The sequence below is a fragment of the Pongo abelii genome, chromosome 7 (genome assembly GCF_028885655.2).
Source record: "Pongo abelii isolate AG06213 chromosome 7, NHGRI_mPonAbe1-v2.0_pri, whole genome shotgun sequence".
Classification (NCBI taxonomy): domain Eukaryota; kingdom Metazoa; phylum Chordata; class Mammalia; order Primates; family Hominidae; genus Pongo; species Pongo abelii.
This window is the reverse complement of record NC_071992.2, coordinates 60,829,104-60,973,282: the sequence shown is the minus strand read 5'-3', so window position 1 is coordinate 60,973,282 and position 144,179 is coordinate 60,829,104. Positions and strand designations below refer to the sequence as shown.

General features: G+C 40.8%; 1 protein-coding gene and 1 pseudogene across 5 annotated transcripts; one reads left to right on the top strand and one right to left on the bottom strand.

Moving 5' to 3' along the window:
• Positions 1–28,977: 28,977 nt before the first annotated feature.
• LOC129060988 (uncharacterized) lies at positions 28,978–101,507 on the bottom strand. Of its 5 annotated transcripts, XM_063726641.1 has the most exons (5): positions 101,259–101,507; positions 98,398–98,478; positions 37,669–37,865; positions 35,340–35,469; positions 28,978–30,399 (listed from the first exon to the last, which is right to left on the bottom strand). In XM_063726641.1, exons 1-5 carry the CDS (start codon positions 101,505–101,507, stop codon positions 30,373–30,375), a joined length of 684 nt encoding a protein of 227 aa, XP_063582711.1. In that variant the 3' UTR covers positions 28,978–30,372. The 5 variants fall into 5 exon arrangements, 2 of the variants coding, with proteins under 2 accessions (XP_063582711.1, XP_063582712.1); XR_008527889.2 differs by lacking the exons at positions 37,669–37,865; positions 98,398–98,478; positions 101,259–101,507 and adding exons at positions 41,556–41,669; positions 44,665–44,927; XR_008527888.2 differs by lacking the exons at positions 37,669–37,865; positions 98,398–98,478; positions 101,259–101,507 and adding exons at positions 41,556–41,669; positions 42,799–43,555.
• Positions 101,476–137,245, top strand: LOC100451357 (asparagine synthetase [glutamine-hydrolyzing]-like; annotated as a pseudogene).
• The last annotated feature ends 6,934 nt before the right edge of the window (positions 137,246–144,179 follow it).

The following is a 144,179-nucleotide window of genomic DNA, read 5'->3' as shown; positions in this document are numbered from 1 at the left end:
TGAAAAAAAAATCTCTCTCAAGGTACAGAACTGGGAGATGCAACAGCAGCAATGCTGGCAAGAAGCTCCACTGAGACATTTCTCCTCTACAGAATAAAAAAGCCTTCATCTGTGGGGGAAGAGCCAAGAAGCACTCTCTTAGGGTGCTGGTGAAAGTACATTACTGCTGGAAGTAGGGAACACACACAAAATGCTTGAAGCCCTAGAAGATGTGCAGAAATTCACAACGGATTCAGAACCATTTCAGAAGAAGAGAAAGAGAAGTTCATACTCCTGGGGCCCAGAGGCAGAGAGCTTGCCTAAGAGTGCCAATCAGATAAAAAAGTATTCTCACCTACCCCCCAGCACCAGGCTAACTGCTGTCAAGATACATATTATTTGCAAGAGATATTGCAAGAGACATGCTGTTTCTGAGGCATAGCACAAAAGGAAAACTTAAGGCTGAGGATGAAATCATCATCAGAGAAACATCCTCTGGCAAGCCAACCCCTACCCTCAACACAAGGCATCACCAGAGACATTCAAAGCCCATAGGAGAGGCCAGGCGTGGTGGCTTATGCCTGTTATCCCAGTAATTTGGGAGGACAAGGCAGGTGGATCACCTGAGGATGGAAGTTTGAGACCAGCCTTATCAACATAGAGAAACCCTATCTCTACAAAAAATACAAAATTAGCCAGGGGTGGTGGCACATGCCTGTAATCCCAGCAACTCAGGAGGCTGAGACAGGAGAATCACTTGAATTTGGGAAGCAGAGGTTGCAGTGAGCCAAGATTATGCCATTGCACTCCAGCCTGGGCAACGAGGGTGAAGCTTCACCTCAACAACAACAACAAAGAAAAAAAAAGGGGAAAAAAAACCAGCCCAAAGTGTAGTAAGAATCACACTATAGCAACATCAAATCTCAAACCCAGCTTTACTCAGAGAAACACAAACCTCTGTACTAAAGCCCTAGTCAAAGAAAATGCATCTCAGTTTTCAGACATAAAATCTACTTATCTCAGTTTCTTTGGTTCTACATAAGACGTCCAGTTTTCAGCCCCAAAATTACAAAGCTTAAAAAGAGGGGAATAAAGATATCTTGGGAGACAAAAGAAGATAAAAATGAAAGCAACTGTGAAAGCAGTTGTGAAACCAGGCTCACATGTGAAACAGATGTTGCAACAATCTAAGGAACTTAAAATATCTATGATTAATATGTTAAAATCCTAATAGAAAATATGTGCAATGTGCAAGACCAGATGACTAATTTCAGCAGAGACATGGAAACTATAAGAAAATCATGTGAAAATGCTAGAAACAAAATAAGTTGACAGATATAAATAATACCTTTTATGAGCTCATGAGTAGACTCAACTGCATTGAAAGTATCAGTGAACTTGAAGGTAAGTCTACAGAATTAGAAAAAAAAACACACACAGAATAGAAAGAGTGGAGAAAAAGACAGAAGAATTCTATTCTAAGATGGCTGATTGGAGGCAGTGTTAGCATGCCTCTTCCACTTGGAAGAACAGAATAGTGTGTAGAGATTCACATTGTGAATTTTCTTTCCAAGAACCAATGCAGGAACTTAATAGAAAAACTGAAAGAATCCACAGACCCTTTGAAAGAAGCAGCAGGTTGCAACCTACTCCCTGAGACAGGCAAAAACCCGTAAGTCCCTAGAGTGTGAGAAGAAGAGAGTCTGCCTCCAGAGTACACATCCCCACTGGGGAATCTGAAATTCCAGGCCATGGAAGAGGCCTTTACCCTACCCAGAACTCGAATGGCTTCAGGGAGCAGTGTGAAATATAAAAGTAGAAGTAGCAGTTCAGCCTGGGCAACATGGTGAAACCATGTCTCTACAAAAAATACAAAAGTTAGCCAGGCAAGGTGGTTCATGACTGTAGTCCCAGCTACTCAGGAGACTGAGGAAGGTGAATCACCTGAGTCCAGGAGGCAGAGGTTGCAGTGAGCTGAGATTGCACCATGGCACTCCAGCCTGGGTGACAAAGCAAGACCCTGTCTCAAAAAGAAAAGAAAAGAAAAGAAAAGAAAAGAAAAGAAAAGAAAAGAAAAAAGAAGTAGAAGTGGCAGTGGGAAGTGCCCTGCAGGCATTCCCAGTCTCCAGGATTAATGAAGGGAAGCCATTCCTGACTGTATCTAACAGGGGCCATCAGGGAAATCAGCTAAGAAGCTCAGGGAGGGGTGACAGGGTGAAAGAAGCTCCCAACAGAATTTTGTGGCATAATCTCCAATAGAGATAAACTCCCCTGATCAGAAAACAGCAAAAGGGGGTTAGGGGTGAGTATTGAGCTGCAGATACTAGTGCAGGAGGTAGGCACCTGGTTTTGTGGGCAGATGGGAAGGGGCATGGCCTAAAAGCCATGCTTGCTATCTCTGTGGGGAAGCTTATGGCCTGGAGCAGGTCTGAGCTCTGTGCACAGACTACCTGGATCCAAACCCTGCATTATCATCAGAGCACTGTGGGAGTGAGATCAGCCTTGCCAACTGCATGGGAGCTGTGTGAGGCTTACTGATACCCACTACTCCCCACTCCCTTTGCCAGCTCTTCAGTGCGGCAGAGACAGTATTACTCCCCTCTGGAACATTGCCCCAGCAGCCTGAGAACCACACTCCAACCATCACAGGGCTGGTGTCCTGCCCTGCCCAAGGAGAGTCAGAGCGTAGACCCACCTAACCCTGCCCTCCATCTGGTGGTACTCCTTCCCCCACCCTAGTAGCTTAACACAAAGGACATAAACTTTTGGAAGCTTAATAGCCATGCCCATCACCTAAGACATCAGAATACTTCCCCTGGACAACTTAGGACAAGCTCAAATCTCACTGCTACTACCACAGCTGGTGCTCTTTTGCAAGTGCCCCCTCCTGGCTAGAGGTCAACCAACACAATCCTTTACAGTCCCTCTAAGTAGAATAACACTGCACCAAGGAAGGAGACAATGGCTACGTGACCTCAGCTATCACCACTGGCTACAACACCCTGGCTAACCAGAGGTCCTGAGTCTATCCATGTGACAAGTTCATTACAACTATAACTAGAATTCATGAAAGCCAGCACACTAAGCCTATCTACAACCAAGGAATCTCAGAGTCTACATCACTTCCCTGACACCTCCATCAGAACTGGCACTGGTATCCACTGCTGGGAGACCTGAAGACAGGTCACATCGATGGATTCCTTGCAGACAGTCTCCAGCACAAGCCCAGAGTCTGGTAGCACAACTGGGTTGTTAGACCCAGAGGAGCAATAACAATCATTGTTGTCTGGCTCTCAGGAACTCCCATTCCTAGGAGAAGTGGGGAGAGCACCATATTAAGGGACCACCCCATGGGATGAAAAAATCTGAATGGCAGGCCTTGGGTCCCAGATATTTTCACTGGTAGGAAGACTTTTACGGCAGAAACACAATTGCATTGCTGAGTGCAGTATTGAAAGTCTGTATCTCTACTCCAACAGGCAGGCAGCCTCTGTCATCATAAAGAGTCTCGGAGAAGGGGTCCTTGTTTGCCCCTGGTACACCACTGAAGACAAAGCTGGGGCTGCTCCCATGGGAATACAGCACAGATACACCTATAGACAGCCTTCCTGAAACAATTTGGGGTGATTGCATCCCCACAGGAGGAGCACACCCCAGATTCAGGCTTGCACAAGAGGCAGAGCCACAATTCCTCCCTACTTGGAATATCAACATTCCTAGAGATGAAACATGGTGCCTGTCAGATCTAAATAGCTAGAACACTGGGAAAGGATAGCTTTCTGGAAGGGAATTGAGGTAGCTCCCATCCTTTACCCTGATAAAACCTCAGCACATATAATTGAGAGCTCCCCTAGCCACCTGCATCAAGGCTGGGACTTCTGCCCTCCATTGTGTATTACATCTACCCACCTATTTTAGCTACAACCACTCGCCTACTGGTCTGAAGCCTGAATCATCATCTCAGTAAATAAAATAATGGGGGAAAATTAAGTAAATTCAAAAAGTGTACACCATGGGAGAATAAGAGAAGTTTCAAGAGATCCTTGGCATTTCAACCCCATAGGAGGTAGTAAACTTGCCCACACACCAAGTACATAACCATCATCTAGGAAAGCCAGTGCACAAAGACTCTCTATAACTAAGGAACTCATATGGGGTCTTTACCCATAAAAGCACCAAGAACAATTTAGGCAATAAAAAACTACAAACATTAAAGTCAGATCCTTAAGATGGAAAAATAATTTTTTTAAAAAACACAGTCAAATAAAAAATGAATTCAAGAACAATTTGAAGAAATCGTCTACCCAAATTAGAAAGAGCCAGAAAAGTCAGTCTGGTAATATGACAAAACAGGGTTCTAAAACCCCCCCAGAAGACCACATGAGCTCACCAGAAATGGATTCAAACTAAGATTAAATCTTTGAAATACCAGACAAAGAATTCATAAGGTTGTTAAGCTACTTGAGGAGATACCAGGGAAAGGTGAAAACAACATAAAGAAATAAAAAAATCCAGAATACGAATGAAAAATTTTCCAGAGAGATAGGTATCATAAAGAAAAACAAATCAGACCTTATGGAAATGAAAGACACACTCAGAGAAATACCAAATGCAGTGAAAATTTCAACAATAGACTAGAACAAATAGAAAAAAGAATTTGAGAGCTCAAAGACAAGGCTTTCAAATTAGCCCAATCAGAAAAGATAAAGAAAAAGAATCAAAGGAAGACAGTCTCAAAGAATATAGGATTATGTAAAATGGCCAAACCTAAGAATAATTGGTATTACTGAGGGAGAAGAGAAGCCTAAAAGTTTGAAAAATTTATTTGAGGGAATAATTGAGAAAAACTTTTCTGGCCCTACTAGAGATTTAGATATCCAAATACAAGAAGCTCCAAGAACTCCTGGGAAATTCATTGCAAGAAGATTATCACCAAGACACATAGTCATCAGGCTATCTAAAGTCAGCATGAAGATAATAGTTTTAAGAACTGAGACAAAAGCATCGGGTAACTTATAAAGGAAAGCCTATTGGACTAACAGCAGATTTATTAGCAGAAACATTACAAGCCAGAAGAGATTAGGGTCCTATCTTTAGCCTCCTTAAACAAAATAATTGTCAGCCAAGAATTTTGCATCCAGCAAAATTAAGCTTCATAAATGAAGGAGAGATAAAGTCTTTTTCAGACAAACAAATGCTGAGGGAATTTGTGACTGCCAAACCAGCACTATAAGAGATGGAAAAGGCTTCTAAATCTTGAAACAAAAGTTTGATATGCATCAAAATAGAACCTTCCTAAAGCATAAATTTCACAGGGCCTATAAAATAATAACACAATGAAAAAAACAAAGAATCTAGGTAACAACTAATATGATGAATAAAACAGTACCCCACATTTCAATATTAACATTGAATGTAAGTGGCCTAAATGCTCTGCTTAGTAGATACAGAATGGTAGAATGGATTAAAAACTACCAACCAAATATCTGCTGTCTTCAAGAGACTCACCTAACACATAAGAACTCATAAACTTCAGATAAAGGGCTGGAAAAACACATTCCACACAAATGGAAACCCAAAGCAAGCAGGAGTAGCTATTCTTATATCACACAAAACAAACTTTAAAGCAGCAAAAGTAAAAAATGGCAAAGAAGGACAGTATATAATGATAAAAAGTTAGTCCAACAAGAAGATATTACAACCCTAGATTGATATGCACCCAGATTTATATGAACCTTTAACTTATATGCATTGGGCTCTCAGATTTATAAAACAATTACTACTAGACCTAAGAAGTGAGATAGACAAAAGCACGATAATAATAGTGGGGGACTTCAATACTCCACTGGAAGCACTAGAAAGATCATCAAGAGAGGAAATCAACAAAGAAACAATGAACTTAAACTATACCCTAGAACAAATGGACTTAACAGGTGTTTACAGAACATTGTTCCCAACAACAGCAGACTACATATTCTTCTCATCAGCACATGGAACATTCTCCAAGATAGAACATATGATAGGCCACGAAACAAGTCTCAATAAATTAAAAAAACTGATATTATATCAAGAATCTTCTCAGACCACAGTGGAATAAAACTGGAAATCAACTCCAAAAGGAACCCTCAAACCTATATGAATACATGAAAATTAAATAAACTACTCTAGAATGATTTTTGTTATTTGAGATGGAGTTTTGCTCTTGTTGCTCAGGCTGGAGTGCAATGGCATGATCTCAGCTCACTGCAACTTATGCCTCGGGTTCAAGTGATTCTCCTGCCTCTGCCTCCCGAGTAGCTGGGATTACAGGTGCCCATGACCACACCCAGTAAATTTTTTTGTATTTTTAGTAGAGATGGGGTTTCACCATGTTGGTCACACTGGTCTTGAACTCCTGACTTCAGGGATCCACCTACCTTGGCCTCCAAAATTGCTGGGATTACAAGCATGAGCCACTGCACCTGGCCTAGAATGATTTTTGAGTTAACAATGATATCAAGATGGGAGTTTAAAAATTCTTTGAAATGAGTGATAGTAGTGACACAACATATCAAAACCTCTGGGATACAGCAAAAGCAGTGCTACGAAGAAGGTTCATAGCATTAAATGCCTACATCAAACAGTCTGAAAGAGCACAAATTGACAAACTAATGTCACACCTCAAGGAACAAGAGAAACAAGAATAAACCCAGCAGAAGAAAAGAAGTAACAAAAATCAGAGCAGAACTAAATGATATTGAGACAAAAAAATACAAAAGATAAATGAAACAAAAAAGCTTGTTATTTGAGAAGATAAACAAAAATGATAGACCATTAGTGAGACTAACCAAGAAAAGAAGAGAGATCCAAATAAGCTCAATTAGAAATGAAACTGAAGATATTATAACCAATACCACAGAAATACGAAAGATCATTCAAGGCTTCTATGAACACCTATATACACACAAACTAGAAAATCTAGAGAAAATGGATAAATTCTTGGACATATGCAACCCTCCCAGATTAAATCAGGAAGAAATAGAAACCCTGAACAGACCAATAATAAGCAGCAAGGTTGAATCGTAATTTAAAAATTACCAACAAAAAAAAGTCGGGATCAGATGGACTCAGAGCTAAATTCTATAAGATATTAAAAAAGAATTTGTACCAATATTACTGAAACTATTCCAAAAGGTAGAGAAAGGGGAATTATCCCTAAATCACTCTAGCAGGCCAGGATAACTCTAATACCAAAACCAGGAAAGGACATAAGATAAAAAACCTACGAACCAGTAACCGTGCTGAATATAGATGCAAAAATCTTCAACAAAATGCTAGCTAATCAAATCAAACAGCACATCAAAAAGATAACACATCATGATCAGGTGGGTTTCATCTCAGGGATGCAGGGACAGTTCAACATACAAAAGTCAATAGACGGGATACATCACATAAACAATTAAAAACAAAAACCATATGATCATCCACAATAGATGCAGAAAAAGCATTTGCTAAAATCTAGCATCTCTTTATGATAAAAACCCTCAAGAAAATGGGCATAGAAGGGACTTACCTTAAAGTAATAAAAGCCATATAAGACAAACTCACAGCCAACATCATACCAAATGGGGAAAAATTGAAAGCATTCCCCCTGAGAAATGGAATAAGACAAGAATGCCCACTTTTACCACTTCTATTCAACATAGTGCTGGAAGTCCTAGCCAGAGCAATCAGACAGAAAAAATAAATAAATGGCATCAAAACTGGAAAAAGGGAAGTCAAACTGTTGCTGTTTGCCAACATGGTTAGGTACCTAGAACACCCTCAAGACTCATCTAAAAAGCCCCTAGATCTGATAAATGGATTCAGTAAAGTCTCAGGTTACAAAATCAATGTACACAAATCAGTAGCACTGTTATACACCAACAACAACCAAGCCAAGAATAAAATCAAGAACTCAATCCCCCTTACAATAGCTGCAAAAACAACAACAAAAATACCTAAATATACTTATCCAAGGAGATGAAAGATCTCTACAAAGAAAACTACAAAAAACACTGCTGAAAGAAATCATAGATGACATAAACAAATGAAAACACATTCCATTCATGGGTGGGAAGAATCAATATTGTGGAAATGACCATACTGCCCAAAGCAATCTACAGATTCAATGCAATTCCCATCAAAATACCATCATCATTCTTCACAGAACTAGAAAAAACAATCTTAAAATTCATATGGAACAAAAAAAGAGCCCACATAGCCAAAGCAATACTAGGCAAAAAGAACCAATCTGGAGGTATCACATTACCTGACTTCAAATTATACTACAAGTCTATAGTTATCAAAAGAGCAAGGTATTCGTATAAAAATAGGCATGTAGACCAATGGAACAAAATAGAGAATTCAGAAATAAAAGCAAATACTTAACAGCCAACTGATCTTTGACAAAGCATACAAAAACATAAATTGGGGAAAGGACATTCTGTTCAAATAAATAGTGCTGGGAAAACTGACACAAGTAGAAGAATGAAATAGGTTCCCCATCTCTCACCTTATACAAAAATCAACACAAGATGAATCAAAGACTTAAAACCATAAAAATTCCAGATGATAATGTCAGAAAAACTCTTCTGGACATTGGCTTAGGCAAAAAATTCATGACTAAGAGACCCCCAAAGCAAATGCAACAAAAACAAAAATGAATAATGGGACCTAATTAAACTAAAAACCTTCTGCACAGCAAAAGAAATAATCAGCAGAGTAAACAGACAATCCACACAGTGGGAGAAAATATCCACAAACTTTGTATCTGACAAAGGACTAGTATCCAATATCTACGAGGAATTTGAATCAGCAAGAACAAACAAACAAACAACCCCATCCAAAAGTGGTCAAAGGACATGAATATCATGAATAGACATTTCTCAAAAGAAGTTATACAAACAGCCAATAAACATGAAAAAAAGCTCAACATCACTAATCATCAGGGAAATGCAAATTAAAACTGCAAAGAGATACCACCTTACACCTGCAAGGGTGGCCATAATTTAAAAGTCAAAAAACAATAGATGTTGGCATGGATGTGGCAAAAAGGGTATCCTTTTACACTGTTGGTGGGAATGTAAATTAATACAACCACTATGGAGATTTCTTAAAGAATTAAAAGTAGAACTACCATTTGATCCAGCAATCCCACTGCGAGGTATCTACTCAAAGGAAAAGAAGTGATTCTATGAAAATGACACACGCACATACATGTTTACAGCAGCACAATTCACAATTACAAAGATACAGAACCAACCTAAGTGCTTATCAACCAATGAGTGGATAAAGAAAATATGGAATGTATACACCCTGGAGTACTACTCAGCCATCAAATGGAATGAAATAATGTCTTTTGCAGCTATTTAGATGGAGTTGAAGTAATTATTCTAAGTTAAGTAACTAAGGAATGGAAAACCAAATATCATATGTTCTCACTTATAAGTGGGAGCTAAGCTATGAGGATGCAAAAGAATAAAAGTGAAATAATGAACTTTTGGGAGAGGACATGTGGGGCAGTGAGGTCTAAAAGACTACATATTGTGTACATTGTACACTACTCAGGTGAGGGGTATGCTAAAATCTCAGGAATCACCACTAAAGAACTTATTCAAGTAACCAAAAAACACCTGTATCCCAAAAACTATTGAAATAAAAAAAAATTTAAAAAAAGAATAGAAAATGATGAGTTCATGTCCTTTGTAGGGACATGGATGAAGCTGGAAACCATCATTCTCAGCAAACTATCGCAAGGACAAAAAACCAAACACCGCATATTCTCACTCATAGGTGGGAATTGAACAATGAGAACACATGGACACAGGAAGGGGAACATCACACACTGGGGACTGTTGTGGGGTGGAGGGAGGGGGGAGGGATAGCATTAGGTGATATAACTAATGCTAAATGACGAGTTAATGGGTGCAGCACACCAACATGGCACATGTATATATGTAACAAACCTGCACATTGTGCACATGTACCCTGAAACTTAAAGTATAATAATAATAATAAAAAAAGAATAGAACACAATATCCAAGAGTTCTGTGATATAATCAAACATGCTAAGATAAGCATTGTTAGAATCTCAGAGGGAGAAAAGAGACAGAACAAGGCAGAAGAAATATTTGTAAATAATTATCAATAATTTAGGAAGGATTAATAACAGACACCAAACCACAAATACCAGTTCAGAGAAAATCAAATCAGGATGAATAAAAACAACAATAACAACAAAAGCACCAAGACACTATATTAAAACTGGTAAGACCAGAAGGCAAAGATAAAATGTTAAAGCTAAACAGAGAAAAAAAATACATTAAATATGGAGGAGCAAAAATCATCATTACACTGTTTCTATTCAGAAATCTCCAAGCTAGAAGAAACTTGAGCAATGTATTTTTATTGTTACATAATATTTATACATATTTATGGGGTACATGTGGTATTTTGTTACATGCATGGAAGGTGTAATGATCAAGTCAGGGTATTTGGGGTGTCCATCACCTCACGTGTTTCTCACTTCTAGTGTTGGGAACATTTCAAGTTCTCTCTTCTAGCTATTTTGAAATATACAATAAACTGTTATTAACTATGATCTCCATGCTCTGCTATCCAACATAGAACGCATTTCTTCCACCTAACTGTATGTTTGCACCCATTAACTAACCTCTCTTCATTTCCCCACCACCCTTCTCAGCCTCTGGTAGCTGTCATTCTACTTTCTACCTCCGCAAGATCAATTTTGATATCGTCCACATATGAGTAAGAACATGCGATATTTGCCTTTCTGCACCTGTTTTATTTCACTTAACATAATGACCTTCAGTTCCATTTATGTTGCTGCAAATGACATAATTCCATTCTTTTTGTAGCCAAGTAGTATTCCATTGTGTATACATACTTTTTAAAAAATCCATTTACCAATTGATGGATGCTTAGGTTGATTCCGTATCTTTACTATTGTGAATAGTGTCGCAATAAACATGAGGGTGCAGATATCTATTCTGTATACTGATTTTCTTTCCTTTGGATATAGACCCAGTAGTGGGATTTCTGTATCACATAATTGATAGTTCTATTTATAGTAGAAAAAAAAAGAATGAGAGGAAGAGAGGAAGGGAGAGAGAGAGGGAGAAAAGAAGTGAAGGAAGGGACTCAAAGAAGAGTAACTAGGGTCATAACAGAACTTAAGTTAAAACACTATGTGAAAAAATTAAAGATTTGGAGTTTCAGAAAAAAAGGCATTTTATACAAAAATCAGCTGGGCATGGTGGCATTCGCCTGTAATCCCAGCTACCTGGGAGGTTGAGGCACGAGAAATGCTTGAACCCAGGAGGTGAGGACTGCAGTGAGCTGAGATCATGCCATTGCACTCCAGCCTGAGCAACAGAGCAAGACTTTGTCTCAAAAAAAAAAAAAAAAAAAAAGAAAGAAAATATGGTGCATCTACATTAGGGAATACTATCTGGCCATAAAAAAGAATAAAATTATGTCATTTGCTGTTCAGAAACTTTTTAGTTTTACACAGTCCAATTTATTTATCTTTGCTTTTGTAGCTTGAGCTCTTGGAGTTATATTCAAAAAATTATTATTGTTGGGCATGGTGGCTCATGCCCGTAATCCCAACACTTTGGGAGGCCGAGGCAGGTGGATCACTTGAGGTCAGGAGTTCGAGACCAACCTGATCAACATGGCAAAATCCCGTCTCTACTAAAAATACAAAAATTAGCCAGGCATGTTGGTGCATGTAATCCCAGCTACTCGGGAGGCTGAGGCAGGAGAATCACTTGAACCCGGGAGGTGGAGGTTGTGGTGAGCCAAGATTGGGCCACTGCACTCCAGCCCGGGCAACAAGAGTGAAACTTCGTTTCCAAAAAAAAAAAATTGTCAAGACCAATGTCAAGGATATTTTCTTCTATATTCTCTTCTCGGAATTTTATGGTTTCAGGTCTTACTTTTAGGTCTTTTATCTATTTTGAGTTGGCTTTTTGGTATAGTGTAAGATAATGGTCCAATATCATTCTTTTGCATATAGAAATTCAGTTTTTCTGGAACTGTTTAGTGAAGAGATTACTTTTTTCTCATTATGTCTTGGTGTCCTTTTCAAAAATTAGCTAACCATGAATGTTTGGATTTATTTCTGGGAGTTCTATTGTGTTTCACCCGTCTATGTTTCTGTTTCTATGATGGTACCATAATATATTGATTACTATAGCTTTGTAATATAATTTTAAATCAGGAAGTGTGATGTTCTGTGTTCATTGCAACATTATTTACAATAGCCAAGATATGGAAACTTAAGTTATATTATGATTCTATTCATTCTTTTTTCAATCCCTCCCTTCACTCTTTTATCCCTCTCTCCCTTCCTCCCTCTAGTTCTCTCATCCTTTATTTCCACTATAAATGGAACTACCATACGATCCAGCAATGCCACTACTCGGCATATACCCAAAGGAAAAAAAAAATCAGTATATAGAAGAGATCTCTGCATCCTTGTGCTTATTGAAGCAGTGTTCACCACAGCAAAAACATGGAATCAACCTGTGTCCATCAACAGATATATGCATTAAAAAGTTGTATATATACATATTTAAATACTATTTGGGGCCAGGCACAGTAGCTCATGCCTGTAATCCCAGCACTTTGGGAGGCTGAGGTGGGTGGATCACCTGAGGTCAGTAGTTTGAAACCAGCCTGGCCAACATGGCAAGACCCCATCTCTACTAAAAGTATGAAATTATCCAGGCCTGTAATCCCAGCTACTCAGGAGGCTGAAGCAGGAGAATCACTTGAACCTGGGAGGCAGAGGTCACAGTGAGCTGAGATCGTGCCACTGTACTCCAGCCTGAGCAACAGAGCCAGACTCTGTCTCAAAAAAAAAAAAAAAAAAAAAAAAAGATGACAACAAGAGGGGAATCAAATGTGAATTTGAAACTGGCTGATTAAAAGTAAAGGTGGGTGGCTAGGCGCAGTGGCTTATGTCTGTAATCCCAGCACTTTGGGGGGCCAAAGCAGGTGGATGATCTGAGGTCAGGAGTTCAGGACCAGCCTGGCCAACATGGTGAAATCCTGTCTCTACTGAAAATACAAAATTAACTGGGCATGGTGACACATGACTATAATCCCAGCTACTCGGGAGGCTGAGGCAGGACCAGCCCTGACAACATGGTGAAACTCCGGGTTCAAGTGATTTTGCTTGAACCCGGGAGGCGGAGGTTGCAGTGAGCCAAGACTGTACCACTGCACTCCAGCCTGGGAAACGAGCGAAACTCCGTCTAAATAAATAAATAAATAAACAAATAAAATTTAAACAATTTAAAAAAAATAAAAGTAAAGGTGAGATAAACTATTCACTCCAGAGGAGTAACAATGAGAAGAGGAAGAAAAACATATATGGTAGTTTGCTGATTCAAACTAATAAACAAAAAAATAAAATGCATGTGTGGAAGAACAGAAAACTACAAGAAGAAAGCTGTTATTTACTGACATAAACAAACACTATTTAACATAGCTGCATGTCAAATGTATATACTGTAAAGAATTATGAAAGTTAAATTTCACCTATTCAAACATACTTACCTCTTGCTTAATATGTATTCATGTGAATTACCATATTTTTTCTCTAGTACAGAGGCTAATCTTAAAATAAAACTTGGTACAACCTAGGCTGGAGGCAGTAGCTCACACCTGTAATCCTAACACTTTGGGAGGCCGAGAAGGGTGGATCAGCTGAGATCAGGAGTCCGAGACCAGCCTGGTCAACATGGTGAAACCCCATCTCTTACTAAAAATACAAAAATTAGCCAGGCTTGATGGCACATGCCTGTAATCCCAGCTACTAGGGAGGCTGAGGCAGGAGAATCACTTAAGCCCAGGAGGTGGAGGTTGCAGTGAGCTGAGATTGCACCATTGAACTCCAGCCTGGGTAACAGAGCGAGATTCCATCTAAGAAAAAAAAAAAAAAAAGCAAAAAAACCTGGTCCAACTTTGCAGCCATCCAACCATTTGCTAAATAACTTCACTAAAAAATTATTTATTGTCAATGCATATGATCTGCAAATATATCCATCAAAACAGTACTGTTCTTCTCACTAATTGGGAGATTCAGAAGTTTTACTTTGAGTATTTTTGGTGTTAAATAGAAATAGTCTTTTGCACTACTAAGAAGGTTGTCAGACTCAAAAAACATGTAACCAATTATCTATATCACCATTGATATTTAACTCCAATTAGTATAAAATCTAATTCATGCCCAAACATAACAAACAAGACCTCATCATCTCTGCCTACATCAGTTTAACAAGTCAATATTTTGAAGCTATGTAATCTTGTTGAAGTACAAAATGCAGAGTTATATTTGAAAGATATACTTAACTGTATCTCCATCAGCAGGTATTTGTGTGGGCATACACATTGTTCTTTCTGCCATGCCACACTAAAAGAGCTGAAAATAAAAAAAAAAATTTAAAAAATTACTTACAAAGACTATATTCTTACTATAAAATTTAGATCAATTTGGGGGCATAATATAGGTATTTTTATAAGTTTTAGTTTTTAGTTCACACTATTGATCTGTTTTAAACTGTGGCTGTCTTGCTAGATGGGGTTCTATATGATGAATAATATGTAATATTCAACTTATAATGTAGAGTAATACATTTATCCATAAGCACACAAAAAGCATCTTAAAGTTAAACTCTCTTTGGAAATCAAGAGGATAAGAGCACTCTTCTTCTTTAAGTGACTCTTTGGTCATAAGAAAGGAAAGTAGAAAATTTTGCTTTAAAAATGGTTAAAAAAAAAAAAGTAAGACACTCATAAGCACTTAACTTTCCAGAGTAGCATTCCAGAGGAGGCTTGGGTATTCGAGTCTACCCATTGAAAGGAAAGTGTGAAAGCAGACCTTATAATATCTAAAAGGGTCCTATGGACACTGAACTAAAATAATGATAATTCTCACTTATGAAGCATCTATTATGCACCTAGCATTGTGCTAAGGGTTTATGTGCTTTATTTACCTCCACTAGTCCTCATAGTAGATCTGAGATATATGTATTTTCATTGCCATATGCCAGGTGAAAAAATTCAAACTCAGAAAGATTAAGTAACTTACTTTCCCAGGGATTCAGCTGTGCAGCAGACACAGGTCCGAACTGATTCCAAGCTGGTCTCCTTTCTACTGTCCCAAGTTGTGGACCAAATAAATATTCACTGTGTTTGTAACAGTTGGGAACAGGGAGGAGAGGTACAAGACAGCGTGCTGTGCTCATCTCCAAGCAGAAATGCCTGAGAAGGCCATGCTACCCTACTTTTGAACACAGCGCAAAGATACTAAAAATATGAGGGCTGTTTCAAAAGGAAATATTAGATATTCATAAAGCAAATATTTGAAATATTTAAGAAGCAAACAGAATCAAAGAATGGCTCTGTGCCATAATCTCTTCACTTGCTCTATCTTGAGGAGTATTGCACTTTAGTATTCAAATGTATATCATTTTCCCTAAAATTAAACAAGGTTTCCTGATATAGACAGAGTTCTGTTTTGTTGTATGGTTTACTCTATTCCAGTATATATAAAGGTTTTTTTATTTATTTATCAGAAACTTAATGGTGGACATTGCAGTAATTTCCACCCTTTAATAGAAATCAGCAATAAACATTGTTGATTTAAGTCAACAATGTTTGGCTGGGCACAGTGGCTCATGCCTATAATCCTAGCACTTTGTGATGCCAAGGCAGGAGGATCACTTGAGGCCAGAAGTTTGAGACCAGACTGGCCAACATGGCAAAATCCCATCTCTACTAATAATACAAAACTTAGCCGGGCATAGTGAAACAGGCCTGTAATCCCAGCTACTCAGGAGGCTGAGGCACGTGTATTGCTTGAACCCAGAAGGTGGAGGCTGCAGTGAGCCAAGATCCCACCATGCACTCCAGCCTGGGTGACAGAACAAGACTCTGACTCAAATAAGTAAATAAATAAATAACAATGTTTATTTAAATCAACAATAATATTGTTTTTGAAATATTGTAGTAATTTGAAGTAAATTACTACAAATTCATGAGTTGCTATCTCTGTATAATGGCTGAATTTTTGGCAAATCTGCCAAAATTCTTTTAAGAACTACAGACACAACTTGTTTTGTATTTAAAAGCCTAATTAAGTGTCTCAAACAAACAGGGATTTATTTCTTTCACATAAGTCTAGAGCAGAAGTTCTCAAAGTACGGTCACTGGGCCCTGAGGATTCCTGAGACTCTTTTGGGGGGCCCATGGGTTCAATTTTTTTTCTAATAACACTAGGGTTTTTTGTTTTTTTGCTTTCATTTTGAGATAGGGTCTCACTCTGTCACTAAGGCTGGAATGCAGAGGCGCAGTCACAACTGACTGCGGTCTTGATCTCCCAAGCTCAAGTGATCCTCCCCATCTCAGCCTCCCAAGTAGATGGGATTACAGGCATCTGCCATCACACCCTACTAATTTTTGTATTTTTTGTAGAGACAGGGTTTTGCCATGTTGCCCAGGCTGATCTTGAACTCCTAAACTCAAGCAATTCTCCTGCCTGGCCTCCCAAAGTGTTGGGATTACAGGTGTGAGTAGTATGCCCTCTGCACTTGGCCAATACTAGGGTTTAATTTGCCTTTCCACTCTGTTGATATTTACCCTGATGGTTCAAAAACAATGGTGGTTAAAACTACTGCTACCTTTGGCTGGGCACGTCGGCTCATGCCTGTAATCCCAGCACTTTGGAAAGCCGATGCAGGTGGATAGCCTAAGGTCAGGAGTTCGAGACCAGCCTGGCCAACATGGTGAAACCCCGTCTCTACTAAAAATAGAAAAAAATAGCTGGGCATGGTGGCAGGTACCTGTAATCCCAGCTACTCAGGAGGCTGAGGCAGGAGAATCGCTTGAGCCCGGGAGGCGGAGGTTGCAGTGAGCCGAGATGGCGCCACTGCACTGTAGCCTGGGCAACAAGAGGGAGACACTGTCTCAAAAACAAACAAACAAAAATCTACTGCTACCTTCATAAGAAAATGGCACCAAATTGTATTATTAGTTATTGCATTATTCACCTCACACATTCACAACAACAAAAAACAGTAAATACCCATTAAGTATTTATGCTGTATAGAAGTATGATGGTTGTCTTGAGGAAAACAAGCTCTGTGATTGATTGTGTTGTGAGAAATAAGAACTCCTTTTCTCATGGAACATTATTAATTTCAAGTACAATTGAAAAACACTGATGATTTAAGCTTGGGGATTTCTAAGACAGTTTCTTGAAAATGAATGAGGCGTGGTTTGTAACATTAAGAAAAATAACAAGGTGGGCTGGGCACGGTGGCTCACGCCTGTGAGCCCAGCACTTTGGGAGGCCGAGGCGGGCGGATCACGAGGTCAAGAAATCAAGACCATCCTGGCTAACACAGTGGAACCCCTCTCTACTGAAAATACAAAACATTAGCCGGGCGTGGTGGTGGGCGCCTGTAGTCCCAGCTACTCGGGAGGCTGAGGCAGGGGAATGGCGTGAACCCAGGAGGCGGAGTTTGCAGTGAGCCAAGATCGTACCACTGCACTCCAGCCCGGGCAACAGAGTGACACTCCGTCTCAAAAAAAAAAAGAAAAAGAAAAAGAACGAGGTGGATCCTGTAATCCCAGCATTTTGGGAGGCTGAAGCAGGAGAACTGCTTGAGCCCAGGAGTCTGAAACCAGGCTGGTCTGCAGAGTAAGACCCGGTCTCTACAAAAGAAAAATTTAAAAATTAGCCAGGCATGGTAGTGTGTGTCTGTAGTCGCAGTTACTCAGGAGGCTGAGGCAGAAAGATTGCTGGAGCTCCAGAGTTTGAGGCTGCAGTGAGCTATGATTGCGCCACTGCACTCCAGCCAGGGCAACAGAGTGAGACCCTGTCAAAAAAAAAGAATGAATGAAAAGAAAACTAACTGAAAATGTGCTTTTTAAATCATAAAATTTACATTTTTGTAGATTTTGTGATATGAGGTTTACTGCTAAAATAGAGTTTTTAGAGAACTTGTATCAATCATCATGATCTTGATAGCTTTCCAACATTTAAAAACTTTCCTAAAAACTTTTCTAAAAACATTGGTGGCGATATTAACAATGCAAATGTTTGATATTGTATAATGGAATGTGACAACATTAAATAGATTAAGGTTTCCCAACCTCCACACTGTTAATATATTGGTCTGTATAATTCTTTGTTCTGAAGACTGTTTAATGCACTAGAGTGCTTAGCTGCATCTCTGGTCTCTAGCCACTAGATGTCACTAGCAACCCCCAAGTGTGGCAACTGACATCGGACATTGGCCAAATTGGAGAGCAAAATAACTCTGAGCTAAGAACTACTAAATTAGATAACTCAGTAAACAGATGTTTTTCTTTCTTTCCTTCTTTCTTTTTTTTTTTTTTTATTGAGATGGAGTCTCACTCTGTCGCCCAGGCTGGAGTGCAGTGGCTCAATCTCAGCTCACTGAAACCTCCACCTCCCGGGTTCAAGCGATTCTCCTGCCTCAGCCTCCGGAGTAGCTGGGACTACAGTCATGCGCCACCACACCTGGCTAATTTTTGTGTGTTTAATAGAGATGGAGTTTCACCATTTTGGCCAGGCCGGTCTTGAACTCCTGACCTCAGCTGATCCGCCCACCTTGGCCTCCCAAAGTGCTAGGATTGATTACAAGCATGAGTCACTGCACCTGGCCAACAGATGTTTTTCAAATGACCAATGCTTGACATTACAAAGGTATACATGAGTTCAGGATCCATTTGAAGAGTCAGACAGACCAGATTTTTTTAAAATTGTATTATACGTTGACAAATTATCATTGTATATATTTATGGGTACAAAATGATATCATAAATTTTTAGTATAATATGAAATAACTAAATTAATCAAATGAACATACTCATAACCTCAAATATTTAATTTTTTTGCTAAGAACATTTGAAATGTACTGTCTTAGTAATTTTGAAATGGACAGTGCACAATTATTAAGTATATTCACCAACCTATGCAATAGATCTCAAAAAGTCCAAATATAATTTTCCTATTTAATTAAGGCCCTGTACCCTTCAATTATCATTTCCCCACTCCCACCAGGATACACTCTGCTTCTGAGTTTAATTGTTTTACTTTCCACCTTTACATGAGAACATGTGGTATTTGTCTTTCGGAATTTGCCTTATTTCACTTAGCAGAACATTCTCCGATGTCATCCATGTTGTTGCAAATGACAGAATCTCTTACTTTTTAAAGGCTGAATAGTATTCCATGGTGTATACATACATTTTCTCTCTCCATTTATACATTTATGGACACTTAGGATGATTCTATAACTTCATTTTTGTAAATAGTGCTGCAATAAACATGGGCGTGCAGATTTGTCTTTGCCCTATTAATTTAAATGTAACAAAAGTGTGTGAAAATAGTTTCAGATTTCACATTGCAACTAATCTTATCCAATTTTGTTGGAGTATGAAGGAATAATATTCACAATCATGTTGGAAGATTACTAAGTGATTCCTTTTACTAACTATGTATCCATATGAAGCCAGATTTTCTTCAGAAACATTAAGCAAAACAACATATTTCAAGAGACTAAATGTAGGAGCAGATGTAAGAATTCAGCTGTCTTTTTTTCTTTGTACATTTTTATTGTGGTAAAATAGACATAACATAAAATGTGCCATCTTAATGATTTTTAAGGGAAAGTTCAGTGGCATTCTGTATATATTCACATTCTTGTGCAACCACCACCACCCTCCAGGTCCAGAACTTTAAAAAATCTTCCCAAACTAAAACTTTATATCCATAAACAATAACTACCCTTCCTCCCCTATTTCTGGGACTCACAATTGTACTTTCTGTCTCTATGAACTTCACTACTTTAGGTACCTCATACAAATGGAGCTATGTAATATTTGTCCCTTTGTGACTGAATTATTTCACTTAGCATAATGTCTTCAAGGTTCCTCTCTGTTGTAACGTGTGTCAGAATTTCATTCCTTTTTAGGGCTAAATGATATTCCATTGTACATACATACCATATATTGTTATCCATTCATTCATCAGTGGACAGTGGACATTTGGGTACTTCCACCTGTTGGCAATTGTGAATAATGCTGCCGTAAATATAAGAGTGCAAATGTCTTTTCTAGAAGCTGCCTTCTATTCTTTTGGGCATATACCCTGAGGTGGAATTGGTTAATTATATAGCAATTCTATGTTTAATTTTGTTGCTGTTGTTGTAGTTTGAGACTGAATCTCATTCTGTCGCCCAGCCTGGAGTGCAATGGTGTGATCTTGGCTCACTGCAACCTCCACCTCCCGGGTTCAAGCAATTCTCCTGCCTCAGCCTCCCAAATAGCCGGGATTACAGGCGCCCACCTCCATGCCTGGCTAATTTTTGTATTTTTAGTAGAGGCAGGGTTTTGCCATCTTGGCCAGGCTGGTCTCAAACTTCTGGCCTCAAGTGATCCTCCTGCCTCAGCCTCCCAATGTGCTCGGATTACAGGCATGAGCCACCGCATTCAGCCTCTATGTTTAATTTTTGAAGAAAACCCAAACAGAGCAGCTGCACTATTTTACATTCCCACCAGTCATGCACAGGGTGCCATCTTCTCCATGCCTTCACCAGCACATGCTACTGTCCGGTTTTGGATAGCAGCCATCCTAATGTGTGTGTGAACCCAAAAGTATCTGAGACAGGTCTCAATCAATTTAGAAAGTTTATTTTACCAAGGTTAATGAAGTTCCTGTGACACAGCATCAGGAGGTCCCAATGATATGTGCCCAAAGTGGTCAGGGGTACAGTTTGCCTTTTTTTTTTTTTTTTTTGAGATGGAGTTTTGCCCAGCTGGAGTCCAATGGTGTCATCTCAGCTTGCTGCAACCTCCACTTCCTGGGTTCAAGCGATTTTCCTCCCTCAGCCTCCTGAGTACCTGGGATTATAGGCACCTGCCACCAGGCCCAGCTAATTTTTTGTATTTTTAGTAGAGATGGGTTTCACCATGTTGGCCAGGATAGTCTCAAACTGACCTCAGGTGTTCCACCTGCCTCAGCCTCCCAATGTGCTGGGATTACAGGTGTGAGCCACCACACCCTGCCTACAGTTTGTTTTTATACGTTAGAGAGACATAATATACATCAATCAATATGTGTAAGATTTACATTGGTTTGATCTGGAAGGGTGAGACAACTTGAAGTGGTGAGGGGAGGGGAGGTTCAAGGTCATAAGTAGATTTATTTTTTGAGACAGAGTTTTTCTCTTGTTGCCAAGACTGCAGTGCAATGGCACAATCTTGGCTCACTGCAACCTCTGCCTCCCAGGTTCAAGTGATTCTCCTGCCTCAGCCTCCCCAGTAGCTGGGATTACAAGTATGTGCCATCACGCCTGGCTAATTTTTTATTTTTAGTAGAGACAGGGTTTCTCCATGTTGCTCAGGCTGGTCTTGAACTCCCAACCTCAGGTAATCTGCCCACCGCAGCCTCCCAAAGTGCTGGGATTACAGGTGTGAGCTACCTCGCCTGGCATGGTCATAAGTAGATTTTTAAATATTCTGATTGGCATTCAGTTGAAAGAATTATTATCAATAGAAAGGAAAGTCTGGATTACAATAAGGGGTTCTGGAGACCAAGGTTTTGTCATGCAGATGAAGCCTCCAATAGCAGGCTTCAGAGAGAATAGATTGTAAATGTTTCTTATCAGATTTAAGGTCTGTGTTGATGTTAATGCTGATCAGTTTTTCCTAAATTCCAAAAAGGAGGAAGGTGTAACGAGGCATGTCTGACCTGAACTAGTTTTTCAGGTTAACCTTAAAATGCCCTTGGCTGAAAGGAGGGGTCCGTTCAGATGGTTGGGAAGGCTTAAAATTTTGTTTTTGGTTTACAGGTGTGAAGTCCTATATCATTTTGGTTTTTTGTTTGTTTGTTTGAGACAGGGTCTCACTCTGTCACACAGGCTGGAGTGCAGTGGCCTGATCTCTGCCCCCAGGTTCAAGCGATTCTCCCACCTTAGCCTCCCACATAGCTGGGATTACAGGCATGTGCCGCCATACCCAGCTAATTTTTGTATCTTTATTTTTATTTTTTTAGACTGAGTCTCACTCTGTCTGTGAGGCTGGAGTGCAATGGCGCAATCTTGGCTCACTGGAACTGCCGCCTCCCAGGTTCAAATGATTCTCCTGCCTCAGCCTACCAAGTAGCTGGGACTACAGACACGCACCACCACACCAGACTAATTTTTGCATTTTCTTAGTAGAGATGGTGTTTCACCATTTTGGCCAGGCTGGTCTCAAACTCCTGACCTCAGGTGATCCACCCACCTTGGCCTCCAAAGCGCTGGGATTACAGGCGTGAGCCACCATGCCCAGCCAATTTTTTTATTTTTAGTAGCGGTGGGGTTTCACCATGTTGGCCAGGCTGGTCTCAAACTCCTGATCTCAGGAGATCTGCCCTGAGTGCTAGGATTACAGGTGTAAGCCACTGCACCTGGCCCCTATAAAAGTTTTGAAAAAACTTAAGGAGAAAAATTTCAGTACCTGGCACTGGTGAAAAATTCTTAGACTTGACAATAAAGACAATATATACAAGAAAAAAACTGGTAAATTAAATATCACCAAGATTTAAAAATTAAAAATATTTGCACATGAAAATTCTGTGTAAAGGGTGAAAAGACAGGTTACAGACTGGGGGAAAATATTTTCAAATCACACATTTAACGCTGAACTTGAATCTAGATTACATAAATAACTTTTTGAAAACTAAAAAGCAGCCTGGGATTTGAGATTGCAGTGAGCTAGGATTGTGCTACTGCACTCCAGCCTTGGCAACAGAGTGAGACCCTGTCTGTAAAAAATTACAGAGCTGCTGGGAGGGCTTGCTAACCATATGCAGAAAATTGAAAATGGATGCCTTCCTTACACCATACACAAAAATCAATGCAAGATTGGTTACAGACTTAAATGTAAAACCCAAAGCTATAAAAACCCTAGAAGAAAACCTAGGCAATACCATTCAAGACACGGACATGGGCAAAGATTTCAGAACAAAGAGGCCAGAGCAATTGCAACAAAAGTACTAATTGACAAATGGGATCTAATTAAACTAAAATGCCTCTGCACAGTAAAAGAAATTATTAACAGAATAAATGGAAAACCTAGACAATGGAAGAAAATTTTTGAAATCTATGCATCTAACAAATGTCTGACATCCAGAATCTATAAGGACCTTAAACAACCGTACAAGAAAAAAAAAAACCACCATTAAAAAGTGGGCAAAGGACATGAGCAGACATTTCTCAAAAGAAGACATACAAGCACCCAGAAAATATATAGAAAAATGCCCAGCATCACTAATCATCAGAGAAATGCAAATCAAAACCACAATGAGATACCATCTCACACCAGTCGTAATAGTGATTATTAAAAAGTCAAAAAACAACAGATGCTGGTGATGTTGTGGAGAAAAAGGAACACTTTTACACTGTTGGTGGGAGTGTAAATTAGTTCAGCCATTGTGGAAGACAGTGTGATGATTCCTCAAAGATCTAGAGGCAGGAATACCATTTGACCCAGCAAACCCATTACTGGGTATATACTCGGAGGAATATAAATGATTCTATTGTAAAGATACATGCACTTGTATGATCACTGCAGCACTATTCACAATAACAGAATTAGCCTAAATGCCCATCAATAATAGATTGGATAAAGAAGATTTGGTATAGATATACCATGGAATACTATGCAGCCATAAAAAGGAACAAGATCATGTCCTTTGCAGGGACATGGATGAAGCTGGAAGCCATCATCCTCAGCAAACTAACACAGTAACAGTAAATCAAATACCATGTGTTCTCACTTACAAGTGTGAGCTGAATGATGAGAACATATGGACACATGGTGGGGAACAACACACACTGGGTCCTGTCAGAGGGTGGGAGGTGGGAGGAGGGAGAGCATCAGGAAGAACAGCTAATGGATGCTGGGCTGAATACCTACGTAATGAGATGATCTGTGCAGCAAAACGCTGTGGCACACATTTACCTATAAAACAAACCTGCACATCCTGCACATGTACTTAAAATAAAAGTTGAAAATATAAAAAAAATTACAGAGCTGGCCATGAATGCAAATAGCTTCGAGAGGGCTCAAATGTCCACTTAAAAACCTGCAGCAACACTGCAAAGCCAAAAATGAATAATAAAACCACACAGAAAGAATTGCTGGGAAGGTTGACATATCTGAGATGTCTGAGGGTGGCTAGGAACAAAGAAGGGCAGAAGCTATCAGTATCAGCCACAGATTGGGTGTCACCAGAACAGTGGCCTGTTCTGCAGAGGACACCAGCATTGCCATTGAAGTAACTAAAAGCCATTGCCACTGCACACCTCCTGGAGAGAAAGCTGCTACTGTTCCCACCAGAAATCCACTGTCATACCACCCTGGCTGGAGTCACCAACACCCACAACCCTAACCATCTCCACACTAGAGATAAAGGTGCCCCATGTGTGCCCACACTCCAGTCTCAAGCTCTGTGGCTACACCATGCATACCCACACCCAAGGCATCAAAACTACAACCACAGCTGGCTAGCCCTACCCCAGGTCATGAAAGCGTGTCCGTTCTGCATATCTGTGCTCCAGAGTTCAGTTCCACCACTGCTCCATGAGTGCCCACGTCTCAGACATCAGAACCACCTGTACAATGAGCTAGCCTGCACTGTGGACCCTGGACTCATTGTCACTCCATGCACGCCTATGTTTTATTTTTTGGATTCTTTCTTTTCTTTTTTATTTTTATTTTTTGGATGCAGAGTCTCACTCTGTCACCCAGGCTAGAGTGCAGTGGTGCAATCTTGGCTTTGTACAACCTCCACCTCCCGGTTTCAAGAGATTCTTGTGCCTCAGCCTCCCTAGTAGCTGAGATTATAGGCGTTTGCGACCATGCCCGGCTAATTTTTTTGTATTTTTAGTAGAGATCGGGTTTCACCATGTTGGCCAGGCTGGTCTCGAACTCCTGACCTCAGGCGATCCGCCTGCCTCAGCCTTCTTTGAAAATATTTCAAACCCCAGCTCTTCAGATACTCCATAAGTACATGTTGCATTGACACGAGTTATCTGCTACAGCAGGTGTGTGTCTGCACAACAGTCCCAAGAGAAGCAGTAACTCTGTGCATGCCTGTGCTCCAGATCCTGTTTCCATATCGCCTCTGTGAGCACCTACACTTCACACGCTTTTTTTTTTTGTTTTGACAGACTCTCACTCTGTAACCCAGACTGAAGTCCAGTGGTGTGTTCTTGGCTCACTGCAACCTCTGCTTCCCAGGTTCAAGCAATTCTCCTTCTTCAGTCTCTCGAGTTGTTGGGATTACAGGTGTGCACAACCATGCCCGGTTAATTTTTTTGTATTTTTAGTAGAGATGGGATTTCACCATGTTAGCCAGGCTGGTCTTGAACTCCTGACCTCATGTGATCTGCCTGCCTCAGCCTCCCAAAGTGCTGGGATTACAGGTGTGAGCTACCACACCCAGCCCACACATTATTACCAATATAGCAACAAGGCCATTTGCACCTTGGGCACTGATGCCACTGCCATTATTACATACAGGTGTAAGTTAACCACAGCCATTTTTAGTCTCTTGTAGTCTACCAGTAGCTTTTTGTCTTACTCTGAAAGCACTTGTCATCAGCTACAGGCTGTGGCACTTCATCTTAAACAAAGAAGCACTATTGGCCAGGTGTCATAGCTCATGCTTGTAATCACAGCACTTTGGGAAGCTGAGGCGGGATGGATCACCTGAGGTCAGGAGTTCGAGACCAGCCTGACCAACACGGCGAAACCCCGTCTCTACTAAAACTACAAAAATTAGCCATGTGTGGTGGCACACGCCTGTAATCCCAGCTACTTGGGAGGCTGAGGCAGGAGAATTGCTTGAGCCCAGGAGGCATAGGTTGCAGTGAGCCGAGATCATGCCACTGCACTCCCGCCTGCATGACAGAGCAAGACACCATCTCAAAAAAAAAAAAAAAAATGCATTGTCTCAGAGCTCAATGGAAAATGATTATACCAGGTACTTTGGGGTACCAGCTTCTGACAGCATCACTTAAACAAATTTGAGACCCTACCAGTAAACCGAGTCACAAATTCCAGAATTCTAGTTAAGAAGCACATCGGTTCTGGAGTCTACTAAATTCAAGATAGAGCTGAAGAAGAATTAATTACACAGTAATGAGTGAGCTGACAAGGAATGACTTTTAGACTATTGCTGATGTTCTAGTTTTTGCATATATGAGAAACCTCTTTTTTCTCTTAAGATATCTATGACATATAAAAATTTAATAGTCTGTGCTTTTGTAAACAGAAGTGAAAAGTTTATTTTTCTTATTTTCCCTGCCTGGCTTCTCCAAAATTTGAAAACCCTTATTTTCATGGCCTTATAATTATCTGCATAGGTTCAATAAGAATCTATACTCATTGTGGCCAAATGTGGTGGCTCACACCTGTTTCCCAGCACTTTGGGAGGCTGAGGTGGGTTGATCACGAGGTCAGGAGGTCGAGACCAGCCTGGCCAACATAGAGAAACCCCATCTCTACTAAAAATACAGAAAATTAGCCAGGTGTGGTGGCAGGTGCCTGTAGTCCTAGCTACTCAGGAGGCTGAGGCAGGAGAATCACTTAAAATAATAAAAAAAAGAATCTATACTCATTGTTATCACAGCATAATTGGAAACTTCGGTTATTCTTAAATTTGACGTTATGGAGCCAATGTTTACTAGCTCAGTTTCTGGGTTTTAGGATTCGGAGCTCGGCAGACAAAACAATGCCCATCACCCCCAAAGATGATCACATCTAAATCCCCAGAACCTATGAGTATTTTATCTTACCTGGCAAAAGACAGTTTGCAGATATGATTAAGGTTAAAGATCTTGAGCTGGGGAGATTATGATTAAGGTTAAAGATCTTGACTTGGGTAGCCTACATGGATACCATTGTTAGCAGATCCAGGCAAGCCAATTCTTGGCCCACAGGTGGCTTGCTTGAGAACAGACAGTGGCAGTGGTGGCCCAAGCAGATGGGCAGGCCCTCGGGTCCCTGGGCAGCATGCGTGACGTTGGCAGTAGAGGGTGTGAGCCAACCCTTGAGCTCCCTGGCAGCAATCACTGGTGTTAGCTGCAGTGACAATGAGCTGGACAGGCACTCCTTAGGCCCCCAGGTGGCATGTGAGGGTGAGTGCCCACAGTGGGAGTGGTGACAGGGTAGGCAGGCCTGTCTTCTGTCCCCTGATAGAAGTGAACAGGCACAGATGCCAGAGGGGGTAGGTGTGGGAAGGCAATCCCCAGTCCCTTGGAAAGTGCACTTGGGCACTGGGGTGATGGCATCAGCTGTTGTAGGCCATTCCTCAGGCCCACCATGTTGCCCATGGGTGCAGACTATGGTGTGTGGGGCAGTGTGATCCCCGGGCTCTGGGACTGCATGCTCCAGCACCATCAGCAGGCCAGCTGGGTCAATTGTCAGACCTACTGATGGTGTGCACATGTGCCCAGGGCAACAGATGGGTAAGCAACCCCTAGGTGGCCCCCAAGATGGTCTCCCGGTGGTGTGCTTGGGTGGCAACAGCTGCAACAGTGGTAGGCAAGTAGAGCCTGTCTTCTGAGCCTGGGATGGCATCTGTGCCTGCTGGTCCCCAGGCTGTATGCTGTATGCTTTATGCAGTATGCAGCAGTTCTGTTGCAGAGGGTTGGGGATCAGGGTTGCTGTCAGTGGCAGCACCCCCAGAAGCCAGCTTGGAGCACATGCTTCAGCCGCCTGTGTCCCAAAGGCAGCCTCCCCCATTCCCTGAAGTATAGTACACAGTATGAGCAACAGTATGGGCTACAGTACTGGGGACCTGGCTGCACAGTTGGGTCCAGCTGGTGTTGCATCACTGCAGCTGTCCAGGAGGATATGAAGGGGATGTCAGTGGGGCTCCAGGGATGTGGAGGCCCTGGAGCTTTTGGGCCCTGGGGAAGGATGCAGTCCGGCAAGTGCTTGCTCTCAAAATGGTGTACTTGGAGGCTGGGCATGGTGGCCCACACCTGTAATCCCAGCATTTTGGGAGGCCAAGGCAGGTGGATCACTTGAGGTCAGGAGTTCAAGACCAGCTTGGCCAACATGGTGAAGCCCCATCTCTACTAAAAAAAAAATACAAAATTAGCCAACCATGGTGGCAGGTGCCTGTAATCCCAGCTACTCAGGAGCCTGAGGCAGGAGAATTGCTTGGACCAAGGAGGCAGAGATTCCAGTGAGCCGAGATTGTGCCACTGCACTTCAGCCTGGGCAATAGAGCAAGACTCAAAAAAAGAAAAAAAATAAAAACAACTCTTCCGTAGTTTTGGGTTTTTTGGGGGAGTGTTGGGGGTTTTGAGAGACAGTCTTACTGGGATTACAGGCACAGGACACCACACCTGGCTAATTTTTGTATTTTTAGTAGAGACACGGTCTCATCATGTTGGCCACACTGATTTCAAACTCCTGGGCTAAGGCAATCCTCCTGCCTTGACCTCCCATCGTGCTGAAATTACAGGCATGAGCCACCACAACTGGCCTCTGTTTAGTATTTTTAATTAACATGCAGTTACTATATAACCCAGAAATTACATTCCTAACTATCTATTAAATGTAAATGAAAGCATATGTCCACAAAAAGACATATAAGAATGTTAATAGCACCTTAATCAAAACAGCCTAAAAATAGAAACAATATATCCAAGAAGAGGGCGATAAACAATCTGTGGTGTGTTTATTCAAAGAATGCTAGTCAGCAATGGAGAAGCAGTTACTTACATACGAAACAAAGTGGACAAATCTCAAAGTCAACATACTGAGTAGAAAAAGCCAGACACAAAATTGTCTGCACTTTTTTATTTCATTCATGTGAAACTTAAGAGTAGGCAAAGTTATTCCAGGGCAAGAGGAATTTGAACAGTGTTTGCCATTAAGATGAGAAAACTACTTGAAAGGGGCCTGAGGAAACTTTCTGGATTTAAATGTTGGTAAAACTCATTAAAATCTCTGCATTTTCCTGTGTACATAATGTGTTGATTTTAAAATGATGTTACACAAAGATAAAGAATAATTTGCCTAACATATTACTTCTCAGAAACTTAGCAGTGCTTTTCATAATCTGTTTCTTTCTTTCTTTTTTTCCCTTTTTCTTCTTTTTTTTTTTTACATGGAGTTTTACTCTTTTATCCCAGGCAGGAGTGCAACGGCACGATCTTGGCTCACTGCAACCTCTGCCTCCTAGGTTCAAGTGATTCTCCTGCCTTAACCTCCCAAGTAGCTGGGATTACAGGCTTGCGCCACTATGACCGGCTAATTCTGTATTTTTAGTAGAGATGGGGTTTCACCATGTTGGCAGGCTGGTCTTGAACTCCTGACCTCAGGTGATCTGCCCGCTTCGGCCTCCCAAAGTGCTGGGATTACAGGTGTGAGCCACCACACCCAGCCTAAGCCTGTTTCTTTTCTTTCTTTTTTTAAAAAGATTATTTATTATAGTTGAAGTTCTGGGATACATATACAGAACCTGCAGGTTTCTTAACATAGGTATGCAAGTGCCGTGGTGGTTTGCTGCACCCATCAACCCGTCATCTACATCAGGTATTTCTCCTAATGCTATCCCTCCTCTAGCCCTTAAACCCCCAAAAGGCCCCAGTGTGTGATGTTTCCCTCTCTGTCTCCATGTGTTCTCCTTGTTCAACTCCCACTTATGAGTGAGAACATGTGGTGTTTGGTTTTCAGTTCCTACCTGGTCCAACCCGCAGACACCGACCGAGTGACAGATGAAGAAATGCACTCAGACACAGATATCCAGTGAAACAGTGAGCTAATGGACCAGGCAGCTTACATACACCGAGCAGGGTGCTGTAAAGAGTCAGTAGCCACCGCCCTGACATGCTGGCACTGCAGGCATTTATTCAGTATAAATTCAATAACAAAGGCTTTGAGTTAACACACTTGTGGATAATTAACATAGTCGCCCTCCCTGGAGAGCAGTCCTGCAGATGATTAAAGACCAGGTTCCAAGGCCTAAGTAAACTAACTTATCTAGATCAGTTTCTTTATATCCCCTTGTTATTTAACTTAAGCTTTAAGGCACCAGATAAGAGAATCTGGCTGCCTTCAGCCAAATCCTATTCTGAAGCTTTTGTAAAACCTTCCAGCCTTCCAAGAAGGTTTGTATCTTTCTACAATTTTTCCCACCACCCTGACCAATCTCCTACATCTCCCCTTTTCTGTTTTTAGCATCAGGTTTTGTTGATTGGAGAGTACAGATGTGTGCAGCAGCAGGTCTGTCAGGCGTGGTGGTCACTGCTTGTATTCTGGCTTTTCATCCTAGAATTATTAAATAACATAAGACAAACATGAGTATAATTAGCAACATTATTTTCCAATCAAAGAGTGACCTGGTACCTTAGTCCAATGTATGCCATTGCTACGGAACCCCACTGAAGGTATAGTAATCCCTTTTAGCCAAGCAGTCACATTGTTAGAAGCTGGGAAGTGAGTGTTTGTCTAAGTAACAGGGCAGAAGAAAGATGGATTTAAGAGATGAGCCCAATAGAGTGTAGCAGGTATCAGTTGTAGGCAGAGTGGGAGAACAAAAATGGAACAAATTATTTGGAGTGACTGGCATTTTGGCTTGGAGCAGGATTTACTAAGCCTTCTGCTTCTTCAGCATAATGTCTGGGGCCTGTATTGTCCAAGGAAGCCACATCGTCCAGGGCTGTGGGTCCTGTAGGGTCATTTTCTTCATTTCTGGTACCAGGTTGGGTCCTAGCCATGTCATGGTATGGTTTGATGCATCATGCTGGAATTCAAAGAGAACCTGAAGGGGTGTGAACATAAGCATATCCTCTTCAATTCATTTGGCTCACACCATACATTACTGTTTACATCTTTCCAAAAAACTGTGAGTTTTATGTCTTGAGAGGTTTTAGCGAAGTGCTTTTCTAAAGCTGATTGAAATTTATCATCTAAATTTTAAAAAATTAAGGGTAAATAAGGCTTGTGCCAATAGTGTTGCAGGGTCCTTACTCATATTCCCCTGTTTTTGTTTTCTGAGAATATTTTTAAGAGTGGAATGGACTCGTTCTACTATGGCCTGCCCTTGTGGGCTATACGGGATGCCTGTGGAATGTTGGATATTCCATGTGTGACAAAATTATTGAAATTGTGGGCTGGCATCAGCCAGACCATTATTAGTTTTAATTTTTGTGGGCCACCCTATAAATGCAAAAGTTAAAAGAAGATGTTTAATGACATACAGAGTCAACTCTCCAGGAAGAGCTTGAGTGTTATATTAAATAAGAATTGATATCAACAGATACATGTGCATATTTAACCTTTCCAAATTCAGGGATGTGTGCAAAATCCATTTGCCGTAAATGATTAGGCTCTAGTCCTCTAGGGTTAACACCTGTTGAAGGAGGGGATGTGCCTGTGAGCTGGCAATCTGGGCATTGTAGGATAATTCATTTAGCTAGTCTTTGGGTAAGTTGAAATTGTTTAGATACTTTTCTCCAGTTTTGGTGGAAAAATTAATGTGATTGGGTAGCTTGGTCAAGCAGTGATGTCATAACCTGTCAGTCTGCTTGATCATTGCCATAAGCCAATGGGCCAGGCAGTGAGCTGTGGCCCTGAATGTGTGTAATAAAAATAGGATGTGTGCAATAAAAATAGGATGTGTGCAATAAAAATAGGATGTGTGCATTGATCTAGCAATTGCTGAAGTCGGAGAAAATTGCACACAGGGTGGGCTCCAGAGTGGACTTAATGAGGGCTGTCTCAAGGTTCTGCAATAAGTAGAGTAAGCAGAGTCACTAACAGTATTAACGGGCTGAGGGGAAAAAGTTTCCAAGGAAAAATATTAAAGCTCCAACCTCAGCTCTCTGAGTGCTAATAAATCCAGAACGAGTGAGGGAATTACGTGGTCTCTACCAAACTGCTGCTTTTCCATGTTTACCAGAGACATTACTAAACAGTATTAAAATGTTAGGTAGGCTGGGCATGGTGGCTCATGCCTGTAATCCCAGCACTTTGGGAGGCCGGGCAGGCAGATCACAAGGTCAGGAGATTGAGACCATCCTGGCTAACACGGTGAAACCCCATCTCTACTAAAAATACAAAAAGAAAAAAAATAGCCTGGTATGGTGGCAGGTGCCTGTGGTCCCAGCTACTCATGAGGCTGAGGTAGGAGAATGGCATAAACCCGGGAGGTGGAGCTTGCAGTGAGCAGAGATCACACCACTGCACTCCAGCCTGGGCGACAGAGCAAGACCTCGTCTCAAAAAAAAAAAAAAAAAACTTTAGTTATGGGGGATTGAACTATTTTTGTAGGCTAAACCACAGAAGTACAAGATAAGAACTTAAGGAGTTTGACAGCAGGGAGGGCATGCTCTGTATGGCCTGTGTAATCAGAGACTGTCCTTTGCAGGTCCATAGATAAGGGCATCACTACTTTGAATGGCTTTTTACTTAAAGGAATTATGATGATATCAGGGTCAGATTGCATCATCTACGGCCTGAATAGATGACTTTACTGATGAACTGGATATAGGGAGAGAGTATTTTAGTCCCAGTATGTGAGCAAAAAACCCATTCTAGAAAGCGTAGCTCTGGGACCATCTGTCCTGTTAACCATGTAGGAGAGTGTTTTGTGGGAAAAACAAACAATTGAACTGAATACCATGGATCTATGCGATCTAGTTGCCTATGAGAAATAGTTTGCTCTATCTCTTCAATTTCCCTTTGTGCTGCAGGAGTTAAATGCCTAGGAGAATCTAGGGTAGCATTGCCTTTTAAGACAGAAAACAGGTTCTGTAACTTATCAGTAGTTATGCCTAAGGTGGGGCAAAGCCAGCTGATATTGCCTAGTAATTTCTGATAATCATTTAAGATGTGTAAGTTGCTAGTATTTAACCTTTTGAGGTCTTACTTATCAGGAAGTTAGTATGTACCAAAGATATTTCCAAGGAGAAGACATCTGTACTTTTTCAGTTGCTATGATTAAACTTCTTAACTGTGTATTCTTTACTACAGAGGCATGTAACTTTAAAAGTACTGGCTCTGTTGGGGCTGCTAGCAAAATATCATCCATAAAATGAATAATCTTGCAATTAAGAAATTCTTTTCTACTGGGGAGCAAAGCCTGATTTACATGATACTGACACATGGTAGAACTGTTCAGCATTCTTTGAGGAAGCACTTTCTAATGAAATTGGTGATCTGGACTTTCATTGTTGATAGCTGGAATTGTAAATGCAAATTTTTCTCTGTCCTCTTCTGCTAGGGGAATATTACAAAAGCAGTCTTTTTACTCAATAACGATTATAGGCCAATCTCAAGGAATCACTGTGGGGGAGGGGAGTCCCTGCTGAAGGGGCCCGAAAGCTTGCAAATTAGCATTAATGGTATGTAAGTCATACAAAAGTCTCCATTTACCAGACTTTTTGGGAATGATGAAAATGGGTGAATTCCAAGGGCCGTTTGATGGTTCTATATAGCTGGCTTTTAATTGCTCATAAACTAACTCTTGGGCTTTTTGTAATTTCCCTCCCTTTAAAGGCTACTGTTCTACCCAAATAGGATTTTGAGAGAGCCACAAGAGGCATAGAGGAGGAAAAACAGTGGCCATTATTAGAAAGAGGCTTGCTGTTGATATAATTCATCAATTTCTGCCCTCCAGAAGAGGTATTGACTGGTGTTTAAAGTTGTTTTAGTGAGCACTGACCAGTCCATGGAGTCAAACGGGAGTTATTTGCTATAGCTTTAATTAATCCTTTTTGTAAATGGGCTAGCAGCTTTGTTATCTTTAGTGCTTTTTCTTGTCTCTTTATGTACCTGATTGCTCTGTTGATCTTGCATTACTGGGCAGGGTAAGAGCTCCCCTTCTAATGCCACTTGCCAAAGACAGGGTCCCATAGCTGCAATGTATCCCTTGTCTTTTATTCAGTCTATTGGAGGAGCGGGCTCAGGCACAACCTCCATTTCCTCTTTGTTATTTTGGCCCAGTGATGGCGGGGCTGAGGGATAAGGAGGCAGTAAGGTAGGTGATGGTTCTTCCTCCCTTCCCTTTTTAGACTCTTCTGTGTAAAGCATGACCAGAACTGCTCTAACTAAAGCCCACAATGTTAAAGATGTTACTGGGACCATTGCCCTTGCACATGATGTTGTTTAAGATTTCTCCGCACTTGTTCCCAGAGCTCTACATCTAGCATACCTTCTTCCAGGAACCATGGGTAATGGTATACAACAGTTTGCATTAGGTCCCTTAATTGAGCTTTTGAAACTGAGGCTCCACTAGCTTTAAGCAGCTGTTTCAATACTTTTATATACTGCTTCTATTGTGCTGATAACTGTTGTCCCATGATGAAACCCTAGCCTGAACAATGCCCTCGAACTTGGAAATCCTGAGCAGGCACCAAAGACTGACTTACTGACTGTGCAGTCTATTTACCTTCGTTTTTGAGAGTTCTGTGGTGATTTGTTGCAGTGTTCCTCACATGGGGCACAACCTGCCGGGTCTGACCCACAGACCCTGGCTGAACGACATATGAAGGAATGCACTCAGACATAGGTATCCAGTGAAAGAGCAGGCTAGGGGACCAGGCCACTTACAGACCCTGAGGAGGGTGCTGTGAAGAGTCAGCAGCCAGGGCCCTGACAAGCTGGCTTTGCGGGCATTTATACAGTATAGATTTAATGACAAAGGCCTTGAGTCAACACACTTGGAGATAATTAACATGGTTGCCCTCCCTGGAGAGAGCAGTTTTGCTGATGATTAAAGGCCAGGTTCTGAGGCCTAAGTAAACTAACTTATCTAGATCAGTTTCTTAACATCCCCTTGTTATCTAACTTAAGCTTTCAGGCACCAGATAAGAGAATCTGCCTGCCTCAAGCCAAATCCTATTCTGAAGGTTTTGTATAAAAACTTCTGGCCTTCAAAGAAGATTTGCATCTTTCTACAGTTTTTTCCACCACCCTGACCAATCTCCTACACCGAGGCAGGAAAGGAGAGTTACATTACCAAGAAGTTAGTGTTAGTGATATTTCAAAATGTCCTCTGGGGGCAGGGCACAGGCTGGAGAGACATATCACCTAGCTGTTAGGTCCAGAGATATGTGATACTATCACCTGTTGCAGGGCTCAGGCAGAAGAGTCGCATTTTTATAATTCTAATCCAGCAATATGACACGATCCCACAGTGGAAAAAACCCAGTCAAGTTATGAGAGCCGAAACACGTACATAACCAGCCCAAGATATTTCAAAATACCTTCGGTGGCTCCAGCACAGGCAGAAGAGTCACATCATAAGGGTTCTGGGCCCAGGAATATGAAATATGCCATAATTTTCTTTTTATGAAGAACCCAGGCAGAAGAGTAATATCATCTGGGTGCTGGGCCCTGCAATCGTCAAAAGAGCTTTTTTGTGGGAATGGTTTGGAAAAAAGAGTACAGTCACATATCCTGAGTGCTGGGCTCAGCAACGTGTCAAAATCCTCCTATGGTGAAGGCCTAGGCAGAAAAACAGTCACATCATTTAGGTCATGGGCTCAGAGATATGTTGCAATGACCCCAGTAGGCAGGGATCAGGCAGTTGAAGAGAGTCATATCACCTAGGTGCTTCCCTAGGAATATGTCACAATGTAACATGTGGGTAGAAATCAGGCAGAAGAGCAACAACACTTGGGTGCTGGGTCCTGAGATATGTCACAAGGCTCTCTTAGGACAACACCCAGCAAAAAGAGTTACACCTAGGTGCTGGGTCCTGAGACATGTCACAATGCCCTCCTTTGGGCATGGCTCTGGCAAAAGAGTGCCCTCGACTGTGTGTCTGTACTTGCAAGATGTCACTACCCTTCCTTTGTGCAGGGCCCATTACAGCGAGGAGAGTTACAACACCTATAATGTGAACACAGAAATATGTCACGATAATTTTGGTGGGCATGGTGCAGGCAAGAATGTAACATGACCTGGGTGCTAGATCCAGTATTATGTCACATACAATCCTTACTCAGAGAGGGGCCCAGGCAGGAGAGTCACATGGCCACGAATTTGTCCTAGGTGGATATCACAATCCCATATATGGGCTTGAACAAATCTGGAGAGTCAAATTACACAGATGCTTGGCAAAGATTTGTATCACCATCACACTGTCAGAAAATTCCATAGGTGAGATTTACAATACCACACATGTCCTGTTTTCAGGTGTGACAGTTGTCTTCATCCATGTGAAATGATGACAGTTCTTACTGTCAGCTAGGTGTTCATACAAGGCTCACAATTTCACCTGTGTGGTGAACCTTGCATTGACCCTGTATAATCCAAGACTTTGTAAAATATTTGTGAGTGTTATAATCTTTTGTGACCTTTGTACAAGAAGGTGATGCAGGACATCATGCATGTTTCTAAACCTAGTTATAAGAGTCATAATATCCTCTATTGGCTGAGTCCACATATGAGAGCCATTATCATTCCTGTGAGCTATGCCTAGGTATATGTTACAATTCCCTCTGTAGTTATGAAGCAGGCAGAACCGCCACATCACCTAAATGCTGGACCAGAAATATTCCAATATTCTCTTTGTAGGCATGGTCTTGTCGGAAACATCACATAACTTGCGTGCTAGGTCCAGCTCTGTGACACAATGTCCCGTGTGGGCAGTGTCCAGGCAGGAGAGGAGAGTCATATCACCTAAATGATGGGCCCAAAAATATGTCACAATGCTGCCTGTTGACAAGGCCCAGGCAAGAGAGTCATATCATTTGGTGCATTGTTTAGAAATGCTGCAATTTCCAAAGGAAGAAGGGTACAGGCCAAAGAGGAGAGTCATGTAACCTAGATAATGGGTCCAGCAATATGTTACAACCCCTCCTGAGGACATTGTTGAGATAGCACCATCAAATCACCAAGGTGCTTGTCCCAGATATTTGTCAAAATCTGATTTGTGGGTTATACTTAGGGAGAATTATTAAATCACTCAAGAGCTGGGCAAAGGTATATGTCAAAATTACACTTGTGGAAAGTTTTAAGAATAAGAATCACCATCTTGAACATGTCCTGGCTCTAGGCATAAGTTGTTATTAGGCTTTTGTTATGGTCTCAGGTATATGGCACAATATCGCCTGTGGCCAGAGAGAAGGCAATAAAGTCACATCACCCACATGGGTGCAGGTCCAGTGAGATGTCAAAACCCACCTTGTGGGCAGGACCCTGGCAGAAGAGTTACATTACCTGGATGCTGGTTTCAGTGACATGAAAAACTCCTATGTGGGCAGAACTTTGGAAAGAGAGGAGACTCACTTCACCTAGGCAATTGGCCTAGGTATATGTGACAATGTCTCTTCTGCCCAGTACCAAAGCTGGAGACTGACCTCACATTGGTGCTGGACCCAGCAATATGTCACAATCTCCCTGTGATCAGGGCACAGGCAAAAGCGAACAAACATCACCTAGATGTTGAGCCAAGTGATATGTTTCAGTGCTTTCTGTTGGCAGAACCCAAAAAGGAGAATCACATCACCTGGGTGCAGTGCCCAGTTTTGTGTCACAATGCACTGTAAGTGCAGGGCCAAGGCAGCAGAAGGGACTCACATCACTTACATGACAGACCTAGATAGAAGACATAATTTTCTTTGTTTCTTTCTTTGTTTCTTTGTTTCTTTCTTTCTTTCTCTTTCTTCTTTCTTTCTCTTTTCTTTCTTTCTTTCTTTTTCTTTCTTTCTTTCTTTTCTTTCATTCCTTCTTTCTCTTTCTTCTTTCTTTCTCTTTCTTTCTTTCTTTCTTTCTTTCTTTTCTTTCTGTCAGAAAATTCCATAGGTGAGATTTACAATACCACACATGTCCTGTTTTCAGGTGTGACAGTTGTCTTCATCCGCGTGAGATGTTGATAGTTCTTACTGTCAGCTAGGTGTTCATACAAGGCTCACAATTTCACCTGTGTGGTGAGCCCTGCTTTGGCCCTGTATAACCCAAAGACTTTATAAAATATTTGCGAGTGTTATAATCTTTTGTGACCTTTGTACAAAAGTAAGTTCTAGGGTACGTGTACACAACGTGCAGGTTTGTTACATATGTATACATGTGCCATGTTGGTGTGCTGTACCCGTTAATTTGTTATTTACATTAGGTATATCTCCTAATGCTATCCCTCCTCCTTTCCCCCACCCCATGACAGGCCCCAGTGTGTGATATTCCCCACCCTGTGCCCAAGTGTTCACATTGTTCAATTCCCACCTATGAGTGAGAACGTGCAGTGTTTGGTTTTCTGTCCTTGCGATAGTTTGCTCAGAATGATGGTTTCCATCTTTATCCATGTCCCTACAAAGGACATGAACTCATCCTTTTTTATGGCTACATAGTATTCCATGGTGTATATGTGCCCCATTTTCTTAATCCAGCCTATCATTGATGGACATTTGGGTTGGTTCCAAGTCTTTGCTATTGTAAATAGTGCCACAATAAACGTACGTGTGCATGTGTCTTTATGGCAGCCTGATTCATAATCCTTTGGGTATATACCCAGTAAGGGGATGGCTGTGTCAAATGGTATTTCTAGTTCTAGATCCTTGAGGAATCACCACACTGTCTTCCACAATGGTTGAATTAGTTTACAATCCCACCAACAGTGTAAAAGCATTCCTATTTCTCCACATCCTCTCCAGCACCTGTTATTTCCTGACTTTTTATTGATCACCATTCTAACTGGTGTGAGATGGTATCTCATTGTGGTTTTGATTTGCTTTTCTCTGATGGCCAGTGATGAGCATTTTTTCATGTGTCTGTTGGCTGCAGAAATGTAAAAGACATAATTTTCTTTTTAGGAAGTTTTTTCGCAGATAATTCCTATCACCTCGGTGATGGGTCCAGTGATATATGAAAGTGCTCTTTGTAGGCAAAGCCATGGAAGTGTTATATATTGCTTAGGTGCTTGTTCCAAACATGGCACAATTAAATATATGGTCTAGGTCTAGAAAAGAGAGTCAAATTATTCATGTGCTGGGCAAAGTTACCTGTCCCAATCACACTCTGAAAAGTTCAGAAATAAGTTTCACATCCGACATGAGTCCCGGTTTCGTGTATGTTAGTCAACATTTTCTATGAGTTGGGTCAAAGTAGAGGAGTCACAGTCTCCACAATGGGCAAGTTCCATGTATAAGATGCCCAAACGCACTTGAAGATTGTGTTCCATTAAGGGAGTCACAGCACCACAGGTGTGCTGAATCACGGTTCAAATGTTATCAAACCACTTGTGAATCATATCCATGTATGAGAGAAATTATTTCAACCTTTGACTGCCTCTTATGTGTGAGATTTAGTACCTCATTCCAAGGCCCTGTTCATGTATGAAAATGACAATCATGTAAGCTAGGTGTGCATATAAAAGTCAACCTCTCACCTCATTGCTTGTCTCTGTTATGACACTTTGTAACATTAAGGCTTTATATGATATACCTGAGTGTTATCATCCTTCATGAACTTTATACAAGTGAACAACCCAGGACTTTACCTATGGCCGTGAGACAGGCTATGAGCATCAAAATATCTCTACTGGCTGGGTCCAGGTATGAGAGTTATTGTTGCACATGTGTGATTAATCCAGGTATATGTCACAATTTCACCTGTGAGCAGGGACAAGGCAGGAGAGTCACATCACCTGAGGTTATACAGTATAATCTCATTTGTGGGCTGGGCCTAGTGAGAAGAGTCACATCACCTGGGTACAGCCTCAAATAGTATATCACCAAGCCCACTACAGACAAAGAAGAAGAAAAAGAGGAAAGTCACTCTACCTGGGTGCTGGGCTCTGCAATATGTAATAATCCCCTCTCTTGGCAGAGTCTAGAAACTGAAAGAGAGTCACATCACCTAGGTTTTGCAGTCAGTGATATGTCACAATTTCTTTGGTGAGCAGGACCCAGGCAGGAGAGAAGAGTCACATGACCTAGATGTTAAGTCAAATGATATTTCACAGTGTCACAATGTCCTCTAGGGACAGGGCAGAGGCAGAAGAGACAAATTACCTAGCTAATAGGCCCAGAGATATGTGATAAAATCTCCTGTTGGCAGTGTCCAGGAAGAAGAGTCACATTATTATGATTCTAACCCAGTGATATGCCACAATGCACCAATGGGAAAAAAAAATTGAACCAAAAAGTCTCAACACCTGGGTGCTAGGCCTAATAATAGGCCAAATCTCCTTGCCTTTGGGGTTGACACCATTAACTGTGAGCTGGGTGTGTATATGAGTCACAATCTCCCATGTTTCCTGGGCTGCTGTATGACACTCTACAACATTCAAAAGCTTTATACAGCATGCAGAAGAGTTGAAAACCACTCTGATGCCTTCATGCTCATATGGATTAAAGATCTTACATATTGCCTTAAACCCAGGTATAATAGTCAACGTGTCTTTTGTAGGCTGGGTTCAGGGATGAGACCCACATTATGCCTATGAGCTAGATCCAGAAATGAGTCACCATCCCACCTGTGGCCAGATCCACATATGAAGATCACAATTCCAACGTTTTACTGTATTCACTTGTTAGACTCAGGACCTTAAGAGTGGGCTTTTACACGTGGGATGGTGACAACATTTGCATTCATCAGGGAGTGTAATTGAGAGTCCCAGTCTGAACTTTTTGCTGGTCCCTGTCATGAAACTCTCTGTACCACCCAAGGAGTTTCTACATTATGAGTTAGTGTTGTAAAGTTCTGTAAGCTTGGTACAAATATGCAACCCAGGACCTTACCTATTGCCCTAAGCCTGGTGATGAAAGACAAAATATCTCCTGTTGGCTGAATCCCAGCATAAGTTTGACCATCATGCCTGTGGACTGTAGTAAGGTATATGTCATAGTCCCATTTGTGGGCAAAAATCTAGGCAGGAGGGTAACATCAGTTAAGTGCTGTGCCAAGCAACATGTCACAATGCCCTCTTTAGACAGGGTATAGGAATTAGTGTCACATTAACTAGGTGCTGCACTCAGCAATAGGACTCCATCCTACATATGGAAAAAACCTAGCCAAGGGATGAGAGTGAAAGCACCTACATAATGTGCCCAGGATATGTCAAAATACCTTTTGTGGTGTTGGGACAGGCATGAGATTCACATTATCAGGGTGCTGGGCCCAGCAATATGCTGTAATTCTTTCTATATGCAGGACCGACACAAAAGGGTAACATTATCTGGGTGCTGGGCCCTGCAATAGGTCAATATTTCTGTTTCTGGGCATGGTTTCAGAAAAAAAAGAGAGTCATATAACCTGAGTGTAGTGCTGGGCTTAGCAATATGGCACAATAATCCATTTTAAAGACCAAATGGAAGAAGAGAGTCACTTCACTTAGGTCATGGGCTCAGTGATACATTCCAGTGTCCCCAGTATGGAGGGCCAAGGCAGAAAAGGAGAGTCATATCACCTAGGTGCTTCCCTAGTTATATGTCACAATTTAACATGTGGGCAGAAACCAGACAGAAGGGCCATCTTACCTGGGTACAGCCTGAAGTAATATGTCACCATGACCACTGTAGACAGGTTTGAAGAAGAAAAAGGGAATCACACCAGCTGGGTACTGGGCTCAGCAATACGTAATAATTTCCTCTCTTCGCAGAGTTTAGGACAAAGAAGAGAGTCATGTCACCTAGGTTTTCCACTCAGTGGTATTTCACAATTTTTTTAGTGGGCATGATCCAGGCAGGAGAGGAGAGTCACATTATCTAGATGCTATATCTAGCGATATGTCACAGTGTCTCCTGTGAGCAGGACACAGGGAGGAGAGACATATCACCTAGCCAGTAGGCCCAGAGATACCTGAAAATATCCCCTGTTTGCAGGGCCCAGGCAGAAGAGTCTAATTATCATGATTCTGACCCAGTGATATGTAACAATGCCCTTATGGAAAGGAATTTAAACCAAAAAGTCTCAACACTGGGGTACTAGTCCAAGGGATATGACACAAACTTCTCATCCTTAAAGGTGACACCATTAACTGTTAGCTAGTTGTGCATATGAGAGTCACAATTTCACATGTGTGCTGGCCATCGTATGATGCTTTCTACAACATCTGAGAACTTTATAAAACATGCATGAGAGCTGCAAACCTCTCTGAGGCCTACAAGCTTATATGGACTCATGATCTTACCTATTGCCCTAAACCCAGGTATTACGGTCAACAATTCTCTATAGGCTGGATTCAGGGATGAGACCACTATTATGCCTATAAGCTGGGTCCAGAAATGAGTCACCATCGGACCTGTGGCCAGGCTCACTTATGAAAGTCACAATTCCAACTTTGTGCTGTATTCATTTGTTAGACTCAGGACTTCAACAATGGACTTTGTAAATGTAGGATGGTAACAACTTTTACTATCACTGGAGTGTGTAGTCAAGAGTAACAATCTTAACTTTTTGCTGGGCCCTGTTATGAAACTTTCTGTACCACCCAAGAAGTTTTTATAATATGAGTTATTGTTATAACTTCTGTGAGCTTTGTACAAATATGGAATGAAAGACCTTATCTGTTGACCTAAACCTACTGGTGAGAGGCAAAATATCGCCTATTGTCTGAATCCCAATATAAGTTTGATCATCATGCATTTGAACTGAAGCAAGGTATATGTCATAATCCCATTTGTGGCAAAAAACAAGGCAGAAGGTTAACATTACTTAGGTGCTGTGCCAAGCAATATGTCACCATGCCCTCTCTAGGCAGGGCCTAGGAAAGAGGCTCACCTTAACTGATGGCCTGAGCCAGCAATATGATAAAACCACACGTGGAAGAAACCCAGCAAAATGATGAGAGCAAAAACAGCTATAGAATGGGCCAACGATATGTCAAAATACATTCTGTGGCTCTGGCACAAGCAGGAGAGTCACATCATTAGGATTATTGGCTGAGAAAGGTGCTATAATTTCCTTTTTATGCTTGACCTAGGCAAAAGAGTGACATCATCTGTGTGCTGGGCCCTGAAATATGGCAAAAGTGCTGTTCATGGGCATTGTTCAGCAACAAGATAAGAGTCACATGACCCAAATTATGGGCTCGTCAATATGTCACAATCTTCCCATTGTAAAGGCCCAGACAGAAGAGAATCACATTACTTAGGCTATCGGCTCACAGATATGGTCGAATGTCACCAGTAGGCTGGTCTCAGGCAGAAAAAGAGAGTCATATCACCTAGGTGCTTCTTTAGGTATATGTCAAAATTTGATACGTGGGCAGAAACCATGCTGAAGAGCCACATCACTTGATTGTGGGTCCTGAGATATTCACAAGTCCCCCTTAGAAAATGACCCAGGTAAGAGAGTTACATCACCTAGGTTCAGGTTCCACCCTTATGTCACAATGCTCCATGTGGGCAGGGCCAAGCAGGAAGTCACATCACCTAGGTGATAGGCCCAGAGATATGTCACAAAGCCTTCCTTAAAGCATGGCCCTGGTGAAAGAGTACCATCACCTTTGTGGCTGGCCTAGCAATATGTCACTATTCAAGTGGGCATGTCCCAAGCAGAAGAGCCATATCACCTACATGATAGGCCCTGTGATATGTTAAAATGTCCTCTTCTGTGCATGGCCCTGGCAACAGAGTATTATCACCTGTGTGCCTGGCCTAAGAATATGTCACTATCCTGCCCTGTGTGCAGGGCCCATTCCAGAGGGGAAAGTTACATCTTCTAATTGATGGACACAGTGATTTGTTACAATGATATCTGTGGGCATGGTGCAGGCAGAATGTAATGTCACCTGGGTACTGGATCTAGTGATGTCACAATTCTTACTGAGAGCAGGGCCCAGGCAGAAGAGTCACATCACTTCCAAGTTGACCCAGGTGGATATCAAAATGCCATATGTAGGCTGGAACCAGTCTGAAGAGTGAAATCACACAAGTGCTTAGCAAAAATTTATATCACAGTCACGATGCAATAAAGTTCTAGGGATTAGATTTACAAAACCACACATATCCTGTTTTCATGTATGACAGTTGCCTTTATCCATCCGTGATTGTGAAAGTCCTTACTGGCAGCTGGGTGTGCATACGATACAATTTCCTCTGTGTGCTAGGCCCTGTTATGACACTCCCTATACAACCCAAGGATGTTATAAAATATGTGTGAGTGTTGTAAGCTTCTGTGATCTTTTTGCCAGGAGAAGATCCTGGACATCACTCATGTCCCTAATCCTAGTTATAAGAGTCAAAATTTCTCCCATTAGTGGGGTCCACATATAAGAGTCATTATCATGCCTGTACCTAGGTATATGTCATGATCCCCTCTGTGGTTATTAAATAGGCATGACAACTATATCACCTAAATCCTAAGCAACAAATAATCAAATATTCCCTTTGTAGGCAGGGCCCTAACAGAAAGGTCACAAAACATGGAGGCTAGGCCCAGCTCAGTGGCATAATGCCCCCTGTGGGGAGCATCCAGGCAGGAGATGAGAGTCATATCACCTAAATGATGGGCCTAGATATATGTCACAATGCCTCCTGTTTAAAGGGCCCAGGCAAGAGTGTCATGTCATTTGAATGCAGTGCTTAGAAATGCTACACTCTTCACTGGAAGCAGGGTACAGGCAGGAGAGGAGAGTCACATTACCTAGACAATGGGTCCAGAGAAATGTTATGATCCCTTCTGAGGAGGCTGTTAAGAGAGGAGGGTCAAATCAGCAAGGTTCTCGGCCCCGGTATATGTCAAAATGTCATCTGTATGCTGTAACTAGGCAGGATTATTAAATCACTCAGGAGTTGGGCAAAGGTATATGTCACAATAACACCTGTGGAAAGGTTCAGGGATGAGAGTCACCATCCTGCACATGTCCTGGCTCCAGGTACAAGAGTTGTTATTAGGTCTTTGATATGGTCTCAGGTACATGGCAAAATATCTTCTCTCTGTGGGCAGAGAGAAGAAAGGAAAGTCACATCACCTGAGTGGGGGCTGATCCAGTGAAATGTCACAATCCTCCTTGTGGGCAGGACTCTGGAAGAAGAGTCACATCACCTGGAGGCCCCACTGTAGAAAGCGCTTAGGCAAGAGAGGAGACAAACTTCACCTAGGCAATTGGCATGGCTATATGTCACAATGGCCCCTGCATGCAGGACCAAGGTAAGAGAGTGACCTCACCTTGGTGCTAGGTTCAACAATATGTCACAATCTGTCTCATGGTCAGGGCCCAGGCAAGAGAGAAGAAACATCACCTAGTTGCTGAGACAAGTGATATGTTACAAAGCTTCCTATTGGCAGAATCACCCCCCCAAAAAAGAATCACATCTCCTGGGTGCAGTGCTAAGTTACATGTCACAATGCACCATAAGTGCAGGGCCAAGGCAGTAGAAGGGTCACATCACTAGTGTGATGGATCTAGATAAAAGACACAATGCTGTTTGTAGGCAGGGTTCAGGTGAAGATTTCACATTAGCTGGGTGCTGGTCCCAGTGATATGTAAAAGTGCACTTTGTCGTATTGCCAAAGAAGGTGTTACACATCACTTAGGTGCTTGGTGCACATATGTCACAATTTCAACTCTGAGCCTGGAAAGGAGAGTCAAAACACTCAGATGCTGGGAAAAGTCATATTTCTCAATCACACACTCAAAAATGTTCAGAAATAAGTTTCACAGTCCCACACAAGACCTGGCTTCAGATATGAGAGTCAACACCTCCTATGAGTTGGGTCAAAACACAGGAGTCACAATCTCAACAACGGGAAAAATTCATGTATAAGAGCTCCAATCCCACTTGAAGATTGTGTTCCAGTAGGAGAGTCAAAGCACAACAGGTCAGCTGAATCATGGCTCAAACATCACCAAACCACCTGTGGATCAGATTTATGTATGAGAGTAACAATTTCGAGGGTGAACTGCTTATATGCATGAGATTTAGCACCTCATTCATAGGCTCTGTTCATGTGTGAGAATGACAATCATATAAACTGGGTGTGCACCCAAGAGTCCCAACAGTACTTGGTTTCTGGTGCATTTTATGACACTCTTCATACCACTTAGGCTTTATATGATATGCCTGAGTAGCATACTTTTCTGTGAATTCTTACAAGTGAGATATCTAGGACTTTACCCATGGCCATAAGACTGCCTGTGAGTTGAAATATCTCCCTGGCTGAGTCTATGTATGAGAGTTATTATTGTGCATATGAGCTGAATCCAGGTATATGTCACAATTTCACTTTTGCATAGAGAAAAGACAGAAGAGTCACATCATCTGGGTGCTGAGCCAGGAATATATTATAATCTCCTCTGTAGACAGAACCCAGGCAGAAGAGTCATATCACCTGGGTATAGTCTCAAATAATATGTCATCATGTCCAACGAAAACAGGTTGAAAAAATAGTGGATAGTCACACTCCATAGGTTCTGGGCTCAGCAATATGTAAAAGTTCCCTCTCTTGGCAGAGTCCAGCACAAAGAGGAGGGTCACATCACCTAAGTTTTGCACTCAGTGGTATGTCACAAATTCTTCAGTGGGCAGGATCAAGGCAGGAGAGGAGAGTCTCATTACCTAGATACTGTATCTAGTGATATGTCATAGTGTCCCCTGTGGGCAGGGCACTGGGAGGAGAGACACATCACTTAGCTAATAGGATCAGAGACATGTGATATTATCCCATGTTGACAGGGCCCAGGCAGAAGAGTCACAGTATTATGATTCTGACCCAGCGATATGTAACAATGCACCCATGGAAAGGAATTTGAGCTAAAAAGTCTCAACACCTGGGTACTAGGGCCCAGTGATGTGAAACAGTCTCCTTATCTTTGAGGGTGACACCTTTAACTTTTAGTTGAGTGTGTATATTAGAGTCACAATCACACATATGTGCTGGGCCAATGTATGACACTGTCTAAAATATCCAAGGGCTTTATAAAACCTGCATGAGAGTTGCAAACCTCTCTGAGGTTTATGGACTCACAATTTACATATTGCCCTAAATCCAGGTTTGATAGTCAACATCTCTCCTATAGACAGGGTTAAGAGAGAAGACCCATTATTAAGCCTGTGGGCTGGGTCCAGAAATGAGTCACCATCCCACCTGTGGCAAGATCCACATATAAAAGTCAAAATTCCAACTTTTTGCTTTATTACTTTGTTAGACTCAGGACCTCAACAGTGGGCTTTGTAAATGTAGGATGGTGACAACTTTTAATTTCACCTGGGGGTGTAATCAAGAATCCCAATCTGAACTTTTTACTGTTTCCTGTTGTGAAACTCTATACCACAAAAGAGTTTATACAATATAAATTAGTGGCGTAAGCTTCTGTGAGCTTGGCATAAATATGCAACCCAGGACCTTACCTATTGTGCTAAGTCTAGCAATTGAGGGAAAATATCTCCTGTTGGCTTAATACCAATATAAGTTTGATCATCATGCCTGTGAACTTAAACAAGGTATGTCATAATCTCATTTGTTGGCAAAATATAGGCAGGAGGGTAACATCACTTAGGTGTTGTGACAAGCAATATGCCACAATGCCTACTCTAGGCAGGGCTGGGAAATTGGGCCACATTAACTGGGTGCTGGACCCAATATGACACCATTCCACATGAGGAAAAAACCAAGACAAGTTATGGGATCCCCAAAACACCTACCTAATGGGCCCAAGAAATATAAAAATATCTTCGATGGCTTCAGCATAAGAGAGTCACATCATAAAGGTGCTGGGCCCAGCAATATGAAATATGCCATAATTTTCTCTTTATGCAGAATTCAGGCAGAAGAGTAACATCATCTGGGTGATGGGCCCTGCAATAGGTCAAAATTCCTTTTTTGTGGGCATGGTTTGGGAAAAAGAGGAGAGCCACATATCCTGAGTGCTGGGCTCAGCTATGTGTCAAAATCCTCCTATTGTGAAGGCCCAGGCAGAAAAACAGAGTCAAATCACTTAGGTCATGGGCTCAGAGATATGTCCCGATGTCCCCACCAGGCAGGGCTCTGGTAGATGAGGAGAGTTATATCACCTAGGTGCTTCCCTAGGAATAAGTTGCAATGTAACATGTGGGCAGAAACCAGGCAGAAGAGCCACATCACTCAGGAGCTGGGTCCTGAGATATGTCACAAGGATCTCTTAGGACAACACCCAGGCAAGAGAGTTACATCACCTAGGTGCAGGTTCTCTGCTTATGCCACAATGCACCATATGGGTAGGGCCCAAGGAGGGAGTCACTTCACCTAGGTGATAGGCCCAGAAATACATCACAATGTCCTCTATGAAGCATAGCCCTGACAATGAGTACCATCACTGGTGTGCCTGACCTAGAAATATGTCACTCTCCAGGTTTGCAGGGCCCAAGCAGGAGAGCCACATAACTTAGATGATAGGCCCAGAGATGCATCACAATGTCCTCCTTTGGGCATGGCTCTGGAAAAAGAGTACCCTCACCTGCGTGCCTGGTCTTGCAATATTTTACTATCATTCTCTTATGCACAGCCCATTCCAGAAAGGAGAGTTACATCACCTATGAGATGAACACAGAAATATGTCATAATAATTTTGGTGGGAATGGCGCTGGTAAAAATGTAACATCACCTGGGTCCTAGATCCAGTGATATGTCACAATCCTTACTGAGTGAAGGGCCCAGGCAGGAGAGTCACATCACCTCGAGCTTGGGCTAGGTAGGTATCACGATCCCATGTATGGGCTGGAATAAGGCTGGAGAGTCAAATTACACAGATGCTTGGCAAAAATTTATATCACAATCACACTGCCAGAAAATTCCAAAGATGAGATTTACAATACCACACATGTCCTGTTTTCATGTGTGACAGTTGGCTTCATCCATGTGAGATGATGACAGTCCTTACTGTCAGCTGGGAGTTCATACAAGACTCACAATTTTACCTGTATGCTGAGCACTGATTTGACTCTGTATAACCCAAAGACTTTGTAAAATATGTGTGAGTATTGTATTCTTTTCTGGCATTTGCACAAGAAGGTGATCCAGGACATCATGCATGTCCCTAAACCTAGTTATAAGAGTCACTATATCCTCTATTGGCTGAGTCCACATATGAGAGCCATCATCATTCCTGTGAGCTGTGCCTAGGTATATATTACAATTCCCTCTGTGGTTATGAAGCAGGCAGAACAGCCACATCACCTAAATGCTGGACCAGAAATATTCCAATATTCTCTATGTAGGCTGGGTTCTGTCAGAAATGTCACATAACTTGTGTGCTAGGTCCAGATCTGTGGCACAATGTTCTTTGTGTTCTTTGTGGGCAGTGTCCAGGCAGGAGAGGAGAGTCATATTACCTAATGATGGGCCAAAAAATATTTCACAATGCTGCCTGTTGACAGGGCCCAGGCAAGAGAGTCATATCATTTGGATGCAGTGTTTAGAAAGGCTACGATTGCCAAAGGAAGCAGGGTACAGGAGAGGAGTGTCATGTAACCTAGATGACGGGTCCAGCAATATGTTACAATCCCCCCAGAGGACACTGTTAAGATAGCATCATCAAGTCACCAAGGTTCTTGGCCCAAAATCTTATTTGTGGGCTATACCTAGGCAAAATTAGTAAATCACTCAGGAGCTGGGCAAATATATATGTCACAATTACACTTGTGAAAAGGTTTAAGAATAAGAGTCACCATCCTGCATGTGTCCTGGCTCCAGGCATATGAGTTGTTATTAGGCTTTTGTTATGGTCTCAGGTATATGGCACAATATCACCTGTGGCCAGAGAGAAGGCAAGAAAGTCACATCACCTATGTGGGTTCAGGTCCAGTGAGATGTCACAATCCACCTTGTGGACAGGACACTGGCAGAAGAGTCACATAATCTGAATTCTGATTTCAGTGACATATCAAAACCTCCTTTATGGGCAGGACTTTGGCAAGAGACTCACTTCACCTATGCAATTGCCCTAGATATATGTCACAATGGTACTAATGGGCAGTACCAAAGCTGGAGAGTTACCTCACATTGTTGCTGGGCCCAGCAATATGTCACAATTTCCCTGTGGCCAGGACGCAGGCAAAAGCGAAAAAACAACACCTAGGTGCTGAGCCAAGTGATATGTTACAATGCTTCCTGTTGGCAAAAGCCAAAAGGAGAATCACATCGTCTGGGTGAAGTACCCAGTTACGTGTCACAATGCATTGTAAATGCCTCGCCAATGCAGTAGAAGGGAGTTACATCACTTATGTGATGGACCTAGATATAAGACACAGTTCTCTTTGTAGGTAGGTTTTTCGCAGATAATTCACATCATCTGGGTGAGGTCCCAGTATATATAAGTGCCCTTTATAGGCAGAGCCAAGGAAGGCATTATATATTGCTTAGGTGCTTGTTCTATGTATGGCACAATTTTCTCTGTGGTCTGGGTCTAGAAAAGAGAGTGAAATTATTAATGTGCTGGGGAAAGTTACCTGTCCCAATCACACTCTCAGAAAGGTTTGGATATAAGTTTCACATCCCACACAAGCCCTGGTTTCATGCATGTGAGTAAACTCTTTCTATGAGTTGGGTCTAAGTGGAGGAGTCACAGTCTCAACAATGCACAAGATCATTGTATAACAGCCCCAATCCCACTTGAAGATTGTGTTCCAGTAGGGGAGTCACAGCCCCACAGGTGTGCTGTATCATGGTTCAAATGTTACCAAGCCACCTGTGAATAAGATCCCTGTATGAGCGTAGTTATTTCAACCTTTGATTGCTTTATATGTGTGAGATTTAGTACTTCATTCCAAGGCCCTGTTCATGTGTGAGAATGACAATCGTGTCAGCTAGGTGTGCACATAAGACTCACATTCTCACCTGGTTGCTGGTCTCTGTTATGACACTCTTTGTAACATTACGGCTTTATATGAAATACCTGAGTGCTATAATTCTTCGTGAACTTTATACAAGTGAAAAATCCAGGACTTTACCCATAGCCATGAGACTGGCTATAAGAGTCAAAATACCACTACTGACTGGATCCAGGTATAAGAGTTATTATTGCACATGTGTGATTAACCCACATATATGTCACAATTTCACCTGTGAAAAGGGACAAGTCAGGAGAGTCACATCATCTGGGTGCTGAGCCAGTGATACAGCATAATCTCATATGCAGGCTGGGCCTAGGCAGAAGAGTCACATCACCTGGGTATAGCCTCAAATAGTATGTCACCAAGCTGACCATAGACAGGGAAGAAAAAAAAAGAAGAGAGCCACTCTACCTGGGTGCTAGGCTCTGCAATATGTAATAATCCCCTCTCCTGGAAGAACCTAGAATATGAATGAAAGTCACATCACCTGGATTTTGCAATTAGCGATATGTCACAATTTCTTTGGTGAGCAGGACCCAGGCAGGAGAGGACAGTCACATGACCTAGATGTTAAGTCAAATGATATTTCACAGTGTCCTCTGGGGACAAGGCAGAGGCAGGAGAGACAAATCAACTAGCTTATAGGCCCACAGATATGTGATAATATTCCCTGTTGGCAGCGTCCAGGCAGAACAGTTACATTATTTTGATTCTAACCCAGTGATATGTCACAATGTACCCATGGTAAGGAATTTAACCCAAAAAGTCTCAACACCTGGGTGCTAAGCCTAGTAATAGGCCAAATTTCCTTGTCTTTGAGTGTGACACCATTAACTGTGAGCTGGATGTGTATATGAGAGTCACAATCTAACATGTTTCCTGGGCCATTGTATGACACTACATTTGAAGGATTTATACTGCATATATGAGAGTTGCAAGCCACTCTGAAGCCTACATGCTTGTTTGGATTCATGATCTTGCATATTGCCTTAAACCCAGTTATAACAGTCAACATGTCTTTTGTAGGCCAGGTTCAGGGATGAGGCTCATTATTATGCCTATGAGCTAGATACAGAAATGAATCACCATCCCACCTGTGGCCAGATCCACATATGAAGATCACAATTCCAACTTTGCACTGTATTCACTTGTTAGACTCAGGCCCCTAATAGTAGGCTTTGGACACATGGGATGGTGACAACATTTGCTTTCACCTGGGAGTGTAATAGAGTCCCAGTATGAACTTTTTGCTGGTCCCTGTCATGAAACTCTCTTTACCACCCAAGGGGTTTATATGTTATGAGTTAGCGTTGTAAAATTCTGTGAGTTTGGTACAAATATGCCACCCAGGACCTTCCCTATTGTCTTAAGCCTAGCGATGAAAGGCAAAATATCTCCTATTGGCTTTATCTCAATATAAGTTTGACAATCATGCCTGTGAACTGGAGTGAGGTATATGTCATAGTTTCATCTGTAGGCAAAAAACTAGGCAGGAGAATAACATCACTTAGGTGCTATTCCAAGCAACATGCCACAATGCCCTCTCTATGCAGGATATAGGAATTAGAGTCACATTAACTGGGTGCTGGATTCAGCAATATGACACAATCCCATACGTGGAAAAAATAAGACAAGGGATTAGAGCCAAAACACCTACACAATGGGCCCAGGATATGTCAAAATATCTTCTGTGGCTTTGGGACAGGCATAAGAGCCACATTATCATAGTGCTGGGCCCAGCAATATGATATAATCTTTTCTATATGCAGGACTCAGGCAAAAGAGAAACATTATCTGGGTGCTGGGCACTGCAATAGGTAAAAATTTCCGTTTGTGGGCATGGTTTGAGAAAAAAAGGAGAGTCAAATAACCTGAATGCTGGGCTTAGCAATATGGCACAATCTCCCCATTGTAAAGATCAGATAGAAGAAGTCACTTCACTTAGTTCACGGGCTCAGAGATACATCACAGTGTCCCCAGTAGTCAGGGCCCAGGAAGAAAAGGAGAGTTATATCACCTACGTGCTTCCCTAGTTATATGCCACAATCTAAGATGTGGGCAGAAACCAGGCAGAAGAGCCACATCACCTGGGTAAAGCCTGAAGTAATATGTCACCACGCCCAATGTAGACAGGTTTGAAGAAAAAAAAAGAAAATCACACCACCTAGGTGCTGGTCTCAGAAATATGTACTAATTCCCTCTCTTGGAAGAGTTCAGGACACAGAGGTGAGTCATGTCACCCAGGTTTTGCACTCAGTGGTATGTCACAATTTCTTCAGTGGGCATGATCCAGTCAGCAGAGGAGAGTCACATTACCTAGATGCTATATGTAGTGATATGTCACTGTGTCCCCTGTGGGCAGGGCACTGGCAGGAGAGACATATCACCTAGCCAGTAGGCCAAAAGATATGTGAAAGTATCTTCTGTTTGCAGGGCCCAGGCAGAAGGGTCACATTATCATGATTCTGACCCAGTGATATGTACCCATGCCCTTATGGAAAGGAATTTAAACCAAAAAGTCTCAATGCCAGTGTACAAGGCCAAGGGATATGACACAACCTCTTCATCTCTAAAGGTGTCACCATTAACTATTAGCTAGTTGTGTATATGAGAGTCACACTATCATGTGTGCTGGCCATTGTATGACACTCTCCTCAACATCTGAGAACTTTATACAACATGTCTGAGAGTTGCAAACCTCTCTGAGGCCTACACGCGCATATGGACTCACGATCTTACAAATTGCCCTAAACCCAGGTATGACAGTCAACATCTCTCCCCGTTGAATAATGTCATCCTCTCCCCTGCTGGATATTACGAACAATATCACAGGGGGGTATACACCCCTTGCATTATTGGTAGTAATATTATCCTCTCCCTCCTAAATATTATGAATAGTATCCACGGAGGGTGTACACTCCCTGCGACATTGGGAGTGATATTATCTTCTCCCCCCGTGGATATTATGAAAATATCACAAGGGGGTAAAGAAACCCTGTGATATGGGGAATAATAGCAATTTATCCACCCTTGATGTTACGAACAATATCCCGGGGGCATCCCCCCTATGATATTGGGAGTAATATCATCCTCTCTCACCCTGGATATTATGAACACTATCACTGGGGGGGGGGGTGTACAACCCCTGTGATATTGGAAGAAATATCATTCTCTCCCCCTCTGGATATTACAAACAATATCACAGGAAGGTGTACACACCCTGTGATACTGGCAGTAATATCATCCTCTTTCCTTGTGGATATTATGAACAATATCACAGGGGAGTGTACACTATCTGCGATATTGGGAGTAATATTATACTCTCCCGCCTTGGATATTATGAACAATATCACAGAGGGGTGTACACCCCCTCTGATATGGGGAGTAATATCATCCTCTTTCCCATTGGATTTTATAAACCATATCACGGGGGGTGTACCCATATTGAGATGTGAGCAGTAGTAACATCCTCTCATTCCCCTGGATATTATGAACAACATAACAGGTAGATGTACACCCCTGGAGATATTGGAAGTAATATCAACAACCTCCGGAGATACTGGAAGGAACATCATCTCCACCCTTGGATATTACGAACAGTTTCACAGAAGGGCTACACCCCCTGCAATATTGGAAGTAACATTATCTCCTCCATTGGATATTATGAACAATATCACAGAGGGTGTAAATCACCTGCAATATTTGGTGTAACAACATCTTTCCCTTTGAATATTACAAACAATATCAAAAGGGGTACATCCTCTGTGATATTGGGAGAAACATAGTCTCTTTCCTTGGCTATTATGAATAGTATCACAGAGGTGGTAGACCCCTGCGATATTGGTAGTAACATCATCTCCCCTTTTAGGGATTATGAACAATATAACAGAGGGGGTACACCCCCTGCGACATTGGGAGTAACATCACCTCCCTTCTTTGATATTATGACAATACCACAGAAGGGGTACACCATTGTGATATTTGTAGTAACATCATCTCCCCTCTTGGATATTACAAAGAACATCACAGAGGGGTACACCCTTTGCGATACTGGGAGTAACATCATCACCCCATTGGATATTACAAACAATATCACAGAGGGGGCACATCTTCTGTGATATTGCGAGTAACATCATTTTTCCTTTAAATATTATGATCAATATCACACAGGAGGTACACCACTGCGATACTGGGAGTAACGTCATCTCACCCCATAAATATTACAAACAGTATCCCAGAGGGTTACACCCCCTGTGATATTGACTGTAACATCATCTCTCTATTGGATATTACAAACTATATCACCGAGGGGGTACACCCTGTACGATATTAGAAGTAACATCATATTGATAACATATTAAGATATATTGACAACATATTAAGACATTAATAACATTAAGAACCTATTAACAACATATTAAGAACAACACCACAAAGGGGGTAGACCGCCTGCAATATTTGGAGTAAAATAATTTCCAGGCCTGAATATTACAAACAATATCACAAGGGGTACACCCTCGGCGATACTGGAGTAATATCATCCTCTCCCTGTCTGGATATTACTAACAATATCACAGAAAGGTGTACACCCCTGTGATACAGGCAGTAATATTATCCTCTCTTCTCCTGGATATTATGAACAATATCACAGGGGGGTGTGCACCCCCTGTGATATTGGGAGTAATATCATCCTCTCTTCCTCTGGATATTATGAACTACATACCACAGGAAGGTGTACAACCCCTGCAATATGGCAGTAATACTATACTCTCTCTCCCTGGATATTATGAACAATATCACAGGGGGGTGTACACCACCTGCGAAATTGGAGGTAATATCATACTCTCCCTTCCTGGGTATTATGAACAATACCACAGGCGAGGGTACACCCCTGTAATATTGGGATTAATATCAACCTCTTCTTTCCTTGACATTAGGAACAGTATCACAAAGGGGTTTACACCTCCTGTGATATTGGGAGTAATATCATCCTCTATCCCCTTGGGTATTATGAACAATATCACAGTTGGATGTCCTCCCACTGAGATATTGAGAGTAATGTCATCGTCTCTCCCCCTGGATATTTCGAACAATATCACAGAGGGTTGTAACCCCTTTGCGATATTGGGAGTAATATCATTCTCTTTCCACTTGAATACTATGAACAATATCACGGGGAGTGTACACCCCCTCTGATATGGGGAGTAATATCATCCTCTTTCCCTCTGGAAATTATGAACAGTATCACAGGCAGGTGTACACATACTGAGATATGAGCAGTAATATCATCTTCTCCTCTCCCCAGATATTGCAAACAATGTAACAAGTGAGTGTACACCCCATGAGATATTGGAAGTAATATCAACAACGTCTGGCGATATTGGAAGGAACATCATCTCCACCCTTGGATATTATGAACAGTTTCACAGAAGGGGTACACCCCCTGCAATACTGGAAGTAATATTATCTCCCCCATTGGATATTATGAACAATATCGCAGAAGGCGTAAACCACCTGCAATATTCGGGTAACATCATCTTTCCCCTTGAATATTACAAAGAATATCAAAAGAAGTACACCTTCCGAGATATTGGGAGAAATATCATCTCTATCCTTGACTATTATGAACAATATCACAGGAGTGGTAGACTACTACGATATGGTAGTAACATCATCTCCCCTTTTAGGGATCATGAACAGTATAACAGAGGGGGCACACCCCCTGAGATATTGGGAGTAACATCACCTCCCTTCTTTGATATTACAAACAATATCACAGAAGGGCTACAACCCTGCGGTATTTGGAGTAACATCATCTCCCACTTTGAATATTACAAAGAATAACACAGAGGGGTTACTATCTCTGTGGTATTGGGAGTAACATCATCTCCCACCTTGGATATTACAACCAATGTCACAGAAGGGGTACACCCTTTGCGATACTGGGAGTAACATCATCACCCCCTTGGATATTACAAACAATATCACAGAGGGTGTAAACCCCCTGCGATATTGGGAGTAACATCATTTTTCCTTTAAATATTACAAACAGTAACCCGAGGGGGTACACCCCCGGCGATTTTAACAGTAAATTCGTCTCTGCTTTTGGATATTATGAACTATATCACAGAGGGGGGTACACTGCCTGTGATATTGGAAGTAACATCATCTCCCCACTTAGACACTCAGAACAATATCACAGAGGGGGTAAACTGCCTGCAATATTTGGAGTAACATCATCTCTAGGCTTGAATATCACGAACAATATCACAAAGGGTACACCCTCTGCAATATTAGGAGTAACATCATCTCTTTCCTTGGCTATTACAAACAATATCACAGAGGTGGTAGACCCCTGCGACATTGGTAGTAACATCATCTCCCGTTTTAGGGATTACAAACAATATGACAGAGGGGGTACAACCCCTGTGATATTGGGAGTAACAACACCTCCCTTCTTGGATATTACAAACAATATCACAGAAGGGGTACACCTTCTGTGATATTTGGAGTAACATCATCTCCCCCCTTAAATATTACACAGAATATCACAGAAGGGTTACACCCCCTGAAATATTGGGAGTAACATCATCTTCCATCTTCCCCATTGGGTATTACGACCAATATCGCAGAAGGGTACACCCTCTGTGATACTGTCAGTAACATCATCTCCTCCCTTGGATATTATGAACAATATCACAGAGGATATACACCCCCTGCGATATTGGGAGTAACATGATCTCCCCCACATGGATATTATGAACAATATCCCAAAGGGAGTACACCCCCTGCGACATTGACTGTAACATCTCTTCTTTTGGATATTATGAACTATGTCACAGAGGGGGTACACCCCTGTGATATTGGGAGTAACATCATCTCCTCACTTGGATATTATGAACAATATCACAGAGTGAGTACACCGACCGCAATATTGAGAGTAACATCATCTCCCCCTTTGGATATTATAAATAATATCATAAAGGGTGTACACCCCCTGCGATATTAGGAGAACATCATGTCCCTCCTTGTATATTATCAACAATACCACAGAGGGGTAGACCCCCTGCGATATTGAGAATAACATCATCTCCCCCCTTGGATATTATGAATAACATCACAGATAGGGTACATCACTGCGATATTGGGAGTAATATTATTTCCACCTTTTTATATTACGAACAATATCACAGAAGTGCTACACCCCCAGCCATACTGGGAGTAAAATCATCTCCCCTTTTGCATATTACAAACAGTACCACAGAGGGGGTGCATCTACTGCTATATTGGAAATAATATCATCTCCTTTATTGGATATTATGAACAATATCACAGAAGGAGTACACACACTGCTATACTGGGAGTAACATCATCTATCTCCATGGATATTACAAACATTATTACAGAGGGGTGACAGCCCCTGTGATATTGGGAGTAACTTCTTCTCCCCTTTTGGATAAATACGAACAATAACACAAAGGGGTAAACCGTCTGCGATATTGGGAGTAAGATAATCTCCCACATTGGATATTACAAAAAATATCACAAAGAGGTACACCCCCTGCGATATTGGGAGTAACATCATCTTCCTCCTTAGATATTATGAACAATATCACAGAGAGGGTGCGCCCTCTGCGACGTTAGAAGTAATATCATCTGCCCCATTAAATAGCACAAACCATATAACAGAGAGGGAAAACCCCCTGAGACACTGGGAGTAATATCATCTCCCCCCATTCGATATTCTGAAATATATCACAGAGGTGGTACATATTCTGCGACACTGGGAGAAATATCATCTCCCTTTTTGGATATTAAGAACCATATCCTAGAAGGGGTGCACCCCCTCGACATTAGGAGTAATATCATCTTCACCCTTGGACATTACGAACCATATCACACAGGGGGTACAATGCCTACTACTTTGGGAGTAATATCATCTCCCGCCTTGGATATTACGAACCATATCACAGAGGGGAAACACCTCTGTGAAGGTGAGAGGAGGGAGTAATATGAACCCCATCTCCCCTACCCTGGACATTATGATCCACATCTCAGGGATATGGACAACCCCCGCAATATGGGGAGCAATATCAACCCTCCTCTCCACCCCTAGATATTACGATCCACGTCGCAGGGGGTTTATATTGTTCTTAGTATCAAGGGGGAAAGAGGATGATATTAATTCTAATACCACAGGCGGCATACACCCTCCCTGTTATATTATTCCTAATATGCAGGTTGAGAAAGGATGATATTACTTCCAAAATCGCACGAGGTGAACACCCCACCTGGATATGCTTCCAAATATCCAGGGAAACAGAGGATGATAATACAATATCTCAGTGTGTGTACACACCCTGTGACATTTTTCCTAATGTCCATGTGGGGGAGAGGGTGATATTACTCCAAATCGCGCAGGGAGTGAACAGCCCCCCCCCTTTGATATATTTCCTAATATCTAGAGGGGAAGAGGAAGGCATTACTTCCAATATCACAGGGGGGTGTACACACCCCCCTGTGATATTGTTCCTATTATCCGGGGGTAGAGGATGGTATTACTCCCGATATCGCAGTGAGTGTACAACCCCCCTGTGGTATTGTTCCTAATATCCAGCAGGGGAGAGGATTATATTACTGACAATACTGCAGGGTGTCTGCACCCCTTCTGTGATATGGTTCTTAATATCCAGGGGGTCAGTGGATGATATTACTCCCAATATCGTAGGAAGTGTACACGCACCCTGTGATATTGTTCCTTATATCCAGATGGGGAGAGAATGATATTACTCCCAATATTGCAGGGGGTGTACACCTCGCCTATGATATTGTTTCTTATACCCAGTAGCGGGGAGGATGATATTATTACCGATATCGAAGAAGTGTACACCACTTCTGTGATATTGTTCCTAATATCCAGGTTGGGAGAGGATATTACTCTCAATATCACAGGGCGTGTACATGCTGCCTGTTACATAATTCCTAATATCCTGAAGAAGAGAGAATGACATTACTCCCAATAGCGAAGGGGGTGTAAACCCCCCTTGTGATATTATTCCTAATATCTAAGTGAAGAGAGGATGATATTACTCCCAATACCGCAGGGGGTGTACACCATGCCTGTGATATTGCTCCTAATTTCCAGGGGGTAGAGTATGACATTACTGCCAATATAACAGTGGATATGCACCCACCCTGTGATATTGCTCCTAACGTTCAGGAAAAAAGATGATATTATTCCCAATATCGCAGGGAATGCACACCCTTCTGTGATATTGTTCCTAATATCCAGAGGGGGAGAGGATAATATTATTTTCAATACCACAGGTTCTGTGCACCCACCCTGTGATATTGTTTCTAATATTTGGGAGGTGGGGAGAGGATGATATTACTCCCCATATTGTAGGAGGTGTACACCTCACCTGTGATATTGTTCCTAATATCCAAGGGTGAGAGGATAATATTACTCTTAATATCACAGGGAGTGCATAATCCCCCAATGATATTGTTCTTCATATTCAAAGGCAGACAATATGATTTTACTCTCAATATCACAGGGAATGTACACCGTCCCTGTGATATTGTTCCCAATATCCAGGAGAGGAGAGGATGATATTACTCCCAATATCACACTGGGTGTACACGTCCCCTGTGATACTGTTCATAATTTTAATGTGGAGAGGATGACATTACTCCCAATGTCGCAGGGAATATAAACACCCCTGTGATACTGATCCTAATATTCAGGGGGAAGAGGATGATATTACTTCCAATATCGCAGGGGGTGTACATCCCTCTGTGATATTGTTCATAATTTCCAGGAAGGGAGATGATATTACTCACAATATCGTAAACACGCTGTGTGTCCATCCTGGAGAGTAACATCCAGCAGGGCAGAGGGAAGTGATATTACTCCCCATATCGCAGGAGTTGTACACCCGGCCGTGATACTGTGTCTAATATCCAGGGGGGAGAGGATGATATTACTCTTAATATGGCAGGGAGTGCACAATCTCCCAGTGAGATTGTTCTTAATATTCGAAGCCGGAGAATATTGGGAACAATGTCACAGAGGATGTACGCCACCCCTGTGATTATGAAAAATACCATAGGGATGTCCACCACACCTGTGATATTGTTGCCAATATCCAGGAGAGGAGAGGATGAAATTACTCCCAATATCACACGGGGTGTACACACCCCCTGTGATACTGTTCATAATTTAATGGGGACAGGATGGCATTACTCCCAATATCGCAGGAAGTATGAACACCCCTGTGATACTGCTCCTAATATCCAGGGGGATATCACTTCCAATATTGCATGGTGTGTACACACCTCTGTGATATTGTTTATAATTTCCAGGATGGAAGATGACATAACTCACAATATCGTAAACACTCTCTGTGTCCACCCTGGATTGTAATATCCATGGGGGCAGAGTGGGGTGATATTACTCTCCATATCGCAGGAGGTGTACACCCCCTCTTGTGACACTGTTCCTTATATCCAGGACGGGAGAGGATGATATTGCTCTTAATTTCGCTGGGAATGCTCACCCCCCCACACCCATGATCTCACTCTTAATATTCAAAGGCAGAAAGGATGATATTACTCCCAATATCACAGGGGATGTACACCACGTCTGTGATATTGTTCCCAATATCAAGATGACAAGAGGAAGATATTACTTCCAATATCGCAGGGGGTATAAAAGCACCCTGTGATACTGTTCATAATTTTAACAAGTAGTGGATGACATTACTCCTAATATCGCAGGGAGTATAAACATTCCTGTGATACTGTGGAAGAGGACGATATTACTTCTATTATCGCAGTGGGTGTACACTTCTCTGTGATATTGTTCAAAATTCCCAGTAGGATACCAGTAGGAGGGATGATATTACAATATCGTAAACATGCTGTGTGTCCACCCCGGATCATAATATTCAGGGGGGAAGATGAGGGTGATATTACTTCCCATATCATGGGGGTTGTTTACCCTCCTGCGATGTGGATCATAATATCTGGGGGCAAGGAGAAGTAATATTACTCCCCATATCGCGAGGGGTGTCCAACCCCTGCGATGTGGATCATAGTATCCAGCGGGGAAGAGGAGGATGACATTATCCCCAATATCGAGGGGGGTTTCCACTTCCCTGCGATGTGGGTCCTAATATCCAAAAGTGGGGGTGACATTACTCCGCATATCGCGGCGGCTGTCCACCACCCTGCCATGTATATCCTAGTATCCAGGGGGAAGGGGGTGATATTAGTCCCCAAATCGCGGAGGGTGTCCACATCCCTGCAATGTGGATTATAATATCCAGAGTGAGAGGGGGTGATATTACTCCCTATATCATGGGGGAGTGTCCACCCCCCTGCAATGTGGATTGTAATATCCAGGGAGAGAGAGGGGGTTGATATTACTCCCCAAATTGAAGGAGATGTTCACCCTTCTGCGATATGAATCGTAACACTCAGGGTGGGAGGGGGGTGATATTACTTCCCATATCCTGGGGGGTGTCCAACCCCCTGTGATGTGAATCCTAATATTCAGCGGGGGAGAGGGGGTTGATATTACTCCCCATAGCATGGAAGGTAATCACCCCCCTGTGATGTGCATCATAATATCCGAGGGGGAGGCGAGAAGGGGTGATATTACTCCCCATATCACGGGGGGTGTCCAGCCCCTGCGTTGTGGTGGTAATATCCAGGTGGGGGAGTTGATATTGCTCTTTATATCGCAGGAGGTGTTCACCCCTCTGCAATGTTTGGGGGGTGTCTATCCTGAGATGTGGATCGTAATATCCGGGGGGGGGAAGAGTGGGGTGATATTATTCCCCATATTGCTAGGGGTGTCCACCCCCCTGTGACGTGGATCGTAATATCCAGTGGGGGAGGGGGGGTGATATTTTTCCCCATAGCACAGGGGTTGTCCAGACCCCTGCAGTGTGGATCGTAATATCCGGGGGGTAGAGGGGGTGATACTACTCCACACCACTGCTATATTGAAAGTAATACACTTTGCTTTCTGAATATTAGGAGAAATATCGGGGGAGGGTGTACACCCACTGCGATATTGGGAGTAATATTGTGTTCCCCCCTCTGGATATTAAAAGCAATATCATGGGGGGGCATACACCCACTGTGGTATTGGGAGTAATGTCATCCTTTTTTCCCTTAGATATTAGGAGCAATATCACAGCGGGGGTGTATCACTACAAAATAAAGTGATTCTTATTTTGGATATTAGGAATAATATCACAGGCAGGGTGTACACTTTTTCAATATTAGTAGCAACATATTTTCTCCCTTCCCTGGATATATAGAAACAATATCACAGGCAGGGCATACACCCCCTGCAATATTGGGAGGAATATCATCCTGTCCTCACCTGGATATTGGAAACAATATCGCAGGGTCGGTATATACTTTCTTCGCTATTGGGAATAATATCCACTCACACTCAGTTTATTAGGAACTATATCACAGAAGGGGTGTACACCCCCTGTGATATTGTCAATAATATCCTCTTTCTCTCTGGATATTAGAAACAATACCACGGGGGAAGGGGTGGTGTAAACCCACAGTGATATTGGGAGAAATATCACCCTCTTTCCACCTGGATATTAGAAACAATATCACACAGGCGGTGTACAACCCCTGCGATATTGAAAGTAATATCATACTGTCCCCCACTGGATATTAGGAACAATATCACAGAGGTGGTGTACACCTCCTTTGATATTGTGAGTAATATTATTCTCTCTTCCCCTGTATATTAGGAAAAATATCACAGCGAGACTGTACACCCCCTGAAATATTGGGAGTAATATCATCCATTCTCTTTTTTGATATTAGGAACAATATCACAGAGGGGGTGTACAAGTTCTGCGATATGGCCAATAATATCATACATACTCTCGCTTCCTAAGTATTAGGAAAAATATCACAGCGGCGGTGTACACCCCCTGCGATATTGGGGGTAATGTCATCTTATCTCCCCCCTGGATAGTAGAAACAATTTCACAGGTGAGGGTGTACCCCTCCTGCATATTGGAAGTAATATCCTCATCTCTATCCCTGTATATTGGGAACAAGGTCACAAGGAGGATATTCACCCTCTGATATTGGGAATAATATCATCCTCTATCCCCTTGGATATTAGGAACAATATGACAGGAAGAGGGTACACTCCGTGTGATATTCGGAGTAATATCATCTTCTCACCCACTGGACAATATAAATAGGGGGGGTGTACACCACCTGCTATATTAGGAGTAATATAATCCTGTCACCCCCTAGATATTAGAGATATTAGGGAACAACATTACAGGAAATGTATACACACCCTGCGATATTGGGTGAAATATCATCCTCCCTCCCTTTAGATATTAGGAATAATATCACTGGGGGGTGGACACGCCCAGTGCTATTGGAAGCAATATCATCCCCTCTCCCCCGAATATTAGAAACAATATCACGGGGGGTGTACCCCCCCCCGCGATATTAGGAGTAATAACATCTTCTGCCCCCTGGATATTAAAAGAAATATCCAGGGGGATCGAGACCTCCTGCGATATTGGGTGTAATATCATCCTCTCCCTACCTGGATATTAGGAACAACATCACAGGGGGAGTGTACACTTCTTTCGATACTTGGAGTAATATCATCCTCTCCCCTACTAGAAGAGTAGAAACAATATCAAAGGCGGGGGGTGTACACCACGTGTGATGTTGGGAGTAATATTCTCCTCCCCCCACCTGGATATTAGAAACAATATCACGGGGGGTTGTACACCACCTGTGTACAGCCCCTGCAATATTGCAAGTAATATCATCCTCTCCCTCCCTGGATATTAGGAACAACATCACAGGGGGGTTATACACCCGCTGCGACATTGGATGTAATATCGTCCTTCCCCCCCGTGGATATTAGGAACAATATCACATAGGGAGTGTACACCCCATTCTATGTTGGAAGTAATATCATTTTCTCCCTTGCTGGACATAAGGAACAATATACAGGGGGGTGTACACACCCTGTGATATTGTGAGTAATATCATAGACCCCCCGGGATATTAGAAACAATATCAAAAGGGGTTGTACACCTTCTGCGATACTGGGAGTAATGTCATGCTCTCCACCTTGGATATTAAAAATAATATCACAGGGGGCGTGTATACCCCGGTGAGCTATTGGGAGTAATATCACCCTCTCTTCCTGTAGATATTAGGAACAATATCACAGAAGGGTTATGCACATCCTGTGCTGTTGGGAGTAATATCATCCTCTCTTCTCCTTGATATTAAGAACAATATCACAGGAGAAGTCTACACACCCTGCGATTTTGGGAGTAATATCATCCTCTCCCTACCTGGATATTAGAAACAATATAACGGGGGGTCAACTCCCCCTGCTATATTGAGAGTAATATCATCCTCTCCCCCACTTGCTATTAGGAACAATATCACAGAAAATGTGTACACCTTTTGTGATATTGGGCGTAATATCATCCTCTCCCCACCTGGATATTAGGAACAATATCACAGGGGTAATGTACACCGCCTATGACATTGGGAGTAATATCATCCTCTCCCCTCCTAAATATTAGAAACAATATCACAAAGGTGGTGTACACCCCCTGTAATATTGGGAGTAATGTAATATTCTTCCCCCCGGATATTAGGAGCAATATAGAAGAGGGGGTGTACTCCCCTGCCATATTGTGAGTAATATCATTCTCTCTTTCCCTGGATATTAGACATAATATCACAAAAAGGGTGTACACCCTGTTACATTTTCGTCAATATCATCCTCTTCCCCAGTGAATATTAGGAACAAATTCACAAGGGGGTTGTACAACCCCTGCGATATGGACAGTTATATCATTGTCTGCCCCCCTGAATATTAGGAATAATATCACAAGGGAGATGTATACCCCTTGCAATATTTGGAGTAATATTTTTTCTCTACCCCTGGATATTAGGAACAATATCACAGGGGGGATGTACACCCCTTGCTATACTGAGCATAATGCTATTCTCTTTCCTGTGGATATTAGAAGCAATATCACAGGCTGGGTGTACAACCTCTTCGATATTTGGAGTAATGTTTTCCTCTCCCACCTTTGATATTAAAAACAATATTACAGGATGGATGTACACCCCCTGCAACATTGGGAGTAATATCACCCTCTCCCCACTTGGATATTAGAAACAATATCACAGAAAGGGTATATACCTCCTGCGATATAACATTATACCCTTTCCAGATGGATATTAAAAACAATATCACAGGGTGGGTGTACATCCACTGCGATATTGTAAGTAATATCATCCTCTACCCTCTGGATATTAGGAACAATATCTCTGTGATATTTCACAGAGAGAGTGTACACAATCTATGATACTGGGAATAATATCATCTTCTCCCTTTCTGGATATTGGGAATGATATCACAGTGGGGCTGTACATTTTCTGCGCTATTGGGAGTAATATCACCCTCTCCCCCTATGGATATTAGAAACAGTATCACAAAGGGGGTGTGCCCATTCTGTGCTATTGGGAGTAATATTATCCTCTCTTCCCCGGGATGTTAGGAAAAATATCACAGGCGGGGTGTACACTCCCTGCGATTTTGTCAGTAATAATATCCTCTCTCAGCCTAGATATTAGGAACAATATAAAGGGGGTATACACCACCTGCGATATAGGGGTGTATCCCCCACTCTGATATTTGGCATAACATTATAATCTTTCTGCATGGATATTAGGAACAATATCATCCTCTACCCCCTTGGATATTAGGAACAATATCACAAGGGGATGTACACCCTCTGTGATAATAAAGGTAATATCATTCTCTCCACCCCGGATACTAGGAATAATATCACAGGGTTGGTGCGCACCCCTTGCGCTATTGGGAGTAGTATCATCCTCTCCCCGACTTGATATTAGGAACAATATCACAGGGGGGCGTGTAACACCTTGCATTGTTGGGAGTAATAACACCCTCTCTTCCCCTGGATATTAAGATCAATATCTCAGAAAAGACCTATACCTCCTGTGATTTGGGGAGTAATATCATCCTCTCCAAACCTGGATATTAGGAGTAATATAATGGGGGAGTGTACACCCCTACGATATTGGGACTAATAGCATCCTCTCCCCCACTTGATAGTAGGAACAATATCGTCAAAAGTGTGTACAGCCTTTGCGATATTTGAAGTAATATTACCATCTCCCCACCTGGATATTAGGATCAACATCACAGAAGGGGTGTACACCCCCAGCGATATTGGGAGTGATATCATCCTCCCTACCCCTGGATATTAGGAATGATATCACAGGGTGTGTGCACACCCTGCAATATTGGGCGTAATGTAATCCTTTCCCCCCCTGGATATTAGGAACAATATGAAAGGGGGCTGTACAACCTCTTTGATATTGGGGGTAATATTATCCTCTCCCCTCCCCTGGATATTAAGAACAATATCACAGGGTGGATGTACACCCTCTGAGATATTGGGAGAAATATCATCCTCTCCCCCCTAGGATATTAAGAACTATATCATAGAAGGGGTGCACACCCCCAGCGATATTGGACTAATATCCAAGCGGTATTGGGACTAATACTCCTTCCATATGGATATTAGGAACAATTTCACAGGATTGTGTACACCCCCTGCGATATTGGGAGTAATGTTATGATACTCTCCCACTCTCGATATTAGGAACAATATTCCAAGGTGGGTGCACATCCCCTGCGGTATTGGGCATAATATCATCCTCTCCCAATGTGCATATTAAGAACAATGTCACAGGAAGAATATACATCTTCTTCGATATTTAGAGTAATATCATCCTCTCCTCCCCTGGCTAGTGGGAACTATATCAAAGGGGGTTGTACAACACGTGTGATATTGAGAGTAATATCCTCTCATCACCTGGATATTAGGAACAATATAACAGGGGGCTCTACACTTCCTGCGACATTGGGAGTAATATAATCCTCTCTCATCATGGATGTTAAGTACAACATCACAGGGGGAATGTACACCCACCGCGATATTGAAAGTAACATAATTCTCTACGCCCCCTGGATATTAGGAACAATGTCGTAGGTGGTGTGTACACCCCTTGTGATATTGAGAGTAATATCATCGTTTCCCTTACTGGATATGAGGAACAATATTACAAGATGGATGTACACCCGCTGTGATATTGAAAGTAATATCATTTTCTTTCCTGCTGGATATTAGGAAAATTATCACGGGGGGAGTGTACAATCCCAGCGATTTTGCCATTAATATCATCATCTCCCTCCCGGGATATTAGAAACAATATTACAAGGGCGGTGCACACCCCCTACGATATTGGGAATAATATCTTCCTCTTCTCCTTTGGCTGTTAGGAACAATGTCATAGAAGAGGTGTACACCCCCTGCGATATTGGGAGTGATAACATTCTCTTTGTCCGTGGATATTAGGAAGAATATCACTGGAGGGTGTACGTTTCCTGCAATATGGAGACTAATACCATCCTCTCCCCAACTGGATATTAGGAACAATATCAGAAAGGTGTTCACACCCCTTGCGATATTGGGGTAATAGCATCCTCTTTACCACCTGGATATTAGGAACAATATCACAGGGTGGGTGTACACAGCTTGTGATATTGGGAGTAATATCATCCTCTTTTCCCCAGGATATTAGGAGCAATATTACAGGGGGAAATGTACACCCACTGCTATATTGGGAGTAATATCATACTCTACCCCTGGAAATTAGAAGCAATATCACAGCGGGGATGTACACCCACTATGATATTGGGGGTAATATCATGCTCTTCCTCAGTGGATATTAGGAGCAATGTCAGAAGGGGGTGTACACCCCCTGAGGTATTGGAAGTAATATTATTCTGTCTTTTCCTGTATATTAGAAGCAATATCACAGAAAAGGTGTACATCCCCTGGGCTATTGAGGGTAACATCATTCTCTCTTCCCCTGGATATTAGGAATAACATCACAGGCGGGGTGTATACCCTCTTTGATACTGGGAGTAATATGCTCTCCCAACCTGGATAATAAGAACAATATCACAGGTGTGGTGCACAGATTTCTGATATTGGTAGTTATATCTTCTCCCCACATGGATATAAGAAACACAGGCTGGATGTACACCCCCTGCAATATTGAGAGTAATATCATCCTCTTCCCACCTGGATATTAGGAACAATATCATTGAGGGGGGGTGTACACTTCTTACGATATTGGGGTAATATAATCCACTTCCCCCCGGATATAAGTAACAATATCACTGGGAGTGTACACCCCCTGCAATATTGGGAGTAATGCCCCCTATTAGGAACAATATTACAGATGGGATGTACACCCCCTGCAATATTAAGAGTAATATCATCCTATATCTTCCCTAAATATAAGGAAGAATATCACGGGGGGACGTACATGGGGGGTGTACATCTCCTGCGACATTAGGAGTGATGTAATCATCTCCACTTCTGGATATTAGGAACAAGATGACAAGGAGGGTGTTCACCCTCTGATATTGGGAGTAACATCGTCCTCTCCCCCCTTGGATATTAGGAACAATATCACAACAGGGCTGTGCATCCTGTGCAATATTGGGAATAATATCATTCTTTCACTTCTGGATGTTAGGAAAAGTATTAAAGGGGGGATGTCCACCACATGCGATATTGGGAGTAATATAATCTGTCCCCCACTCGATATCAGGAACAATATTACAGGAAGGGTGTACACACCCTGAGATATTGGGTGTATTATCATCCTCTCACCCTTTGGATATTAGAAAGAATATCACGGGTGGGGGGAGTGTACACCCCTTTCGCTATTTAGAGTAATATCATCCTCTCCCTTCATGGATATTAGGAACCATATTACAGGGGGTGCCTACATCCACTGTGATATTGAGAGTAATATGCCTACATCCACTGTGATATTGAGAGTAATATCATCCTCTCCCCCCGATATTAGGAGCAATATCCAGAGGGGTCAACACCTCTTGCGATATTGGGAGTAATATCATCCTCTCCAACCTGGATAGTAAGAACAATATCACAGGGGACATGTAGACTCCCTTCGATATTAGGAGTAATATCCTCTCCCCACCCTGATAGTAGAAAGAATATCAAATGGGGATTGTACACCATGTACGATATTGGGAGTAATATCATACTCTCCCCACCTGGATATTAGAAACAATATCACGGGGGGATGTACACCACTTGCAATATTGGAAGTAATATCATTTTCTCTTTTCATGGATATTGAGAACAATATCTCAGGGATGGTGTACACCCCCTGTGGTATTGGAAGTAACATCATCCTCTCCTCCCCTGGATATTAGGAAAAATATCACGGGGTGGGGTTATACACCCGCTGCAACATTGGGAATAATATCATCCTTTCCCCCCGAATATTAGAAACAATATCTCATGGGTGGTTGTATACCCCATTCCTTATTAGGAATAATATCATTTTCTCCCTTGCTGCATTTAAGGAACAATATAACAGGCAGGGGTATACACACCCTGTAATATGGCAAGTAATATCATAGATTGCTCCCTAAGATATTAGGAACAACATCAAAGCAGGGTGTACACTATGATATTGGGAATAATATCTTGCTCCCACCCTGGATATTAGGAACAATATCAAAAAAGGGGTGTACACCCCTTGAGATATTGACAGTAATATCATCTTCTCCCCGCCTGGATATTAAGAACAATACCACAGGTTTGGTATACACCCACTTCGATACTGGGAGTAGCAGCAGTCTCTACCCCTTGGATATTAGGAACAATATCACAGGGCAGGTATACACCCTCTGCGATATTGGGAGTAATATTATCCTCTCCCTTCCTGGATATTAGGAGTAATATCACAGTGGGGGTGTACACCTTTTGCACTATTGGGAGTAAAATCACCCTCTTCCCCCATGAATATTAGGAACGATATCGGAAACGGTGTGTACACATCCTGCGCTCTTGGGAGTAATAAAATTTTCTCTTCCCCGGGATATTAGGCACAATATCACAGGCGGGGTGTACACCCCTTGCGATTTTGGGAATAATATTATCCTCTCCCAACCTGGATATTAGGAGCAATAAAATAAGGGGTGTCTACACCACCTGCGTTATTGCGAATAATATCATTCTCCCCCCACCATGGATATTGAGAACAATATCAAAGGGGCGGTTTACATCCCCTGCGATATTGGGAGTAATATCATCCTCTCCCTCATAGATATTAGGAACAATATTTCAGGGGGGTTTTACACCCACTGTGACATTGGGAGTAATATTATCTTTTTCCTTCATGTAGATTAGGAAAAATATTTAATGGGAAGTTAACACACCCTGCTATATTAAAAGTGGTATTATTATCTCCCTTGCTGGACATTAGGAACAATATCACAGGGGGTGCACATCCGCCCCCATGGGATATTAGGAACAATATCAGAAGGGGAGTGTAAATGCCCTGCGATATTGGAAGTAATATCATCCACTCCCCACCTGGATATAAGGAACAACATCACAGAAGGGCTGTACACCCACTGTGATAATGACAGTAATATCATCCTCTCCCACCCAGGATATTAGAAACAATACCACAGGGGAGTGTACACCCACTGAGATATTGGGAGTAATATCATCCTTTACCTCCTGAATATTAGAAACATTATCAAAAGGGGGTGTACACCCTATGCGATACTGGGAGTAATATCATCATCTCCCCACCTGGATACTAGGAATAATATCACAGGGAGGGGTGTACACCCCTTGCGCTATTGGGAGTAATATTACCCTCTCTTCCCATAGACATTAGGAACAATATAAAATAAGGGGTGTACACACCTGCATTATTGGGAGTAATGTCTTCCTCTCTTGGCCTGAATATTAGGAACAATATCAGAGGAGAAGTGTACACTCTTTGCGATTTTGAAAGCAATATCATCCTCTCCCAACCTGGATATTAGGAACAATATAATGGGGTATTTACACCCCCTCGATATTGGGAGTAATATCTTCCTCTCCTCCACTTGATATTAGGAAAACTATCACAGGAAGGGTGTATACCCTCTGTGATATTGGGAGTAATATCAACCTCTCCCCACCTGGATGTTAGGAAAAATATTACAGGGGGAATGTACACCTCTTACAATATTGGGAGTAATATCATCCTCCCCCTTCCTAGATATTAGGAGCAATATCACAAAAGTGGTGTACACCCCCTGTGATATTTTGAGTAATGTCATATTCTTCCCCCTTGGATATTAGAAACAATATCACAGAGGGAGTGTACACCCCATGCGATATTGTGAGTAATATTATTCTCTTCCCCTGGATATTAGAAACGATATAATAAAGGAAGTGTCCAGCCCCTGCGACATTTTAATTAGTAACATCCTATCCCCCACTGAATATTAGGAACAAATTCATAGGGGGGTTGTACAACTCCTGCGATATAGACAGTTATATCATTGTCTCCCCCCATGAATATTAAGAAAAATATCACAAGGGCGGTGTACACCCCTTGCGATATTTGGAGTAATATTATTTTCTCTACCTCTGGATATTAGGAACAATATCTCGGGGGGGTGAGGTACACTTCTTGCGATATTGGGCATAATGTTATTCTCTTTCTCCCTGGATATTAGAAGCAATATCACAGGGGGTTGTACAACCTCTTCGATATTGGGACTAATATCATCCTCTCTTTCCCCAGATGTTAAGAACAATATCACAAGATGGGTGTACACCCCCTGCGATATTAGGAGTAATATAATCCTCTCCCCACTTGGATATTAGGAACAAAATCTTAGGAACAAAATCACAGAAACTGTTTACTCCACCTGCTATATTGGGAGTAACATTATACACTTTCCACATGAATATTAGGGACAATATCACAGGGTGGGTGTTCACCCACTGCAGTATTGGGAGTAATATCATCCTCTACCCAATGGATATAAGGAGCAATATCACAGGCATGGGGGTGTACACTCTCTGTGATATTGGGAGTAATATCATCCTCTCTCCTTCTGGATATTAGGAATGATATCACAGCAAGGTTGTACATTTTCTGCGCTATTGGGAGTAATATTACCCTCTCCCTTTATGGATTTTACGAACAATATCACAAAGAGGATGTACACAATCTGAGCTATTGGGAGTAAGATCATCCTCTCTTCCCCGAAATATTAGGAACAATATCACAAAGGGCTGTACACTTCCTGCGATATTGAAAGTAATAAAATACTCTCCCATCATGGATATTAAGAACCATATTACAGCGGGGTGTACACTCCCTGTGATTTTGAGAATAATATCATCCTCTTCCCCCTGCATATTGGGAACAATATCACAGGGGGTGTGTGATATTGGGCATAGTATCGTCTTCTCCACTTTGGATTTAGGAACAATATCACAGGTGGGTGTACACCCCCTGTGATATTGGAAGTAACATCATCCTCTTCCCTCCTGGATACTGAAAACAATATCAGAGAAAGGGCGTACATCCCCTGCGATATTGGGAGTAATATCATATTCTTCCCACATAAATATTATGAACAATATCACAGGGGGAGAATACACCCCTGCGATTTTGGAAGTAATATTATCCTATCTCTTCATGGATATTAGGAACAATATTACAGGGGTATTGTACACCACTTGCGATACAGGGAGTAGTGTCATCCTCTTCCCCCCTGGGAATTAGGAACACTATCACAAGGGAAGTATACACCTTCCGGGATATAGGGCGTAATATCATCCTCCCCACCCTGGATACTAGGACCCATATCACAGGCGGGTTGTGCATGCCATGCAATATTTGGAGTAAAATCATTCTCTTCAACACTGGATATTAAAAACAATATCACAGGGAGGGTGTACTTCTCCAGCGATATTGGGAGTAATATAATCCTATCACCCCTGGCTATTAGGAACAATATCACACGGATGGTGTACAACTCCTGCAATATTGGGAGTAATATCCTCTTCTCCCCAACTTTGTATTAGAAGCAATATCTCAGAAGGGGTGTACACCCCCTGCAACACTGGGAATAACATTATTTTCTCCACCTCTGTATTTACAAACAATATCAAAGGAAATTGTACACACCCTCATCATGGATGTTAAGTACAACATCACAGGGGGAATGTACACCCACCGCGATATTGAAAGTAACATAATTCTCTACGCCCCCTGGATATTAGGAACAATGTCATAGGTGGTGTGTACACCCCTTGTGATATTGAGAGTAATATCATCTTTTCCCTTACTGGATATGAGGAACAATATCACAAGATGGATGTACACCTGCTGTGATATTGAAAGTAATATCATTTTCTTTCCTGCTGGATACTAGGAAAATTATCACGGGGGGAGTGTACAATCCCAGCGATTTTGCCATTAATATCATCATCTCCCTCCCGGGATATTAGAAACAATATTACAAGGGCGGTGCACACCCCCTACGATATTGGGAATAATACCTTCCTCTTCTCCTTTGGCTGTTAGGAACAATGTCATAGAAAAAGTGTACACCCCCTGCGATATTGGGAGTGATAACATTCTCTTTGTCCGTGGATATTAGGAAGAATATCACTGGAGGGTGTACGTTTCCTGCAATATGGAGACTAATACCATCCTCTCCCCAACTGGATATTAGGAACAATATCAGAAAGGTGTTCACACCGCTTGCGATATTGGGGTAATAGCATCCTCTTTACCACCTGGATATTAGGAAAAACATCAGAATGGAAAAAAAATCTACCAATCAAGTATCTGCTGTCTTCAAGGGGTTCACCTAATGCACAAGGACTCACATAAACTTAAGGTAAACGAGTGGAAAAAGATATTCCATCACAATGGAAACCAAACTGAGCAGAAGAGCTATTCTTATATTAGAAAAAACAGACTTTAAAGCAAAAACAATTAAAAAAAGACAAAGAGGGACATTATATAATGATAAAAGGATCAGTCCAGCAGGAAAATATCACAATCTTAAATTTATATGCACTTAACATGAGTGCTCCAAAACTTATAAAACAATTATTATTACAAATGTGAAATGAGATAGATGATAGCACAATAATTGTGGGGGACTTCAATACTCCACTGACAGCACTAGACAGGTCACCAAGAGAGAAGGCTAACAAAGAAACAATGGACTTAAACTATATCCTACAAAAAATGGATTTAATAAACATTTATAGAGCATTCTAACCAATAGATGCAGAATATACATTCTTTTCACCAGAACACGGAACATTCTGAGATAGACCACATGATAGACCACAAAACAAGTCTCAGTAAACTTAAGATAATTGAAATTATATCAAGTATCCTCTCAGACCACAGTGGGATAAAATCGGAAATTAACTCCAAGATGAACTTTCAAGAGTATAAAATAAATGGAAATTAAATAATCTGCTCCTGAATGATAATTGGATCAACAATGAAATCAAGATGGGTCAGCAAAGAAATCAAGGTGGAAATTTTAAGTCTTTGAACTGAACAAGGATAGTAACACAACCTAACAAAACCTCTGGGATACAGCAAATATTGTGCTAAGGAGAAAGTTCATAGCATAAAATGCCTATGTAGAAAAATCTGAAAGAGCACAAGCAGACAATCTAAGGTCACACCTCAAGGAACTAGAGAAACAAGAACAAATAAAACACAAACCAAGCAGAAGAAAATAAATAATAAAGATCAGAGCAGAACTAAATAAAATTGAACCAAAAATAATGAAAGATAAATGAAACAAAAAGCTGGTTCAAAAAGATAAATAAAATTTCTAGACCATTGCAAGATTAACCAAGAAAAGAAGAGAGATCTACATAAGCTCAATTAGAAACAAAACAGGAGATATTACAACTGAAACCACAGAAATGCAAAAGATTATCATTCAAGGCTACTGTGAACAACTTTACATGCATAAACTAGAAAATTTAGAGGAGATGGATAAATTCCTGAAAATATACAATCCTTCCAGATTAAACCAGGGAGAAATACAAAGTCTGAATGTGCCAATAACAAGCAGCGAGATTGAAATGGTAATTTTAAAATTGCCAATATAAAAAGATCTAGGACCCAATGGATTCACATCTGAATTCCAGCAGATATTCAAAGAAGAATTTGTACCAATTTTATTGACACTATTCCAAAAGAGAGAAAGAGGGAATCCTCCCTAAATGATTCCTTGAAGCCAGTATCACACTAATATCCAAACCAGCAAAAGACATAACAAGAAAACTACAGACCAATATCCCTGATGAACATAGATACAAAAATCCTCAACAAAATACTAGCTAATCAAATTCAATAGCACGTCAAAAACATAACAGCATTATCAAATGAGTTTTTTTAAATTTTATTACTATTACACTTTAAGTTTTAGGGTACATGTGCACAATGTGCAGGTTTGTTACATATGTATACATGTGACATGTTGGTGTGCTGCACCCATTAACTCGTCATTTAGCATTAGGTATATCTCCTAATGCTATCCCTCCCCTCTACCCCCACCCCACAACAGTCCCCAGAGTGTGATGTTCCCCTTCCTGTGTCCATGTGTTCTCATTCTTCAATTCCCACCTATGAGTGAGAACATGTGGTGTTTGGTTTTTTGTCCTTGTGATAGTTTGCTGAGAAAGATGATTTCCAGTTTTATCCATGTCCCTACAAAGGACATGAACTCATCACTTTTTATGGCTGCATAGTATTCCATGGTGTATATGTGTCACATTTTCTTAATCTACTCTATCGTTGTTGGACATTTGGGTTGGTTCCAAGTCTTTGCTATTGTGAATAGTGCCGCAATAAACATACGTGTGCATGTGTCTTTATAACAGCATGATTTATATTCCCTTGGGTATATACCCAGTAACGGGATGGCTGGGGCAAATGGCATTTCTAGTTCTAGATCCCTGAGGAATTGCCACCTGACTTCCACAATGGTTGAACTAGTTTACAGTCCCACCAACAGTGAAAAAGTGTTCCTATTTCCCCACATCCTCTCCAGCACCTGTTGTTTCTTGTCTTTTTAATGATCCCCATTCTAACTGGTGTGAGATGGTATCTCATTGTGGTTTTGATTTGCATTTCTCTGATGGCCAGTGATGGTGAGCATTTTTTCATGTGTTTCTTGGCTGCATAAATGTCTTCTTTTGAGAAGTGCCTGTTCATGTTCTTTGCCCACTTTTTGATGGGGTTGTTTTTTTCTTGTAAATTTGTTGGAGTTCATTGTAGATTCTGGATATTAGCCCTTTGTCAGATGAGTAGGTTGTGAAAATTTTCTCCCATTTTGTAGGTTGCCTGTTCATTCTGATGGTAGTTTCTTTTGCTGTGCAGAAGCTCTTTGGTTTAATCAGATCCCATTTGTCCATTTTGGCTTTTGTTGCCATTGCTTTTTGTGTTTTAGACATGAAGTCCTTGCCCATGCCTATGTCCTGAATGGTATTGCCTAGGTTTTCTTCTAGGTTTTTTATGGTTTTAGGTCTAACCTTTAAGTCTTTAATCCATCTTGAATTAATTTTTGTATAAGGTGTAAGGAACGGATCCAGTTTCAGCTTTCTACATATGGCTAGCCAGTTTTCCCAGCACCATTTGTTAAATAGGGAATCCTTTCCCCATTGCTTGTTTTTCTCAGGTTTGTCAAAGATCAGATAGTTGTAGATATGTGGCATTATTTCTGAGGGCTCTGTTCTGTTCCATTGATCTATATCTCTGTTTTGGTACCAGTACCATGCTGTTTTGGTTACTGTAGCCTTGTAGTATAGTTTGAAGTCAGGTAGCATGATGCCTCCGGCTTTGTTCTTTTGGCTTAGGATTGACTTGGTGATGCGGGCTCTTTTTTGGTGCCATATGAACTTTAAAGTAGTTTTCTCCAATTCTGTGAAGAAAGTCATTTGTAGCTTGATGGGGATGGCATTGAATCTACAAATTACCTTGGGCAGTATGGCTGTTTTCACGATATTGATTCTTCCTACCCATTAGCATGGAATGTTCTTCCATTTGTTTGTATCCTCTTTTATTTCCTTGAGCAGTGGTTTGTAGTACTCCTTGAAGAGGTCCTTCACATCCCTTAGAAGTTCGATTCCTAGGTATTTTATTCTCTTTGAGGCAATTGTGAATGGGAGTTCACTCATAATTTGGCTCTCTGTTTGTCTGTTATTGGTGTATAAGAATGCTTATAATTTTTGTACATTGATTTTGTATCCTGAGACTTTGCTGAAGTTGCTTATCAGCTTGAGGAGATTTTGGGGTGACATGATGGGGTTTTCTAGATATACAATCATGTCATCTGCAAACAGGGACAATTTGACTCCCTTGTTTCCTAATTGAACACCCTTTATTTCCTTCTCCTGCCTGATTGCCCTGGCCAGAACTTCCAACACTATGTTGAATAGGAGTTGTGAGAGAGGGCATCCCTGTGCTGTGCCAGTTTTCAAAAGGAATGCTTCCAGTTTTTTCCCATTCAGTATGATATTGGCTGTGGGTTTGTCATAGATAGCCCTTATTATTTTGAGATATGTCCCATCAATACGTAATTTATTGAGAGTTTTTAGTATGAAGAGTTGTTGAATTTTGTCAAAGGCCTTTTCTGCATCTATTGAGATAATCACGTGGTTTTTGTCTTTGGTTCTTTTTATATGCTGGATTACATATATTGATTTTCATATATTGAACCAGCCTTGCATCCCAGGGATGAAGCCCGCTTGATCATGGTGGATAAGTTTTTGATGTGCTGCTGGATTTGGTTTGCCAGTATTTTATTGAGGATTTCTGCATCAATGTTCATCAAGGATATTGGTCTGAAATTCTCTTTTTTGCTTGTGTCTCTAACAGGCTTTGGTATTAGGATGATGCTGACCTCATTAAATGAGTTAGGGAGGATTCCCTCTTTTTCTATTGATTGGAGTAGTTTCAGAAGGAATGGTACCAGCTCGTCTTTGTACCTCTGGTAGAATTCGGCTGTGAGTCCATCTGGTCCTGGGCTTTTTTTGGTTGGTAAGCTATTGATTATTGCCTCAATTTCAGAGCCTGTTATTGGTCTATTCAGAGATTCAACTTCTTCCTGGTTTAGCTTTGAGAGGACGTATGTGTCGAGGAATTTGTCAATTTCTTCTAGATTTTCTAGTTCATTTGCATAGAGGTGTTTATAGTATTCTCTGATGGTGGTTTGTGTTTCTGTGGGATCAGTGGTGATATCCCCTTTATCATTATTTATTGCATCTGTTTGATTCTTCTCTCTTTTCTTCTTTATTAGTCTTGCTAGTCAACTGGAAGAAAGGGTATGAGTGACGAAAGATGAAATGAATGAAATGAAGTGAGAAGATAAGTTTAGAGAAAAAAGAATAAAAAGAAATGAACAAAGCCTCCAAGAAATATGGGACTATGTGAAAAGACCAAATCTACGTCTGATTGGTATACCTGAAAGTGTCGGGGAGAATGGAACCAAGTTGGAAAACACTCTGCAGGATATTATCCAGGAGAACTTCCCCAATCTAGCAAGGCTGGCCAACATTCAGATTCAGGAAATACAGAGAACCCCACAAAGATACTCCTCGAGAAGAGCGACTCCAAGACACATAATTGTCAGATTCACCAAAGTAGAAATGAAGGAAAAAATGTTAAGAGCAGCCAGAGAGAAAGGTCAGGTTACCCACAAAGGGAAGCCTATCAGACTAACAGCAGATCTCTCAGCAGAAACTCTACAAGCCAGAAGAGAGTGGGGACCAATATTCAACATTCTTAAAGAAAAGAATTTTCAAACCAGAATTTCATATCCAGCCAAACTAAGCTTCATAAGTGAAGGAGAAATAAAATATTTTACAGACAGGCAAATGCTGTGAGATTTTGTCACTACCAGGCCTGACCTAAAAGAGCTCCTGAAGGAAGCACTCAACATGGAAGGGAACAACTGGTACCAGCCACTGCAAAAACATGTCAAATTGTAAAGACCATCAAGGCTAGGAAGAAACTGCATCAACTAACGAGCAAAATAACCAGCTAACATCATAATGACAGGATCAAATTCACACATAACAATATTAACTTTAAATGTAAATGGGCTAAATGCTCCAATTAAAAGACACAAGACTGGCAAATTTGATAAAGAGTCAAGAACCATCACTGTGCTGTATTCAGGAAACCCATTTCATGTGCAGAGACACATATAGGCTCAAAATAAAGGGATGGAGGAAGATCTACCAAGCAAATGGAAAACAAAAAAAGGAAGGTGTTGAAATCCTAGTCTCTGATAAAACAGACTTTAAACCAACAAAGATCAAAAGAGACAAAGAAGGCCATTATATAATGGTAAAGGGATTAACTCAACAAGAAGAGCTAACTATCCTAAATATATATGCACCCAATACAGGAGCACCCAGATTCATAAAGCAAGTCCTGAGTGACCTACAAAGAGACTTAGACTCCCACACAATAATAATGGGAGACTTTAACACCCCACTGTCAACATTAGACAGATGAATGAGACAGAAAGTTAACAAGGACACCCAGGAATTGAAGTCAGCTCTGCACCAAGCGGACCTAATAGACATCTACAGAACTCTCCACCCCAAAACAACAGAAGATACATTCTTTTCAGTACCACACCTACTCCAAAATTGACTACATAGTTGGAAGTAAAGCACTCTTCAGCAAATGTAAAAGAACAGAAATTATAAGAAACTGTCTCTCAGACCACAGTGCAATCAAACTAGAACCCAGGATTAAGAAACTCACTCAAAACCACTCAACTACATGGAAACTGAACAACCTGCTTCTGAATGACTACCGGGTAAATAATGAAATGAAGGCAGAAATAAAGATGTTCTTTGAAACCAACGAGAACAAAGACACAACATACCAGAATCTCTGAGACACATTAAAAACAGTGTGTAGAGGGAAATTTATAGCACTAAATGCCCACAAGAGAAAGCAGGAAAGATAAAAAAATTGACACCCTAACGTCACAATTAAAAGAAATAGAAAAGCAAGAGGAAACACATTCAAAAGCTAGCAGAAGGCAAGAAATAACTAAGATCAGAGCAGAACTGAAGGAAATAGAGACACAAAAAAACCTTCAAAAAATTAATGAATCCAGGAGCTGGCTCATTAAAAAAAAGGAAGTCAAATTGTCCCTGTTTGCACATGACATGATTGTATATCTAGAAAACCCCATTGTCTCAGCCCAAAATCTCCTTAAGCTGATAAGCAACTTCAGCAAAGTCTCAGGATACAAAATCAATGTACAAAAATCACAAGCATACTTATACACCAATAACAGAGAAACAGAGAACCAAATCATGAGTGAACTCCCATTCACAATTGCTTCAAAGAGAATAAAATACCTAGGAATCCAACTCACAAGGGACATGAAGGACCACTTCAAGTAGAACCACAAACCACTGCTCAATGAAATAAAAGAGGATACAAACAAATGGAAGAACATTCCATGCTAATGGGTAGGAAGAATCAATATCGTGAAAATGGACACACTGCCCAAAGTAATTTATAGATTCAATGCCATCCCCATCAAGCTACCAATGACTTTCTTCACAGAATTGGAGAAATCTACTTTAAAGTTCATATGGCACCAAAAAAGAGCCCGCATCACCAAGTCAATCCTAAGCCAAAAGAACAAAGCTGGAGGCATCATGCTACCTGACTTCAAACTATACTACAAGGCTACAGTAACCAAAACAGCATGGTACTGGTACCAAAACAGAGATATAGATCAATGGAACAGAACAGAGCCCTCAGAAATAACACCACATATCTACAACTATCTGATCTTTGACAAACCTGAGAAAAACAAGCAATAGGGAAAGGATTCCCTATTTAATTAATGGTGCTGGGAAAACTGGCTAGCCATATGTAGAAAGCTGAAACTGGATCCGTTCCTTATACCTTATACAAAAATTAATTCAAGATGGATTAAAGACTTAAAAGTTAGACCTAAAACCATAAAAAACCTAGAAGAAAACCTAGGCAATACATTCAGGACATAGGCATGGGCAAGGACTTCATGTCTAAAACACCAAAAGCAATGGCAACAAAAGCCAAAATGGACAAATGGGATCCAATTAAACTAAAGAGCTTCTGCACAGCAAAAGAAACTACCATTAGAGTGAACAGGCAACCTACAAAATGGGAGAAAATTTTCACAACCTACTCATCTGACAAAGGGCTAATATCCAGAATCTACAATGAACTCAAACAAATTTACAAGAAAAAAACAACCCCATCAAAAAGTGGGCAAAGAACATGAACAGGCACTTCTCAAAAGAAGACATTTATGCAGCCAAGAAACACATGAAAAAATGCTCACCATCACTGGCCATCAGAGAAATGCAAATCAAAACCACAATGAGATACCATCTTACACCAGTTCGAATGAGGATCATTAAAAAGACAAGAAACAACAGGTGCTGGAGAGGATGTGGAGAAATAGGAACACTTTTACACTGTTGGTGGGAGTATAAACTAGTTCAACCATTGTGGAAGTCAGTGTGGCAATTCCTCAGGGATCTAGAACTGGAAATGCCATTTGCCCCAGCCATCCCATTACTGGGTATATACCCAAAGGACTATAAATCATGCTGTTATAAAGACACATGCACACATAGGTTTATTGCGGCACTATTCACAATAGCAAAGACTTGGAACCCACCCAAATGTCCAACAATGATAGACTGGATTAAGAAAATGTGACACATATACACCATGGAATACTATGCAGCCATAAAAAGTGATGAGTTCATGTCCTTTGTAGGGACATGGATGAAACTGGAAACCATCATTCTCAGCAAACTATCTCAAGGACAAAAAACCAAACACCACATGTTCTCACTCATAGGTGGGAATTATACAATGAGAACACATGGACACAGGAAGGGGAACATCACACTCCGGGGACTGTTGTGGGGTGGGGGGAGGGGGGAGGGATAGCATTAGGAGATATACCTAATGCTAAATGACGAGTTAATGGGTGCAGCACACCAACATGTCACATGTATACATATGTAACAAACCTGCACATTGTGCACATGTACCCTAAAACTTAAAGTACAAAAAAAAAAAAGGAAGTGGGAGCTGAATGATGAGAACACATAAAGACATTGCGGGCAGCAACACACAACAGAGCCTGTTGGAGGTGCAAGATCAGGGAGAACATCAGGAAGAATTGTTTATGGATGCTGGGCTTAACACCTAGGTAATGGGATAATCTGTACAACAAACCACATGGCACATGTTTACCTATGTAAGAAACCTGCACATCCTGTACATGTACACTTGAACTTAAAAGGAAAGTTGAAGAATAAAGTTTTAAAAGATGGATTAAAGACTTAAATATAAAACCCAAAACTATAAAACCCTGGAAGGCAACCTAGGAGATACCATCCGGGACCTAGAAATGGGCAAAGATTTCATGACAAAGAAACCAAAAGCAAACACAACAAAAGTAATAATTTACAAATGAGATCTAATTAAACTTAAGGCTTATGCACAGGACAGCAAAAGAAACTATCAACAGAGTAAGCAGATAACCTACAGAATGGGAGAAAATATTTGCAAACTATGTATTCAACAAAGGTCTAATATCCAGCATCTATAAGGAACTGACATTTATAAGAGAAAAACAAGCAACCCCCTTAAAAAGTGGGCAGAGGACATGAACAGACACTTTTCTTTCTTTTTTTTAAATTATAATTTGTTTTAGGATACATGTGCACAATGTGCAGGTTTGTTACATATGTATACATGTGCCATGTTGGTGTGCTGCACCCATTATCTCATCATTTAGCATTAGGTATATCTCCTAATGCTATCCCTCCCCCCTCCCCCCACCCCACAACAGTCCCCGGAGTGTGATGTTCCCCTTCCTGTGTCCATGTGTTCTCATTGTTCAATTCCCACCCATGAGTGAGAATATGTGGTGTTTGGTTTTTTGTCCTTGTGATAGTTTGCTGAGAAAAGAAGATATACATGTGCCCAATGAACATGTGAAAAAAGCTCAGTATCACTAATCATTAGAGAAATGCAAATCAAAACCATAATGAGATACCATCCCACACCAGTCAGAATGGTTATTACTAAAAAGTAAAAAAAACAACAGTTGCTGGTTAGGTTGCAGAGAAAAGGGAATGCTTACACACTGTTGTTGAGAGAGTAAATTAGTTCAACCATTGTGGAAAGCAGTATGGTGATTCCTCAGAGACCTAAAAGCAGAATTACCATTCGACCCAGCAATCCGATTACTGGGTATACACCCAGAGAAATATAAAACATTCTACCATAAAGACATATGCATGGGAATTTTCAATGCAGCACTATTCACAATAGCAAAGACAGGTAATCAACTTAAATGCCCATCAATGACAGACTACAGAAAAAAATGTGGCATATACACACCATGGAATGTTATGCAACCATAAAAAAGAACGAGATTGTGTCTCTTGCAGGAATATGGATGGAGCTAGGGCTATCATCTTTAGGAAACTAACACATGAACAGAAAACTAAATACTACATGTTCTCACTTATAAGAGGGAGCTAAATGGTAAGAACTTATGAACACAAAGAAGGAAACAACAGGCACTTGGATTTACTTGAAAGGGAGGTGGTAGGAGGGAGAGGAGCAAAAAAGATAACTATTGGATACTGGGCTTAGTACATGGTTGATGTTATGACATGTACAACAAACCCGCATGACACGTGTTTATCCATGTAACAAACCTTCACATGTACCCCCTAGCCTAATATAAAAATTAAAAGAGATGATGCATTGCTTTTGTTGATATTTATTTTTAAATGCACAGTTTAAAAAAAAAGCGTTTCAAATAAAAATGTTAAAATGAAGAAGGATATAGTAGTTTGGAGTTTCTGGAAAGTTGTAGGCTTAAATACAAATTTAGGAGTTACCAGCATATATATATTTTTTAAGTCACAAGACTGGATTAGATTGTTGAGTGAGGAGTGTAGATTTAAAAATATATATTGGAGAAGTCTAGGGACTGAGCTTAGGTCTCCTCAATATTAAAAGGTCAAGATGGTAAAAAAAGAAGGAACAAGGAAAGAAGACTCAGAGAGTGGCTGATGAAAAAAGAGGAAAGTCAAGAGAATGTGCTTTTGGAAACTAAATGAATCAAATATTTAAAGAAAAAGGGTGATAAGCTGTATCAAAAGTTGATATAACTAAGATGAGAACTGAGAATTGACCCTTGGATTTTGCCATGTTGAGGTCACTGGTGACTCTGACAAGAGTTTTGGTGAAATGCCAGGGAGAAAGCATTTTGGAGTAGGTGTAAGAGAGTTTATAAAAAAATGGATATGGGGAATTTAGACCAAGAATTGGAAGAAAGTTGCTGTGAAGGTAAAGAGAGAAATGGAGCAGAAGTAGAATGGAGAAAGAAGTAGAGCTCTAGGTTGTAAAGTCAAGAGATTTTTTTCGGTTATTATTATTTTTTTCTTTTTTAAGAAGGGAGAAATGCTAGTATGATCACACAGTGAGGGGAAGGTTCCTGAAGAGATCAACTTCAGCTGTGATAATACTAGTAATTAGTCTCCTCCTGGTTTGTAGCTAGATTATATTCACTCTATTAGAATTATATGGCTATTTTTAATAATTAAGCTTTCAGGCCACTAGGAAAGCTGAAGGTTGTCTCTCTTCATTGCCTCTACCCTGTCTTTCTTCAAATTGCTGTTTGTTCAGGTCAACAAAGACATCCTCATTGACAGACCTAATGGTTAATTTTCTGCTGCTTATCTGCTCAATATGATTCCGACTGTCCTCCTACTTGTTGCAACTATTTCTTTCATTGGCTTCCAGGTTACAAACCAATCCTGATTCTCTTTCCCCCTGTCTCTGTGTGTTCTTAGTCTGTTTTGGCTGCTCCAGCTCTGCCTGCCGCTCCTTGGTTGGCACCCCCAGGGCTCTGTCATTGATTTTCCTTTCTCATGTACTTCAGGTTATCAGCTTTCATCCTGGCTTCAATTCCTACTCTATTCATGACTCAATAACCTATGTAGTAGTAATGACATCTAACATTTACTGAGCATTTACTGTAGTACTTTTGCCAGGAACTTTGCTAACTGCTGTACCTGCCTTTTCTTGCCCAATCCATACCAAATACTCTTCTGAGAATTACCATCTTCATTTTAAAATTAAAAAGTGTATGCTCAGTAAGGTCCCAAGTGTTGCTTAATCCCATGGCAGAGCTTTGATTGAACTCATTGTCTATTTGACTCTGAAGCTGTTGTTGTAACTACTATATTTTATTATCTTCTAAACCTCTAACCCAGATCTCCTTAGTTTTAGACTGTGGCATCCAGCTACCTACTGGATGTAGTTCAGGCACTTCTGCCTTAGTAGGTATTAAACTAAATTCATATTACTTGTCCTCCATTTCAACCCCATTTCTACCCTCCAATTGTTTCTATTTCGATGTCTCCTTCTCTAATATTTCTTATTTCTTATTATGGTTTCTCCTTTAGAACATCCCCTAAGAACACTTTGAATTTTCTCTCTCCCTAATTGTCATCTCTGTTGGTCTCCAAGTCACCACAGAGGCATCTCTACATCCTAGTTCAGCTGACATTCCCCTCTGCTTCCCTCGGCTGACCTCTGGTTGCTGGGCTCCCAACTGCAATTGGTTCTCCCTATAGTTGTCAAGGTTAGCTTTTCAAAAATTCAATCTCATCATTCCACTCCACCTAAAAATCTCCCATGGCCCTTGTCACCTACAAAGTTATTTGTGTTCTTAGAGAATTTCTCTATAAATGGCCTTGCCTTCCTTGCCTGTCAGACACATTGTGAACATATGTGAAGAATTATATTTTAAGATATATATAAATACTTCTTATGCTGAAGAAAACAAAATGAGTTTCAAAATCTTTACTAAATTTTAAATAAATTCATTAAATTAAAAATAAATTATCCACCTGGTGTGGTGACTCACACTTGGAATTCCTGCACTTTGAAATGCTGAGGCAGGAAGATTGCTTGAGCCCAGGAGTTTGAGTCCAGCCTGGGCAACATGGCAAAACCCTGTCTCTATAAAAAATACAAAAAATTAGCTGGGAGTGTTGGCACAGGCCTGTAATCCCAGCTACTGGGGAAGTTGAGGTGGGAGGATTGCCTGAGCCTGGGAGGTCAAGGCTGCAGTGAGCCGAGATCATGCCACTACACTCCACCCTGGATGACACAGCAAGACCCTGTCTCAAAAAAAAAAGGGAAAAAATAATATCACTAATTTTTTTCTCAATGGGTAACTAAATGCACAACTATTGTCATGTGAGTCTACTCACTTTTTTGACATTAAAAAAGAAATTCTTATTCCCAGTGACATACCAATTTGATTATTTTTATGTAAAAGCTCTCAGTTTAACTAATACTTTTTGCCATATCTGTTCTATGCCTATGGACCTTGCAACTAGGTCATGTTTATTCTGCATAATAATCTTTGGTAATGTATGAGTGACAGAGTGGAAATAGGTCATTGGTGTGGGGGAAGATGGCAATACTGACACTAGAGTCTTTTCAAAACTGGAATGGAATAAATTCCATATACTAAAAAGCTAAATTAAAATAATTAAAAATTCCCTGTGGTCTTTTATTATCTTCCAAAAAAGGCATTCAGATGAAACCTGAATACACAGTATAGTAAATACTACTATATGCACCTGGGACTAGACCTCAATATTCTAGCCTCCTAAACTTGCATTGTTAACATGGCTTGAAGGGGCCAGTAGGATCTCACAGCCTGGTAGGAGACACACCTCAACTCAGTTTCTAATCTTATAAGCTGGGACATCAGCTGTGAGAGAGGTGGGAGCTTCAGAAAAGAAGAATGTATTTTCCTGGGAACCACAAGAAAAGCTTCATCAAATCTTCTATAATAAAATGAGGACATTCAACAACAACAAAAAAAAGGAGAACATTCTACTTTTCTCACATTTTCCACTTCAACTCATCACTTAGTAATTCAACAGGTACTTATGTGGTAACAACTCAGCCAGATGGTGTTTGAGCTGATCTGAAAAGTCAGAGTTTACAATCAAAGGAGGTGGGAGAAATGAAATATAGAGGAGGATAATAACAAATAGTGATTATATCCCTAAAAGAAATACAAACAAATCCAGAAGCATCTTCTTTTATATAATGGCAAACTGGGAAAACTCCAAATAGCCAGAGAAGAGGTTCCTTCTCCTACCCTATTAAATAACCTAGTAAGAACACTTTTCCTTTTATTAAAATTCAGAGTTTTTTTTTTTTTCCTGTCTGGCTCACAGATGTAGCTTTAATACTTCTCCTTCTTTCTGCCACCTGATTCCCTTTCTCCCCACCTCTTTTGACCGGTGTGAGATGATATCTCATTGTGGTTCTGATTTGCACTTCTGTAATGATTAGTGATGTTGAAAATTTTTTCATATGCTTGTTCACTGCAGCAATGTCTTTTTTGAAGTGTCTGTTCATGTTCTTTGCCCACTTCTTAATGAGGTTTTTTGTCCTTTGCTTGAAAACCTAGCATGATTTTGTTTTATTATTATTATACTTTAAGTTTTAGGGTACATGTGCACAATGTGCAGGTTTGTTACATATGTATACACGTGCCATGTTGGTGTGCCGCAATCATTAACTTGTCATTTAGCATTAGGTATATCTCCTAATGCTATCCCTCCCTCCTCCACCCACCCCACAACAGTCCCCAGAGTGTGATGTTCCCCTTCCTGTGTCCATGTGTTCTCATTGTTCAATTCCCACCTATGAGTGAGAACATGTGGTGTTTGGTTTCTTGTCCTTGTGATAGTTTGCTGAGAATGATGGTTTCCAGTTTCATCCATGTCCCTACAAAGGACATGAACTCATCATTTTTTATAGCTGCATAGTATTCCATGGTGTATATGTGCCACATTTTCTTAATCCAGTCTATCATTGTTGGACATTTGGGTTGGTTCCAAGTCTTTGCTATTGTGAATAGTGCTGCAATAAACATACGTGTGCATGTGTCTTTATAGCAGCATGATTTATAGTCCTTTGGGTATATACCCAGTAACGGGATGGCTGGGTCAAATGGTATTTCTAGTTCTAGATCCCTGAGGAATCACCACACTGACTTCCACAATGATTTCACCTTAGGTGAAATCTTCCTGGAAGCAGCAAACACCTTCAGAAATGAAGTACTGCCCAGTCTACATTCATATGTCAGATAAGCAGACTTGGAGGTGGGGAGGAAGATGGGTTGGTAGGGGAAGTGGTGTGGGTGGTGGGTGGTGCAAGGGGAGGAGGTCAGAGGGAAAATTGGAGACAACCAAGCATTGGATCATTGTCTGCTGCAACCTGGCTGCTCCTCTATAGCCTCTCTCCTTCAAATCTCACAGTACTCTGCTTTATTGAAGAGCCTCAGTCATTCGGGAAAGCTAATATCTCCACTGTCTACCTCCCATCAGGACACAAAGGGATGCTGAGCTGTGTTTGGGGACTGTTTCCTTTTTTTTAAGTTCCACAGCATTTTATTTTATTTTTTAAACTTTTATTTTAGGTTGAGGGGTACACATGCAGGTTTGTTAAATAGGTAAATTGTGTGTTGCAATGGAGAGGTGGTTGGTGTACAAATTATTTCATCACCCAGGTAATGAGCATAGTACCCAATTAGTTTTTCAATTTTCACCCTCCTCTCACCCTCCACCCTCAAGTAGGATCTGTTGTCTGTTTTTACTCTCTTTGTATTCATATGTACTCAATGTTTAACTTCCACTTATAAGTGAGAACATGGGGTATTTGGTTTTCTGTTCCTGTCTGTGTTAGTTTGCTTAGGATAATGGCCTCCAGCTGCGTCCATGTTGATCCATGTTGCTACAAAGAACATACCTCATTATTTTTATGGTTGCATAGTATTCCATGGTATATATGTACCACATTAGCTTTATACAGCCTATCACTGATGGACATTTAGGTTGATTCCGTATTTTTGCTATTGTGAATAGTGCTGCAATGAACATAGGTGTGCATATGTTTTTATGGTAGAATGATCTATATTCCTTTGGGTATATACCCAATAATGAGATTGCTGGGTCAGATGGTAATTCTGATTTAAGTTCTTTGAGAAATCACCAAACTGCTTTCCACAGTGGCTGAACTAATTTAACTTCCCACCAACAATGTATAAGCATTCCCTTTTCTGTGTAGCTGTACCAGCATCTGTGGTTTTTTGGCTTTTTAGTAATAGCCATTGCTGCTGGGCATGGTGGCTCATGCCTGTTATCTCAGCACTTTGGGAGGTCAAGGTGGGCAGATCACTTGAGTTCAGTAGTAGGAGACCAGCCTGCCAATGTGGCAAAACCCCATCTCTACTAAAAATACAAAAATTAGCCAGGTATGGTGGCACACACCTGTAGTCCTAGCAACTTAGGAGACTGAGGGATGAGAATTACTTGAACCTGGGAGATGGAGGTTGCAGTGAGCTGAGATAGCACCACTGCACTCCAGCCTGGGTGACAGAGATGCTGTCTAAAAATAATGATAATAAAATAATAATAATAATAACCATCGTGATGGGTGTGAGATTGTATCTTATTGTAGTTTGATTGCATTTCTCTAATGATTAGTAATGTTGAGCATTTTTTCATATGCTCATTATCCACTTGAATGTCTTCTGTTGAAAAGTATTCATGTTATTTGCCTATTGATTTGTTTGAGCTCATCATAAATTCTGGATATTAGACCTTTGTTGGATGCATAGTTTGCAGATATTTTCTCCCGTTCTGTAGGTTGTCTGTTTACTCTGTTGATAGTTTATTTTGCTGTGCAGAAGCTCTTTAGTTTAATTAGGTCCCATTTATCAAATCTTGCTTTTGTTGAAATTGCTTTTGGTGTTGGGACCCTTTTGAATGGAAGAGGTTCAATGTAGAGATAGGGTCTTGCTATGTTGCCCCAGCTTGTCTCACTGTCTCCTGGATGAGGAGAATCCAGGTGGTGCTATAGTGACCATGGTTTACAGAAAAGTGTAATTTACATAGTTAAATGCATTGCTCAAACTTTATCGTAGACTGGGCATGGTGGCTCACACCTATAATCCCAGCACTTTGGGAGGCTGAGGTGAGTGGATTTCTTGAGCCCATGAGTAATCTGCCCTGGATTCATGAGCCCAGCCTGGGACACATGGTAAAACCTCATCTCTACTAAAAATTAGGAAAAAAAAAAAAAGCCAGGCATGGTGGTGTGTGGCTGTAGTCCCAGCTATTCAGGAGGCTGAGATGAGAGAATTACCTGAGCCAAGGAGGTTGAGGCTGCTGTGAGCCAGGATCGCACCACTGCACTGCAGCCTGGGAAATGAGAGTGAGATCTTGTCTCCGAAAAAAAAAAAAAGAAAAACCCAAAACAACAACAAGAAGAAAACACAAACTTTATCATAACTCAAATAACAGAAATGATAGAGAAAAGAATGCCCCCAGAATCCAACCATCTTAGCCAGATAACATGTCTTTGTGTGTGTGTGTGTGCAGTTTCTACTGTATTCATATCCTTTGCCCAATTTTGTGAAATTTTAAATTGTGAATCATTGGTTCTCAACTCTGGCTCATGTGAATCTCTAAGGGAGTTTTTACAAGGCAGGGATGACCATGCTGTACCTTGACCTAGAGAATCAGAATCTCAAGAAACTTCTTAAAATGAACCCCAGGACAACATTCTATTTCTGAAGGCAACATCAGTCACTGTGCAGCAGCTACATTGTGTGGGGTAAATACCCGGGGTTCTTTATCTCACGCCAAGAAAATTTAGTACATGGACACACACGAGAAGTTTAGGAGTGGAGGTTTAATAGGCAAAAGAAAGAGAAATAAAGAGAAAGGAAAACAGCTCTCTCTCTAGTGAGAGAGGGGGGACTTCTGAGGAAAAGATTTGCCTGTGGCAGATAGGCTGGATTTTATAGACAGGCTTGAGGAGGTGGTGTCTAATTTACACAGGGCTCACAGATTGGCTCAAACAGGTGTGACATGGGGGAGCTGGCTTCCCCACCCTAATCTTATTATGCAAATGAACTCTCCCATTGGTGGCACCATCTTGTCTGCTCCTTACTGTACACCTGGCTGACAAAGAGAAGGGAAGATGGAGCAGCCATCTTGAACATGATTTGTATAAACTGGCAGCATCATCTGCAGCTTGATTTTACAGGCTGCTCTTTGTTAGAAAGGAAAATAATTTGGGGTTGCCTTTCATTAAAAGGAAAATGTTACCAAGGACTTCCGTACTCTATCTGCCTAAGTAATTTCTTCTTAACTCTTGTATCAACTGCATTTAAACAATTTTTTAAATTGAGGTAAAATTCACCATTTTAAAGTGTACAATTCAGTGATATTTAATACATCACAACATTGTGTGACTGATGTATTCTCGTAAGAAATTTTCAGTTACATCTGCTTATATTGTGTAAAACTAGAAAGTTACATTTGCAAGAGATAAAATTAAACACTAAGAAAGTTAATTTTTTCAAACTATTATTTTCTAATGGTTTTTGTTATTTCCATCCCCAGTTCAGTGAGATGGAATTGTAGAAATCTCTGGGAATACTGGGAGTGTTCTGTTCACCTCTACAGGTCTGAAAGAGTGAGCAAGGCTGCCTAGGGTTCAGCAAGAACTCCTTTCTGGATTAAATGCTATGAATTTGGAGGCCAAATATGAATATAGTCCAATGATAACAAAAGCTGATACATTTTGAAATTTTATTGTGTTCCAACTACCCTGCCAGTTTGCAAATCTTCACATTATTCCTAAATCTCCCAACAAGCCTGCCTAGTTCTTATCTTTTTTCTGCTTGGCAAGTGAAGAAACTGAGAATCTGAGGGGACTTGCTCAATGTCATACAGTTTAAAAGTAATGTAGCTGAGGTTTCCATATTTGATCTGTATGATGCCATAGCCCAGATCCTCGCTCCCTGAACTCTCTGGACTCCAGCTGAGTGTCCAAGAATTCAGTTCCATTCTAACCATTTACCTGGAGTAAGCATGAACCCTGCAGGTTAAGGGCTCAGTCCCACAAGACTGCCCTCATTTCAGAAACCAATCCCAAGTCCCAGGCCTCCCATACTTCTGACTGATTGGTTGCAAACTGGGGTTCACAGGACTCCCTCTTCATGTTTGATAATTTGCTAGAACAATTCACAGAACACAGGAAGTCACTTTACCTAATATTACCAATTTGTTTTAAAGGATATGACTCAGAAACAGCCAAATGGAAAAGATGCATAGTGTAAGGAATAGGGGTACATGGAGCTTCCATGCCCTCTCTAGGTGCACCACACTCCCAGTCCCTGGCTGTGTTTACCAATCCAGAGGCATTCTGGGCCCCATAATTTAGGTGTTTTATGAAGGTTTCATTACATAGGCATGATTGATTAAACAATTAGCCATTGCTGATTAACTCAATCTCCAGCCCCACTCTCCTCCCAGGATGTTGAGGGGTGGGGCAGAAAGTTCCAACTCTCTAATCATTTCATTGGTTTCTAGAACAAGGAGTCCTTATACTCCAAGAGTCACGTTGTTAGCATAAACTCAGATATGGTTGAAAGGTGCTTACTATGAGTAACAAAAGATGCTCCTATTACCCCTGTCACTGAGGGAATTCCAAGGGTTTAAGAACTCTGTCAGGAGTCAGCATGGTGGCAAGCACCTGCCATTTTAGCTACTCAGGATACTGAGGCAGGAGGATCACTTGGGCCCAGGAGTTCAAGGCTGTAGTGAACTATGATCATGCCACTGGTGAGACCATGTCTCTTAAATATTATGATTATTATTATTATTTTAAAGCTCTGTGTCAGAAACCAAAGACAAAGACCAAGTATATATTTCTTACTATCACACTCCCAAAACACAGCATGAGAGCTTGTGAGCCTAACATTAAGTAGAGAAGCTGATTCAAACACTAAGAGACAAGACTTCTAGGTGTCTGAACCTAATGCATGGAACCAGGGAGGCCAAAACAGAAAAGAAGCAGGGGCAGAATGCTAGCCAGAAGGTAGAAGTTGTGCTTGAAGTTTTGCTTGTTCACCTGGTAAACTCCTCTTCCTTTGGCAGGAAGAGTTTGCCTGAAGCAAGCTCAATGTGTCCACTGTGGGGAGGCCAGAATAGGTTTCCACCATCACTAGGTGACAGGCATCAAAAATAGGGTCAAGCTAAGAAGAGTGGTGAAATGTATTAGGAAGCCAGTGGTAGCAGTGCCTGTGAGAAAGTGTTTAGAGCATTCTCTGATGTTTTTGTGGGTTCTAGGTTACCCTTGTGCATGTTCCTAAGCTGCCCGGCCTCTAGTTATTCACTTGGCAAGCATTTATTGGGTGTTTCCTATGTGCCAGGCATTGTGCTTGGCTTTGAAAGGTGTCAAGAGCAGCAGAGTCCTGAAAAAAGGTAGAGGAGGAAATGATATCTTTCAGAGAAATGCCTATTCTGTAAGAGGAAAACAGCAATTTACTGATTCACTGTAGCCATTTCTATGTAGTCTGAGCAGGTAAAAGAGCCAAGGTGTCTGGAGGGGTGTACCAGAAGGGCATCTGGTAATTGCATGGGCAGTTTTGAATGGCTTTTTACAAAGTGTGGGCATCCATTGGAATGGAAGGTTGGAGGCTGATTGGCTGAATAGTCCATGAAGAAGGAGAATCTCTTTAATGATTATGTAGTTTGCTCCAACCTGGGTGATTGTTGGGTGGATGGAGGTGCAAGAGATCCCTTAATTTAAATATGGCAGGCAGTGCATCTGAAACAGAGGCCATGACAATTGGAGAGGCATTTAGAATTGGCAGTGCTGCTGCTACCTGGGCTTCTTGTCTTGGTGGTAGGCATCAAAGGTCAAGCTAAAGAGTCATCAAGTGTATTAGTTTCCTAGGACTATTGTAAGGAATTACCACAAACTGAGTGCCTTAAAACAACACAAGATTATTTTCTTGAAGTTCTAGGGACCAGAAGTCTCTCATCAGGGTGTCAGCAGAACCACATTTCCTAAGAAGCATCTAGGGAAGATACTTTCCTTGCCTTTTCCATCTTCTGGTGGCTCCAGATGTTCCTTGGCTTGTGACTGCATGACTCCAATCTCTACCTTCACATGGCCTTCTCTGTTTCCCTTCTGTGTGTCTCTTTAAGAACACTTGTCCTTGGATTTAAGGTCCAACTGAATAATCCAGGATGATCTCATCCTGAAGTCCTTCACTTAATTACATCTGCAAAAATGCTTTTTTCCAAATAAAGTCACAGTCACAGGTTCTGGGGCATGTGTATATATTTCTGGGGGGCCACCATCCAACTACTATATCAACTCCTCTACATACTATGTTCAGAGATATAAATAGACAGAGGTAGCCTCACAGAGAAGCCCAAATTTCAGACTGTTATTTGCTTGCTCTAATAAATTCCTTTCAGTCTTCTCACCTTTGTTCTGTCACCAGATATTCTGGATCACAGCCAAATGCTGTGGGGAGATGTGTTTTTCTGTCTATGCTGGGGCCTGATGGCTTAGACATGCCTGGTCTGAAGGATTTCCTGAGGGTGAGGCTGACCCTGCCATACCCTGTGAGTTCAGCTTCTAAGACAGTTACTTAGCAGTAGACAAAAATAAATCACTTTGAAAAGGTGACCCAAAATGCTCTCAATAAACAGTATGTATGATTGTTATTTTGAGGTCTGCCACAATTGATCTGGACAGTCTGCATATAGCCTACACTAGGTGCCAGTTTTTTAAAGGAAGCATTCATAACATAGAGGCAGCCTTGATATCTCATCACTTTTGCTCTCAGCTTTCTGCACTGCAGATATAGCAGTGAGTATCATTTGTATCTGCAGTCTTTGAAACCCTTCGGTACCTGCTAGGAAGCACTGGTCCCCATTACGGTGTTAAGAACCTAGCTTTGGAATATTGGGCTGGGTGTTGTCACGATAGCCAAATTAGGGTAAAAGTGAAATGAGTCTTCAGCTGCTTCAAGGATGTACTGATGGCTGGATTCCAGTAAGCCCTTTTCCCCTTTGGTAGGTGTTGTTTAGAGTAGTTATGACTGAGATGCAGTGGATGGGTTGGTCATATCTAACAAGCCTCTGGAATGACTAGATGATTCCCTTCTGAGGATCTTTCACTATAGCCATGCAGAATGTTTTTGTTTCATCCTGGAGAGATGTTCATAACATTTTATTCAATGAGAAAACTAAATAATAGCAGACTATTCAGACTATAGCAGACTATATAGGATATTACATAATGCAATACCCGGGCCTCATTATAATATTTTCTCCTTTATTTTTCTCCATAGCACTTATCTTCATTTATACATGTAATTTATGTGTCTCATTAATTTCTCCTGTTCCCCTGCACCATGAATGTAATAAGCTCCATGCCCCAGAACATAATACATGCTCAAAACATATTGTTAGTTTAATGAAAAAATTAAATCCTTTCTCCTCTGACAATCCTCATCATAACCTCTAAAAGAAGGAAAAAGGGTTAGTCTGGTCTCTAGCCACAAGTGTAACTTTCAGCAGCTAAAAACCATGTTCACCTCTGCTTGTTGTGTTCAAGAACAGCCAAGAGATCAATATGACTGGGATGCAATGAACTAGGGAGAGGGAAGTAAGAGATACAGTTGGAAGACAATGAAGGTGGATATTTGTTAAGCTTTTGGATTCACAATTCGACTCTGATTTTGTTGGGGCCTGTTACTCCAGGGCTCCTGATTCCTAGTTCAGAATCTATAAACAGTATCTATGACTGGACTGGGCATATCTATGGCTGGACAGGGCATAACCTGGAAATGCTTTGGGGAATTCTGTTTGAGGAAGGCTTTTGTTTATTTAACACACATTGTATTCAGGAACTTGGGCTCGATAATCTTACATTCACCATTTTATTTAACACTATAAAATTATACATTCCTTGCCCATGAAAATGTCCAGTTCATCTGTCTTTTTCACCCCTATACTTCTCTAGCCTGCAACCAAGCCTGTAATCATCAGCCCCTGTTACACTTACAACAAATTAGGTCACTTCTGGCTTTACTTATTTCCCTTCCAACTTAAAATATTCAAGCTCTATTAGCCAGTTTAGATTGGATTATGCTGTGGTTACAAATGACTCCCAAGTCTCAGACACATACAACCAGAAAAGTTTGTTTGCTCACTTCAGCTACATATTGATCATGGGTAGGCTGTGACCCTTCTCAACATAATTCTCATTCTGGGCCCTTGGTTGGTGGAGTTGCTCCTACCTGGAATGCTGGCAGAGGAAAAAGAGATGGTGTTGAGCTACATCATGGTTCTTATAATTTCTGCTTACAAGTGACACCTGTCACTTCTGCTCAGGTTTCATTGGCAATAGCAAGTCACCTGGCTATGCTGATATCAATGGGTAAGATATAGTATAATCCTGCCCCAGAGAGGTGCATTGCATATTTTTGAGCAATAATAGAACATATCAAAAGTGTATCCCTGCAGAGGCACACTCACTGCACCTGTGCTCCTGAGCCCTCTTATCCTTCTTCCACACACACTGTTCCAAACACAGAACCTGGATCCATTCTCTCCATGTCTTGACTCTGGCTCTCAGACTGCCCTGTGTTGTTGGAGGCTCTGCCCTCCCCGACGTCGCCAGTCCACATTCATGCTTGGGTTTTCCTCCTTTGCTGGACCACCATGATGCCCACCCATCTTTTCCTTTTCCCCTCATTAACTCTGATATTTGCCTGTTATTTTCAAGTTCACCCTCACAACATCTCAAACCCTTCAGTGCCTGCAAAAGATGAGCCTCTTGTTTTTTGTGAAAAACAGTGGCCTATAAGTATGAATTATTCTAAAACTTGTAAACTCTCCTCCACATTTCTTTTCTCCTCTCTGCTGTTTTTCTCCACAGCACTTATTTATCATCATCGACATACTTAGCTTATAAATCTTGTATGATGGTAAATATTAGGTGTCAACTTGATTGGACTGAGAACTGCCTAGAGTATTGTTTCTGAGTGTGTTCGTGAGGGTGTTGCCAGAGAAGACTGACTTTTGTGTTGGTGGACTGGGAAGGACGACCCACCCTCAAGGTGGGTGGGCACCAGCCAATCACATGTCAGAGCAGCTAGAACAAAGCAAGTGGAGGAAGCTGGGATAAACTTGCTAGCTGAGGCTTCTGGCTGTCCTTTTTTCTTCTTCCCATGCAGGATGCTTGCTTCTGTTCCTTCTGCCCTTGGACATTAGACTCCAGGTTCTTCTGCCTTTGGACTCTGGGACTTGCACCAGCAGCTTCCCCGGGGATCTCAGGCCCTCAGCCTCAGACTGAAGACTGCACTGTGGACTTCCCTGGTTTTGAGGCTTCTGGACTTGGACTGAGCCACTACTAGCTTGTCACTTTCCCCAGCTGGCAGACAACCTATTGTGAGACTTTGCCTTGTAATTGTGTGAGCCAATTCTCTCTAGTAAACTCCCTTTTACATATACGTGTATCCTATTGGTTCTGTCCCTCTGGAGAACCCTGACTAATACACCTTGTTTATTTTTTCCCTGCTGCCCTTTCCTTTTCTTCTAGGTTTACCTAGACCACTACCATTCTTTCCCTCTTTTCTGTTCTAAAGTAAAAGTTATTTTTTCTCGCTAAATGCATGGTATTCTGCCCATTTCCCTTGGCTTCTCTCAGTCCTGCTCTGTTTATTCTTCTTGCTCTCTTAAGGAGAAATCCTTGCCCATTCCTTGGCTTTTTCCGCCTGGTCTACTTACTGGTTTCTGTTGTTCTCAGAGACACACTGAGACCTTTCACATCTCACTGTCATTTCTTGGAAGGGCTCTCTCCACCTGTTTTGCATGCTACAGAACCTCTTGGGGAGACACGGGCAGTCCTGAGTCACGGAACTTGAGCTGTTTGGTATTGGTATGTTAATTTATCTTCTTAGACCACTTGCCACTTCCTTAATTTCACAAGAGAAGAATAATTATTATTTTCCACGGTTGATGTGAAGAGTGGAAAAACCGCACTGCAGTTAAGAGATAATAAATAACAGCAAATGTCCTTAGTAGTGTTATTCTATCAGTCTCAGCTCAGATACCTTCTGCTCTGTGAGCTCTACTCTGAATCGTATCTAGTTCTTCTCTGGGTTCATTGTGCTCTATTCTTAAATACTTTAAAGCAGTAATTATTCTGATTTTAATTAGTGGTCTTTCCCAATAACATTTTAATGTTTTAGATCTCTTCCTCCAACCCCTGCCCCAGCCTAACCAGTGTTTTCGTGTGTGTGTGTGTGCAGGCTAAATCACTGGTCTTCGTTTATTTGTGGCTAAATAAAAGTTTTGTTCAAAGAGTAAAGAGTTCCCAGTTCTATGGGATCTATAGTTCTCCAAAATGAATACATACATAATCCATGTAAATATTTCACTTTTAAAACAAATTTTTAATTTTTAAATTAAATTTAATTTGTGCATGTATGTATGTGTGTGAGACCAGGGATGGGGGTGGGTCTCACTATGTTGCCCAGGCTGGTCTTGAACTCCTGGCCTCAAGCCACCCTCTTGCCTTGGGCTCCCAAAGTGCTGGAATTATAGGCGTGAAACACTGCACTCAGCCTCAATTTTGTTTTAACAGATCCTAGAGTGAGAAAGCAAGTAGCATTGTGATAGAGTAGCTGAATAGGAAGCAGTTCCTAGAATCTGAAGAAAAGGAGGTGTGGGAAGGGTCAGGCAACAGGAGCTGTGGCCTTCTTGAGATGAGCTTTGAGATCAGGGAGCCAGGGGGCTAAATGTCCTGAGACTACTCCATCCCATCTTTTGCATCTCCTTGAAATGTCTTCTTTCACGCACTCTCCCTGAAAGAGGAGGGCAAGGGAGCCAGGACAGAAAGTGAGGTGGAGAACGGTAGAGCTCTGGAGGGACAAGCAGGAGATAAGCAGCACAACCAACCACACTAGATAACACATCAAGTAGGAGAACCCATCTTCCACTACATAGGCAAGGTGCTACGGGAAATGGGCACCTTGGAAATGGGTTTACACAGATTATGACACAATTCTTTACTGTTGTGAAACTGTGTTTGGATAAATCCCTCAACTTATCTGAGTCTTGTTTTCTCATCTGTAAATGTAGATAGAAGACCTACTTTCCCACATTGCTCTCAGGTTTAAAATACATCAATTAGGATACAGCAAAATCTGTTTGATGCTGAAAACTTTCCAGCAAGAATGAACCTTAGAAGAAGTCATCTCTTATCTTTACTCTTGCCTGTAACTACCAAAATCTACTCCATCTTCTGTGCTTAGGGATTTTATATCGTTGGCATTTTTTATTTAGTGGGGAATGCACTGTATGGGGATATCAACCCTGCATTCTCTCCAAGCATTGACTGTAGTCTGATCTTAGTAGGTCGTGCACATATAATTTTACTATTTCTCAATTTATTTCGGTGCTGATGTAATTAGCAAAATATGATTTAAGAGTGTTATGATACTTTTTTAAAATTGTGATGTCTTTTGTTCATCGAAGAGATACTTAAAAGCACGTAATCATCTGCAGATGTAGGTTGACAAAATCCTTTTCGAGATTGTAAAAGGAATCTTTGTACTTAAAATGTTTAAGGACCACTGATGTGTTTTGGCTTCATGTATCAATTAGATTTAGATTTTATTTTACTGTTTTAGAGATGAGAGTCTCACTTTGTCACCCTGGCTGGAGTGGAGCTCACCGCAGCCTCAAACTCCTGCACTCAAGTTATCCTTCTGCCTCAGCCTTCTGAATTGCTGGGACTAAAGGGTGTGCCATCATTTTTTTATAGAGATGTGATCTCGCTGTGTTTCCCAGGCTGGTCTTGAACTCCTGGTTTCAAGTGATCCTCTTGCCTTGGCCTTGCAAAGTGTTGGGATTATGGGCGTGAGCCACCACTCCTGACTCCGATTTATTAATAGATTTTATAAGGACATTTTAGGCCTCACGTATCAGTTTCTGACAAGCTTTTCTCTGCACTCCGTAATAAATCAGACGGTAGTGCAACAAAAAACGGTGACGATTTCCCTAAGAACAAACCAAGTGCAGAAGACTCCCTAATTGTCAGAACAGCAGGTAACCTGGGCAGATCTCTGAGGCTGTCCTTTAACAGGCGCAATGAGAAACAAAAGGCGATGGAAACAAAAGAACGCCTCCTTGCTCCCTCCCACCGCCCCTCTCAGTCCTGCCCCGCCCCAGCCGCCCCGCGAGCCCCGCCCCTGTACGCGCTGGTTGATCCTCGCAGGCATGATGAAACCTCCCGCACGCATGATGAAACCTCCCGCACGCATGGTGAAACCTGCCGCACGCATTACAGCGCCAGCAGACCCGCCGCCGGCATGCCGTCCACAGCCCTGGCCTTCGCTGCCCACATCGCCCTGACCTGCTTGCGCCCTGGTGAGCCGACCCCGGCGTCCCGCGCGGCACCCTCCTCGCGTGCTCTGGGTCTGCTCCGGGAGGAAGGAGGTGAGGATGCGTTCTTCAGCCTGGCACCCGGCAGACGCGGTTTGGGGGCTACGGCGGACGCTGTGGCTCCTGCGGTAGAGAGGGTGGGGCGGACGCCCAGCGATTGTTGCGCACCTGGCAGCAAGAGGGTGCAGAAGGACCTCTCTGTCCTGGCACACTGAGGCATGAAGGGAACCACGGCCGGGAGGCAGAGCTACTCCAGAGAGAAGGCAGCGGCGGCCTGAGCCCCTGTAAATGTTATATATGTACTTTTTTTACTATGTGGCGTCGAAGCCTGTGGACATTTTCCCAGTCCAGAGCCTCTGTTGCGGACGGGTCGGAGCGTGCACGTGGCCAGGGCACAGTCTGGTGTCTGTGGTCCTGATCTCGGAAGCAGGGACTCCGGCTTTATCACCACCTCGGTGTCTGTGCTTTCCCCTTAAACTGCCTCCCTCCTCACCTGGACTCCCTCACCATGCCTCCTCTTCTCTCACTCCTCTGCCACCCCAGTACCCACCCCACTATGTAGACTGCAAGACTCAACAAGTGACTTGCTGAGCAAACCCTGAGAGAAGAGGTCTGTTTAGGGACACAGGAAGCCAAGTACAGAAAAAGCAAAAGAATTAGCATGGCTTTTTCAATGGATGTCTATTTTACATGACTGGCTGTAGATTATTGTTATAGCTTTAAATAAAAGGATAGTTTTCGTCTCGGCTCATGGCCTACATTATTTCTTTACTGTCCGTTGCCCTGGGCGCTTGACTAATAATTTAACAGCAGTTTTTTTTTGTTTTTTGTTTTTTTTTAATTTTAAATCACGATTCATTGCATTGCTGTAAGAGTAATTAGAGGTAAATTAGGGCTTGAACCTGTCTGTAGTTGGTTACTTACTGAGATCTTAACATAAAAAAAGTAAGGTGAGAGGGTGAAGTTTTAAGTAGCGCTAAGTGGAATAAAAATTAAATGCACTGAAACTGCGATGTCCAGTTCGGTAGGCGCTAGCCACCTGTAACTGTTGAGCACTTGAAATGCTGGCTAGTCCTAATTGAGATGTGTTGTGTTAAATACAATGGATTTTGTCGTTGGAGTGGGAAGAACAGTGCAAAATATCTGCTTGATAATTTTTTATATTGATTACATGTTAAAGTGATACTATTTGGGACATATTGAGTTAAGTATACTTAAAATTAATTTCACCTTTTTTTAAATGGGGCTACTAGTATATTTAAAATTACATATGTGACTCACATATTTATTGGACAGCCCTGCTCTAGAAGTTTAGGAAGAAATAAGAAAAATATTGAAAACAGGTAGCGGCAGTAGGAAGTTTGCCAACCTTTAAGACTGATTACAATAAAAATAGGTGACAGTTTTAATTGGCTTTTTCCTACTAGAAAAAATAAATATATTTTACATGCCTCTTTGTTCTCCCTCCTTCCCCTCCAATTTAGTGGTTAGCGTGTATTTACTATAGCCCACTAAGCAGCGTTAAGAAGACTTAGGTAAATGATTCCCTGATGACCACACTTGATTTTCAAAGCACTTTCCTAGCCCATTTTTAATTGGTGTAGAGTCAAAGTCAGATGGCTTATTAGTAGTCATCTCATTTAAATCTCATAGAATTTTCCCACTAAATCTCAAAGTAAGTAATTTGTTATAGGCTATTATAGGCTATTTGGTCAAGTGCATGGAAGGGACAGCATTAGGGCATGTGGTAGTTCATTTCCAAATTACTTGAGATGATTTTCATTATAATCATATATTATTTGGTTCTGGTTTTCCGGAAAAGCCAGCTAAACCTTTGTTTCATTTAGATATAAATGAAATATCCTCAAAGGATTGCTCAAAGTGACTTATGCAGCTTGAATATATATTTTTTCCTTAGGGTGTTTATCCCAAATTATCTGGCTATTTGCTGCAATTTGCAGTTTTTTTAAAAAAAAAAAACCAAAATAGTTATTTTTGAAGTTAGAGATGTTTTAGTAAAAACAGTCATTTTGAGCTGGCAGCAGCCAAATAAAACAGCCCTTTATTTCACAGTTGAGAGTTTGAAATTGGAAGTTAATTGATGTATGTAAGGGTGATTTATTTGCTGCCAGGCTTATAGGAAGGATCGCAGTTGTTTTTTTTTTTAGAAATGTTGTTGCTGTATATGTCCCACCTACTTTGCTTCCTTACTAAACAATGCAACTTTCAGACAGAAATATTTGAGAACATTTTTGTCAGTTAGAACATTTTGATAGTGAACATTTTGTATCTTCTATCAACTTAAAATGTTTTATTTGTTATAGCCAGAATATCTGATATCAAATTAAATTGCTTTATTTTCCCTTTAGACTTTCTTCAATCATACCTGAATAAATCACTTAAAGGTAAGCTAGATGTAATATAGTGAAATGCTTAAAAGACCTGTGTACCTTAGTATTACATTTACAGCAGTATGATTTTCTGTTGTACCCATTATATTCTACCTGCAGCTAGTTCACTAAAGAGAGGGCATTTAACTATCAAGAGAATCTGAGAGGAGACTCTAGTAATCTGGAAACTCTCTTGGATCTTTGAGGGATTTGGGGATGGAGAGAGTGGGGCTGGAATCTCTGGCTAGGTTGGAGCCAGCCTGCATTTGTATCTGTATCCTGGAAGCAGACTTAGAATGCAGAGACAGATGTGGCCTGGATGCTGCCAGCTCTAGCCAACCACTAAATCCTAAGGTGGGAGAGATGCAGGCTTTGTCAGGGTGCTAAGCTGCTATAGCTGGTTGAATGTAGAGGTCACTATCTTTTCTGAATACTAGTAAGTAAATTAAATTATTCTCTACTCCCGTGTGTCTGCCAACCTAACGGGAAATCGCTACAGAAAAGATGGTTTAAATTTTAGTCTTTGAAGTGGTTTAAGCATGTTTCTGGAATCAAGATTGAATGCAGACTTGGATTGGATATTGAATATTTTTTATTTGTCTGCTTTTGTCTCCATAGAGAGCTTATAGCTTCATTCCACCACATGTGGCATTTGGCCCTGTTTGGCAGTGATGACTGCCTTTCTGTTCAGTGTCTGAGTGCTATGTAGATTGCACACAGGGGTCCAGATGCATTCTGTTTTGAGAATGTCAGTGGATACACCAACAGCTGCTTTGGATTTCACCGGAACCGCTGTCTGGAATGCAGCCAATTCAAGTGAAGAAATATCTGTATTTGTGGCTCTGTTACAATGGTGAAATCTACAACCATAAGAAGGTATGGAAAAAGACACCAGATGTCTAGATGTGATTAAACTTAAGATCTTGTTGGTAATGATGATATTATATATTCTGTATCATGCTTTTTACTTTGCAAAGCACACTATGTTCACTATCTCATTTGCTCAAGTATGTAGATAGGGAACTGATGAATGAAATGGTGAGTGAAATGACTTGATCACAAAAAAGTGATAAAAATGGGGATTACAGTTCAGTTTCCTTGACTCTTAAATTTTTTTTATTTTTATTATACTATAAGTTCTTGGGTACATATGTAGAACGTGCAGTTTTGTTACAAAGGTATACACGTGCCATGGTGGCTTGCTGCACCCATCAACCCGTCATCTACGTCAGGTATTTCTCCTAATGTTATCCCTCCCCTAGTCCCCCACCCCCTGACAGGCCCCGGTGTATGATGTTCCCCTCCCTATGTCCATGTATTCTCATTGTTCAACTCCCACTTATGAGTGAGAACATGCAGTGTTTGGTTTTCTGTTCTTGTAATAGTTTGCTAAGAATGATGATTTCCAGCTTCATCCATGTCCCTGCAAAGGACATGAACTCATCCTTTTTTATGGCTGCATAGTGTTCCATGGTGTATATGTGCCACATTTTCTTTATCCAATCTATTATTGATGGACATTTGGGTTGGTTCCAAGTCTATGATAGTGTGAATAGTGCTGCAATAAACATAAGTGTGCATGTGTCTTTATAGCAGCATGATTTATAATCCTTTGGGTATATATCCAGTAATGGGATTGCTGGGTGAAATGGTATTTCTAGTTTTAGATCCTTGAGGAATCACCACAGTGTCCTCCACAATGGTAGAACTAATTTACACTCCCACTAACAGTGTAAAAGCACCCCATTTCTCCACATCCTCTCTAGCATCTGTTGTTTCCTGACTTTTTAATAATCGCCATTCTAACTGGCGTGAGATTGTATCTCATTGTGGTTTTGATTGGCATTTCTCTAATGACCACAAATGATGAGCATTTTTCCATATGTCTGTTGGCTGCATAAATGTCTTCTTTTGAAAAGTGTCTGTTCATATCCTTCGCCCACTTTTTGATGGTGTTGTTTGTTTTTTTCTTGTAAATTTGTTTAAGTTGTTTGTAGATTCTGGATATTAGCCCTTTGTCAGATGGATAGATTGCAAAAATTTTCTCCCATTCTGTAGGTTGGCTGTTCACTCTGATGATAGTTGCTTTTGCAGTACAGAAGCTCTTTAGTTAAATTAGATCCCATTTGTCAATTTTGGCTTTTGTTGCCATAGCTTTTGGTGTTTTAGACATGAAGTCTTTGCCCATGCCTATGTCCTGAATGGTATTGCCCAGGTTTTCTTCCAGGATTTTTATGGTCCTAGGTCTTAAGTTTAAGTCTTTGATCCATCTTGAGTTGATTTTTGTATAAGGTATAAGGAAAGGGTCCAGTTTCAGTTTTCTGCATATGGTTAGCCAGTTCTCCGAACAACATTTATTAAATAGGGAATCTTTTCCCCATTGCTTGTTTTTGTCAGGTTTGTCAAAAATCAGTTGGTTGTAGATGTGTGGTTTTGTTTCTGAGGGCTCTGTTCTGTTCCATTGGTCTATATATCTGTTTTGGTACCAGTACCATGCTGTTTTGGTTACTATAGCCTTGTAGTATACTTTGAAGTCAGGTAGCGTGATGCTTCCAGGTTTGTTCTTCTTACCCAGGATTGTCTTGGCTATGCAGGCACTTTTTTGGTTCCATATGCAGTTTAAATTAGTTTTTTCCAATTCTGTGAAGAAAGTCATTGGTAGCTTGATGGGATAGCATTGAATCCATAAATTACTTTGGGCAGTATGGCCATTTTCATGATATTGATTGTTCCTAATCATAAGCATGGAATATTTTTCCATTTGTTTGTGTCCTCTCTTATTTCCTTGAGCAGTGGTTTGTAGTTCTCCTTGAAGAGGTCCTTTACATCCCATGTAAGTTGTGTTCCTAGGTATTTCAATCTCTTTGTAGCAATTGTGAATGGGAGTTCACTCATGATTTGTGTCTCTGTTTGTCTGTTATTGGTGTATAGGAATGCTTGTAATTTTTGCACATTGATTTTGTATTCTGAGAATTTGCTGAATTTGCTTATCAGCTTAAGGAGATTTTGGGCTGAGACGATGGGGTTTTCTAAATAGATAATTATGTCATCTGCAAACAGAGACAACTTGACTTCCTCTCTTTCTATTTGAATACCCTTTATTTCTTTCTCTTGCCTGATTGCCCTGGCCAGAACTTCCAATAGTATGTTGAATAGGAGTGGTGACAGAGGGCATGTTGAATAGGAGTGGTATCTTGTACCAGTTTTCAAAGGAAATGCTTCTAGTTTTTTCCCATTCAGTATGATATTGGCTGTGGGTTTGTCATAAATAGCTCTTATTATTTGGAGATATGTTCCATTGATACCTAGTTTATTGAGAGTTTTTAGCATGAAGGGTGTTGAATTTTGTCGAAGGCCTTTTCTGCATCTATTGAGACAATCATGTGGTTTTTGTCATTGGTTCTGTTTATGTGATGGATTATGTTTATTGATTTGCATATGTTAAACCAGCCTTGCATCCCAGGGATGAAGCTGACTTGATCTTGGTGGATAAGCTTTTAGATGTGCTGCTGGCTTCAGTTTGCCAGTATTTTGTTGAGGATTTTCGCATTGATGTTCATCAGGGATATTGGCCTGAAATTTTTTGTTTGTTTGTTTTATCTCTGCCAGGTTTTGGTATCAGGATGATGGTGGCCTCATAGAATGAGTTTGGGAGGATTCCCTCTTTTTCTATTGTCTGGAATAGTTTCAGAAGTAATGGTACCAGCTCCTCTTTGTATCTCAGGTAGAATTCAGCTGTGAATCTGTCTGGTCCTGAACTTTTTTTGTTTGGTAGGCTGTTAATTACTGCCTCAATTTCAGCACTTGTTAGTGGTCTATTAAGGGATTCGACTTCTTTCTGGTGTTGTCTTGGGAGGGTGTATGTGTCCAGGAATTTATCTATTTCTTCTAGATTTTAGTTTGTGTGGAGGTGTTTATAGTATTATCTGATGATAGTTTGTATTTCTGTGGGATCAGTGGTGATATCCCCTTTTCATTTTTTATTGCCTCTATTTGATTCTTCTCTCTTTTCTTCTTTATTAGTCTGGCTAGTGGTCTATCTATTTCGTTGATCTTTTTATAAAACCACCTCCTGGATTCACTGATTTTTTTGAAGGATTTTTTTCATGACTCTGTCTCCTTCAGTTCTGCTCTGATCTTACTTATTTATTGTCTTCTGCTAGATTTTGAATTTGTTTGCTGTTGTTTCTCTATTTCTTGTAATTTTGATGTTAGGGTGTCAATTTTAGATCTTTCCTGCTTTCTTTTGTGGGCATTTAGTGCTATAATTTTCCCTCTACACCCTGCTTTAAATGTGTCCCAGAGATTCTGGTACATTGTGTCTTTGTTCTCATTGGTTTCAAATAACATCTTGTTTCTGCCTTCATTACATTATTTACCCAGTAGTCATTCAGGAGCAGGTTGTTCAGCTTCCAGGTAGTTGTGTGGTTTTGAGTGAGTTTCTTAACCCTGATTTCAAATTTGATTGCACTGTGGTCTGAGAGACTTTTTGTTACGATTTCTGTTCTTTTGCATTTGCTGAGGAATATTTTACTTCCAATTATGTGGTCAATATTAGAATAAATGTGATGAGGTGCTGAAAAGAATGTACATTCTTTTGATTTGGGGTGGAGAGTTCTATAGATGTCTGTTAGGTCTGCCTGGTCCAGTGCTGAGTTCAAGTCCTGAATAATCTTGTTAACTTTCTGTCTTGTAGATCTGTTGAATATTGACAGTGGGGTGTTAAAGTCTCACACTGTTATTGTGTGGGAGTCTAAGTCTCTTTGTAGGTCTCTTAAGAACTTGCTTTATGAATCTGGGTGCTCCTGTATTGGATGCATATATATTTAGGATAGTTAGCTCTTCATACTGCATTGATCCCCTCACCATTATATAATGCCCTTCTTGTCTCTTGATTTTTGTTGGTTTAAATTATGTTTTATCAGAGATTAGGATTGCAACTCCTGCTTTTTTTTGCTTTCCATTTGCTTGGTAAATATTTCTCCATCTCTTTATTTTGAGCCTATGTGTGTCTTTGCATGTGAGATGGGTCTCCTGAATAGAGCACACTGATGGGTCTTTACTCTTTTTCCAGTTTACCAGTCTGTAAACAGCATTTAGCCTATTTACATTTAAGGTTAATATTGTTACATGTGAATTTGTTCCTGTCATTATGATGCTAACTGGTTGTTTTGACCATTAGTTGATGCAGTTTCTTCATAGTGTTGACATTCTTTTTAATTGGGTGTTTTTGCAGTGGCTGGTATCTGTTGTTCCTTTCCATGTTTAGTGCTTCCTTCAGGAGATCTTGTCAGGCAGGCCTGGTGGTGACAAAATCTGTCAGCATTTTCTTGTCGGTAAAGGATTTTATTTCTCCTTCGCTTATGAAGTTTAGTTTGGCTGGATATGAAATTCTGGGTTGAAAATTCTTTTTTTTTTTTTTTTTTTTGAAGAATGTTGAATATTGGCCCCCACTCTCTTCTGGCTTGTAGGGTTTCTGCAGAGAGATCCACTGTTAGTCTAATGGGATTCCTTTTATGGGTAACCCGACCTTTCTCTCTGGCTGCCCTTAACATTTTTTTCCTTCATTTCAACCTTGGTGAATCTGACAATTATGTGTCTTGAGGTTGCTCTTCTTGAGGAGTATCTTTGTGGTATTCTCTCCATTTCCTGAATTTGAATGTTGGCCTGTCTTGCTTGGTTGGGAAGTTCTCCTGGATAATCTCCTGAAGAGTATTTTCTAACTTGGTTCCATTCTTCTCTTCACTTTCAGGTATAGCAATCAAACGTAGATTTGGTCTTTCACATAGTCCCATATTTCTTGAAGGCTTTGTTTGTTCCCTTTTATTCTTTTTTCTCTAATCTTGTCTTCTGTCGTTATTTCATTAACTTGATCTTCAATCACTGATATCCTTACTTCTACTTGATTGATTTGGCTGTTGGTACTTATGTACGCTTCACGAAGTTCTTGTGCTGTTTTTCAGCTCCATCAGGTCATTTATGTTCTTCTCTACACTGGTTATTGTAGTTAGTAATTTGTCTAACCTTTTTTCAAGGTTCTTAGCTTCCTTGCATTGCATTAGAACATGCTCCTTTAGCTCAGAGGAGTTTGTTATTACCCACCTTCTGAAGCCTACTTCTGTCAATTTGTCAAACTCATTATCTGTCTGGTTTTATTCCCTTGCTGGTGAGGAGTTGTGATTCTTTGTTGGAGAAGAGGCATTCTGGTTTTTGGAATTTTCAGCTTTTTTTGTGCTGGTTTCTCCCCATCTTTGTAGATTTATCTACCTTTGGTCTTTGATGTTGGTGACCTTTGTATGGGGTCTTTGAGTGCATGTGCTATTCCTTTCTGTTTGTTAGTTTTCCTTCTGACAGGCCCCTCTGCTGCCGGCCTGCTGGAGTTTGCTGGAGGTCCAGTCCTGACCCTGTTTGCCTGGGTATTACCAGTGGAGGCTGCAGAACAGCAAAGATTGCTGCCTGATCTTTTCTCTGGAAGCTTTATCCCAGAGGGGCACCTGCGAGATGCCAGCAGAGGTCTCCTGTATGAGGTGTCTGTCAACCCCTACTGGGAGGTGTCTTTCAGTCAGGATACACAGGGATCAGGGACCGACTTGTGGAGGCAATCTGACCCTTAGCAGAGATCAACCACTGTGTTGTGAGGTCCAGTGCTCTCATCAGAGCTGTCAGGCAGGGATGTTTAAGTCTGCTGAAGCTTCGCCCACAGCCGCCCGTTTCCCCAGGTGCTCTGTCCCAGGGATATGGCAGTTTTAACTGTAAGTCCCTGACTGGGGCTGCTGCCTTTTTTTCAGAGATACCTTGGCTGGAGAAGAGAAATCTGGCAGTCTGGGCACAGCAGCCTTGCTGAGTTGCTGTGGGCTCTGCCCAGTTTGAACTTCTCAGCAGCTTTGTTTATACTCTGAGGGTAAAACCGCCTACTCAAGGCTCAGCAATGGCAGATGCCCCTCCCCACATCAACCTGGAAGTTCCTGGGTAGATCTCAGACTGCTGCTGTGCTGGTAGAAAGAATTTCAAGCTAGTTTGCTGGGGTCCATGGGAGTGGGACCTGCCGAGCCAGACCACTTGGCTCCCTGGCTTCAGCACCCCTTTCCAGGGGAGTGAACGTTTCTGTCTCACTGGCATTCCAGGTGCCACTGGGATATGGAAAAAAAGAACTCCTGCAGCTAGTTTGGTGTCTGCCTAAATGGCTGCCCAGCTTGAAACCCAGGGTGCTTGTGGGGTAGGAACAGGAGGAAACCTCCTGGTTTGCAGGTTGCGAAGACCATGGGACAAGTGCAGTGTCTGTGCCAGAGTTCCTCAGGCTCAGTCCCTCACGGCTTCTCTTGGGTAGAGGAGAAAATTCCCTAACCCCTTGCCCTTCCCAGGTGAGGCAACACTCCACCCTGCTTCAGCTCTCCCTCCATGGGCTGCACCCATTGTCCAACCAGTCCCAATGAGATGAACCAGGTATCTCAGTTGGAAATGCAAAAATCACCCGCCTTCTGCGTCAACCTCACTGGGAGCTGCAGACCAGAGCTCTTCCTATTCAGCCATCATGCCAGCCTCCAACTCTTAGGATTTTTTCTCCTTCTCCCGAGACTTTTTTTTTTTTTCTTAAGACGGAGTCTCACTGTCACCCAGGCTGGAGTGCAGTGGCGCAATCTCGGCTCACCGCAGGCTCCACCCCCTGGGGTTCACGCCATTCTTCTTCCTCAGCCTCCCGAGTAGCTGGGACTACAGGTGCCTGCCACCTTGCCTGGCTAATTTTTTTGTATTTTTAGTAGAGACGGGGTTTCACCGTGTTAGCCAGGATGGTCTCGATCTCCTGACCTCGTGATCTGCCCCCCTCGGCCTCCCAAAGTGCTGGGATTACAAGCGTGTGCCACCGCACCCGGCCTCTCCCCAGATTTTCATTTCGAAAAAAATTCTCATATACAGAAAATAACAGAAGCACCCAGATTGAATAATCATTAATGTTTTGTCATATTTGCTTGATTTTTCTTTCTACCACCCCCCGCCCCCCACACACATCTTTTTTGCTGAATCATTTGAGACTATGGTGCAGATATTATGACACTTACTCCTAAATATATAAGCATTTATCTCCTAAGAATAAGGACATTCTTCTACATAACATCAATACCCTTATTAAACCTAAGAATCCATAATACCACCTCATATTCAGTTTATACTTAAATTTCCCTAAGTGTCCAGAGATTATCTTAGATTATCTTTTTTTTTTTTTTTTTTTTTTTCTTGACAGTGTCTCACTCATCCAGGCTGGAGTGCAGTGGTGCAATCTCGGCTCACTGCAACCTCTGCCTCCCAGGTACAAGCGATTCTCCTGCCTCAGCCTCCTGAGTAGCTGGGAATACAGGCACCTGCCACTATGCCCAGCTAATTTTTTGTATTTTAGTAAAGACGGATTTTCACCATGTTGCCCAGGGTGGTCTGGAACTCCTAAGCTCAGGCTATCTGCCCACCTTGTCCTCTCAAATTGCTACCAAGATTATCTTTATAGCTGGTTTTTGTTTGTTTTGAGCCAGATTTCATTCAAGGTTCATGCATTTGGTTGTGATGTTTCATGGTATTTTTTGAGACTTCTTGATACATACCTGTCATGCATTGATAGAGATTTATATTCTAACCACGTTTTGGACATTTTTATCTTGAACAATAGCTTTTGTCATTGTTGCCTGCTCATACGAACACTCTTAATAATAGTCTTGTTTAAAAAGTTAAAATAGTTATTCATGAAATTTCATTCACACATTTCTTTATTCCTTTATTAAGAGCCTACCATGCACTAGGCATTATTTTTCTAGGTGATTGGAGATGAAATGGTGAAAAGGAAAGGCAAGAATGGAATTTCCTGCTAGTGGAAAGTAGAAGGAGAAAGTATGAACATTTTTTTCTTTCTAAGTCAAGTCAGTGTCATATACAAGAGAATGCTAGGTGGTATTATGGCATTATCAGCTTGGCTTTCCCCTTAAATGAAATAGGAAGTGCCCTGTTTTACTTGAACAGTGTTGTTTCTTTCGTTAAAAATTTATAAGAAGTTAAATATTTTGAAAATAATTAATTTCTATTCTAAATTCGTCAAATGTTATATTTGTAAAAGTAGAGAAGTTTGTTCCATTGCTTCTACCAAGCATCTAAGATTATGTACTTGGGGAAGCTAGAAATCTGTCTAATTAGCAAAATGTATATTTTAGGCTTATATAAAGTATTCTGCAACATAAGCTCAAAAATCCCCCACCACCTTTTTGTTAAAAATAAAGTTTATCACCACAATAAAATACAGCCAGAGGTGTGCTGGGAGTGGAGGAAGACTGAATGAAGGAGAGGAGGAATGGGGTAAAGGCTGGGGCAAAGAGCAGGCCCTCTCCCTGCAGGGGAGTATCAGGGGCCTGCAGCCAAGTCAAATGACAGCATCACTTCAGGAAGCAAGATTAGAGGGCTTCTATCTAAGATGCAGCATTGGAGTTTGGTTTAAGAGAGTAGGACATGATACATCCGTTACTCAAAGGACCCTTCTCTTTTTAAAATAAATTACTTGCGAAGATTAGGCCAAAGAGATGGGCAAGGTAGATTTGGGAAGCTGTTCCTTGCTAATTTCACCGAATGCTTTATGGTCACTTATGCTTCAGGCAGTTTAGCCCAGAACAGTCAGCAGAAGATTGTTTCCAGACCCCAACTGCTAGTTATAGGATCACTCCTCATACAGCAGAGAGGAGTGACCAGGTAGTGGCTTTATAGTCACTGCAGACAAAGTCCATTTTTGGACAGTTCAGTGAGGGCTTATAGACAAAAGTTTCAAAAATTATGGAGTGAACTGGATGGAGTGTGAAGTGTATTTATGGGTCATGCAATAAATAATAGGTTTACTTTTTGAAATTCAAAAACATGTTTTAAACTTATCTAGGACTTCCAACTGATTTAAACCTCTTCTTTCTCTAATGTCAGCCAGAAATGTACAATATAAAAGAGGAATACATCAAGGACTTTTTGTCCTCATAGTTGCCAGTGATGGTGGAGAGTGTCAGAATTGGGGAGTAGCCTAATCAAACCTTCTTACTATGCATGCAGTGGCAGTCCCTTTGCTGTCTCTTTGAGGCATGCTGACTAATAAAGCACCACCATCATTTTACCTGTCAGTGAGGCATAGCTTTAATGCTACTGCATTGGTGGAAGCACTGGGTGTTGTCATCCACCTCTGGGGACCAGCAGCTTTGTTTTGGATCATGTATCTATTGTTATGATGGAGCTATTTATTTTTCAGGGAATGATGCCAAATGATGTTTGTCCCTTTGCTTTACATTTTTATAGCTAGGTCTTCAAAGCTGAACTGGAAGAACTTCTTAGCCAATATTATTTTCTCAAACCAAAAGTTTACAGTTGCAGAAGTCACGTTTTTTAGTGTCGTGGCAACCAGGCAACCTATTATCTTAACTTAAATTTAGAGGTTGAGCATCCCTAATCTGAAAATCTGAAATTTGAAATGCTCCAAACTGTGAAACTTTTTGAGCACTGGCATGACACTACATGTGCATTTTGATGTCACAGTCAAAATGCAGGTGTACAACACGGTTTATTTGGCATTCTCTAGGGAAAAAAGACCCTCTCAGCCTGCTTCAGCTGCAGTATAACTTTTCTACACATGCTCAGATTTCCCCATGCAAGCACATCCACAAAGGGTAATTGAATGGCTCATGTGCAAGCAGGACATGCCAATGGCAGGTTCCCCACAGATGGGACCTATGTGCATTACCCATTGTGTATTTTTGCTTATTCTCTGCTCTGTGGTGTTAAGATACTGAAAATGTCAACAAGGCCTGTAGATATCCCTATGAGCAGCAATGATAAGGAAAAGTAGAAACATTTATAACACAGAAAGTTAAGCTGTTGGATAAATTGGACTGTAGTTTAAACGTATAGATGACATGGTGAAAATGTGTGATAGAGATTTTAAAGGACTAGAGCTACCTGCATTCATAACAGAACAAGAGGTCATGTCAGTTTATAAAATCAAAGAGAGATTTCCAAGACAAAAGCCATCGTTAATGAGGCAGATGACTCTAGAGAAACATTTTAAAAAGCCATGTGGCAGAATGGCTCCTCAACCTCAGAGGACTTGCCTCCTAGTCACTCAAGTCTTCTGATATTTCTTTTTATCTAAAAAAAAAGAAAAAAATACAGTGTATAATAACATTTTAATCAAAAAACACAGCATTATAGGTGGAGTTTGAATGCCTGCCATTGTTTGTACAGCTGTTTAACAGCTGATGCAGGTATTCTGGTGATGCTACTATACAGTTTATTATTATTTACTGTATTAATGGTATGTCACGTTTTTTACTTATGTGTGAATAAGTGTATGAAAATGATTGCTCATCAGTGGCATATAAATTCAGAGACAGGAATCATGGTCAATGATGTCAAACAGCCATAGGTTTTCCCATGGTAGCTGAGATAGTGACGCCTTTGCTTTCTGATGGTTCCATGTACACAAACTTTGTTTCATGTACAAATTTATTTGAAATATTATATAAAATTACCTTTAGGCTATGTGTATAAGATATATGAAACATAAATGAGTTTCATGTTTAGACCTGGGTCTTATCCCCAAGATATCTCACATATATGCAAATATTCCAAAATCCAAAAATAAATAAATAAAAAAAACCCCAAAACCCTTGTGGTTCCAAACATTTCAGATAAGGGATACTCAATCTGCATATACATAAATATATATGTATCACATACATGGTATGTATATAATATGCATTTCCATTCTTCCACAGGTTACATTTACGGGTTACAGGTTCTGAAACATTCCCATTATATTCTGTTTATCAGACTGCAACTACAATTTTCATGGGTTCAGCTTTATGTTGAACAGAATTTGCAGAATTATGAGTTGAAGCAAACCGTAGTTTGATATTGCTATGATTCTCCTAAATCACCAAAGTGCATGAAATGATTATAGAGCTCAGAAATACTGAAGCAACTTTGCAATAAAAACATTATTAGTGAATGCACAAGGAGTGTAATATTTTGGTTTTGCTAGTGGTTCTTAAGGTACAACAGCATTTTGAATTTGAATATCAGACCAAAATGGATGGTGAGATAATTTTTCATCTTTATGACAAAGGAGGAAATGAGCAAACAATTTGTGTGTTGGATGGTGTGTTTGCAATTTTTTTACTGGATACTGCCAATAAGAAAGTGTTCCTGGGCAGAGATACATAAGGATTCAGACCTTTGTTTAAAGCAATGACAGAAGACGGATTTTTGGCTGTATGTTCAGAAACTAAAGGCAATAATAATTTTTTCTATAGATTTTCATTATTATCTTGGTTGTATGTTTTCTTTTAAATTATATTTGAAAATCTCTTAGAGAGCAATCCAGAATTTTACCAGTAACTAATTAAGTTATGAGTCCTTACCTTTTTTAAAAATAATAGAGGAGTTGTACTCTCCTTTTCAGCACTTCAGTTCTGTAATACTTGGATGAGTTTTTAGTGCAGTCATTTATTTTCTGCTGTGCTAATAGATGCTCTGCATCTAGCTTGATCCTAAGTGCAGTTTTAAGTTTTCCTGTGCCATACTGTAATGGAAGGGTTGGCTCTGCAATTATTGCACTGCAGTACTTTGCTGCAGTTACAGCATAGCAAATATTAGGATTTCAAAAACAGCTTTATTGGTAATTCACATACCATGTAATTCACTCACTTGAAGTATACAGTTCAGTGGATTTTAGTGTATTCACAGATGTTGGTAACCAACACTCCAATCAATTTTAGAATTGTTTTTCCACCAAATCCTATGCCCTTTACCTTATTTTTTACTGGAAGAGTCAACCAGGGTTTTTTTGTTTTTTGTTTTTTTTTGAGATGGTATCTTGCTCAGTTGCCCAGCCCACGCTGCAGTGCAGTGGTGTGATCATAGCTTAGTGCAGACTTGAAATTTTGGGCTCAAGCAATCCTCCCACCTCAGCCTACCTAGTAGCTAGGAGTGCAGGCACTCACCAGAACTCCCTGCCTCCTGTGCCCTTTAGCTTTCAATTCCATCTCTCTATATCCATCATCTGCACCCCCTGGCAATCACCAATCTTTCTGCCTCTGGATTCCCTATTCTGTATGTTTCATATAAATGGGATTATATATCATATGGGCTTTTGTGACTGGATTCTTTCACTTGGCATAATGCTTTCAAAATTTGTCTATGCTGTGACATGTATCAGTACTTACTTTTTATGGCCAAATGATATTCCACTACATGGATACACTGGATTTTGTTTATCCACTTGATAGTTGATGGATAATGAGGACATTGTTTACCCCTTTTGGCTATTACGAATAATGCTGCTATAAACATTCGTGTACAAGTTTTTGTGTAGGCATTTCCCTTGGACGTATATCTAGGAGTAGAATTGCTGGGACACATGATAACTATGTATAATTAAGGAACTGCCAGACTACTTTTTGAAATGGCTACATTATTTTTTATTTCCTCCAGCAGTTTATTAAAATTTCAGTTTCTCCACATCTTCACAAACACTTAAACTGTGTCACTTTTTAATTCTAGCCTTTCTAGTATATGTGAAGTGGTATCTCATTTTGGTTTTGATTTGTATTTTCCTGTTTACAATGATGTCCAGCATCTTATCTCATGCTTATTGGCCATTTGTATAACTTCTTTGGAGAAACATTTCTTCAGATCGTTTGCCATTTTTTTTCCTGCTAGGGATCATTTTATTTTGGAAGGATAATAGACTTTATTTTTTTAGAGCCGTTTTAGAAAAAATTGAAAGTGCAGAGAGTTCACATATGCTCCCCCTACAGTGCCCCTGCCCAGTTTTCCCAACTCTTAACATCTTGCATTACTCTGCTACATTTATTATATTTGATGAACTGATACTTATATATTAACTGAAGTTCATAGTTTACATTAGGGTTCACTCTATGTGTTTTACAGATTTTTGGATTTGACAAATGTATAATGTCATGTACCCACCGTTAAAGTATTATGTAGAACAGTTTCATTGCCCTAAAAATCTCCTGTGCTCCACTGATTCATTCCTCTCCCTCTTCCTCCTAAACCCCCAGTCATTACTGATCTTTTTACTTTTCTAATTTTGCTTTTTCCAGAATGTCATATAATAGTTGTAGTCACATAGTATGGAGCCTTTTCAGACTGGCTTCTTTCACCTAGCAGTATACACTTAGGGTTCTTCCGTGTTTTTTCATGGCTTGATAGCTCATTTTTTAAATTGCTGAATGATATTCCATTTGTTGGCATGTACTGCAGTTTGTTTATCCATTCTTGAATTATCAATCTCTAATTGGGTTATTTTGTCTTTTTATTACTGAACTGTAATAGTTCCTTATGTATTCTAGGTACAAATCTCTTGTGTTCATCAGGGTTGCAGGATACAAAATCAATATACAAAAATCAGTGGTATTTGACACACTTTAACTGAGTACTACATACTTACAATGAGCAATCTGAAAAAGAAATTAAGAAAGCAACTTCATGGCCAGGTGCAGTGACTCATGCCTGTAATCCCAGCACTTTGGGAGGCCGAGGAGGGTGGATCATGAGATCAGGAGATCTAGACCTTCCTGGCTAACACGGTGAAACCGTGTCTCTACTAAAAATACAAACAATTATCTGGGCATTGTGGCAGGCGCCTTTAGTCCCAGCTACTCGGGAGGCTGAAGCAGGAGAATGGCATGAACCCAGGAGGCAGAGCTTGCAGTGAGCCGAGATCCTGCCACTGGACTGCAGCCTGGGCAACAGAGTGAGACTCCATCTCAAAAAAAAAAAAAAAAAAAAAGAAACAAAGAAAGAAAAAGAAAAAAGAAAGCAACTTCATTCATCATAGTATCAAAAAGAATAAAATACTTAGAAATAAATTTAAGAAGTATAAAACGTGTACTCTGAAAACCGTAAAACATAGTTGAAAGAAATGAAAGAAGATCTAAATAAATGGAAAAGTATCCCATGATCATGGATCGAAGGCTGAACATTGTTAAGATGGCAGTCCTCCCTAAACTTATCTACAGATTTAACTTCATCCCTATCAGAATGCCAAATGAGTTTTTTGTAAAATCGACAAGCTGACTCTCAAATTCATATGGAATTGCAATGGACTAAGAATAGCCAAAATAATCTTTTGAAAATGAGGAACAAAGTAGGAGAACTCATACTTACCGGCTTTAAAACTTACTACAAGACAATGGTAATAAGGACAGCATAATACTGGCAGGATAGATGTATAGACCAGTGGGATAGAATTGAGGGTCAGATATGAACTTATACATAAAGAATCAACTGATTTTTGACAAGGGTGCCAAGATTATTTAGTGTGTATATGTATATGTATATGAATATGTATATCATATATTTATCAGTTGCCAGGACTGCTGGGCAAGCCTGGCAAATAAAACACTGAGGAAAAGCAGCCTCCTGCTCCCTGTACCTTCTCTGAGCCTGATGATCACTTGATATGGAACTATAATCACATCCAGTTTACCCTCTGAAATTCCTTGATTGTTCTTTTTTATATCCTTGACACTGTCCTTTTCCAGATCAAATGATCTTATCTGAAATACTGCAACAATTTTCCTTTCTGAGTGCTTTTAGAATAACCTGTCATAAACTCATCTGATTATAGTACTGCCTGCTTAAAACATTTTAATTACTCCCCATTCCCTATCCAGCCTGTGTGGCTCACTTGAGCTCTGCTAGCTGGTGAGGAAATCTGGGTCCTTTTCCTGGTATTTGAATTCAGTGTTACACAGGATACTGGCTGGGTTGACAATCTCAAATTGTAAATCACGAGTATTCCATGTAGGTAGTCTGTTACGATTTACAATAAAACATTGATGTTTGTATTAAAGATCATGGTGATGTGATGTTGGGTACTGTCTGTGAGAATTAATTGAGGAAATTTAAATTATATGTTTTTATTTACATATATGTATAACAACTAGTTAAGGGACAGATGTCTTCTTATCTGACTTTAAAGTAGGTAGAATGGATCATTGTGATTGTTAAAGGTCTGGGTACCATGGCTATTTTCTGAAAATACCTCAGGGATGACAAATAAATGACTGCCAGCCTATCATAACATTAGGACTCCAGTTCATCCCTTTGCTTCATAAGTGTGTTTTTTCCTTTTGTATATATTTGCTTTAGTATAGAAAATAGGTTTTCCTGATTAGAAATCTATCTAAGAAGAAATTGAATACTGGAGATTTTTCTATTGCTTTGAATTACTAAAAGTTAGTGTAATTTGGCAGTATATCCCTGTGTCATTATTTTCTCTCTGGTAAGTAGATGGTTGGGCTTTGGGTGATTAAAATTTTTTTCCTATTTTGCTTATTGAATGGATGTGTTTGTATTAAAAAAGGGAAAATAAATAGGAATGTAGAGGATGTTAACTAATCATGAAAGTTATTGGGAAGGGTTACCTAATTTGAATAAATGTATCATTTTGAATTTGTAGGTCTTGTTTCATTGAAGCACTTCAAGACTCCCTTTTTAAAAGTGGAGCCTTTTCTTCCTGGACACTATGAAGTTTTTGATTTAAAGCCAAATGGCCAAGTTGCATCCGTGGAAATGGTTAAATATCATCACTGTCGGGATGAACCCCCACACGCCCTCTATTACAATGTGGAGAAACTCTTTCCAGGTAGCAGACACCCACCCACCTATTTCCCATCCTTCTCTAAGGGAAAAAAGTTATAAGTTATCTTCACATCATTTGAATGATTTTAGTTTCAAGATCTACTTCCTATTTTGTTTGGAGGGAATACATGAAGATTTGGGAGACTCCTGCATTGAATAAATGCCATCATGATAGATGTTGATGATTGTGTATTTTATTTCAATAACTCATCCAGCCCAAGATTTTCTGGAGCTGTTTGATTTACTTGCTGTGTTTATAGGTTTTGAGACAGAAACTGTGAAGAACAAACTCCGGATCCTTTTTAATGATGCTATAAAGAGACGTTTGATGACAGACAGGTTGCCTTTTATCAGGTGAAGTCAATTAAGAAACCTAATTATACTTCATGCATGTTTAATTGAAATGCTGTGTAGCCGTCCCTTTGGTTTTTACTATAAAATATTTACTATATGATTTAATCTTTCCGTCATTATAGGATGGAAACAATTTTTTATAAGCTGCATTTAATAGTCATAGTAATACTCCAACTTGAGTTACACTATAGCTATATTATTGGTATAAGAGTGAGCCAGTGAATGTTCTTTAGAATTCTGTGTAGTGATTTTTAACCAATTCAAATACTACTATTATCACAGTTTATATATTTTTCTCTTATTGAAGTTGATTTCAGTTTATAAAACTTGGGGATTTTAAATGGTAAAACTATTATCTTGGTGTTTATCAGGATTGTACATCCTCTGTCCCTGTCTTATGCAAGGCACATAACTAGGAAACTTCCACTTCCTCTTTTGCCTGTAGAGGGCTTGGACTCCAGCTTGTTGCTGCCACCCTGTTGAAGCAGCTGAAAGAGGCCCAAGTACAGTGTCCTCTCCAGACATTTGTAATTGGCATGGAAGACAGCCCTGATTTACTGGCTGCTAGAAAGGTAAGGTGTTGTCTCTTTGCCTTGTGCAGTTAGAGTAGACTTGTTATTAGAATGAAAATGGAGTCAATAATGGATGACTGTACTTCTGCTACTGTATTGACTGGGGCAGTTGTTTTAAATTAAATGTATTAAAATGGAAGGAAATGGCTGTTGAATATGCACTGTGTTGTACAGTGTCCTCTATGTACTTTTATCTATTATGACCCATACAATTCTCACAAAGACCCTATGATGATAATTATACTCTTTTGAAAGTAAAGGTGTCTGAGCATGGTGACTACACCTGTAATCCCAGCACTTTAGGAGGCCAAGGGAGGGGGATTACTTGAGGTCAGGGGTTTGAAACCAGCATGAGCAATGTAGTGAAACTCCATCTGTACAAAAAAATACAAAAATTAGCCAGGCTTGGTTGTGCATGCCTGTGGTCTTGGGTTTGTGGGAGTCTGGATGACAGAGTGAGACCTTGTGGAAAAAAAAAGAAAGAAGAAAGAAAGAAAGAGAAAAGAAAGAAAGAAAAAGAAAGAAAGAAAAGGCATAAGTCAGTTGCAGTGGCACACACCTATAGTCCCAGATACTTGGGAGGCTGTAGTGGGAGGTCTGAGCTCAGGAGTTCAAGTCCAGCCTGGGCAACATAGCAAGACCCCATCTTGAAAAATTCAAAAAAAGAGGTTTTTCATTTGCTTGTTTTTTGTTTTTTAAAAAAGAACGTAAAGGCTTGGTATCGTGGTGAAGACTACAGGTTTTGGAGCCTGAATTGTGGTTTGAAAGCCTGGCTCTACTCATTTATGTAAAAAAAAATAGTGTCTGCTGTGGGGTAGTTTTAAGGTGAAATGGCATAATTCATGTAAAGTAAGTAGGGTAGAACTTAGTATGTAGTAAGTACTTAGTAAGTGTTAGCTGTTATTATTATTTTAAAAAGTGCTGTATTTAGAATACTGTGGGCAGAGGGCAGCTTGTCTGTATTCAGTGAGCAGGAAACCTTGTTCCCACTGTGGAGAACTTTTGTAGCATGGATGAGAAAGAGCTAGAGAGCATTCTCAATGCAAGGCGATCAATGCTTAGAGAATCCAAAATAGCCAAGGAAAGTAGAATAAGGGGAGGAGCCATTCTATGTAGCAATAACATCCTGGATATAAAATTAGGCATTTCCGAAGGACCAAAAAAGACCAAGCTTAGTGTGGGACCATATTGGACTAGAAAGAGATGAGGTGGGTTAGGTAAAATAGGTGGAGAGGGAGGTGCCAACTGGGAGAATGGTTGAAGTCTTGGCACCAGAGGAGCTGAGGGGAGACTTTCTTCCTGGTGGTGGAGTTGAAGCAGGGGAGGGAACAGGGCTTGATGAGGCTTGTATGTGGTGGCCTGTAAAATCATTTTTCCCTTTTTTCCTTGTTTAGTTTTCACCGTTGTTAATTTATAAAGCTTTGTGAACTCTTGTCATGTTTGATTTTCAAGGAAAGTTACTTTCTTTAACAAGTATATGGGTATTTATATAATAAGGTGGCAAATCATATTGGAAGTGAACATCATGAAGTTCTCTTTAACTCTGAGGAAGGCATTCAGGCTCTGGATGAAGTCATATTTTCCTTGGAAACTTATGACATTACAACAGCTCATGCTTCAGTAGGTAAGGTATTATGATTATTAAATAAACAGGTTTTTAAATACTGAAAAAATGTAAGGTTTAAAAAAAATTTTCAAGCAATAATTTAAAATATTTAGTTATTTAAAATAATAGTTATTTAAGGATGAATGCAAATTAAATCCCTATGTTACTGATTATTTAAGACCACTTAAGAATTCTCTGAATCTCTTTTGGAGTAAAGGGAACGATAAATATATAGTTCAACCTCCACATTTTTGGTATCACTGTTGGTGTTTTCCCAGGAAGTAGATACATATTTTCTGCCCTCTACCTCCCATTTCTCTTATAGTTTTTTGGGGTACAGTCTGTAGGAAATAGGTCTATTTGGTAATGCATTTTTGATATGAAATACTCATTTTAGATAAATTTTTGGTAAATATTGCATCACACAACTTGCCAGTCATTAGCTATCATTGCTCTGCAAACAATACCAATTTTATCTTATAGATAATATATCTACTGAGATTGGAAGTATACTCCAAATCAGACTGATCCAATGTTATTGAGCCTTTATATGCTACTGCCTCTCTCTCCAAGAAACTTGCCTTGGAGGGCAAAAATATCTTAGGTATTACAATGGTTTATGGCCCTCCAAAGCATCACAATAAATAAATGGATAGGATAGTTCTGGTATTGGAATTTCATTGGGCTGGGGTGGGGTTAGGAAAATAAATGTCTAAAAAGGCTCTCTAGCTGTGGTGATAATACAAGCAAGGTTGAAAAGAAACACTGGTTTAGAGAGATGTGGTGCAGAACCAAGGAGTTAGGTTTAATAACTTATATAGTCTCCCCAACTTTATGTGAAGTCTGGTGAATGGGGAGTGACAGGGGCAAAATACCTAAAAAAATTAACACTAAACCACCAAAATGCTTATTCTTATTTTTGTGTTGTAATACCACCATAAAAGGCATGATTTTTAGGTATTTGAGTCATTGTTCAGCTCAGCAAAGTTTTGAGGTGAACATTCTTGGTCTAAAAATATTAGAATTTTAAAACCTATTTATAAAATGACAGAATGGTTCTGGGTTATTTTATTTTACAGTAGTACTTTTGGATTAAGTGCATATAAATTGCTTGTAAATATAAGGTCATTATTGTGGAAACTACTTTATATTAATATGAAGTCCAGTATAGTAGTAAAGTTTTCAATTATTTCCAAAAATCAAATCAAGGGCATTTTTGGTGGAAGGTTATGTTGGCATTAAAGTTAATTTCTCTCTCTCATTTAAGGTATGTATTTAATTTCCAAGTATATTCGAAAGAACACAGATAGCGTGGTGATCTTCTCTGGAGAGGGATCAGATGAACTTATTCAGGGTTACATATATTTTCACAATGTAATCACTCTGAAGTGGAGGGATATTTGTGCTATATTAAGAAAAGGATGAATTATTTGACTCTTTTCTATCATCTTTCAGTATGACAGTAATATTTTTGAGTCTCTTGTGAGGTTATAAAAGGGAATCTGATAGTGTTTGTTTTCTATCTCTTGGGGAAGAAAGAAATTTTAATAGTATCAGATAATTTTTATTCTTTAAAAGTAGTTACAGCCAGGTATGGTGGCCCATGCTTATACTTCCAGCTACTCAGGAGGCTGAGGTGGGAGGATCACCTAAACTCAGGAGGTCGAGGCTGCAGTGAGCTGTGATTGCACCACTGCACTGCTGCCTGGTTGATAGAGCAAGACTCTGTCTCTACAAAAAGAAAAAAAAAAGTTAAAAATAAATAAATAAAACTAGTTAAGCTTAAGAATCACCTTTCTGCTGTTTCTTAGCCCCCTGTGGAATTATGACTGTTGTCCAGTGTGTTCATTTTATTCTAATACTAGCAGTTTGGTGGGGAGGAAGGTATGTTTTGTAAAGCATTGCCTTCCTCTGTTCAGTTATTACTCCCTTCCTTAAATTTGTTTTGTTTTTTGTCTTATCCACCTTTAGGATTAGAGAGGGAGAAATAAAAACTGCTTTATGTGCCAAAAGCAAAACTCATGGTGCTTTTATTTGTGAAATGGGGTCCTTCTGAAAAAGCCAAGGAGGAGAGTGAGAGGCTTCTGAGGGAACTCTATTTGTTTGATGTTCTCCATGCAGATCAAACTACTGCTGCCCACAGGTAACAGAAGCTATTGTAAAACAAAAACAAAAACAAACAAAAAAAACACACACACACAAAAAAAACCCAATACCCTGAAAAAAAAAATAGCTAATTGGCTATATGTTACATATAGTTGGCTATATGTTACCAAGTGTGACTTTTATAGAGAAAATGAAGCTGTTTCTTAACTTAGTCCTTAGGCCACATTTCAAAGTGTTGTGGTATATGTGGAGAAGTCTTCTCCCACAGGTTGTTTGAGGTGGAATTTTCACCTTAAAGAGTAAACACATTCTGCTCACATCTGAACAACCAAGAGGGAAGAGGGAAAGTTGTTACAGCATTGTTAAGTGTTTTAAAGAGAAGTAAAGATTGTAAACATTATGTGACAAGTATTGAGTACCCACCATGCCTGTTTGCTGCTGTAGTGACCCTGAGGGGATAGGGTAGTGAAGATGCAAGGGGTTTGATTTCATTATAAAGGACTGGGTTTCTTTGGTATCATTTCTGGTTGTCTAAAGTTATGTTGAGGAACTGAAGACTTTTACTGTATAGGATAAACAGCTAACATAAATGTTTTAGTTCTCTCTGCTGAATCACACTAAGATTTGGATATAATTAAATATGGGTTTGGGGAATGAACTGAATCTGGTTATTATCTTATGCTTGTCTTAACTAGGGTCACTAGGCTTCAGGAAACTGGTTATATGGCATTGGATGAAATATAGCAGAATGCTGGTTTATATTGCATATTGGATGTGAATTATTAATCAGTGGTAAAAAAAATACTGTGTTGTCATCACAATTGTTAGAAGAGATGGTCTTACCTAGAAAACACTGAGTTAGAAAGGTCCAGTCAAGGTATTTACTTAATGATTAGGTCACTTATGATTTGTAACTTTTTCTGCTTTTTGAAATATTCATTTAACTATTCTTAGAAAGGAAAGTAAAAGTAATAGTCTCAGTTAGTTTTACTTCCTAGATGACATGATATATATATTATTTTAAATGAAGTTTTTTTGTATTCATTAGTGTAGGGCAGTCATTAGGAGGCTTGTGACTGTATGACCTTAACATTTCTTAGGATCTGGTTGAATTGATGGGAAACTGAATCAGAACCTAAACTGTTGGGCATTAAACACCCATTTTAATTTAGATTTTCTTATTTTCTCCTTTAAGCTTTGAACTGAGAGTCCCATTTCTAGATCATCAGTTTTCTTCCTATTACTTGTATCTGTCACCAGAAATGAGAATTCCAAAGGTAGTAAATCAACTCAAGATAAAACTGTTATTGGGGGAACCAGCCCCCAATATTTCAACATAGGTTCTTTTCTATTTTCCCTAAGTGTTGGCCAGTCTGAGAAATAAAGAGAAAGAGTACAAGAAAGAAATTTTACAGCTGGGCCTCCGGGGGTGACATCACATTTCGGTAGGCTATGTGATGCCCCTGAGCCGCAAAACCAGCAAGTTTTTATTAGGGATTTCAAAAGGGGAGGCAGGTACGAACAGGGAGTAAGTCACAAAGATGACATGATTTATTTATTTATTTATTTATTTATTTATCTGAGACAGTCTTACTCTGTTGCCCAGGCTGGAGTGTAGTGGCATGATCTCGGCTCACTGCAAGCTCTGCCTCCTGGGTTCATGCCATTCTCCTGCCTCAGCCTCCCCAGTAGCTGGGACTACAGGTGCCCACCACCTCGCCTGGCTAATTTTTTGTATTTTCAGTTGAGACAGGGTTTCATCATTTTAGCCAGGATGCTCTCGATCTCCTGACCTCGTGATCCACCCACCTTGGCCTCCCAAAGTGCTAGGATTACAGGCATGAGCCACCGTGCCCAGCCAATCACATGCTTTAAAGGGCCATAAAGATCACAAGGCAAGGGCAAAAATTAGAATTAATGATGGAGGTCCATGTCCTGCTGGGCACACATTGTCTTGATAAACGTTTTAACAGGAAATGGGGTTCAAGAGCAGAGAACCGTTCTGACTAGAATTCACCAGGCTGGAATTTCCCAATCCTAGCAAGCCTGAGGGCACTGCAGGAGACCAGGGCATATTTCATCACTACTCTCAACCGCATAAGACAGACACTCCCAGAGCAGTCATCTATAGGACTAACCCTGGAATGCATTCTTTCCCCAGGGTTATTCCTTGCTGGGAAAAGAATTCAGCAATATTTCTCCTATTCCCCTTCTGCAAAAATAAAAATATGACTCTGTTCTGCCCAGCCCTGCAGGCAGTCAGACCTTACAGTTATCTTTCCTCGTTCCCTGAAAATCACTGTTATTCTGTTCATTTTCAGGGTGCCCTGATTTCATATTGTTCAAACACACATGTTTTACAATCAGATTTCATGTTGTTCAAACACACATGCTTTACAAACAATTTGTACAATTAATGCAATCATCAAAGGGTCCTGAGGTGACATACATCCTCAGCTTACGAAGATGATGGGATTAAGAGATTAAAGTAAGAAGGCTTAAGAAATTATAAAAGTATTAATTGGGGAAGTGATAAATGTCCATGAAATCTTCATGATTTATGTTCTTCTGCCACATCTTCAGCCAGTCCCTCTGTTCAGGGTCCCTGACCTCCCACAACATCTCTCCCTTTCTTTTTATATAAATGTGCCATGGCGATGAAGGCTTGTTCATTCTGTCGATTTTGATTCAGGATTCTTTGACTGGTCCAGCACACTAAATACAAGCTGATTAAACAGAGAAACATAATTCCAAAATTTACTGCAGTGGAGCCCCCAATAGACTTAATCCAAGTCATGGGGTTTAATCCAGAAAGATTTTCTGCCACCTGATCTAACGCCTCAGCTCCAGGCACAATGGATAAATGAGCTTGAGAGGCTTCAAAAATTTGATTCTTTAATTTAGTATAATTATAAATTATCTTCCCTACCCAGAAGGTGTCCTTTGACCATTTCCTGTGAATAATCAGTCTCATTGTAGGAATATGGTGTGATACAGAAATCAGAAGTGTTCCAATCGCACTGCATTTGCATGCGATGTTTGACACTCACTACCCTATCTCCAAGCCAAATAACAGACTGTCTTAAAACATTAATTTGATTAGCCAATTTTTGATCAATGCCTTGTTGAGAATTCCACATTTGGGTGGAATTGGCTTGCCAATCATTAACAAAATGAGCCATTTGAATAGATTGATGTAACACCATTCCAGCAGTGATGGCCATTGCAGTGACTGTAATTAGGCCCATGATCACAGCCATTAAAGTGAAAACAAATCTCTTAGATCTTTTTAGAATTCGCCGTAACACTTCATTAATCAAATGTATTGAGGAGGAGGATTCCCAAGGCCTGGGCAAAGTTACTGGAATCCAGATTCCTTCTTGAGTTTGAACCAACATTACACTTTTCCTGGAGTCAAAATGGGAGTTAATACAAGTGTATAAGTGACAATTAATTTATTGGACAGTTTGATTGTTCTTCTAAATTTTGGTATTTCCTACTAATAGCATGTAAGGAGGCTTAATACAACTCTGTATGGGAATAGTCAGATTGGAGGTAAGCAAAGCAGAATGTCTGAATCTATGTTGATACTGAGGGAGGGTCATGGTGGTGGGGACAGCAGACAGAAAAGTTTCACCTTCCCATACTCGCAGTCCAGACATGGCAATAGCCAATTTCCAAAGTTCTGGGTTTTCTGGGCTCAGAATGGGGAATATCGTATGAGGCCTTGGGGGGGTAATGCCTTTATCTTCCCATTTTAAGAGAAAGAATGAGCTGAACCTCCTGTGCAAAGTAGAATGATGATTCTCATTCTCCGTATAAGAAATAAAATAAGTAGCCTCAGGCATTCCCTTCTGCCAGAGGAGCAATTGTTTTTTAAATAGACCTTTGGTGCCCAGTCTATTACTAAACCATATGAGTCATTTTTTAATATTACTGCATGTGAGTTAACACAGTCATCCCAAATTAAAGTTTTGGTTAGGCCCTCAAAATTTTTAGGGCATGGTTTTCCTGCAGGTTTATATTGAAAGTATGGGGTATCTCCCATTACTCCCCCTTTCATTTGTCTTAAAGGAGAAAGGGAGAGGCCAGAGACCAAATGTCCTGGTTCCTCTGTAGCTGATTTTTCTGGAAGATAAGCAGCCCAGACTTGAGTTTCTAGATGGATACAACCAGGCGCATGTCCGAGGCACAGAGGGAGATATTTATAACTCATAGTAACATTAAATGCAGTGCCTTCTTCTCCTGGTTGAGCGGGGCAATGGTCATCTGTAGCTCCAGGCATCCACACGCTATCATTAGTATAGATTTCTGCAGGAGCATCCATCCAGGTGAGAGGTCAGATAAGTGGAGGAAAAGGCACATAAGCCCAATAAGAATAATTTTGTGTGAGAGGAAACTGGTGAGAGTCAGTGTGAGAGGAAACTGGTGAGACGGAAAGTATAAGGAGGAGAATCATTAAATAAAACCTATTTTAAGAGAGATCCAGTGCTGAAGGAGGAAGAGAAGAACAGAGGGATGTTATTTTCAGGCTAATAGAAATGGTGAGATTTTTAGGTTTGTAAGGGGAAAAAGAAAGGTAATTAGGAGAAGTGGGATTAGTTAGAGGGGTCTTCATTGCCATTAGGGAGGATTGAACCAGACCCATTTTGATTTGGTATGCCAGCTTCTGAGGAGTTGGCACAGATCTCACTATGTCTGAGGGCGGTCTCTGACATGGACATCTTTTCTCTGTGGTTTTGGTTGTCAGTATTTACACGAAGTTTAAGTCTTGTAGTGGGCACCCAGACAGGGGATTGATGATCTCCTGGTGAAACACAAGCATATCCTCTTTCCCACGTTAAGCAGAATCAGAGACAATATTTAAAGGTTTGGGGAAATCCTGTAAGGCAGTAATTACAGAAATTAACTCTGCCTTTTGAGTAGAAGTATAAGGAGTAGAAATAAGCTTGTCTGTAGGACCCACATAACGAGGATTTCCGTTTACTGTAGCCATCAGTGAACACTGTAACAGCCTCAGGAATGGGCTGATCTTTGCTCAATCAAGGGACCACCCAAGAAGTCATTTTTATGAAATCAAACAGTTTGTTTTTTGGATAATGATTGTCAATAATGCCGATAAAATCAGCCAAGTGAATTTGCCACAGTATGTAATGTTGAAAAGCTGCTTGAACTTTGAGCCAATTTAAAGGAACTACAATTGAATTTGGATCAAATCCAGAAATTTTAAGTATTCTACACCAAGCTTGTCCAATTAGGATGTCAATTTGGTCCAGATAAACAGACGAAGTTTTTGACACAGAATGAGGAAGAAAACATCAATCCACTAAACCATTGTGTTGAACTATTAGCCCAGTAGGGGAGTGCAATGAAGCAAAAACCAAAAGCTGAAAAGGCTGAGATGGCTGTACTCTAGATAACTGGGCAGTCTGGATTCTTTCTTCCACAAATTACAGTTCTAGTGAAACCTCAGGGGTCAAACTCCTGGGACTGTGGAGATTGGAATCTCCCCTCAGCGTAGAAAACAAGTTAGCGCATAGGTTGGAATGCTGAAAGTAGATCTTAAGTAATTAATGTTACCCAAAAGTTTTTGGAAGTCATTTAAAGTTTTTAAAGAATCTCTCCTAATCTGAACTTTCTGGGGTTGAATATATTGTGTATCGACCACCATTCCTAAATATTGAACAGGAGTGGTCTGTTGTATTTTATCCTGAGCAACGTGTAATCCAGCTTCTGTGACAGAGTGGCTCAAAATTTGATAACAGTCAATTAATTCTTTATCAGTGGGGGCAGCAATGAAAATATCATCAATATAATGAAGAATATAGGCATGGGGAAATTGAGCTCGAACTGGTGAAAGCACTTGTCCAACATAAAGCTGGCAGATTGTAGGGCTATTTAGCATTCCCTGAGGAAGCACTTTCCATTGATAATGAGCTGCAGGCTCCTGATTATTGATAGATGGTACAGTAAAAGCAAATTTTTCACAATCCGATTTATGTAAAGCAATATGAAAAAAACAATCTTTAAGATCAATAACTATGAGAGGCCAATTTTTAGGTATTAAAGCAGGGGCAGGCATGCTGGATTGGATGGCTACCATAGGTTTATTTACAGCGTTAAGGGCCCTTAAATCGGTTACCATCCACCACTTGCCTGATGTCTTTTTTACTAGAAACACAGGAGAATTTCAGGGGGAAAGAGAAGGTTCCACATTTCCATGTTGTAACTGTTTAGAAACCAATTGAGTCAAAGCCTCCAGTTTTTCTTTAGAGAGCGACCACTGCTCAATCCAAACAGATATGTCAGATTTCCATTGTAAAGGGATAGGATCAGGAGGCATGACAGTGGCCACCATTAAAAAGGATAACCTAAACCAGCTGCGTCTTCTTTTACAGTAACTGGGAGGGGTTCAGTAATCCCTTCATGTTTTGGGCCAAGACTGAGTCTGGAAACAAACTCCATTTTCCATCATATGTTGACTAGGAGCACTGTAGGAGTTATGTGGAATATTAATTTCAGCCCTCCAATGTGCTAGCAAATCTCTACCCCAAAGATTAATGGGGATTGGTGTGATACAAGGCTGAATTGTATCCTTTTGACTATCTGGGCCAGTGCAAGCCAAGATAAATGTGCTCTGGTAAACTTCATCAGTTTTTCCAACACCTACTAGTCCCATGTTAGTGGGGTGTTTAAGCCAGGAAGAAGGCCATAAATTAGAGGAAATAATAGAAACATCAGCCCCAGTATCTACTAGGCCCTCAAACATTTTTCCTTGCATGTGTATGATGCAGGTGGGCCATTGTTTAGAAATTACATTAATCCAATAAGCGGCTTTTTCACCGCTGGAGCCCATCCCAGGGCCACGTGTCTCATCTCCTTTGTTTAAAATGATATTAGGTAGTAAAAGCAATTGAGCAATTGACTCACTGGCCAGAATGGAAACAGGAACCTTGGCAGACACGATGAGTTTAATGTTGTCAAGGGAATTAGAATTAATGAGACCAGTATGAATGGTGATTCCTTTAGCAGAATTGGATGCCCTACCTAACACCAGGCTCACCGAACCTTGAGGTAAAGGGCCAGTGACCCCTGTGGGGACAATTAAAGGCAAAGAATTAGGTAGTAAATTTAGAGGAATAGTACTACAGAGATCGACCGCCCTGCCCCCTATTGTGGAGGTGGGCAAGCATTGTACTGAGGCAGAAGAAGAGGCTGGGACCCATCTGGGTTGGCTGTAGGTAAATTTGTTTGTGCTGGGGGCTGCGTTTTGACTGCCTGAAGTGGAAACACAATGTTGGTCTGAGTCTGAAGCATCCCATTTGGTATTGGGGCCTGGGACTGGCCCCACTTCCCGTTTCCCTGGTTCTGTGGCAGAGGGTTTACATCTATATCATACTTAGAGCAGCAAGTGCTTGCCCATCGTTTACCTTTGTGACAACATGGGCAAACAGTAGCAGCAGTACTTGGCTGTGTTTGTTGAGCCGGCTTGTCTGCCTTTAAGTTTTTAACAGTGCGATTTTTTCGAGTATGACCAAGTTGACTGCAATTATAGCAGGCTCCAAGAAAAGGATCAGTTGAGCCAGTCTGATTGCTGTCTTTCATGGCCTGTGCCCATAGAATAGTTTTGTGGGTCTCTGATCCAATGCCTTCACAAGCTTTAATATATGCAGGCAACATCTAGTGATCAGGTAAATTTTGTTGTTGGATGGAACACATGGCCATTTTACACTCATGGTTCGCATTCTCAAAAGCTAACATACGAAGGAGAATACCTTGAGCGTGCTCATCAGAGACAGATTTTTCCACTGCATCTTGTAATTTAGCTAAAAAATCAGGGTATAATTCAGTGTGACCTTGTTTAACAGTAGTAAAAGAAACAGGAGCTTGGCCTGGGACACATAATTTATCCCAAGTTCTCATACACACCTTGGTTACTTGTTACGTGGTAAGAGCATCAAAGCCTAATTGGGCATAAGTATCAGAGAAACTATCAGAGCCTGTGAGCTGAGCCTGAGTAATTAGAATGCCATTAGTCCGGGCCGGGCACGGTGGCTCATGCCTATAATCCCAGCACTTTGGGAAGCTGAGATGGGTGGATCACGAGTTTGGGAGATGGAGACCATCCTGGCTAACACTGTGTAACACTGTCTTTACTAAAAATACAAAAAAATTAGCTGGGCGTGTTAGCGGGCATCTATAGTCCCAGCTACTTGGGAGGCTGAGGCAGGAGAATGGCATGAACCCAGGAGGTGGAGCTTGCAGTGAGCTGAGATCACACCACTGCACTCCAGCCTGGGCAACGGAGGGAGACTCCACCTCAGAAAAAAAAAAAATGCCATTAGTCTGATTTAGCTGAGCCTGCAGACAGGCCTGCTCTGACCACCAGGTACAGAATTGTAAATGCTGAGATGGGGTTAGAACAGCTTTTGCCAAAAGGTCTCAGTCTAAAGGAAGCAAAATGACCTCAGTACAAAAAGTTTGTAATACCATTTTAACATAAGGAGAAGTAGGACCATACTGAGTACAAGCAACCTTAAAGTGTTTTTAAAAGGTAAGATTGAGAGGTGTACATAACAACCCATTTGTACCCCTTGGACGTTAGGAGGTTCTAGTGGGATCGGATAAGCCCATGTGTCTAATCCACTTGTTTCTTTGTTTTGGCATACTAAGCATTGCATTGAAGTTTCAAGAGTAGGCATCTGAGATGGAGTTGGCACAGAAGTGACAGGAAAAGCATGTGTAGATAAGGGAAACTGAAGGTGAGGGGGTTGGACTGGAATGAGAGAGTGAGAAAGGGGCATTGGGGGAGCAGAAAGAGCAGAAGTATACTGGTGATTACTGGAATCCATGTGTGAAGAAGGGTACAGAGAAGCAGGCTGAGTGGATGGCAAAGTGACCAGTTGAGGAACCGAAATGACAGGAGGGTGAAGGGCTGCAGTGGACGGGGTAGGGCCTGCAGAATTAAAGGTAAATTGCAGTTTGGTCCCAGAGCCATTAGCTGACTCTGGAGGCAAATGCTGCAAAGGTTTGAAAAGGGAAAAATTAGCATATATATGGTCCTGGGCTGTCTGAGTCAGGGCTGCGAGAGCTACAGGTACCAGCTGTTTGTGAAAAGAAATAAGATCATCAGGGAGTGACGTTAAGCCAGAGTCACCGGAGTTAGATATTGAATTCTCAGAATCGTTAGGTGGGGGAGGAGTAGGCGAAGGGAGAGGCTGATCAGATAACAAAGGCCATGTGGGAAAGGAAGGTTGAGGAAGAGGTGGAGGGTCGTCAGATTCAGAAAATTTTGATAACTGCAGGGGGTAACGGGATTGGTATGTCATTAGGAAGGCACATACCAAGGCCCAATCACCCCAAACAGTGATGGGAACATAATTCCCTGTCGAGACCAGTTCCCGGAATGTTGCACCAACACGATCCCATAGTTCTACATGTAAGGTTCCTTTTTTAGGAAACCAAGGACAGTATTTTTCCACTACCCTGAATAGAGTGACCATATTTTCCACAGGCATTTGAACCGTTCCCTGTTTTAACAGGTCTACATCTAAGGTTACTTTTTCAGGAACCAAGGACAGTGTTTTCCCACTACCCTGAATAGAGTGACCGTATTTTCCATGGGCACTCAAACCCTTTTCTGTTTTAACTGGAGTTTAATATAGAAGAGATATGTAAAATGTTTAGACTCTTCGTGACCCAAAGTTAACATGGACAAATTCACAGACTACTCACCAATCGTCAGGGAGTCAAGCACACGTTTCTGTGGATCGAACCAATGAATGTTTCTCCGCACCTACCAAAGGGAATTGGGTTCCCACATGCACTTAGGAAAAAGAAAAACCATGCTGGGTGCCAGATATTGGGGGAACCAGCCCCCAGTATTTCAACGTAGGTTCTTTTCTATTTTCCCGAAGTGTCAGCCAGTCTGAGAAATAAAGAGAAAGAGTACAAGAAAGAAATTTTACAGCTGGGCCACCGGGGGTGACATCACATTTCGGTAGGTTCTGTGATGCTCCCTGAGCCACAAAACCAGCAAGTTTTATTAGGAATTTCAAAAGGGGAAGGGGGTACGAACAGGGAGTAAGTCACAAAGATCATATGCTTTATTTATTTATTTATTTATTTATTTGAGATGGAGTCTCACTCTGTTGCCCAGGCTGGAGTGCAGTGGCGCGATCTCAGCAAGCGCTGCTTCCTGGGTTTATGCCATTCTCCTGCCTCAGCCTCCCCAGTAGTTGGGACTACAGGCACCTGCGACCTTGCCTGGCTAATTTTTTGTATTTTTAGTAGAGATGTGATTTCTTCATGTTAGCCAAGATGGTCTTGATCTCCCGACCTTGTGATCCACCCACCTCAGCCTCCCAAAGTGCTAGGATTACAGTTGTGAGCCACCCTGCCCAGCCAATCACATGCTTTAAAGGGCCATAAAGATCACAATGCAAGGGCAAGATTAGAATTATTGATGAAGGTCCATGTCCCACTGGGCACACATTGTCTTGATAAACATTTTAACAGGAAACAGGGTTCAAGAGCAGAGAACTGGTCTGACTGGAATTCACCAGGCTGGAATGTCCCAATCCTAGCAAGCTTGAGGGCACTGCAGGAGAACAGGGTGTATTTCTTCCCTTCTCTCAACCACATAAGACAGACACTCCCAGAGTGGTCATCTATAGGCCTGACTCTGGGAATGCATTCTTTCCCCAGGGTTATTCCTTGCTGGGAAATAATTCAGTGATATTTCTCCTATTCACTTTCTGCAAGAAGAAAAATATGACTGTTTTGCCCAGCACCACAGGCAGTCAGACCTTATGGTTATCTTTCCTCGTTCCCTGAAAATCGTTGTTATTCTGTTCTTTTTCAGGGTGCCCTGATTTCATATTGTTCAAACACACATGTTTTACAATCAGATTTCATATTGTTCAAACACACATGCTTTACAAACAATTTGTACAATTAACGCAATCATCAAAGGGTCCTGAGGTGACATACATTCTCAGCTTATGAAGATGACAGGATTAAGAGATTAAAGTAAGACAGGCTTAAGAAATTATAAAAGTATTAATTGGGGAAGTGATAAATGTCCATGAAATCTTCACAATTTATGTTCTTCTGCCAGGGCTTCAGCCGGTCCCTGTGTTCATGGTCCCTGGCTTCCCGCAACAAACTGTCCACTGCCATCAGATTATATTTGTAACTTTTACTGATGCTCTTTTTTTTCATGTCAGAATGAGATAGAAAAACGTCTCCTGAGAGAGACATTTGAGGACTCCAATCTGATACTCAAAGAGATTCTATGGTGACCAAAAGAAGCCTTCAGTGATGGCATAACTTCAGTTAAGAATTCCTGGTTTAAGATTTTACAGAAATTTGTTGAACATCAGGTATATTGTCTTTAAAAACATTTTCAGGGATAGGACACTTTGGATGCAGAGCTGTCATTGCTGTTCATTTTGTATTTAGTTTGAATGCTTTGTCCCTGTAAGAGAGATTCATAGTCTCTGGAAACAATTATCTCTTTTATAAGAATTATATAAGAATTAAGTAGCATGAAGGATTATAAAGTACCATCTGGAATTGAAAGAGAAAGGAGACTTACTATACTAATCATCATTGACCTTCATGTAACACATTTTTGGGCACCTTCTGGGTGCCAGATCTCGTTAGGCACAAATGACTAAAACAGAGCCACCAAGAATTAAAAATATGCATATGAATGTTTCTTAAAAGTCACTGCAGCTATGCATATTATGAATACTTTAACATTTTCTAAGTGATGGGTGATTCAAAGGATCTCATACAATTTACAGTCATATCTTATCTTTACGTTTTCTGTTCTGTGAAACCAGAGTAAATACAAGTATTTCCATGCCATTTTAAAAAATCTGTTCTGCTCTTATATTTTTATTCTTACAGGTTGATGATGCAATGATGGCAAAATGCAGCCCAGAAATTTCCCTTCAATACTTCTAAAACCAAAGAAGGATACTACTACCATCAAATCCTTGGACACCATTTCCCAGGCCAGGCTGACTGGCTGAGCCATTACTGATGCCCAAGTGGATCGATGCCACTGACCCTTCTGCCTGCACACTGACCCACGACAAGTCAGCTGCCAAAGCTTAGGTGCTCTTTACGCTAATATGAAAGCAAATATTTCTTCTTATTGTATGGGGACTATGGGTAGATAGGGGAACAATGAAAGTCAACTCAGGCTAACTTGAATGTGAAAAAAATAAAAGTCCTAAATCTAAAACTGCTATAGTCATTTATGTTCATACAGTCTCCTCATAAGAGGTAACTAGAAATTTTTTGCTGTATCACAGTAAAGTGGAGGGTAAGCTAGGAAAAGGGAAAATGCTCTGATGTCTACAAGAACTCACAGCACTCTCCTGGCAGAGCTGCTTTAGATGACATTTGCGTCTTGTGCCCACATGGCTTCCTTCCAGTCCTTGCCTTATCTTAGGGAAGTCATCAAAGGACTACACTATTTTTGTTTTGCCTGCATTCCTAACAGCTGCCTAGGCAGACTTGAGACTTGAGTCTTGCATAGGAGTTCGTGACAGCTCTATTTAGCAAGATAATAGTTCATTTTTTTCTTTTATGTTGAGCCAAAGTCACTTCTGGAGACCTGTCCTAGAGCAGGGGTCGGGCTTTTTTTAATAAAGAGCCAGATAGTAAATATTTTAGGCTTTGTGGACCTCTTTTGGAACTGTTCAGCTCTGCACTTTTAGTGCAAAATAAGGGCAGTTACCTAGACAATGTGTAAACAAATGAGCATGGCCATGTTCTATTAAAAGTTACTTATAAAAGCAGATGGTGGGCCACATACAGTCCATGGGCCATAGTTTCTTGGTCGCTGTTCTAGAGGGACAACCAAGCTAACTAAGCATTTCTAGTAAAAGTCTAAACCTACTTGAAAGAGAGCATAGTAACACATTCAAAGAACAGGTAGAAGATTTTCATTTGAATGGTAATTTGTTGTTTAGGGACAACATTTTGAAATATAAAGGTGAACTTAGCTCTTAAAAACTTTTGAAAAGGGAACTGCTGGGGTACAGATAAATAAAGTTGGAAGAAGGATGTATTTTTTGCTAGCTGTAGGCCTTTACAATTTAAGAATATCTCTAAGAAACTGAGGAAATGTCATTAATATTAGATGATTTTGGTTTGCTTGTTTGTTTGTTTTGTTTTAGATAGACTTGCTCTGTTACCCAGGCTGGAGTGCAGTGGCACTATCTTTTCTCACTGTAACCTCCACCTTCTGGGGTCAAGCAATTCTTGTGCCTCAGGCTAGCGAATAGTTGGAATTACAGGCAGGTGCCACTGTGCCTGGCCAATTTTTGTATATTAAGTAGAGATGGTGTTTTGCCATGTTGGTCAGGCTGGTCTCAAACTCCTGGCCCCAAATGATCCACCCACCTTGTCTTCCCAAAGTGCTGGGATTACAGATGTTACCCACTGCACCTGGCCCTAGTAGATGACTTTTAACGATTATCTTGTGTTTGTAGTTGCTTAAATTGCCTAAACCTAGAATGATTTGATTCTAGGCACATTTATTCCTGGTAGAGTCTCAGATAGCCATGGTAAATGACATCAAAAATACTTGGGAAATTTGGTTGATAATGATTACACAGTGTATACGACAAGATTAAGGTATAACATGAACCCCAAACTGCCAGTTTTCCAGGGAGTGGGGTTTGGTTCTAGATTTTTAACTTTAGTGACTGAGATCTGGCATATTTAGTTACCACTCAGAAGTTTCATAGTAAAGATACTTAGTTAAGGCAATTTCATAGCAGCAAACTATAGGTCAAGTATAATGGCAGCAAATTCCTGGATTTCAAGCCACACACAAGATTTACACAGGTTTTTGGCACAAAGAATAAAGATAGCTTTTTCTCTTCTTTTGCAATTTAAATTGTAGAAAGTTCAAAGAAATGGTAGCCCTTGCGTTGTTGTATACATGACTTAATAGCTCACTTACTGGCCAAGCCTGTTTTCCTGGATATTGGTAATTTAGTGCCAAGGAGACACTAATCTACACAGCATCTCTAACAACCAATAGTCCAGTCCTTTTAAGCAAAATTTAAAGATTATTAGGTGATGTCATTCTGCCATTTCAGTCTGATGTGAGAACTATTGTGAATGACCTGCCCTTTGGAGGTTCATTTCACTTTCTCTTAAAATCTGCTAAAAGGTACCATATAGTTTGATAGAATGATACACTTCTATTTTAAAAAAATGAAAAGTAAAATCCACCTAAAATCTACTTTTAAAGTTTTAACATTTTCTTGAAGATCTCTTCCTATAAAGGGACAATTGTATATGTGTGGGTAGATTATTTTGGTTAACATAAGGCCAGAAATCTTAAGTCCTTTACAAGGAAAATATAAAAAGGAGTGAATCCTAAGCCTATCATAGTCCAGCCTCCAAATGATTATACTTTTTGGGAAATTAGCTTGAATTAGACTGTGATATGAACATCTTGAGGCCACAGAGTCAGAACATGCTCCTGAATGCCTCCTGTCTTGGAATTGCCTTAGTTTGGTCTAGAATCAGTGATAAAGGATCCTTGGAGTAGGTCCCTAGGAAGGGAAAGTCTGGCTATGAGGAAGCAGAGTGGAAGCTGCGCAGGGAGGCAGTTACATGTGGTTCTAGACTGTGCAGTGGAAAAAACAATACCAAGCAAGTACTTAGCAGCTTTTCTAAGTACTTTTATTGTCTTAGCTCATTCCAATCTTAGGAAGTGTGGTAGATTTTCTTTTCTAAAAGCGGCCATAGCAGTGTTCCTGGTGCCATGAACTCTTCCAGAGCCTGGCTACCCCTCTGAAGAAGCAGCCTATTTCCTCTCTCCTTGAGCCTGGTCAGGATTTTGCAATTGCCTTGTAGTAGAATACAGTGGAAGTGATGCTGTGTGACTTCTGAAATTAGGTCACAAAAGGCGATCTGGCTTCTGCTTTCTCTCTTTTGATGTATATTATAAAAAAGCCCAGACCACATGGAGAGGCTGTATGTGAGTTTGGGCTGACTGCCCTAGCAAAGGGCTCAGTCAACAGTCAACAATAGCCACCAACAACTGCCAGCTGTGTCAGGTGCCAGCTGTGTCAGGAGTGAGCCTCCAGATGACTCCAGCTGCTAATTTTGAGTCTTCTACTGGGAGCCCACGCATGGGAAGGAGAGATGAGCCATCCCTGCTGTGTGCTCTGTCAAAGTTCTTCATTCACAAACAAAAGCTTGTTTGACAACATTAAGTTTTGTAGTTTCTTACACAGGCATAGCAACTTGAACAGGTAAACACTGTTACCACCATTTTACACATATTAAATACATCGCTCAGTCGCTTGGCTAATTAGTAAGTGGTGGAACCTCAAATTATCCAGGTAGGTTGACTGCAGAGCCTTTGAGTTGTTCTTTTCTAAATATTGTCTTGCAATATCAGCCTGAAACTATAGCCTGGGTCTCTGGTGTGAATCAGGAGACTAAGGGAAAAGGCTTTTATTGAGAGCAAGAACAGGGAGTTCAGGGAATCTCCCAGGGACTGCAGTAAGGCTAATCATTTTCTGTAATGGCATAGGCTAGGTGAACTGAAGAAACAATCCCCAAATTTCAGTGCATTACCACAAAAGGGTTTTTTGTTTGTTTGTTTGTTAGTTTTTGTTTTTTTGGTTTTTTTTTTTTTTTTTTTTTTTTTGCTCAAGCTGTACGTCCACCTTGGCCTAAGGGGGGCTCTGCACATTGTTGAGGGAGTTTTACGTACTCTGGAACCCAGGCTGATGGAGGCACAACCTTGACATAATTCCACCATCAGCAAGGCAGGGGATGGAGAAAGTGGTGAATTATTTACTGAAACTAAAACTTCCACTCTGAAGTGACACATCACTTTTGTTCACATTAGATATAAGTCATGTGGCCACACTTAACTTCAAGGGAGCATGTACAAGAAAGGAAAATAAAATATTTGAAGAACAGCACTAGTGACTCCCCAAATCTGCTCTTCAGTAACAAAATATTGAATTCACTCTCCTATGCAAGAAATATATTCACCCCTTTTTGGGGGTTACAACTGGGGAATTCCATTGTGCAAGGACTCCAAGCCCAGAGTTTAGGACCTTTGGGTCATGTACTTATGTGCAAGTCTATTTCAGGGCTGGAGATGGCACTTCATAAACTAAGAAAAAATTAATCTGCTCCCCATCTGTCCGATACATAATTCAGCAGGAATAGAATAACTGCGACAACAAAACATATTCAAAAAGAATAAAACAGAAGAAATATAGGAAACCCTACTCAGGAGCAATTTTGACATCCTGAAGTCAGTCATTTGAGGGCCTCCAACTCCAGCAGAAAATTGCCCTTCAGGGGTCACCAGCAGCCATGACATCAGTGTTTTGGTAGAAGGAGGCAGATTGAAAGAACTGGGGAATCAGTGTCTGATCACAGGTGAGAAATGGAACAGTTTGAAGGGGAAGGGCTGATTTCTAGCAATAAAGCCAATTTGGCTCATACCATTATAATTTTGGTTATACAGAGTAAGTGTTAACATTAATTGGATACCCTTCGTGAGTGCCAAGGACTGCTCTAAAACCTGTAATCAGTCTTCACAACAGCTTGTGAAGTTTGTTCCTTTGAGCTCATCCATGTTTTGTGGATGAGGAAAGCAGCATACAGAGGTGTTACATTTCATGCCTGAGATTACATAGCTAACACATAATAGAAGTGGGATATTGGATCCCAGGTTCAGGGTTTTCGGCACCTTATGCTTAACACCTACTCTGTGTTACCTTTCAAAGGGATAGACTATATAATATAATTATGTACATTGAAAAAATATAACTCCTTATTTTTTTCTGTCTTGTTAATAGGAGTATGTGTTCTATTTTATGGGTAGCTCATAAGTTGTTTAGCACACCTATAAATTTAAGCATAAGATACTATTTTAATTTTTTAAAGTTGTCATGAGCATGTATATGTATGCATCAGTGGTGCAATTTAGCTCTTCTGTGACTTAGCTGTGATTTTGATCTCTGTGAGTTTTTACCTGATTTCAGGCCCCACTTAGTCAATAAATTGATACCAATAAATTAATTCATAGTCCTCTTTGCAACTTGGTGAATTTTTAATAATACTAGGAAGAAAGCCTTACCTAGAAATTGCCAGTATATTTTAGAAATTGGTTGTGGCTATATAAAACATTTATTTAATATCTGAGGGCTTCAATATAAAACAAAACCACAGGGTGGCAGCCACAACACGTTTTTCTCTGGAGGCAATTTTATGCCTTTTCTGAAAGGTAGTGGTGTGAGGAAAATATTTTATGCTAAATTGAAGAGATGACATCTTTATTTCATAAAATCATCCAAGCACAGAAGTTCTATAATTTGCTATAGGTACTTGGTGAGCAGTTTTAACTTGCAGATATCATATGACTGTTGTACAGGCCACTATGAAGTTGTATATGTATTGTTTTTGTGAACCTTTTGTCTCCCTCTTCTTTGATCCACTAGCCTAAAGATACCTGCACAATGTGTTTTCTTACATAAGTGAGATCCTTTATACTCTGGAAGGTAAGGAAAGATGTGAACAACCTCAAATCTGCTATTTGCTTTTTGAATGTAGCAAAAATCTACATAAACTCATTTTCATAATCACCCACTGTACTGACCCTGACTTGTCATAGTTTATGCAAATGTAGCTAAAAAACAGAATGCATATTGAGCACTTAGTTTACACATAATATCAGCTAAAGTGTGCTGATGACTTACTGTGCACCTAACACTGGTGTAAGACCATACTCAGTCTCTATGATAATTCTGAGAGGCACCCACTGTTGTTGGTACCATCCCCATTCTATGGTTGAAGAAACAATGTACAAGTAGCCCAAACATTAAACAACAAGAGGGTCAATTTGTGGCCGATGAAATCGTCTGTCAATTATAATGGATAGCACAGAAAATAGTTCTATATTACAAGGCAATTTTCATATGTAGATAGATGACTCGTAGAACTTGGTGAGCCACCATTACGATGACATTTTTTCTGGGCAAGAAATGCCTTTAGTTCCTACCAGTAAAGAACTCACAGGCAGTGGTTTTAGTGGAAAAGTTGGAAGTAATGGAGCAGCAGGTATGAAAGCGGAGGGGCAGGGAAGAACCCAGCATGTGTGTTGGTCCATTTCAGGGAGTGAGAAGAAAACGCAGTTAAAAAGAATGATTCATTATTGGATTAAGTGGCTGGGTTTCTGGGGCTCTGTACTAACTGACCAGATCAAATTCAGTGAACTGCTAGCTTGGGAGCTTTGCTCAACACACCAAAGGCAACATTATAGCAATGCTATTACATTATCCTGTGACCAAGGATAATGTTAAGACATTATCTCTTGTATTTAGCACAGGAGTTATCTAGGTTGTATGCTCCCAAATGACCACAAGGTGGGGCAAGATGATAATCACTGACTTTTCCACAAACTTTGGGGAATTTTTATGTCAGTTTTAACATCTAAATCCTATGCATCTGTTAATTTGTAGTTTAGTACTTTTTGTGGTCATAAATTGAAACCAAAACCCCAGCTAATAACCTTGTACACATCTTTGTCATATTGTGCTATGTGATATGTAATGTCACAGACCTTGGACTGCCTTGCAAAGCCAGCCTTCTTCCATCTTCTTGACACTGAAATACACTATGCCCCGTGGTTCACCCTGACTCTGATTCATCTTGGATAGTGGTGGCGGAGGTGGTCTCCCAAGCTGAGATAGGGAATACAGGAGAAAGCAAGGATTGGGGAGGGCCAGTGTGGAAGGCGGGGGAAATGTGAGTTCCTCTTTGGGCAGTAATATTGTGTCCGGAATTGGTGGGTTCTTGGTCTCACTGACTTCAAGAATGAAGCCGCGGAGCCTGGCGGTGAGTGTCACAGTTAAAGGCGGCGTGTTCGGAGTTTGTTCCTTCTGATGCTCCAATGTGTTTGGAGTTTCTTCCTTCTGGTGGGTTCGTGGTCTCACTGGCTTCAGGAGTGAAGCTGCAGACCTTCGTGGTGAGTGTTACAGCTCATAAAGGCAGTGTGGACCCAAAGAGTGAGCAGGAGCAGCAGCAAGATTTATTGCAAAGAGCAAAAGAACAAAGCTTCCACAGTGTGGAAGGGGACCTGAGTGGGTTGCCATTGCTGGCTCCCACAGCCTGCTTTCATTCTC

Bases quoted from the DNA above. Each gene is read 5' to 3' on its own strand.
- LOC129060988 (XM_063726641.1), bottom strand. From the start codon at position 101,507: ATGCCTCAGTGTGCCAGGACAGAGAGGTCCTTCTGCACCCTCTTGCTG. The intron at 37,866-98,397 runs GTGTATTAGTCA...ATTTTCTGACAG, and splicing joins GCAGGGAAAAAATAAACAAG to AAAGAAAAGAAAGAAAGAAA. The intron at 35,470-37,668 runs GTAAGTGATGTG...TGACGATTGCAG, and splicing joins CTTCTATCTAGGTCTGTCAT to GGCCCAGCACCCAGATGATA.